General features: G+C 44.6%; 1 protein-coding gene, 1 non-coding gene and 1 pseudogene across 3 annotated transcripts; 1 reads left to right on the top strand and 2 right to left on the bottom strand.

Annotated features, from left to right (window-relative positions):
- Positions 1 to 14193: 14193 nt before the first annotated feature.
- LOC137233184 (U1 spliceosomal RNA) lies at positions 14194 to 14357 on the bottom strand. Its single transcript, XR_010947350.1, has one exon. It is a non-coding gene; the product is annotated as a U1 spliceosomal RNA (small nuclear RNA).
- Positions 14358 to 51579: 37222 nt separating this feature from the next.
- Positions 51580 to 121569, top strand: ELOVL5 (ELOVL fatty acid elongase 5). Of its 2 annotated transcripts, XM_067752679.1 has the most exons (9): positions 51580 to 51736; positions 96139 to 96204; positions 99340 to 99527; positions 113314 to 113391; positions 114192 to 114363; positions 116047 to 116171; positions 118325 to 118459; positions 119716 to 119887; positions 121086 to 121569. In XM_067752679.1, exons 2-8 carry the CDS (start codon positions 96147 to 96149, stop codon positions 119845 to 119847), a joined length of 888 nt encoding a protein of 295 aa, XP_067608780.1. In that variant the 5' UTR covers positions 51580 to 51736; positions 96139 to 96146; the 3' UTR covers positions 119848 to 119887; positions 121086 to 121569. The 2 variants fall into 2 exon arrangements, with proteins under 2 accessions (XP_067608780.1, XP_067608781.1); XM_067752680.1 differs by having other exon boundaries at positions 51581 to 51736; positions 119716 to 121569.
- Positions 60680 to 61900, bottom strand: LOC137232886 (large ribosomal subunit protein eL22 pseudogene; annotated as a pseudogene).
- Positions 121570 to 121896: the final 327 nt, after the last annotated feature.

The raw sequence follows: 121896 nt of genomic DNA on the forward strand, positions 1-121896 counted from the left end.
AACCCAAAATAAAATATGTACAGCTGAAAACAACGGCATGAAACTTAAAAAGATGAAAATTATTAGTGATGATTACTGATATTGAATACAGACAAGGGAAATCTAATATAAAAATAATTGATATTCCTAAAGAAAAGAAGCAAATGGTAAAACAAAAAGTTCTGAAAGATTTAATGACAAAAAGAGAAGACTTAATCCACCAGAAAATTTTTCCCAGGAAAATCAAAGTATAATTTTGTGTCCAATCAATTGTACTTGAAACATAAAGGTAAGAAACAGACTTTCTCAAATAAGCAACAGTTCATGAAATTTAGTGCTCACAAGCTCTTTGAGAGTCATCCAACATCAAAATACAGCAAGTCAAAAGAAACTAGAAATGGAGGTTCCATGGCCAATGAATGGTGGGTCATTAAACTCATTCAATGGTTTAAAGAAAAAGCAGTGCTGTGAGAATTATGTTTACCAGAGAGAGCAAATTTATTAATCTTGATAAAGTAAAAATAGGCTTACCAGAAATGTGGTCTTGAAGGGATGAGGTAAGGATAGTGTCAAGTTTCTCATCTTCAGAGCAGGAAGTCCATAGATACTGTTCAAGTGGAAGTCTTTTGGTATTTGGGGGGTTTTTTTGTTTGTTTTATATATTTATTTTATTATTTATTTATTTATTTTTGGCTGTGTTGGGTCTTTGTTGCTGTGTGCGGGCTTTTTCTAGTTGCAGTGGGCGGGGGCTTCTCTTCGTTGTGGTGCACGGGCTTCTCGTTGCAGTGGTTTCATTTGTTGCAGAGCACAGGCTCTAGGCGCATGGGCTTCAGTAGTTGTGGCACGTGGGCTCATTAGTTGTGTCTCGCGGGCTCTGGAGCACAGTAGTTGTGGTGCACGGGCTTAGCGCCTGTGGGATCTTCCTGGACCAGGGCTCGAACCCATGTCCCCTGCATTGGCAGGTGGATTCTTAACCACTGTGCCACCAGGGAAGTCCCTTGTTTTTTTTTTAAGTGAAAGAATCTTCTGAAATTTTAGACTTATCTTTTAGGAAATAAAATTGCTTGATATGAAGAAATTCTTATTAATCTGAGGTTGAGCAATTCTGTCAATTTCATTTGTTTTTCTCCTGTTAAATTCAAGTAAAGAAAAATTGAATGCTTTTTATTTTTGAAAAGCATTTATGATGAGATCCTATTTTTTTTAAATAATTTTATTTTTGGCTGCATTGGGTCTTTGTTGCTGCGCACGGGCTTCCTCTAGTTGCGGTGAGCAGGGGCTGCCCTTCATGGCAGTGTGCGGGCTTCTCATTACGGTGGCTTCTCTCGTTGTGGAGCACAGGCTCTAGGCACACAGGCTTCAGTAGCTGTGGCACACGGGCTCTAGAGCACAGGCTCAGTAGTTGTGGTGCATGGGCTTAGTTGTTCCGTGGCGTGTGGGATCTTCCTGGACCAGGGCTCGAACCTGTGTCCCTTGCATTGGCAGGTGGATTCTTAACCACTGTGCCACCAGGGAAGCCCTCTGAGATCCTATTTTTATAGAATTATATCTATACACGCATAAGGATACATATAAAGAGAGATGATGACAAAGATCTTGTCTGCCAAAAGTTAATGATTATTTCTGGGTAGTTGATAGTGGGTTTTGTTTTGCTTGGTTTTTTGTTTTTTACTTTCTTCTTTAACTTTTCTGTAGTACTTAATTTTTGGTGGTAAGCATGAATCAGTTTACAAAACCCATACGTTTTAATAGGGTGTCTGCCTTCTGAGCTATCACAGGGTATGGCTGGAAAGAGGGAAGTTGACCAGAAGGCCTACTGATCATGGGTCTCACACTTTACAAAGACAAGAAACTCAGATTTTTCAATGTTCTCTCCAAAATGAAGATGCACATATTGTAACTGAGATACACTGACAAAATTAAATGTTTAAAACATAGCACATTTTCTTCTTTTTAAAATTATACCTGGAGCTTCAAGATATCCATGCCTCTTTCACACCCTGAGAAGCCCTGCATACATTATTCAAAGTTAAGAAATGCCAGTTTAACACAATGGGAAGGGTAGGACCCAGAGGAGGAATCCTGGTTCTCCCTTCCACGTCCTAGATTATGCCCAGTTTTGAGCTTTCTACCAAGTGAATACTATGCAATCCTGATACTGTCATCTACAGAGCTGCAAGCATTGAACAAAACTAGTCCTGGTTAGGTAATGCACAGATTTTGTGTTATGATGGTCATAGCTGATTAATTGCTTAGATTTGGCTTGACTTTGGTCTGCCTTTGATCTGATCACTCGATTTCTAATTTTACTACTTGACTTCAGAAAAAACTCACTGCTTTTCTTACTAGATCTATGATTAAATTATCCGCATTTTTTTTAACTTACATCACATCTATGGGTATCAGTTCCTACTTATTCCTTGGCTCACTGTTTCTTGACCCCTGGCTGGCTGTAGTAGTGTGATATTGGACAAAATGGACCAAGAAAGCAGTGCAACTCACTAGCTTATTAAAGTTTCTATAGCAGTGAAAAGTGAAAAGGATTCATGAGAGTGTTGAGAAATTCTGGCCAGATCAACATCCAGGTTGATGAAACTGAGTACCTCGTGGGAAGCTGGTCCTGGGACTCATGGGTTCTCCCTGCCCGTAAGGTGTGATAGAAATAGTTTTAGAAATAGAAATAGAATCAAGTGATCAGATCAAAGGCAGACTTACCCTACAAGGAATCCTAAAGAGACTCCTTCAAATGAGGTAAAAAGACCTTAGACAGTAACTCTAATTCTCACAAAGAAACAAAGAGCACCAGTAAAGGTAGCTACATAGGTAAATATATATAAAAGACAGCATAAGTTTATCCTTGTTAGTAACTTTTTCCTTCTATATGATTTAAAAGACAGATGCAAAAAGCAATAATTATAAAACTGTTGATGGGCTTATAATTCATAAAGATGTATAGTTGTAGGACAATAGTAACATAAAGAAAAGAAGAGCAAAGGAGTGATACTGAAGTAGAAAAAAAATTGGAGAAAATAAATAAAATACAATAAATCCTAGCTCTGCTAGTTGTATAATCTTGAGCAATTTTTTTACCCCATCCTGAGTCTCAGTATTCTCCATACAGAGTGTAATATTTACCTTATCCTTAAGTAAAATAATATTTATTTTACAAGCTTGTTGAATGGATTAGTGAAAACAATTTTCTGGAAACATTTTGCACAATGATTGGCACAGGTGCTCAATAAATGTTACAACTGCTTCTTCTGAGTAATGGGTACTTGGCAGTTTATTATACTACTTTCTCGACTTTTCTGTATCTTGAAAATTTTTACAGTAAGAAAAAAATTTTAGTGCCAGCTTCATTCCTTTTATGGTCTTTTCTTTGCTTCTTTCCGATTTAACCTATAATTTGATGAATGAGCCTAGAGAAAGAGGACGTTAACTCTAAATGACTAACTAAGTTATCTCCACAAGGATTTTCTGAGGGGATGCAAGCAGATGAAACATGAATTAGGAAGTTCTCAACTCCACTTTGCACAGAGGTATGTCACATAAATTTAAAATGCAAAAATCCAGATTAACGAAGACAATTGTTTGTCTTTGTCCCCTGTCCTCTGGGACAGCCGCCAATGATACACACTTCGTGGTCTCCATGTCTTTGTATAATCCCCAACCCGGAAGTGTGGGCTGGATCTAACAAGTCACGTCTGATAAATAGAATGCAATAAAGGTGATGGGGTGTCACTTCTGAGATTTAGTTATAAACAGCTGTGACTCTGTCTTGATGGTTTTCTTTCTCTCTCTGGCTCTGCTCACTTGCTTGCTCTGGTGAAGCAAATGTACATATTGTGAGCTGCCCTATGGAGTGACCCACAAGTAAGGAACTGTAGGAAGCCTCTGGCCAAAATCCACATGTGTGAACTTGGAAATGAATCCATTTCCAATTGACCTGGAGATGATTAGCTCTGCTGACACCTTGATAGTAGAAAGCCTAAACCACAGGACCCAGATAAGCAGCACCAGATGCCTGACCCAGAGACTGAGAGATAATAAATGTTGTTGCTTTAAGCTGCTAAATGTTGGGGTAATTTTTTATACAACAACACACAACTAAGACACCTGTTTCTTGACAAAAGGAATCAGTGTAGAATGTCTATAAAGATCTTCTGTGGATTCAAAATATGATAAGCCTTTCCAGAAAGCAACTTACACAAATTTTTTTGGAACACTTCTTTTGCAGAAAGCATATTTATATATGCTTTATAGGAGTTATATAAGAGTAAATAGGAGTCACACTGACCACCCAGAACATTCTTATAAAAATTTAAAGTTAAAATTTAAGGTTACCTTAAGGTTCTCCTTGTCTATTTGTTTTTCCCAATCACTCTTATTGTCCCAGTTCCTCTACACAAAATTAATTTGTTAAAAAGAAGGAGGAGCAAGAAGAGGAGGAGGAGGAAGAGGAGGAGGAGAAAAAGAAGAAGAAGAAACAACCAGAGAGGTCATCAAGCTTTCATTGGCCAGATGAGATTTACAAACCAGACTTTTAAAAATACTTTGCATGCCAAGAAGATTCACTGAGAAGAGTAATTTCCTACACTGATGGCTATTCTCTACCTGAATCATGAAGACACCTCCTGAATTTTCTGGAACAGTCCCAATTTCAAATCTTCTGCTCCACTTTCCCCTAAGTCAACTTGTACTTGACAAAATCACATGTGCTGATTTGGGTTTGGAAATAATGGGTCCCTAAAATCCTGAATTGCTCTTGAACTAGGCTTGTGTCATTGGTGGGCACAGTATATCAACTCACCTACTAATTATTCACTGAGATCCTTTGATAGCTTCAGTGCTCTGCTATGACAGTCAAAAGAAGGAGCGGAGGGCTTCCCTGGTGGCGCAGTGGTTGAGAGTCCGCCTGCCGATGCAGGGGACACGGGTTCATGCCCCGGTCCAGGAAGATCCCACATGCCGCGGAGCAGCTGGGCCCGTGAGCCATGGCCTCTGAGCCTGCGCGTCCGGAGCCTGTGCTCCGCAACGGGAGAGGCCATGACAGTGAGAGGCCCGCGTACCGCAAAAAAAAAAAAAAAAAAAAGGAGCGGAATCTTACAGAAGCCTATAGCGTATTTGGGGAGACTGAACAGCATATATGAAGGTACAGAGCAATCAATTAACTGGCTTCTGGATATAAGAGGTAACTCAGTCGTTCAGAAAAGGAAGGGATCCTTGAGAACTAAAGAAATCTTAGGAGTCGTCATGGAGGAGGAGGAGGACTTGAGATGGAACAAAGGAAGAGTTGACTTCATTTTTGCTGTTCAGAAGTACAAGGTGGGACACAATGAAGTCACAGAACAATTAAGAAAAGAGAACACGTGTGGAGGCATACCTCAAAGGTAGGTTGAATATGAAGAATGTTCCTAGTCCAGTGCTATGTATCTGATCATTGTAATAATGTTAATCACTCCTTTAACGCCTATTACTTGCCAAGCACTATGTTAAACACTACACGCTTACTATCTCATTTATTCTTTTCTTTTTTTTTAGTTTTTATTGGAGTATAGTTGCTTTACAATATTGTGTCAGTTTCTACTGTACAGCAAAGTGAATCATCATTTACTCTTTATAAATAAGACTTACTATTCTTTACAGACAAGAACACTGAGGGGCCCAGAGAAGTTAAATAACTCACCTGAGGTCACAAGCTAATATGTGGCAGAGCCAAGATTTGTAATAGGGAAGAACAAATCTCACTCCATATTGGATCTGTTTTTTTACTTTAACCTTTGTTTTCTATTGCTTTTGCTACAAATTAAGAATGTTGCTTGTAGCCTGAAATATACAGGACAGCCCATTCTCAAAGCTCTGACCTTTAAAAGTGTAACACTTTTCCATTGATATAGAGATTAAAAAGTTGCACAACAGCACATTTGTCTTATTGGAGGTTTACAGGAACATCATGACCTGACCTACATGGACAGCTGCTAGAACAAAGGATTCTGACACCAAGAAGTTTGCAACCACTAACCATGCCCCTCCTGTTTAGTATAAAAGAAGCCTGAGGGCTTCCCTGGTGGCGCAGTGGTTGAGAGTCTGCCTGCTGATGCAGGGGACACGGGTTCCAGCCCTGGTCTAGGAGGATCCCACATGCCACGGAGCAACTGGGCCCATGAGCCACAACTACTGAGCCTGCGCGTCTGGAGCCATGCTCCACAACGAGAGGCCACAACAGTGAGAGGCCCGCGCACCGCCATGAAGAGTGGCCCCCGCTCGCTGCAACTGGAGAAAGCCCTCGCACAGAAACGAAGACCCAACACAGCCAAAAATAAATAAATTTATAAAAAATAAATAAAATTTAAAAATAAATAAGCCTGAATTCTAACTTGGGTAAGATAGTTCTTTAGGACACTAGTTCATCATCTTCTCTGACGCCTGGCTTTCCAGATAAAGTCACTATTCCTTGCCCCAACAACTTGTCTCTCAACTTATTGGCCTGTTATGTGGTGAGCAGTACAAGCTTGGACTCAGCAACCGATTCAAGTTCAGGTATGACTGACACCAAAGCTCAAGCTCCTAGCCATGATGCTATCCTAAAATCGAGTATAGAAAACTGCCCAAGAAACATTAGTGCTGAAACTCTTCTGCAAACTCTTCATAGGTAAGTGTCCCACCTGGCCAACCTGAGAGTTCCATCTAATGGGTAGTGAGGACAGACCAAGTGCAGGGGTACTGCACAGCGTAGGAAGCACATACCCTTCCAGTCTTGGCCATACTACTCTCCAGCTGTGGAACTCCTGCAAAGCCACTGACTCTTATTTTCCCTGTGTGGTCTTTAAGGTCACAGTCACCTCTAAACTCTATGTGCAGTATTTGTTTTGCATGCAGAAGGCTTACTTCTCATGACTACACCAAAGATATCCTAACACAATGGTGGGATGTACTGATTTCAAACATCCTTTTTTTGTAGCTCTGAGCTACTAACCTACCACCTAATAAACATGTCTTTGTTCTCCTTGGATGTAACAACAAATGCACATAAGTAATTGCATTAAAACTTATGTGTCATCAATTATTACTACTCACTTTGGGCTCAAGAAGTGCAAGGGCTCAAGGCAAAATGGAAGCTCTAACTTATTTTGCAAAGAAGGTAAAAGACAAAAGACATGTGAATTCTTAAGAAGCTAGAAGGAGGCTTGTTTCTGTCACTCCTAATTCAACTCTCAAACCTAACCTGGTGGTGTTCAAAACATTTCTATGAAGGGAAAATATCTCACCATCTACAGAGACTTCAGTATTCTTTTATCCCAAGGAAACTAAAATATTTCCTATTTTTGTTAATTGGACATATCTTCACATTAGGTTATTGCTTTTTTCTGTTTTGCTTTGTGTTTCCCTGATTGGCTTATTGAACTCAGTTTCACATAATCCTTTGAGCAATATCCCCAAAACGGCAGTGTTGTGTTTAACCTAGTTCTATGACAAAGTAAACTCCTTTCCTTCATACTTTAAATGGAAATGTTTTCTTATTCTAATCCCCCATATTCATTTCTGGGATGTTATTCCTCATAAAAGCTCTTTCTCATTACAGAAAATGAGAAGCATAAACAGCGTGGACCTCCTAATGTAGAGTGATGAGAATGTTCTAGAGTAAATGTGGCTAGATCGCAGCTGGTTCTTCTACGTGTCAACATGCATATTAGGAGAAACTGGAATGGGGCTTGAATTTTATTCTCTTCCAGAATTTGGGATCTCATTCACTGCATTCTTCTGTTTCAGAATTTGGAATACTGAAGGATACTATTAAGTCAGAAACTGAAGGGTTAGAGATTTTCCCCTACTTGCAAGCTAACAAGTAAGGCTGCTATATACAGTTGTATATACATGACAGTGACTGAAGAATACACACCGTTTGGATATAGACAAAACTGTTTATTAATCACAACAAAATCAGCACCCAAAGCAATATCTTGCATCAGTTCCCAAAACCCCCATCCCCACAGAGTGACACAGTGGGGACCAGATGTCACCTAGGCAGTCACTGGGGTGCATCGCAAGAGAGAAATCCCCAAATTAGGAAAAACTGATTTATATAGGGCTATCGCTGGCTTGCCCATTCTCCCCTCCAGAGAAATAAAGAGGTTTTATTTTTCCTCTGGAGTGTAAGCAAAGCTCTTCAGGGAGAGGAAGAAGATTTTTACTAACCTGGAATGTGTCTAGGGAGGGAGACATTTACAAGCTCTATTATCTCTAGCTTCCAAGGTCATTTGCTCTGCAAACATCCTTGAACCAATGGTCCAAAAAGTATAGGAAATGCCATGAAGAACTGCCTTCCAAAGCAGATAGGACTGGGGACGGAAAGTGAGTGCTGTCTCCAGAAAGCAATTTACCCCAGCAAAGCCCACGAGTCTTGGGCCTCCCTCCCAGACCAGCCCCAACCTGCGTGCTCTGGACTCCAGGCTGCCGGTTCACATCCCAACCCTAAATCAGGGAGAAGCTGAATCCCAAAACCTAGTGAACTCTCAGCTGAAAACCAGAAAAGACCTGGCAGAGAGGAGGGAAAAAATCCGTTAGACAGAAATCAGAATAATCAAATAATAGGTGGTACTTGGGAGAGAATGGTTTTTAGAGAATCTTCTAAGCTGAGCTGAATGCCTCATTGCTTTCTTATATGATATGCATAGGCTTGGACAAGGCAGGGAAGAAACAGATTAAAGTGCCTGTCAGTTTAGACAATATCCCTGGAGTATAGGGATTGCTCAGAGAGCCCTCAGGAGAGCCCAGAGGAGAAATGATATTACCCAAGATGGGTTCAGGGTGGAAGAGAATTTATCCTGTAATGTCCATGTCCACAGTCCATGCAGTCTGACTCTTTATTATGTAGACAGACCTGCCAGGAGGAGCTCGCATCAGCAGCCCCCATGATTATAACCAATTAAGACGCTTCATTAGTATATTTCCATTTCTCAGAGTGAAAAACTGGTCTGAAATGGGACAAGCTACCGTTGACAACCCAAGGTACCAATAAGTGTACTGCTTGGAAATATCGTAGTGGTTCTTTGGCGAGAATAGCTTTGAAACTGGGTTATGCTCTCAGCAACAAATCACCGAGTGTTCCTGAAAAATTGAAAGCATCTTGTCTGGGGAAGAGGCATTACTTCTATTTTCTAGCTAAGGTATTTTCTGGCGTTCTGGGGAGGCAAACAGCCAAGATACAGTCTCTTCAGGCTTTCATTTGCTGAGAAAAATGGCCCTTCAGAATCTGTGATATTTTGGGCGCATTAAGCTGAGTGAAATTTGGGGTCATCTAACAGGTTAATGATCCGAATCATTAAACGGGCTACACTAATCTTCCTTCCCACAAGAACAATGTCAGGCGTTTGACTTCTAAAAATGAGGGCACTGGGAAACAGAAGTTGAGATGGGAAAAATTGTGGGCAGCTTGTATGCTCTTTAAACAAGTTCAGGTTCTAATTCAAGAGGAAGAACGTTTACAGGGGTCTTCTCTCTGCACACAAATTATATCTTTAAATATATACACAAATTTTTTTTTCCTTTGCTTTTAGAATGCTAGTGCTATAAATTAAGTGTTAATTGCTTGGTTTATTGTCCACCTCTTGTAGTTAAAATATGCTTTATATACTATGATTAAATTAACCTCTCTTTGGAACTTCCCTGGCAGTCCAGTGGTTAAGAATCCATGCTTCCCAACTGGCAAAGGATTAATCTCCAAAATTTATAAGGAACTCATGCAGCTCAATAACAAAAAAACAAACAACCCAATCCAAAAATGGGCAGAAGACCTAAATAGGCATTTCTCCAAAGAAGATATACAGACTGCCAACAAACACATGAAAGGATGCTCAACATCACTAATCATTAGAGAAATGCAAATCAAAACTACAATGAGATATCACCTCACACCAGTCAGAATGGCCATCATCAAAAAAATCTAGAAACAATAAATGCTGGAGAGGGTGTGGAGAAAAGGGAACCCTCTTACACTGTTGGTGGGAATGTAAATTGATACAGCCACTGTGGAGAACAGTATGGAGGTTCCTTAAAAAAACTACAAATAGAACTACCATATGACCCAGCAATCCCACTACTGGGCATATACCCTGAGAAAACCATAATTCAAAAAGAATCATGTACCAAAATGTTCATTACAGCTCTATTTACAATAGCCCGGAGATGGAAACAACCTAAGTGTCCATCATCGGATGAATGGATAAAGAAGATGTGGCACATATATACAATGGAATATTACTCAGCCATAAAAAGAAACGAAATTGAGCTATTTGTAATGAGGTGGATAGACCTAGAGTCTGTCATACAGAGTGAAGTAAGTCAGAAAGAGAGAGACAAATACCGTATGCTAACACATATATATGGAATTTAAGGGGGAAAAATGTCATGAAGAACCTAGGGGTAAAACAGGAATAAAGACACAGACTTACTAGAGAATGGACTTGAGGATATGGGGAGGGGGAAGGGTAAACTGTGACAAAGCGAGAGAGAGGCATGGACATATGCACTACCAAACGTAAGGTAGATAGCTAGTGGGAAGCAGCCGCATAGCACAGGGAGATCAGCTCGGTGCTTTGTGACCGCCTGGAGGGGTGGGATAGGGAGGGTGGGAGGGAGGGAGACGCAAGCGGGAAGAGATATGGGAACACATGTATATATATAACTGATTCATTTTGTTGTGAAGCAGAAACTAACACACCATTGTAAAGCCATTATACTCCAATAAAGAAGTTAAAAAAAAAAAAAAAAAGAATCCATGCTTCCACTGCAGGGGCCATGGGTTCAATCCCTGGTTGGGGAGCTAGGATCCTGCATGCCAAGCAGTGCAGCCAAAAAAAAAAATTAAAAAATAAATTAAGCTCTCTTTGTAAACCAGCCATTATGCCTTCATTTGTGTATCTTTGCTTCATAAAATACTGTATTCACAATCTTTTAAGCTTCTAACCTTTAGGAGTATTTACTTAGCCATTATGTCATTCAAATTCAGATTTTTCCATTTTTAATCTCGAGGATTATTCAATCCTTGATATCTGGGACAACGTTAAATGTGCTAGAAACAATGCTTCCAAGTCCTTACCTCTCCCTATTTCCTATGTGTGTTCAAGCCATTAAGTCTTTCTTTTTTTTTTTTTTAATAAATTTATTATTTATTTATTTTTGGCTGCGTTGTGTCTTCGTGGCTGCACGCGGGCTTCCTCTAGTTGCGGCAAGCTGGGGCTACTCTTTGTTGCGGTGCGCAGGCGTCTCATTGCAGTGCTTCTCTTCTTGCGGAGCGTGGGCTCTAGGCGCGCGGGCTTCACTAGTTGTGGCACGCGGGCTAAATAATTGTGGCTTACAGCCTTTGTTGCTCTGCAACATGTGGGATCTTCCTGGACCAGGGCTTGAATCCATGTCCCCTGCATTGGCAGGCGGATTCTTAACCACTGCGCCGCCAGGGAAGCCCAAAACCATTAACTCTTAAGAAAATATTTCTTCACGAAAAATGTTTTCCCAGACAAGCTTTGATGGTCATCTGAGGTGGACAAACCCAGAGGTGCCACAAGCAGGTCAGTCTAACACAAAGGACACACCATAAATGAGTGGTGATTCTACTCTGGAAAATAAATTTCTACCAAGAGGAGTGGTACTCAGGCATCATCCAGTATTATAGAAGAAGGAAATCCTGTCTCTCTTAAACAAAATAGAATCCAGAACCTCCAAAGTTCATAGGTGGGAAGTGAAAATCCAGATAGGAAAGTCTCTGAAAAAGTGACTTGTTTTAGTCCCACTCTGTGGTAGGCAGAATTCTTAGATGACCCCCAAATAACATGTAATCCCCTCTCCTTGGCATATGGGTAGAATCTGTGAATATGATGAGCTATTACTCCTGTGATTAGATTACATTATATGGCACAGTTGACTTTTTTTAATTGTAAAAAACACTACATAAAATTTACCACCTTAACCATGTTAAAGTGTACAGTTCAGTAGTGTTAATTATAATCAAATTGTTGTGCAGCAGATCTCCAAAACTTTTTCATCTTGCAAAATTGCAACTCTGTACCCAGTGAAAAGTAGTTCCCTATTTCCCCCTCCCTCCAGCCTCTGACCACTTCCATTCTACTTTATGCTTCTATAAATTTGAGAACTTTAGATATTTCATATAAGTGAAATCATATAGTATTTATCTTTTTGTGTGTGACTGGCTTGTTTCTCTTAATGTGCCCAAGTTTTATGAACGTTGTAGCCTATGACAGGGTTTCGATCTGTAAGGCTGATTAATATTCCATTGTATGTATATACCACATTTTGTTTATCCATTCACCCATTGGTGGACATGTGGGTTGCTTCTGTCTCTTGACTATTATGAATAATGCTGCAGTGAACATGGATGTGCAAGTATCTCTTTAAGACTCTGCTTTCGAATCTTTTGGATACATACCCAGAAGTGGGATTACTGGATCATACAGTAGTTCTATTTTTAATTTTTTGAGGAGCTGCCATAATGTTTTCCATAACAGTTGCACCATTTTACAATCTCACCAACAGTACACAAAGGTTCCAATTTCTCCACATCCTTGTAAACACTTGTTATTTTCTGTTTTTTGATGGTAGCCATCCAAACAGGTATGACATGATATCTCACTGTGGTTTTGATTTGCATTTCTCTAGTGATGCTGAGCATCTTTTCATATGCCTTTTGGCCATTTATATCATCTTTGAAGAAATGTCTATTCAGGTCCTTTATTCATTGTTTAATTAGGTTATTTTGCTATGATTTAGTTGAAGGAGTTCTTTATATATTCTAGATATTAACTCCTTATCAGATATATGATTTGCAAATATTTTTCTCATTCCATAGATTACCTTTTTTTTTTTTGGCTGCGTTGGGTCTTCGTTGCTGCACATGGGCTTTCTCTAGTTGTGGCGAGCAGAGGCTACTCTTCATTGTGGTGCACGGGCTTCTCACTGCTGTGGCTTCTCTTGCTGTGGAGCACAGGCTCTAGATGTGCGGGCTTCGGTAGTTGCAGCACGCGGGCTCAGAAGTTGTGGCGCACAGGCTTAGTTGCTCCGTGGCATGTGGGATCTTCCCGGACCAGGGATTGAACCCGTGTCCCCGCATTGGCAGGTGAATTCTTAACCACTGCACCACCAGGGGAAGTCCCTCTATAGATTACCTTTTAATGTTGATTTTTTTCCTTTGATGCACAGAAATTTTTGAGCTTGGAGTAGTACCCTATGTATATTTTTGCTTTTGTTGCCTGTGCCTTTGGTGTCACATCCAAGAAATCACTGCCAAATCTTAAGGTCATGAAGTTTTCCCTGTTTTTTTTCTAGGAATTCTATAATTTTGAGTCTTACATTCAGATCTTTAATCCATTTTGAGCTAATTTTTGTATGTATTGAAAGATAAAGGTACAATTTTGTTATTCTGCATGTGAGTATCCAGTTTTGCCGGCAACATTTGTTAAGGAGACTGTCCTTTCCCTATTGAGTGGCTGCTTGGCAGCCTTGTTGAAAATCATTTGCTCATATATACAAGGATTTATATTGGGCTCTCTGTTGTATTTTATTGGTTTATGTGGACACAATTGACTTTCAGAAAGCAAGATTATTCGGGTGTGCCTAACCTAATCACATGAGCCAGGTAAGAGCAGAGAAATTTTTCTGGCTGGTCACTTGAGCAAACCAGCACGAGCAAGATTTGACAAAGGCATGTTACTGAGATGAAGGGGGACCTGTGGCTAAAACTTGAGAGCAGCCTCTAGGAGTCGAGAGTGTGCCCCAGTTGACAGCGGGCAACTGCAAGGAAATGAATTCGGCCAACAATCTAAATGAGCTTGAAAGTGGATCTTTTTCTAGTCGAACCTCATGATGATAACACAGCCGATTCAACATTTTTATTTCAGCCTCATGAGACCCTGAACAGAGGACTCAGTTAAAACGTGCCAGACTGCTAACATACAGAAATGGTGAGATAGTAAATTTCTGGTATTTTGAGATGCAAAATTTGTGGTATTTGTTACACAGCAAGAGAAAACTAACATACCCAGGTCACACCTTCCTCTTTTGATGAGGTCATTCTAATCACTGGGGCCATTAGTCCATTGGACTCCATGGCTCCTTTGTTCTGACCAAAGTTGAGACTGAATGAAACCTTTTTCTTTTTTCTCTTTTTATTTACTTATCTTTAAGGAGGAATTTTTTCTTTTCCAGGGGAAAGTGCGAACACAGTCCCCCACTACCACAAATTATGCAGTCGAGTTTCCCACATTTGGGGAAATCGCAGGGGTCAGCACATCCGGAGTGCAATGGATAAGCCTCGCCCTGGGAAAACCACCCTCGTGATCATGGTATCTCCCCTGCCAGGTAAGTATTAAGGAGGAATTTTTAAGTTAATGTATTAAGTTTGTAAATAGGTAATATGTTCAGAAATACATGGTTCAGAAATCAAAACAGGTAACATCTCTACATATTACAGTGAGAGTAATCCCTCGTCGGCCTGTTCTGTTATCCCTCATCTGCCTGTTATCACCTGCCAACCATCTGCCCAGGGAACCACTGCTTCTAGTTTCTTGATATCCTTCCTGAGTTATTTTAAATGCATATATGTGACCAAAAAAACTGTTAATTACTCCCAATATCAATTCTCTTCTTAAATAGCTTTAGAATTTTTATTGGAGCAAATGGCTTCCAGGAATCAAAATTATATTCCCCAGGGCCCCTTATAGCTGGGTGTGACCAGGTGTGGCAGCTTTCCGGAACCTTCCTTGGTGTATGCCCTTTGTCCCTTCTTCTTCTCCTTTTCCATCCCACTGCCTGGAAAGGAGCTGCTTCCTTGGACCGAGGACAAGGCCATGCCCTAAGAATGGAGGGCAGGTGAGCTAGAAGGAAACTAGCCCTGTGAGTGTGTCACGTAGCAGAGCCCTGACTCCATTCTGGACTGCCTTCCCCTAGATATTTACAGAGAGAAATGATCTTTTATCTTTTTTAAGCCACTGTTCTTTTTGAGTATTATCACTGGAAGCTAAACCTAATTCTTAACTAACACAATATTTTTAAAAATATGAAGATATAGTCTCCCTTACCCCTTCTTTTACCAAAATAATAGAATATTACATAATTCAATATTACATTGCTCTGTATTTTGCTTCTTTGACTTAACAATTTATCTTGTAGCTCTTTCCATTGCGTACTGTCAGGGAGGACAAGAAGTAGATGGCACACTACAAACAGGTGTTAAGGGAAAAATAACAGGACTAATTATAAAGATTTGGGCAGGGTTAGGAGAAACCAGTAAGGGAAGGGGAAGCCAGAGTGGGAAGCCACTAGTACCCTTAGGCCTGAAAAGGTAAGTAGATGGACTGGTTATCAGAACTCAGAGAGATCTGTTGCTGCAGGACAGGGCAACCCAACAGAGGTGTGGCTTTTGATTTAAAAAATAGCCTCCAACCGTCACCTTATTAGGGAAGGGAGCCTGAGGAATATCCTAATCACTTTCTTCCTCTTCTCCAATCTCCTGTTGGTGCCTCCTATTTCCTAAATCCAAGCAAAAGCCAGAGGGCAAGGAAGATTGTTGTGATTCACAAAGTTCACCCCCCTGGAGCCCAGAGCAGTATGGAGAAAGGCAAAGAGTGCATCGAGAGGGAAAAACAGGAAATATCCAGCACTATCCACCCATGTTACTTCTCAGCATCTACTTTGTCCTTTGTTTAGAAGAGACATTTGTGTCCCCAACAAAGGGAACATACGAAGTCCCATCAGCTCCATGCATTCATAGGGTAATGTCTTTCAGTCATATTCCAATATCATTAAACTTTAGCCGTGACATTGCTCTTCATTTAAATCTGCAGGAGGATCTACAAACTCAGTGCAATCCCTATCAAAATTCCAACTGCTTTTTTTGCAGAAATGGACATGCTGATCCTAAAACTCATATGGAAATGCAAAGGACCCTAAAGAGGCAAAAAAAAAAAAAAAAGAAGGAAACCACTGAGAAAGAAGAGTAAAGTTGGAGGACTCATATCTCTTGATTTTAAAACTTATTACCAAGCAACAGTTATCAAAATATTGTGCTACTTGCATAAAGACTGATATATAGACCATATATAGATCAATGGAATAGATTGAGAGTCCAGAAATTGATTTCAGACAACAGTACCAAGACCACTGAATAGGGAAAGAATAGTCTTTTCAAAATATGGTCCTGAGGCAAGTGAATATCCACATGAAATGAATGAATTTGGACTTCTACCTCACACCATATACAAAAATTAACTCAAAATGGAACAAAGACCTAAACAGAACAGGTGAAACTATAAAACTCTGAGACAGAAACCTTGGTGTAAATCTCTGTGATTTTGGAGTAGGCCACAGTTTCTTAGATATGACACCAAAAGCACAAGCAACCAGAGAAAAAATAGATAAATTGAACTTCACCAAAATGTAAAACTTCTGTGTGGCAAATTATACCATCAAGAAAGCGGAGGGCTTCCCTGGTGGCGCAGTGGTTGAGAGTCCACCTGCTGATGCAGGGGACGCGGGTTCGTGCCCCGGTCCGGGAAGATCCCACATGCCGCGGAGCGGCTGGGCCCGTGAGCCATGGCCGCTGAGCCTGCGCATCAGGAGCCTGTGCTCCACAAAGGGAGAGGCCACAACAGTGAGAGGCCTGCGTACCGCAAAAAAAAAAAAGTGACAAACTACTACACATACAACAACTTGAATGAATCTCAGAAACTTTATATTGAGTGAAAAAGTCAGACCCAAGAGTATATAGTGTGTAATTCCAGATATGTGATGCTCTGTAGCAGAAAAAAAAATTATGATGAAATCAGAATAGCGGTTACTTCTAGAAGTGGTGGGGATTGACTGGGAAAGGGTGTGAAGGAACATTCTGGTTGATGGAAATACAGTCTACCTATATCTCAAGTGTCTTGATAGAGTATGTGAATTATAAGGGTACATGCCTCTGTTAAAACTGACTCAACTGTACACTTAGATCTGTGTATTTCACTGCATGTGAATTACATCTAAATTAAAAAACAACTTATTTCCTGCAAACAACTGCATTGTGAATCTCTAGCCCTTTAATCCACTTTCGATAAAGAGCACATTAAGATTTGGAGTCTATTCCCACACATGTTTGCCTCATCTCTTAGACTTGTGAACTGTGATGGAGGGAGTTATCATAAATATCATACAGGAAAATAGGGGTCACTATGTCACTAGTCATCAACTGCAGCAGACCAGAATACCAAGTAAAATAAGTCACAGTACCAGTTTCAAATAGAAACAGGCATAAAGTAAAAAGGGAACATTTTACATTTACAAAAGGTACATAATAAAGGGTAATATTTAACCATTTTCAAGTGATAATGCTAGATATTCGAAAGAGTCACATTCCTTTATTTCCAAGAGAGCAGTGTGTTAAATAACAAGGCAATCTGCATTGCTATTTCTATGCCTCATTAGGAAGTAGTTAATAATGTCCAAGATATTTAAACTAAAATCCAACTCATAATATTAATTTTTGTTTACCCTAATAGACCAGATATAGATGAAGTAAATAGTTCTTTGTTTGGACTTTAGGAGCACATTTTATGGACAATATATCTAGTTTTTGGTGGTTGGAATTCAGCAGTCTTTTCAGTGGGCAGTGTATAAAATGATACCTTACCTCATTGCCCTGTAATATTCTTCTCCTTGTCTCAAAACCTTCCATTGAGATCAAAGTGGACATTTTCCCACCTGTTCTTGATTTTTCTTGACCTACAGGCATACCTTATAGATATTGCAGGTTTAGTTCCAGACCACAGCAATAAAGCAATTATCTCAATAACATGAGTTGCACGCATTTTTTTGGTTTCCCAGTGCCTTTAAAAGTTATGTTTACACAATACTGTATTCTAGTAAGTGTGAAATAGCATTGTGTCCAAAAAAAAATGTACATACCCTAATTTTAAAATATTGCTAAAAATGCTAACCATCATCTGAGCCTTCACAAGTCGTGGTAGTAACATCAAAGATCACTGATCACAGACCACCACAACAAATATAATAATAATGAAAAATTTTGAAATATTCTGAGAATTACCAAAATGCAACACAGAGACACTAAGTGAGCAAATGCCGTTGGAAAAATGGCTCCAATAGACTTGCTTGACACAGGGTTGCCATAAACCTTCAATTTGTAAAAAACACAAAGCCAGTACACCTGTACTGACAAAGGGTCTCTCCTTGACCACTCTCCAGCCCAGCTCCTCTGAGCCTCTTCTCCACTAGGCCCCAACCTTGCCCTGTAAAGACTGGAACAAATATCAACATAGTTCTAACAGCTCAAGGCCGAATCCCTAGGAAGACCCATTCCCCCTTAAAAGGCCTGCCTGAGAAAACTCAAGGCTGTCAAAAGAATTTGCTGTGTGTTTCAGCTCCTGTCTCCCAGTCGCTATTGGAGGGGGGTGATGCTGAAAACTCGACCTCTGTGCACCAGTGCAGGGTCGAATCTCGGAGACAGCGTGTAGAAAAGAATAGCTTTATTGCTTTGCCAGGCAAAGGGGGCCACAGCGGGCTTGTGCCCTTCACAAACTGTATCCCAACCTGGGGGAAATTTGATGAGGAGTTTTATAGCAATGGTTCAAGGGCAGGATTGCTGATAAGGATCAGGGTGTGTGCAGGGCCTGCATTCCTTTAATCTGGCCTCAGGTGATCTCCTGATGAGCTTCTGTGGTTCCTTTAATCTGGCCTCAGATGGTCTGATATTCTCTGAAGAATGCTTCATCAAGTAGTTAACATCTTCCGTTTGTTGGGAGTTTTAGTTCTGCAGAAGAGCTCAATGATACTGTTATGTGTATCCCTTGAGGCGGAACTAAGGTCCTGCCCCAAGGCTGCACTCTTGTTTCTCGGCTCCCTCCCTCCTTGTCTCTGCATCCCGCCCCCCTTCCCTGATTAGCCACTGTTTGAAGCTGCCCTTTGGAGCTCAGAGAAGGTCATGGGGGCTAAAGCCTATTCCCTACAAACAAGAAACGGGGGACACAGACAGGCTTCCGTGCCCGGGAGCCCCACAGGGTCCTGCTTGGTTTCACTAGGAGCCAGTTAGCAAACCCAGATGGGTTTCACATGGACCAACCCTTTTTCCCCTCGTATTTTTATAAGTTTTCACCTCCCTGATTCTACGGAGCCCCCAGTCACCCTCCCTTGTATCCTCTTATTCTCTCTTTAAAATGCCCAGTCACCTCTGTTTAAGTCAAAGTTGAGTTCAGTTGACACTAGACCCTTTTCCCTATTGTAATAGTAGATTCCTAACTAAAATCTGCCCTGACCACTTTAGCTAGTGTCCAGCTTTGTCTATTAGCTGTCACCAAAAACGGGTTGAACGGAGAAGAGCCTACAAGGGGCCGACAATCAAATAACAGACGGGGCCCACATACAACAAATACAAACACAGCTTCTAGAGTGACAAAAAAGGAGGTCAGAGATTTGCAGCAGAATGATAGTATTTGATTAAGGAAGTCTTTTGGAAAGGAGAAATTTTGAGAAAGCAATGAAAGGGTATATACAGTTCAGAAAAGAGCCAAAGGTCACATCCGCCTGATGTAGTCTTGTTAGGGTTGGAAATCAGCAGTGGATGTGGACATTGTTTGAGGGACAAGTGTAGTGAGAGTGGAGGGGTGAGGATCACAAAGGAACAAGGGAGCATCGGGAGTAATCTAGATGGTTAGAGAGTCTGTAACCCAGGGAAACACCTGCTTTGGGTTGTCACAGAGCATATCACAGTGGTCGCCATCTTTAGCTACAATGGCCTCTTCTCCGACTTGCCCGAAGAAAGGCTCTCTCCAGCACAACAGGGTGACTGTGTGCAAACCAGAAAAGGCTTTGCTGCCTCAGGCAGAGACTCTTACATGGAGTGAGAGGAAGGGAGGAGTTTAAAAATACTGAATTAGCATAACGGGGCTCATCCATGTGCAGCCTCTGTGCTGAGACCCTTGGAACACAAAGGACCTGAGTCACTTTGAGGATTGGGGTGGAGGTAGAGATTCACTTTGTCTTCTTTTAGCTTTCAGGGGGTTTTGTTATCTTTGTTTTGGATTGGGGTTTTGTTGTTGTTGTTGTTTGCTCCTCTCCTAATTTGTCTGGCTAAGGCCACAGCCTGAAAACCTTGAGTTTCTCCCAGACGTGATAGCACAGTCTGCACTTATCTATAAACACTCCTCCAAGCACTTTCGTAAGTCCCTGAGTCCTTCCAATCAATTTACTTCTAAAGTATCTCTAAACGCATTAAGAGGGTTACTTCATTTCTAGAGATTTCCTAATTCAAATCTCCAACAACTCTCACTGTAATCACCAACTGCAGAAGTTTCTTCATTGTTTCTAGCTCTCCTCTCCAGCTCTATCCAATATGTCATGGACCTTTTATCAGAATCACCTAAGACACATCTGATCTTATCACATCCCCACTGAAAAACCCTCAGGGTCTCCCCATTTCTTAACTGATAAAGTGCAAACCCTCAGCACAGAGGCACAGTATGTCCCAAGATCTTCTGCCTCCTTCCCTCTCTGGCCAGAATCCCTCTCCTGGCTTTGAGATACCAGAGAGTTGCCATTTTTCAATGGTGCCCAGCATTTTCGTTTCTCCATGGCTTTGTTTGTATGGTTCCCTCTGCTCTAATGCCTTCATCCTTATACCCCCATGTCTGACCAGCACTCTTTATATACCTTCAACTCCAGCTTATCTGTCCCTTCCTCTGGGAACCACAGCAACTTTTTCAGGCAAAATGAATCCTTCCCTCCAGACTGCTCCCCAAACCCAATCCCCCTACTGTAAATTCTCATTGCTTTCGTCTTTACTGAACACTGTAAAATTGTCATTTGCTTAAATAGTCTTTTATGAGATTATAAAATCCTCAAAGGTAGAAATGAAGTTACACACATAATTTGACGCATAATGACGTACTGTCTCAAACTGTTTCCCTTTTTCTCATGTCTTCTCCTTCCATCTTAGATTGTAAACTTCTTGAGGAGTTAAATCCTTCTCTTCCTCCTTCACTTTTCCAACCCTTACTCTTGTGATGAACCTAATTTATCCTTTTATCTGTAAAAGGATAGATTAGATCACCTACTGGGTTGTATCTTGATGTAACATTTGGTAATTCTGAGAGCAAACAGGAGGAACCCAAGAAATACATCATACTGATTATACAAGGGCTGCTTAAGTGGTATTTATACTTAGGAATTGAATAGTAATTACCTTTTTTAAGTAGGAAAGAGGCATAGAATCAATGAAGATCCTCCTCCTGCATGCTCCTGGTTATTGATGACTTACTACGTGCCCGACACTAATCTAGACATCGGGGATACAGCAGAAAACGAAACAAAACCACACAAAGGCCTTGCCGTCCGTGGAGCTTGCAATCCAGGTGGAGAGACAGAAAACAAAGACGTACATGGTACCGTCAAGTGGCAACGATTCTATGAACAAAAATACCACACTCCCACTGCTAACAATAGCAACGATGATATAAAGCTGGTGAGGAGCTACAGAGTGGTGAAAGGCAGCGATATTTAGGAATGACAATCAGAGAAGCCTCTCAAAGGGGCTGCTAACATGTGCAGGAAACACTGCTGTGGGTCCCCAAGACTATCCTCACAGCTGTCTTAGGAGGAAGGCACTACAGTATGGTTACAGCCCAGAGCTTTGCCAAGAATGGGGCAGACGGGATTGTTTACCTGATAAAGGGAAAACACTTAAGAAGGTCAGTGGAGAAACACATAAGTGAGTAAACAAATGGTATAGTCATCATCTGTTCCAAAATAGAACCTCTTATTTTATCAATCATCATAAATGGTGGTTTGGGGCTTCCCTGGTGGCACAGTGGTTGAGAGTCCGCCTGCAGATGCAGGGGACACGGGTTCGTGCCCCGGTCTGGGAAGATCCCATGTGCTGCGGAGCGGCTAGCCCCGTGAGTCATGGCCGCTAAGCCTGTGCTCCTGTGCTCCGCAACGGGAGAGGCCACAACAGTGAGAGGCCCGCGTACCGCATTAAAAAAAAAAAAAAAAAAAAAATGGTGGTTTGCAGATGTTTTTTAAACTTGGAGAATCTCTGACCCAATAAAATATGAGCAACAAACTATACATAGGTATGATCTCATCTGAATTAAAGTTATAATTACGTACGTGTGTGCACTTCTTTTACTATCACAAAATAGTAATAGTGTCTCTAGCTGGTAGAATTACAGATGGATTTTATTTTCCTCCTTATACTTTTTAATATTTTTAACAGTTTCTACCTCAAGCATGTCTCACTTATACTTTTTCATTTTACTTTTTTTTTAACTTGTGCTAAGATGCTTGAGATATAACATTTTAACAAATAAGGGTACAATGCAATATTGTTAACTATAGGCACAATGTTTCATTTTAATTTTCACTTTTAAAATGATATGTGTGCATTAAAAATACTTCAAATAAACCAAAAGAAATTAAAATAGCAGAGATGTGCAGAAGGTAAAAACTAAACATCTCCCCTGCCCTTACCCACTGGTTTCTCTCCTCAGAGCTTTCACGCTAACAGTATCTTTCAACAGCCTTTTCCATAGCCTTAGAAAATATTTTATGCAGGTCCAAACATATACATATATTCTTTTCCCCCCACAACTGGAATTATAATATATATACCATTATATAAGCTATTCTTTTGTTATTGATTTAAAAAGACTTAAATACATTCCTATGTCAGAACATAAAGAGGTGCCTCATTCTTTTTTCAACTACTGGGTAGAATTCTTTCTTCTGGTGTCCTATATTTTACCTAAATGGATTGTTGCCAATGCTTTGCTATTGCAAATTGAGCTGCAAACAGCAACTGCTTGCGGTTCAAGGGTGTCTCCAGCCAGCAGGGTTATCTGATGTTCGGGGCATCCGAAGACAGACCAACTCAGGAGTGGCCTGCTGACCTGGCTTCGCGGAGGCTGAAGTGTCTTCTGCACTCATTTCTAGGATAAGAGATTATTTCTCAGAGCCCTTCAGCTCTAGAGTCATTTCTGAGATGGGCTGGAGGGTCTGCTGCCATCAGGAGCAACACACACACACACACACACACACCCCTGGCAGTACTCTCTCCTGGTTTGCCCTGGGCACAGGCCCTGTCTTCTCTGAGTCCCCTGATTGCCTCCTTTCTTCCCATCTTTAGGCTGAAACCACCCACCAGGTTGGCCTTCACTTTCAGACTCGAAGACCCACACTCTGGGGTTTGGGGTCTGGCTTTTCGGGCAGCCATTGAGGAGTCAGATCACCCAACGCAGATGCATGGGGAGTCCCGATGGGGTGAACCTTAAGCGGTAAGAAAAGAGAGATGAGTAGATGGGGAAAAAAACTCCCCCAACTTTTGTCTCTTCTGCAGACAACTAGGAGGCCCAGTTCTTCCCTCAGCTCCTCCTGAGACGTCCTGCCTGAAGTGCCCACCCAGCCAGCCACCAGCTGAGTCCCTTTGTACTTTGTTGGGAAACAGCAGCCAGTGAGGAACCACTGTGTTGCTTCACAATTTTAAATTTTCCTGGCCTTGCTTTCTCTTTATTCCTCACCCACAAGCCCTGGGACCTGCCAAATAAAGTGTCAGTACTTTATTTTTGCCTCAGGCTGCTTTCTAGAGGACCTAGGCTAAGATATACATTAAAAGGAAAAACAAGCCTTTTTTTTTTTTTAAAATAAAACCACTGCCCTATAAGGTGGTTTTAGGAAGAATTCTCAGAAATAGATAAGGTCCCGTGTGTGTGTGTGTGTGTGTGTGTATGTGTGTGCATGCATGTGTGTGCCCATGCACACACATATGACTGTAAGACAAACTTTAATACCTCTTTTTCATTAAAAAGTAATAAATTCTGGTCATCACTGTTTAAGCAATAAAAGAATCAAGGCTGCAAAAAAAATCCTTGTACAAACATACATATCTTTTCTTATGCAGACATATGTGTTATTATATACATATTTAATTTGGTGCATGTTGTGAATTACCCAGAGGATAAATTTCTAAAAGTGAAAATATTGGGTCAAGAGATATATGCATTTTTTTATTGTGATAGGTGTTATTAAGTTGCTCTTTAAAATTTTTACATAATTAGGGCTTCCCTGGTGGCACAGTGGTTAAGAATCCACCTGCCAATGCAGGGGACACAGGTTCGAGCCTTGGTCCGGGAAGATCCCACATGCCTCAGAGCAACGAAGCCTGTGCACCACAACTACTGAGCCTGCACTCTAGAGCCCACAAGCCATAACTACTGAGCCCACGCGCTGCAACTTCTGAAGCCCACACGCCTAGAGCCCGTGCTCCGCAACAAGAGAAGCCACCACAATGAGAAGCCTGCACACCGCAAGAGTAGCCCCCACTCGCCACAACTAGAGAAAGCCTGCGTGCAGCAACAAAGACCCAACGCAGCCAAAAATAAATGATAATAAAATAAATATTTTAAAAAATCTTAAAAAAGAAAAGTTTTCACATAATTAGCTCTTCACCATAGTGGATTACTCTTTCTCCAAATCCCTTGCCTATATTGAGTCTTATCAAAATTTTAATCAGTTGGGTGGTTTTGACAATTCCTACTGGCATTTTTATTAGGTTTTTATTACTGTGTAGATTAATTTAGGATTGATGCTGTGATAATTGCTATCTAAGAGCGGAGTATGTACATTTTTAATATCTTCAGTAGAATTGTAAGGTTGTCTTCATATAGGTATGGTAGTTAGTTGTTAGTTAGTTGTTATGGTAGTTAGTTCTGTTAGACTACAAGGGATCATTCCTTCCATTACACTTTCTAAATATTTTCTATTTTTACATATTAATTTGGAAACCAGCTACTATTCTGAATGTTCCTATTGCTTCTAGAAATGTTTCAGTTGATTCTCTTGGAATAAAGCTATATTATCTACTAATAATGATAATTTTGCCTCCTCTATTCCAAAACAGAACCTTATTTTATCAGTCATTAATTAATTAATTCAACAAATAATGGAGTTTCTATTGTATGCCCAGTGCTGGGCTAGGCTATGAATCTAAAATGTTTGGATACTATTTTCAGAACTGTGTTCACTATAGCATGCAATAATAAGCTTTCTGGTCTTTTTCATTTAATTTTCATACAATAAGTAGTGTTTTTGTGCTTCACTATTAAATGTGAAATGTTATTTGCTTTGAAATATACATATTTTTATCAAGTGGAGGATATATTAATATATACCTATCTATTATGAGAATGTTTATTAAAAATACATGTTGAATTTTGTCAAATCCCTTTTTAGCATTTATTAGAATGATCACAATACGTTTCTTAACCAACTAGTATGGCTGATTATATAATATTAATCCCATTTTACAACTATTTTCGCATTTCTTCTCTGTTGAAATGTGCTGCTAGATTCTACTTGCCAATATTTCAAGTCCCGTTGTAATTTTAATGTAGTAATTTATTCTATGTGCTAATATTTTGTGCAGGATTTTCGCATAGGCGAGATCTGTCTGTAGTTTTTAAAATGATTTAAATGATAAGAAAAGCATGCACTCCCTGAGAGTGAAAAACACAACAGTTTCGTATTCTTGTGTCTGCAGAATCCCGATTGGAGAAGGAAACAAGAACAGCAGGAGAAGGCTCACACCCTCTACCTGAAGTCTTGGCTTGGTGTTGCTCTATGAGATTATCCATGAACCTGAAGGCAGCAAAATAGCCTCGCCTTTGATTTGCCAAGATGTAAGGGCTAATCACCAAGAAGTAATGCACACAGCGTAAAGCTTGACAGCTTATGTTTGTAGTCAACCAGACCTGGCTTCAAGTCCTGACTTTGTCATTTCAGGCTCTGTGACCTTGGAAAAGCCCTTAACGTTTCTTGTTCTCCAAAATGGGAACTATCCCTCCAGCCACTTTATAGGGCTGTGATGAAGATGAAATACGGTAAAGCACATACAGTGGTTAACACAGCACTCGGTGTGTTGATATGCTTGATTAATTTAGCTATTAATAACGATTAATAAATGGTTATTGCTATTCTCCTACATAATCATCTAAAGTAAGTTTAAAGAGTTCTGAAATCCACATGCTATAGGTACCCTCACACCGAAACACTTATGCCCTCATCCTCTGACCCACCTTGGTTAACCGTATCTCAAGGAGCAGGTCACAAATTCAGTACTAAGGCATTCTGACTCAGAAAGTTTCCAAATTTATAGAATTTTAGAATATTGTATTTAGAATATTTAGAATTTTTAAATATTTATAGAATATTTATTCTATAAATAAATTTATAGAAATTTATAGAATATTGTCCTTTGCTACAATAACATCTTTCTCTGTCAGAAATTGAAGCGCTTTTGACACAACACTACACAGAAAGACAAGGTGATTAAATCAAGAAATGTTTGAAACACACACACAGCTTTTCTGCCTAAATTAACTATGAGAGTACTTCATGCCTACAACTGGCAATTGAGTTGACATGGGGTATGGATTTGGCAATGGTCGTAGCTGACATCATAGTCAGTTTCAGCTAATCGGGCTGTTCTTCAAGGGACTAAAACAAAAATGGAGTCCTTTCTGAATTTTCAGATACTTGTCTTTAATCACTGACCCACCTTGCTTAGTGAATTCCACAGATGTCAGTAAAGCTTAGAAATGTTACTTCTCTCTTCCTAGCTGACCCTGAAAAGAACCTATCAGAGTGGCCACTTACATATGGTTTTCTAGAAACACAATCGAAGTTCTAGGTCTGGGCTCCACTGAAGTGGCCACAAGCAAGGTTTCAAAAAAGAAAGGAGGTGGAGGAGATGGGGGGGTGGTGATTCGCACTCTTAACTTCCTACTCCCTGAATGCACTAGTCTCTACCTGTAGCTGCAGCCAGTCTTGCACCCTAGAGACCATCAGGTTTATATAAATACAGCTGCAGCAACTGGGAATTCTGAGCATCTGACCAAATGATGACAAATTCTCTGAAAATAATTTTTTTTTTTTTTTTTTTTGCGGTACGCGGGCCTCTCACTGTTGTGGCCTCTCCCGTTGCGGAGCACAGGCTCCGGACGCGCAGGCTCAGCGGCCACGGCTCACGGGCCCAGCCGCTCCGCAGCATGTGGGATCTTCCCGGACCGGGGCACGAACCCGTGTCCCCTGCATCGGCAGGCGGACTCCCAACCACTGCGCCACCAGAGAAGCCCTGAAAATAATTTTTAAGGCCTGCATAGACCATTGCATTAGGTATGTTTAATGGGATGGCCCCAGGTCAATCCAAGTTTTTTATGAAACAGCTCCTGGCACAACTTAGGACTGCTCATTTCTATCCTGTCTTGCATTAGAATAATCAAATTATACACTAAGCTACTGAAATGAATGCATATGCACTAGGATACTCTAAACAGAATTGGTAAAGTGGCAAAATTCTCCCTCCTTATATTCATCTGCTGTGCTAAGAATGTGGCCAAAGGTCCCATGCTGACCAGACACAAGGGTTCTTGTATCAAGTAAATGTGTAACAGAGGGAAACAAAGACAGCTCCAAAGTACAAAGGATTTCTTGTTTAAACATAAAAAAACACAAAATTTTCTCAAAATTACAGTGAAAAATTAAGTATGCTATATATATGTATATATATATATACACTAAAGTATATTTGTATAAATGGTGTTTTTATAAACAAAAGACAAAAGACAGGAAGGCAATAAAAGAAAACATTAATAGTGAATTGTGATACGATGGGTAGTTTGGGTTATTTTCTTCAAACTTTAGCATTCTACAATTCAAGTTTTCTACAAGGAATCTGTATTACTTTTATAAACAGAAACATATACAAAAAGAAAGTAAGAATTTTTTTAAACTTAGATTTGTAATGCAAACAGCTGGAACCAGCATATATTTAAAAGGAAACTCTTATACACTGTTGGTGGGAATGTAAATTGGTGCAGCCACTATGGAAGACGGTCTGGAGCTTCCTCAAAAAATCAAAAATAGAACTACCATATGATCCAGCAATCCCACTTCTGGGTATTTATCCAAAGAACACAAAAACACTAATTTGAAAAGATATATGCACCCCTATATTCATAGCAGCTTTATTTACAATAGCTAAGGTAGGGAAACAACCTAAGTGTCATTGACAGATGAATGGATAAAGAAGCTGTGGTATATATGTGTAATGGAATATTACTCAGACATTAAAAAGATGAAATCTTGCCATTTGCACACAACATGGATGAAACTACAGGGCGTTATGCTAAGTGAAACAAGTCAGACAGAGAAAGACAAATACTGTATGATTTCACCGATATGTGGAATATAAACAAACAAACAAAAAACAAACGAACAAACCAAACAAAAACAAACACGTAGATACAGGAATAGAGTAGCGGTTACAAGATGGGAAGGGGTACAGTGGGGAGGAGGGCGAGGGCCAAGTGGGTAAAGTTGACCAGTGGTATGGTGACAGATGAAAACTAAATTTTTGGTGGTAAGCATGCCAGAGGGTATACAGAAGTGGAAAAACAATGTTGTACACTTGAAACTTATGTAATGTTATAAACCAATGTTACTGCAATAAAAAATTTTTTAAATAAATAAAATTTAAAAATAAAAGCAGACTTAAAATTAACACTCCCTGCTGAGCAGATCTGACCCTGATCATAGGCCATCTCTGCATCCTGTCTGGGATGGGGCAGAGGCTTTGGCTGAGAGATACTGGGAAGTCTGCTGTAGCTGGTGGTTCCAGTCACCCTCCTAGTCCTGGGACAAAAAACAGGAGAATACAGCTGTTCCTGTTTGGTGATCAGAGAACACTCAAGTTGAAAGCGATGATATGTCAGCTCTATTGAAAGAACACAGAGTCACACCTCCTGAGCTGTCTCATTCTGCAATTAATGATGATGTGCCATTAGAAGCCAGCCTCACAATTATTAAATAAAGCAAAGATGCTGAAAACAAAACAAAGTTTATCATCTGCAACAAAGAAAAAGAGCTGATAGAATCATGGACCATACTCCTAACTCTTCTGATACTAGAGATATGAAAAAATACTGCCCAGCTGGAAGACAGGAAGCAGCCTGTTACTATGCAAAGAAAAGGGGAAACTGCAAAGAAAGGATGAGAGAAGGCGGCACATGGATGAAAACTTATATTCGTGGTCAGAAAGAGCAGGAACTGGTGTAATACTTGACATTCAGGGAAGCGTTTGCCTCCTCTGAGGCAATGGTTAGATATTTTAAGGAAATACGAAAAACGCATTTTTTCATATTTGTAACTGTACCAACGAAGGAAGGAATATTTGCATGTGGAAGGAAGATGGACACTGGCCAGTCTGCAGCATAGCCTGGCTCTCACTTACTGCTTACCAGAGAACTTACCACTGACAGTTGGGAAGAAAAGGCATATTCGTTTTTATCAATAAACTCAGAAAAATAGTACTGAAAAATCTAAGAGTTGCAAAAGAGGTTTGTCCAAGCGCTCATAGTGTCCACTGTAGTACTTAAGGAAGCTGCCCTCAACAGCCAAGTTGCCTGGGAACTGACCACCCCAGAGAAAGCCTACTGACTTGGTATTTCAGCCAAATCATCCGGGAGCAGAAACAAGAGATCACCAAAGTGTGTACATCTCCAGTCTATAAGTATAGTCTACAGTATGTCAAAATATCCCAAATTGTCTTTGCCAATCTCTTTTTCTTAGCTGTTTTTAGGCATGAATTTTCACCCACAGAGCTCATGCCATTCCCTTGGAGGGAATTCACTAAGATTTTCGTTCTATATTCGTTATACTCAAGTGCACACTGAGTCAACATTTATTAGATGTCTCTGCGTTTGATGATTTCGATAGATATTTTTAGCATTTAAGAAATAAATGTCTTTTTTTTATATAATTTTTTTTTTTTTTTTTTTTTTTTTTGGCTGTGCTCGGTCTTCGTTGCTGCGCGTGGACTTTCTCTAGTTGCGGCGAGCGGGGGCTACTCTTCGTTGCGGTGCGCGGGCTTCTCATTGCAGTGGCTTCTCTTGTTGCAGGGCACAGGCTCTAGGTGCGCGGGCTCCAGTAGTTGCGGCACACAGGCTCAGTAGTTGTGGCGCATGGGCTTAGTTGCTCCACGGCATGTGGGATCTTCCCGGACCAGGGCTCAAACCCGTGTCCCCTGCAGATTCTTAACCACTGCGCCACCAGGGAAGTCCCAACAAATGTCTTTAAATTAAAAACGTATTTTCCTAGTCTATCCTATTCTAGCCATTAGAGCTTGCCCCTAAAGGATTATAGGCTTTTCCTTCTTCAGGTTTTGATGGCTTCTGTACCCCTCTTATGAAATATTGTATTTTACCTTTTATTATTGTTTGTAGTTATTTCCTTCATCTGGGTGAAAGCCATTTAAGGCAAGATTTGTCTTATTTGTCTTTGTATGATCTCTAACACTTTACAAGTGGTAGGAACTCTGGAATATGTGTTGAGCTGAATTAAATGTAATTACTTGGCATAAATGATAGGAGTTGTACTGTCCTAGATAATTGGTACAAAATATCCAAAATTGCATTCATTATATCACTCAAATCCATCACTCAAAAGCCTGCTTATTGCCCTGAATTTCAGATAATGAATGTCACCAACCATGTCCCAGATGCCCGTCCTCATGAATTCTCTCCTTTTGCAGTCTCTCCCCTCTCTTCTCTGTCTGACTATAGGTCCATTATTTCATAACAGTCTCTGTGTAAGCCGTTCCTGATTTCTCTTATTCCCATCTGGCAAATCCTTCTCACCACTGCCAAGGTAACCTTCCTAACCCAGGTAAAATCTTATTTTTCTCCCTCAAAAACCTCAAAACACTCTCAGGTACCCAAAACCTAAATGGCTTCTCCCGACGCCCTCTACTCTGATCTCAAGCCAGGCCTAAATTTCCAGCTTTCAGCTCCACAAGGCCCACAACTCTGGCCACATGGGTCAGTGACCTGCTCCCAAAATTTTACACACTTTCTTCACTCTCTGTTGCCTAATTATTTCCCTAAAATTTCAAAAATTCTTCTGAAGCTCAGATTTATGCAGACTCAAGTTTAACAGAAACAGGTAAAGGGAGGTACCTGAAATTTCTTTAGCTATTAGAGGTCACGCATTTCTTTTGCAATAAGAGGACAGAAGAACTGAAGCTATAAGCAGAGACACTCAACATCATCCCTGCACCATATACCATATGGGTGTCAAACTCCTGGAAAGCAAAAAGGTGATGATACATTTTGACTCTGGAAGGGAAGGGCTTTTTGTCTGTTTTGTTCCCTGATCTCCCAAGAGCCTCAAGCAGTGCCTACCACATAGTAGAAACTAAATAAATACCTGTTGAATGAGGAAATATATCAGGAGGCATATTCAGTATGGAAGAAATTGAGGACAAAGAGGCATTTCGTGTGTGCCCAGTCTGTACCTGGCAGTGCACGGACAATGGGGATGGAAATGGGCAAAGGAAGCCAGGCCCCGCCCACGAAGAGCTTATAGCCCAGAGAAGGCGACCAGCACAGGGGTACTATTTGGAATAACTCAGGTGGGGAGTTTTAATGTTTGACCGTGGTCTCCCCAACCATCAGAGAAAAAAGTTGACTAAACCCTCTGCAGTCCCTGGGCCCTTCTTGTCTGAAGTATGCCGTTGACATTTCCTACATGGAAGTTCCAAGAGGCACGGGGCTGTGCCCTCCCACCTTTGTATTCCTTGCAGAAGCCAGTACCATTCCTTGCAACTAATTGTAGCTTAATATCTTTTTTTTAATTGAACTGATTGCAATTGTCTAATTTTAAAAACGGAAATAAAATTAGAGATAAAGAAGAAAACCTCTCTGCACATTATAGTAAAAATATGTAAATTGGGAGATCGGTATTGACATATACACACTACTATATATAAAATAGATAACTAATAAGGACCTACTGTATAGCACAGGGAACTCTACTCAATACTCTGTAATGGCCTATATGGGAAAAGAATCTAAAAAAGAGTGGATATATGTATATGTATAACTGATTCACTTTGCTGAAAACCTGAAACTAACACAACATTGTAAATCAACTATACTCCAATAAAATTTTTTTAAAAAATCATCACACACTGGGCTTCCCTGATGGCGCAGTGGTTGAGAGTCCGCCTGCCGATGCAGGGGACACGGGTTCGTGCCCCAGTCCGGGAAGATCCCACATGCCGTGGAGCGGCTGGGCCCGTGAGCCATGGCCACCGAGCCTGCGCGTCTGGAGCCTGTGCTCCGCAACGGGAGAGGCCACGACAGTGAGAGGGCTGCATACCGCAAAAAAAAAAAAAAAATCATCACACACACAAAAGAATAGGATGTCACCAATAAACAGATCGCAGCGTATGATGTGAGGCAGCACAGAACAGAAAAGGCAGAAAACTTTGCACATTCAGAAAATGAATAGCTTCTTTGGGGAAATTGCTTAGCAACTTTGTCTTGACCTCCTCAAAAACAATGAGAATAATCAACCTACTTCACAGGGTTGAGAGAAACTAATCAGATAATGGATGTGAACTTGCTCTCTAAGTATGAGAATGTTCACAAACATTAGTTAATACTATTACCACTGATCAGTTCCCCGTGTGTGGCTGCCTTCTTCCCTAAACTAGTTAGTCAACCAGGTAGAATATGGAAGAATTTTGTCTTATATCCACTAACCTCCTTAGATTTAAACTATTGGCTGTCTCACATTTAGAATTCAACAGGTAGCTAAAATCGGGTTTACTGCTGTTGGAAATGTTTATTGATTAATTAATGTGGGGAAAGAATATAAGAAAGTCAGGAGAGATTAAAAAAAAGTATGCATACTTTTGGTTCAATATGATATACCAAAAATAAGAGAATTATTCAAAGAAGGAAAAAATATGTTCACAAAGATATTTATTGCAACATTAATTTACAACAGTGGAAAAGAATGACTTTTCTCTCCAGCTGTAGCAGAGCTCTAAAGGCCCTGCTGTCCTCTAACCTCAGGATGACTGCTTTTGGTAAAGCAAACTGTATAATGAGGTTCTTGAGCTCACCCCCCAGTGCAGTTGACCCTCAAACAACACAGGTTTGAACTGCATGGGTCCACTTATATGCAGATTTTTTTCAATAGTAAATACTAGAGTACTGCCCATCCGAGGTTGGTTGAATCCGAGGATGAAGAGGAAGCTCGGATACAGAGGGCCCACTGTAAAGTTACACTCGGATTTTGGACTACGGGGCATCAGTGCCCCTAACATGCCCATTGTTCAAGGGTCAACTGTATTTTGAATTCAGTAGGTTTGGTTCAATGCCTAGAAATTTGCATTGAGCACCAATGGTGTAGGCAATGGCTGTGGTACCGTCATTTAATGGACATTTTATAAAAGATAATGTAGCAATAGAAAAACATTATAATTAACTAGGAGGTTAAGGAAAAGCAAAATCAGGGACTTCTCTGGTGGTCCAGTGGGTAAGACTCCACGCTCCCAATGCAGAGGACCCGGGTTCGATTCTTGGTTGGGGAACTAGATCCCGCATGCATGCTGCAACTAAGAGTCCATGTGCTGCAACTAAGAGTCCGCATGCCGCAACTAAGCCCTGGTGCAGCCTAAATAAATAAATATTAAAAAAAGAAAAAGCAGAACCAAAATTGCACAACTGTGTAAAAGTTGTATGTTCAAGTTGACGAGGTACAAGATCAATTTTAAAGAACAATTTGATTTGTTAATCTAGAATAACTGAGAGTTAATTATTGTCTTCCTTTTATTTTGAGGGCTGTTGCTTAGCTGATTTTAAAATCTGTACTCGTTAAAACCAATATGTGGATTTGGGAATTTATGAACACTTTAGAAAACAGAAACAGCCAAAAACGATGGCTTCTGCCTTTCCCATTAACGTTCTAATTAATGTTAGTATGTAAATACTTACATGACTTTAGGAAGATAGCTTAGACTTGTCAACAAACAAAGGCACAAGAAACACACAGAACCATAACCATTAACCTCTCTCATAAAAACCAACAACTACAGTAACTTCTACCACAAATTTAGAACCCAGAAATGTCCACACCAGGATGACTTAGTGTGCAGACACTATAATCACATTACATATAATACCACTGGGGCTTTCTCAGAACCATCCAAAAGATTAAAGAACCGAGACATGTATATGACATAGTTATTGCTAGAATAAAAGGTTTAGATTATCTCTTAATCCCTTAGCATCTGTAGCTGAAATGCATTCTCTGGGATTACAGGTAAGAAGAAATGAGTCAAGAAACTTGCTAATTTATAAAATAGTGATTTTTCATAGTCTCCTGTTTGGAGCCATATCTGTATAGTTAATCTCAGACAATCGAAGCACTTAATAGATGAGTACTTCTTCCCCATGCCTTTTCATTTCCCTGGGAACCTGTGTTATGATCACATTTCCCATTGAAGTGGGAATTGTTGGATGCTACAATCATTACCAAGTTAAGTTAAACCAATTGTTACTTAAGAGATTAAGGCCAAAGCAGATCCTCCTCTATTTTCAGATAACTACCTCTAATTCTTACTTGGTCAAGAGCAAACATAGCCATGGAATGTCTTAAATATAGTGGAGGACAGAAATAGAGCTTTCTTTTCAGAACTGACAAAAAGGAATAATTCACACTAGAAACTCAATTACTTATGATATCTAAAAACATAATGCGAAGTCCTAGCCATGATCTGGCCATTACAATAGGAGTTAAGGGTAAAGTCCATCAAAGACACTATTTTCACTGGGGTTAGGATATGTAAATTTGGATGGTATTAAAAATATACTCCTTCACCCCATACCAGCAACAATGCTGGAGACAGTTGGTCCAGGGACTGACTTTTGATAACCATTGGAATGGTCAGACCAGGATATAATCTTAGGTCTCACAGAGATCTTTAAAAAGAACTAAACTACACTAATCGAAAACCAGCAATAAATATAAATAGATACATAGGTTAAACACTTAGCTGGTACAAACTTTTTAGCAGTTCTATTATGCTTCATTTCATTTGGGCAGAGACTGACCCTGCATTGTTTTATAAAGTACTGAATTCATATTCTAGGTGTATAGATTTTTTTCCCCAGTGAGCTTGGTTTTCCCCCCTTATATTCCCAGGGTCAGAGTCAGCTTCAGCCCAACCCAGGTGAAATTTTATTTCTGGAGATGCCTACCGAGCTGGACCTCGTGTCCAACCTCAGTGATGGCCATTCTTAATCTGCGGCAAGCCCAAAGAGCTGGGCTGTTTCCTAAACTGTGTGGAAGGCTGTAAGGATGTGTTGGGGCCAGGCTCAAATCCCTGAGAATCCACAAGATCAGCCCTGCATCAGTTCTGGAACTTGTATCTCCCACTGGCTTCTCTGAGCGTCAGAAAACGTGGAACAGCTGAATTAGTCTCCGACCGCTGTCTTGCCACCTTCTCCCATACCTTTTATCCTTGGGCACAGTGCACATTCTAAGTTTGGGTCAGTACTTGCCTGTCTTCTGGGTGGTTGAAAACCTCACAAGTAGGACAATGTTGGACACATGAAGACAACCATTCTCCAAGAACAACATTCTTCAACTGGTGACAGTGCAATTTTGGAAGAGTGGGTTTCTATACTTGAGGTATCAGGGAGTCATAACAAATGAAACTTCTCACAGTTTCTCATCTTCTCATCAAATATGCGGCACTCGTAGAAATAGCCCCAAAGCTCGAGCATCTCTGCAGAAGCCAGAGCAGATGGAAAGCATCACCCTGATCACAGTGGAAAAAATCTGATACCTGTGATTAACTTTACCTGCGCCTCACCTGTGCCTCTCACCCCACCTGCGCCTCTAGCCTCAGATCAGAAAGCTCTTCACACACAGTACTCATGTGATCCCACAACAATTAAGGAACATCATGCTGGGCTTACTGCCAACTTATCCCATTACAGTAGAGATAACACTATCTCTAGAAGGTTCTCACTTCAGCCACAAAGAAAGCCCTTCCCAGATTAAATCCTACTGTGTGTCCCTCCCCACCCCCCAGGCTTTTCCCCATATGCCTTTTTATACAGAGCATATTCCACCAAATCCTAAATTCTTGGGTTCATCATTATCTGCTACCCTCTTACCCTCCTTGTAAAGCAGACTTCCTGGTGCCAGGGACATTAGTGAAAGCTTCATCTCAGAAATTTGCTCATCCACCCCCAGGGTTCCCAATTGTTTAACCCAGTGCCATCCAATAGAACATAATGAGAAAGCCACTTATGCAATTTTAAATTTTCTAGTAGCCACATTTTTTAAAATTCTATTTATTTTTGGCTGTGTTGGGTCTTCGTTGCTGTGCACAGGCTTTCTCTAGTTGCTGCGAGCGGGGTCTACTCTTTGTTGCAGTGCGCGGGCTTCTTGTTGGGGTGGCTCCTCTTTGCCGCGGAGCACGGGCTCTAGGCATGCGGGCGTGCGGGCTCAGTAGTTGTGGCTCATGGGCTTAGTTGCTCCGCGGCATGTGGGATCTTCCGGGACCAGGGATCAAACCCATGTCCCCTGCATTGGCAGGCAGATTCTTAACCACTGTGCCACCAGGGAAGTCCTGGTAGCCACATTTTTTAAAAGTAAAAAGGAATAAGTGAAATCAATTTTTAAAAGTGTATTGTGGTAAAAATTCACCATTTTAACCATTTTTAACTGTACAATTCAGTGGCATTAAAGTTCTTGCACAATGCTGTGCAACCGTCAGCACTATCCATTTCCAGAACTTTTGCGTCAGCCCAAACAGAAATTCTGTATTCATTAAACACTAACTCTCCACCCCCACTTCCCCTAGCGCCCCGGTAATCTCTATTATACTTTCTGTCTCTATAAATTTGACTATTCATATAAGTGGAATCGTATAATACGTGTCCTTTTGTGGCTGGCTTGTTTCACTTAGCATAATGTTTTCAAGGTTCATCTCTGTAGTAGTGTGTGTCAGAATTTCATTCCTCTTTAAGGCTGAATAATATTTCATTATATATATCGTGTTTTGGTTATTGATTCCTCTGTTGATGGAAATTTGGGTGTGACCATCTTTGGGCTATTATGAATAATGCTGCTATGAACACTGGTATACAAGTATCTGTCTGAGTCCCCATTTTCAGTTCTTTGGGCATATCCCAGAATTAGTGAAACTAATTCTAAAAATATATTTTACTTAAACTAATATATCGAAAATATTACAATTTCAACATGTAATCAGTAGGAAAAAATGAGATACTTTACCTTATTTTTACATTATTTTTTTGTATGGGGTTTTCAAAATCCAGCGTATTTCTTCTCAATTCAGATGATAAATTTTCAACAAAAAATTGATCTCTGTTTGGATTTCATAAAATATATATTTGAAAAAGTAGATTCACATGCCCACATTGTTCCAAATATACTTTAGAATATGTAAATTAATTAAAATTAAATAGAATTTAAAATTCAGTTCCTTAGTCACATTTCAAGTGCTAAATACCCGCGTGTGGCCAGTGGCTCCCATACTGAAGAGGGCAGGTCTAACCAACTGAGTAGAAACGCCTCTTTTTGGTGCTGTACAATCCACTCCATCCTCCCTTACTCAGCCTGCCTCCCACTATTTCCCAACAACTGATCCTGGTCATTAACTCGAGAAATATTTATTGAGCCCTGACAATGTGCTAACCACTGGATATAACGGGAAACACATCTATGCATGGAGCCCCAAACCAGGTGGGGCCAGCAGACATTAAAAACAAGTGATTGCATAAATACATATACATATACATATATAGATACACACACACATATTTATAGTTATAAACCTTATGGAAAAAAAGGGTGTGATGACAGGACAAGCAGATGTCAAACAGAATCACATGAATAAACAATATCTTAAAATTTTTGATAAGTACCTGGAGAAAAAAAAGATCTGATGGGAGTTATAATAGTGGGCTTTATGTAGAAGAGAAGCTTCTCAGAGGAAGCAACTTGAAGCTGAGAAGGAAGGACAGATGAGCTGGGGAACGGGTATAGAAGAGGGACAGGGTAGTAAAGTGACAGGCAGAGGGTCAGCACGTGTGAAAGGCCTGGGGTGAGAAAAAGTTTCGTCTCTGAGAAACAGAGATGAGTAGAATGGTGCAAGTGTAGACAGCCGGGCCCCCAATGGGTACATAAGCAGGACTCAGTGTAGACAGTGGGGAGGCTGGGCAGGTAAGCAGGACCCAGTTTATGCAGGTTTTTATATCATAGTAAGGATTTGGGATTTTGTACCAAATGCAACAGGAAAGCTATTAAAGAACAGTTAAGAATGTTGGGCTGGCATTTCTTTTAAAGGCCACTCTGACTGGTGAAGAAAAGTCCTGACTCTGCAGCTTGGCTCTTAAAAGGGCCCTTCTTTCCTTCTTCAGCCTTTTGACCTACGCTGCTTGGTCAAAGCTGAACCATAATTCTTAGCTTGTATTTATCTACTGTCATTGTATGTACTGCCTTCCTTCACTGTTATTCATACACTCAGGTCACTAATGCACCTCACCCTAACTGTAATCTTTTCCAGCAGGTGGAAAAGCTTCTCACCCATCTTTGTGTGTCCACAGCCTGGAGTATGGAGCAGACAGACCCAGTCAATCTGTTAAATTGGATTGAGGTCAAAGTCTAATCATAGTTTGCTACTTTCTCCTTCCAAAAAGCATTCTGTGACCTAATTAACTCTTTGATCCAACTTTTCTGTACTCTGCTTGCCACAAAGAATGAAGTCCCTGAACAAGACCTGGGCAGCCCTCCAGCATCCCGGCAGGCAATACTTAATTACAAAAAGGGGTTTTGTTTCAGGTCAGGCTAGGGTTACAAAAGACATCAGCCCGTATGTGACCTAGCATTTCAGAGCTTCAAGGAACTCTCCTTCTACCCTTCAAAGTTCTGGCATGAAAACTATGTACTTGACAGAGTTCTCAAGAAATACAAACCCATCTCCAAGAAGTGCTTGCACACTGGGCTAGATGCACCGTCCTTAGCTAAGGGTGCCAAAAGCATTAGATTCCTTTCTACCTTCCATTTATTGTGGATTCCATGATCGGGTGTAAGAAGTGTGGAAAGGGCCCAAACTCTGCGATACACAAACTGTGATCTTGGCCAGATTAATCTCTGAACCTGTTTTGACATCTAAAACAGGTGATAATACCTATTACTACAGACTGGTTAGGGGGACTAGGTGAGAAGTGAAAATATCTAGCAGCAGTTTACAGTCAAACTGTTTTCTGTGCCTTACGGTTTTGGGAGGGGGCAGAAGGGAGGGGGAGGAAGAAGGGAGTGACCTCTGCCACCAACAGAAAAGCCACTAGGTTTCCTCTTAATCCTTCCTGATGAATAAGACATTATGGTAGATAGCTCAGAAGAAAAAACAAAAGCCCATTTATGAAACATAGTAGGACAGATATTTTCAATATCACACAATTTTTGAAGATACAAAGAGTAAATATAATTTTACCTCTACAGAAGCAGCCTTTTGTTTTATCCCCACCCTCGGCAGCCTGGACAAGCATTAACAAAGTCTACCACTGCGGGGTAATTCCCGGATTATAAAAGATGACTGCGAGAGATGAGTAAGGACTTCAGGCTTCTCTCCACAGCCCTTCCCTAGCATCGCACTTGGGCTGAGCTGTCCAGAGCCACATTTTCCTGCTGCTTCATCTTCCCCTTTTCTCCTGCCCCACCCAGTTCCACCCAGGGCGCGGCTCGGGACCGGGAGCTTCCTACGCGCCAATCTGGATGCTCTGGGCTCTAGGTCCGAGGGGAGTGGGATCACTGCAGTCAAGACCACTTTCCATTCTTCCCGACCACCCTCAGATCCCAGGACTCCTCCGTCCGGCCCGCACAGCTCTCCGACCCCTCGCCCGGCGTCTCCCCACCCTCACCCAAGTGCACGCCGGGTCAGCGCGAGGCCGAGGCAGGTCACTGCCCGGGACTGACCCAGGCCGGGCCCGAGCCCGGGGCCGGGAAGGGATGAGCGTGTGCCCGGCGCGGTCCCGCCCCATCGCCAGATGCGGAGCTGTGGGTGCGCGGTGATTGGCGGGCACGGCCGCTGGATGAATGGGGTGACCGCAGCGGGGGAGCGGGGCGGGGCCGCGGAGGGCGCAGGGTGGTGGAGCGCGGCCGGGCGCGGGGCCGGAGTGGCACCGCCCTGCGCCGCAGGCGGTTAACGGTCCCCACGCCCTGAGAGTGGAGGAGGGGTCCGGGGGGCGGGCTGTGGTCCCAGGGCCCGGCGTGGCTGTAGGGCCCGGAAGTGATGGGGGCCCCGGAGGTGTTGAGGTCCAGACTCGGGCGCGGGAGGTTGGAGTGGGGGAGGAAAAGCCGCGCCCGCCCCTCCGGCCGGCGCAAAGGGCGTCCCCACCCCATGAGGATCCCTCCTGGGCTCTCGGAGCCTGTTGGTGCAAAGATGGCCCGGAGCTCTTCGGAGGACGAGCTATGACAGGAATCCATGTCCGGACACGCAGCTTTTTTCCATCCCTCGACCAGCACCCTTTTTTGACTTCGCATTTTACATTGGGTCATCCAGCAAATATCTGTTGAGCGCATACTTTATGCCTGGCACACCCCAGTGAACAAGGCGGACTTGTTTCTGCCATCACGAAGTCTAAAGCCTAATTGGGAAGGTAGGGATAAAAATAGCAAGCGAAACAGTCGCAGATTGTGTCAAGTGCTGTGAATTGAGCGTAAACTAGTGGCTGAGGGAAAGGAGGTGAGGAACTGATTTTAGCCGGGGTAATAGGGGAGACCTATCTGAAAAGGTGACTTTTAAGTTGAGACCTGGAAAAGGGGAGGTGGGCAGTTTTAAGTGGAGGGTATAGCCTTTGCAAAGGCCCTGCTGCCTCAAAACCCTTTTCTCATCCTCTCCAATACCTGAATTCCTGGGGCACCTTTTTCTGCACTTCTTAAGGTACATCACTTTTTTACCAAGTATTGTAGTTTTATTATCTCAATTCCTGGCACACACCAGGTCCCCAAAGAACATTCAGGAAATATCAACGTAGCATTAACTGACTTGCAGATACCCGGCTAGGTGCCCAGGTAAATTTAAGAAGTGAATAGACTATTCATGAATGTTGCCTGAATATTCATTTTGTCTTTTTTGTGCTTCTCCTATACACTCACTGTAGCACCCTTTATCCCTAGTCTTTGGGAATTTTTCTTAATTTATTTAACCAGAACGCAACTTCCCAGGTTTTCACACTTTCAGAGCTTAGTGACTTCTTTTTTTTAATTATTTATTTTTGGCTACGTTGGGTCTTCGTTGCTGTGCGCGGGGTTTTTCTCTAGTTGCGGCTAGCGAGAGCTACTCTTCATTGCCGTGCACGGGCTTCTCATCGCGGTGGCTTCTCTTGTTGTGGAGCACAGGCTCTAGAGCACAGGCTCAGTAGTTGTGGCGCACGGGCTTAGTTGCTCCGCGGCATGTGGGATCTTCCTGGACCAGGGCTCAAACCCGTGTCTCCTGCATTGGCAGGCAGATTCTTAACCACTGTGCCACCAGGGAAGACCCTTCTTCTTATATAAATTTATTTTATTTTTTGGCTGCATTGGGCCTTCGCTGCTGTGCGCAGGCTTTTCTCTGGTTGCGGAGAGCAGGGGCCACTCTTCCTTGCAGTGCGTGGGCTTCTCATTGCGGTGGCTTCTCTTGTTGCGGAGCACGGGCTCCAGGTGCGTGGGCTTCAGTAGTTGTGGCACGCGGGCTCTAGAGCGCAGGCTTAGTAGTTGTGGCGCACGGGCTTAGTTGCTCCGCGGCATGTGAGATCTTCCTGGACCAGGGCTCGAACCCGTGTCCCCTGCATTGGCAGGCGGATTGTTAACCACTGCGCCACCAGGGAAGTCCGCCACAACATTTTTAACTCAAAGCTTCTGTAGGTGAGGAATCGGGGCATCACTTACTTAGGTGGGTTCTCTGTTCCAGGGTTTCTCATGGACTACAGTCAAGATGCCCACTGGGCCTGTAGTCATTTCAAGGCTGCACTGGGTAAGGATCCACTTTGTTGGCAGGATTCTGTTCCTTGTAGGCTGTCATATTGAGGACCTCAGGTCCTAGCAGTCTATTGGCTAGAAGCCACCCTTAGTTTCTTGTTATGTGAGCCCCTCCAACATGGCACCTTGCTTCATCAAAGCATGCAAGTCAAGAAGCTATATGGAGAGAGCCAATAAGATAGAAGTCACTTCTTTTCTACCTAATCTTGTAAATGTCATTCCCTCATTTTTTTCGCATGATTTCTGCCATGTTCTTTCTATCTATTAGGAGCAAGTTACCAGGTCTAATCCATGGACATGAATATCAGGCGCCAGAGATCACTGGTGGCACTTTCAGAAGCTGCCTACTGCATTATTAAAGAACATTAAACTGCTGAAGTAAACTTGGGGCTCCAAAAGCCTTTCATGCATATCCTGAAACAGCCTACTATGTTTTATTTGCCGTCCTTATCATGAAGAAAGTAAATGGTCTTTGAAAATCTGATTCAGTAAACATTCATTGAATGCCTACTACGTATCTGGTATAGCATAATGCTAGAGGAACAAAGATAAATGACACATCTTCCAGCCTTGAGTTGGGTTAGAGAAGTAAAAGCAAATAATTACAACATTAATATCACAAGAGATAAAACAAAGGCCTGTACAGAGTGCTCTGGTTACAGGGAGAATAGGAAAGAAACATTCTGTTCTAGGTTACATTCAGAAAGTAAAAAGGGTGGGAGGAGGTGGAGAGAAAAATGAAAAGACAACATATAAATTAAGACTATGTAGAGGGCTTCCCTGGTGGCACAGTGGTTGAGAATCTGCCTGCTAATGCAGGGGACACGGGTTCGAGCCCTGGTCTAGGAGGATCCGACACGCCGCAGAGCAAATAGGCCCGTGAGCCACAACTCCTGAGCCTGCGTGTCTGGAGCCTGTGCTCTGCAACAAGAGAGGCCGCGATAGAGGCCCGCGCACCATGATGAAGAGTGGCCCCCACTTGCCACAACTAAAGCCCTCGCCCAGAAACAAAGATGCAACACAGCAAAAATAAATAAATTAATAAACTCCTACCCCCAACATCTTCTAAAAAAACAAAAAAAGACTGGGGGCTTCCCTGGTGGCGCAGTGGTTGAGAGTCCACCTGCCGATGCAGGGGACGTGGGTTTGTGCCCCGGTCCGGGAAGATCCCACATGCCGCAGAGCGGCTGGGCCCGTGAGCCGTGGCCGCTGAGTCTGCGCATCCGGAGCCTGTGCTCCGCAACGTGAGAGGCCACAACAGTGAGAGGCCCGCGTACCGCAAAAACCAAACAAAAAACAACAACAACAACAACAAAAGACTATGTAGAAGTTAATCTTCCTGATTAGCAAAATGCACAAGTAATAACATATTATTGTACTTTTAACTTGCTAGACTTTAAACAATTTTATGTGTATAGGGTATCTGACAGTTTTTTTTTTAATTGATTTATTTATATTTGTTTTTGGCTGTGTTGGGTCTTCGTTTCTGTGCAAGGGCTTTCTCCAGTTGCGGTGAGCGGGGCCACTCTTCATCGCTATGCACGGGCCTCTCACTGTCGTGGCCTCTCTTGTTGTGGAGCACAGGCTCCAGACGCACAGGCTCAGTAGTTGTGGCTCACGGGCTTAGTTGCTCCGCGGCATGTGGGATCTTCCCAGACCAGGGCTCGAACCCGTGTCCCCTGCATTGGCTGGCAGATTCTTAACCACTGCGCCACCAGGGAAGCCCCAGTTTTTGTTTTTTGTTTCTTTTGTTTTTCTGGCCGCACATGCAGCATGTGGGATCCTAGTTCCTGGATCAGGGATCGAACCCCTGCCCCCTGCAGTGGAAGCGTGGGATATCTGACAGCTTTTTAAGTTGTATACCTGCGTCCATTCTGTTGAAATACATCTGATGGAGGGCAGTGCATTATTTAATCATTCAGATTGGAAGACAATACTATAAAGCTATTAAACCTGAAAGAGAATTGACTGAGTGAACCTGACATCAGGGAATATATGAATTTCAAAAAAAATAAATGTGCTTCACCAACACATGCCAAGCAATAGTTTGCAGAAATAATAGAACTGCAACATACACTTGTAGATTTCACTTGACACTTAAGATGCCATATTTACTCTCAGCAAAAAGGGAATTTGAGATTGTGAAAAGAAATGGCACCGCCAGTTTTTGACATGTAATATAGAATGTCTAATATTGCAGGTGTACAGGGCTTCCCTGGTGGTTCAGTGGTTAAGAATCCGCCTGCCAATGCAAGGGACACGGGTTCGAGCCCTAGTCTGGGAAGATCCCACATGCCGTGGAGCAACTAAGCCCGTGCACCACAACTACTGAGCCTCTGCTCTAGAGCCCATGAGCCACAAGTACTGAAGCCCGTGCACCTCAAGCCCGCGCTCCACAACAAGAGAAGCCACCACAATGAGAGGCCTGCGCACTGCAACAAGAGAAGCCACCGCTCACCTCGACTGGAGAAAGCCTGCACACAGCAATGAAGACCCAACACAGCCAAACATAAATAAAATAAAATAAATTGCAGGTGTACAAAAGCAAGGCGTTTTATGACACGTTATGCATATAACTAATACATCACATAACCTAGAATAATTAAACCAATTATGGCTAATATTTGGAAAACTTGTTTCATAAATAATAGCATTAGGGCAAAGCATATTCTATGCTATATCACCAACTCCAAAATCATCCAGAGCACTTATAGAACACACTGCTCGACCAGGACGTAGTCCACACAAGCATGTTCTTAACAACAGAACCATGTCACTACTCTTTGCCAGTTGCACATAGCTTTTAGCCAGAATTTTGGTTATCATCTGCTTTTGTCTACTTCCTAGAATTCTTTAGCTCCTTCGTATGTGATAGAATGAAATATATCAATTGAGAAATTTCTCTTTCTATAACCAGCAAAGTAAAAGACACATTGAGAAGCTCTCCTGATTTAAGATCTTATCTTTGACAAAGCTCAGCCTGTAAAGAGGTTGAGGACTGAGACCTGAATTCAATCTTAATTCTTCACTTACTGGCTTTGCAGCCTTGCGATGTCACTTAACCCTTCTGTGGCTCAATTTTCTCATCTCATTATGGTGCTGAAAGGATAAAAGGAGAGTGTATTGGGAAAGGCTTTAGAAATTTATAAGTAGTAAAAAGAAAAAGAACTGGTGCCAAATTTGACTTATCATCTAAATAAATGTAACAGTCTCTATTTCAAGAGAAAGTGCTTGATATTCAAGATAACTGATGCAGGACTTCCCAGGTGGCGCAGTGGTTAAGAATCCACCTGCCAGTGCAGGGGACATGGGTTCGAGCCCTGGTCCGGGAAGACCCCACATGCCGCGGAGCAACTAAGCCCGTGCGCCACAACTACTGAGCCTGTGCTCTAGAGCCCGCGAGCCACAACTACTGAGCCCGCCTGCCACAACTACTGAAGCCCGTGCACCTAGAACCCGTGCTCTGCAACAAGAGAAGCCACTGCAATGAGAAGCCCGAGAACCACAATGAAGAGTAGCACCCACTCAACTAGAGAAAGCCCGCGCGCAGCAACGAAGACCCAACACAGCCAAAAACAAATTAATTAATTTTTAAAAAAGGTAACTGATGCATTTATAGAAGAGTAAGACATCCCGAATTCATACCAATTTAAGACAATGGTATGTCTTTTTCATCGTAACCATAGTTATAGTCTTTCTTCTTTTATAGCACTTTAAAAAGGTTAAGTATTCTCTTGGAGTGTGTTAACTTTTCAGATTTTAACATTTCAGAAAGGTGGCAGGAAAAACTATCATTAATGGGGAACAGAAAAATATTACCCATCGATAGTAATTTTTTAAATTATTATAGTTGTTATTTTCTTTCTCTTAGACTTAATTTTTGGCCAAGGGGTTCCTAGTAAAAGCATATCTTACTGACCTGCATTTCAATTTTCCATTCATTTGTTCATTAATTTATCCATTTAATAAGTACTGACTGAGCTCCTACCAGGTGCCAGGCAATGTTCCAGGTGCTGGGGTTTCAAGTAGTGGTGAACAGAACAGTCTGTGCCCTCAGTGAGTTAACAGGGGGATGAGAATAAACAAAGATTAAAAGTGAGCCTATAGGGACTTCCCTGGTGGTACAGTGGTTAAGACTTCATGCTCCCAAAGCAGGGGGCCTGGGTTTGATCCCTGGTCGGGGAACTAGATCCCGCATGCATGCCGCAACTAAGAGCCCTCGTGCCCCAACTAAAGATCCCGCACGTGGCAACAAAGATCCCACGTGCCACAACTAAGACCCAGAACAGCCAAATAAATAAATAAATAATTTTAAAGTGAATCTCTAGTATGTCTGACAGTGATAAGTGCTAAGGAGAAAAATAAAGCAGAGCAAAAGGAAGGCAAGGAGGGAGATGTTACAAATGTAGATAGTGATCAAGGAGAACTCCCCAAAAGATGACATTTATAGAGATCAGAGTGAAACAAGGGTATAAGCCTTGGAGATTTCTGGGTTAGATTATTCTAGGCATGGGGGAGAGCAAGTGCAAAGGCCCTGAGGCAATTCTAGTGCTTAGTGTGCTCAAGGAATAAGAAGGAGGCCGTTGCAGGTGGAAGACAGAGTAGCTTTAGAAGGTCCAAGAAATCACAAAGGTCTTATATGTTGTTTTAAGGGTTTTGACTTTTACTGAGTTAAGAGTTTGATAGATTGTTTTAAGTGACTTAATCTGGCATTGGTTTTAAGAGGATTGCTCAGGCTGCTGGGTTGTGAATAGACCGTAGGAGGAAAACACAGAAGTAGAGGTCAAGTTGGAGACTATTGCAAAATTCTGGGAGACAGCTGATAGTGACTTAAACCAGTGGCTGTCATAAGGAGGGTGAAAAGTAAACAGATTCTAGATATGTTCTGAGGATGGACTAGGCAGGATTTTGCTGATGCATGAAGATAGGATGTGAAAGAAAGAGGAGTTGAACATAACTCTAAGGTGTTTGCCTTGAGAACACCACAGAGGGAGCAGGTCTGGGGAAAAAATCAAGAGTTCACTTTTTATCCTCAGTTTGAGATGCCTTTTAGACAGACACCCAAGAGGAGGAGTCATTAATAGGCAGTTAAGTATATAAGTCTGGAATTCAGGGGAAAGGTTTGGGCTGGAGAGATACATTTGGGAGTCAGCAGATTGTAGATGGAATCCAAAGCCATAAAAGGGGGATGATAATACACCTAGGAAGTAATATAGATAGAGGGAAGTGAGGACACAGATGCCTTTCATTGCCCAGTTGCTCCCAGATAGAGTACTAAAGACTATAAAAGGAAGTGGAGAAGAAAAGACCAGAGAATCCAGAAACAGGTCAAATTGTTCACTCATTCAGTAGATATTTATGAGCATCCGCTATTTACCAGAGGTTCTGCTAGCCATTGGGAAAACAACATGGTAGACAGGCATGGGCAGTGCCTTTCAGTAGCTCACATCCATTAGGATGAACACTCAAGGACAGGAATAGAGATAAACCTGGTTACATGTTGACCAGCAACAAGGAAGAGTAGCAGCAAAGTAACAAAGGAAGCATGGAACAAACCCCAAGGTCTGAGGAGGAAAGAAAACTGCCTTTTAATCTCTCTCTCTCTCCAGCAAGACAAGCCAGGCCAATGGGAGCCCCTGGCAACAAGATAACAGAAAACACAAATTAGAAAAGAAGAAAAAAGTAAGATCACGGGGAGGAAAAACAAAAGGCAGAGACTGAATAGTGTTACCCTTAGCATAAACTAGCTTATACTTGGTTTATATTTTAATCAACATTCAAATGTCCAGAGGCAAACATAGGCTTGTATTTTATCTCAAAAGAGAGGTTTCATTGGGTTGTGCAAATACCTCCTAAGCACATGTAGTATTTCATCTTTAAATCAAACAGCACTCATTAGAACAGCATTCTAATGAAACTTTCAATCGTATTTCTTAATTCAACTTCAGATGCTACAACAATAGAACAAATCTCCCAATATTTCTTAATACTGAAGCAACCTTCTGATACAGTTGGAAGTGTATGGTTGGAGGAGACCTGGGGTCACAGAAGGGAGAATGCTGCCAGAATTTTAAAATAAAGAAAGAAAAGCAGGAGGAGAGAGAGGAGAAGAAATAAAATAGTTAACTATTATGTGAAGATAATTCAACAATCACTTCTCAGGGGACTACCATGGATGCTATAGGGCAGGGGTCCCCAACCCCCGGGCCACAGACTGGTACCAGTCTGTGGCCTGTTAGGAACTGGGCCACACAGAAGGAGGTGAGCAGTGGGTGAGCGAGAGAAGCTTCATCTGCATTTACAGCCGCTCCCCATCGCTCGCATTACATTACCGCCTGAGCTCCACTTCCTGTCAGATCAGGAGCGGCATTAGGTTCTCATAGGAGTGCAAATCCTACTGTGAACTGCACACGTGAGGGATCTAGGCTGCGCGCTCCTTATGAGAATCTAACGCCTGATGATCTGAGGTGGAGCTGAGGTGGAGATGCCAGCACTGGGGAGCGGCTGCAAATACAGATTATCATTAGCAGAGAGGTTTGACTGCACAGAGACTACAATAAATCAATTGCTTGCAGACTCATAGCAAAACCCTATCAGTGAGTGGCAAGTGAAAACAAGCTCAGGGCTCCCACTGATTCTGCATCATGGTGAGTTGTATAATTATTTCATTATATATTACAATGTAATAATAATAGAAATAAAGTGCACAATAGATGTAACGTGCTTGAATCATCCCGAAACCATCATGCCCCCACCTCCTACCCTGGTCTGTGGAAAAATTGTCTTCCATGAAACTGGTCCCTGGTGCCAAAAACCTGGGGACCACTGCTATAGGGAAACAAGCAAGAGCTACAGGGCTGTGTACTGCACCTACTTGGGTTCTTTTTTTGCGGTACGCGGGCCTCTCACTGTTGTGGCCTCTCCCATTGCTGAGCACAGGCTCCAAAGGTGCAGGTTCAGCGGCCATGGCTCATGGGCCCAGCCGCTCCACAGCATGTGGGATCTTCCTGGACTGGGGCACGAACCTGTGTCCCCTGCAGGGGGACTCTCAACCACTGCGCCACCAGGGAAGCCCCTTGGGTTCATTTTTGACAGGCTGGTTGTAAGGATTGGGATGGCTCCAGCACAGGGTCTAGAACCCAACTGGCCAGGAATTTGATTCTGACACTCAGTAACACACTTTCCTTGAACCCCGGCATGGAATCCTAGGCATTCTCTTGATCTATTTTGAAAAAAAATACCCACAGTTAAGTTGAAGAGTCATTTCTTGCAACTTTATCCATGAATGCGATGGTGTTGCCATATGGAGTAACTCATACTGAAGTCATGGTAGTCAGTTTACACTGCAGGGTTAAGATGAGTTGTCTGGGGGACAGAAATTTCTCCCTAAATCATATATGTATTGGGAACCCTAAGTCTCTGGATGGGTAAAGAATGAGAACATGACCTTACTAACTTAGGTTTGAGAGGAGTCAATAGTCCTGGGACATAACTATCTGACAGAGGGTTGGAGTTCTAGAGCAGAAAATGGAAGCACCAGTGTGATGATGGTGAGGGGGAGTAAGAGCTCACACACTTATTCAAAACATATTTACTAAGCTCTTATTATATATCAGGGACTGTAGTAAGATCTGGGGATAAATAATGAGCAAAATTCAACATGGTTCTCCCTCCAATGGAGTTTACAATCTAACGCCAGGGCTCTTTAAAGTGAAGGTACAAGCACCCCATGGATTGAACAAGATGGGACAGTCAGGAAACTACAATGCAGAGTGAAAAATGCTCTAATGGAAACCAAGATACACAGACAATAACTAAGGCATATCTGTCAAGGGCATATGAAAAGGCGTCCTTTGTTTTTATTTTTGTTTTTTTTGCGGTACGCGGGCCCCTCACTGTTGTGGCCTCTCCGGTTGCAGAGCACAGGCTCCGGACGCGCAGGCTCAGCGGCCATGGCTCACAGGCCCAGCCGCTCCGCGGCCTGTGGGATCTTCCCGGACCAGGGCACGAACCCGTGTCCCCTGCATCGGCAGGTGGACTCTCAACCACTGCGCCACCAGGGAAGCCCAAAAGGCGTCCTTTGAAGGCTAGGAATAAAATAATAGAAATTTGTGTTTACTTTTCTCTTAAAATACGAAAAATTATTTAATATTTAATGTATGACTTGACAGTTATATAAGTCCATAATTAAAAATAAATACAGATATTTTGGTAGTATGGCCGAAACATTTTGATAGGTGAACACAGCAAAAACAATTGTGTCTGGGTAAAACTGGAGATTTTTGGAATATCAAGTTAAATTTGAAACTTTTAAAACCTGGAAGGATAGAACTTGTTAGGGTGATGAAGAGCTGAACCAGCTCTGGCCTTGAACTTCGGGCAGAAAAGTGAAGAATAAAGGAGATACATTTGCCCAACTCTTCTAGGCCTCTGGCATATGCTTTTCACCCGCCCCTTGACAGACAGTTCTTCATTAATCTCCTTATCTTGGTTTCCATCGTAGTGTTTACCATTCTGCATGGTAGTTGTTTCCTGACTATATCATTTCACAGGGGGAGGGGATCCTTGCAGTTTTTTATTTCTAACACCTAGCATAGTATCTGTCAAACTGAAGTCAGTGTTTGTGGAGTTGAATGGCAATCGACTGTTAAAAATCTTGTTATTTGTTTATGTTTACATTATCTCATTTGTATATAGTTTGTACACCTGTATTCTTAAGGCAATGGGCAATGGCCGAGGTCCTGGAACGGCTGGCACATGATAAACATTGTAAATACGTAAATGAATAAACTTGCCTACATTAAACAGTTGACCATGTTGGGTCCGTGGGCATGGGGTAATAGAAATACAGCCAGAGGGCACTGGGAGAAAGGCTTAATTTCTGGGGCTGGATATGGGGAAAGCATAGGATACTAGGATGATGAAGGCCTTAAGTTATCCAAATATCAATGAAAAACAGCAAGGATCTTCCACTTGTGCCCTGAGCACAAAGCACTTTGTCTTATGTGCTTAAACCTGTCTAGCTGAAAAGACGTCACTTACTCCACCACATTTTCTCCTTCTACAAAAAGTCTTGAGGAGAGATGGAGTTGGTAGTGATCACTAAGGGAAAATCAGAATCCCTAAGAAAAATCACGGTAAATCTACCCACCAGGAGTTAAGCTATAGCATCAGTTTTGAGCGCTTTTTTGTTGTTGCCTTATCTTGTTCGCGCCGGTGATCTCCGCAGGCATTTAACCCTATCATCCAAAACCAAGAAGAACTGGCTCCCTTCCAGAACCCGCGAGGAGACTGCAGAGTGGGCTTCTGCTGTCCAAACGCGGCCACACAACCTCGCCACGCCTGGCACTAAAAGAATCAGAGTTCAGGGCATCGGGAACTTCACTGGTGCTATTGCGCAGGCTCTGCGTTCCACGCAGGCTTATTAGGAAGAAAGGGGATAAAATTGCCCAGAGACACGTGAACCGGAGGGGACCAACCCAGACCACGGTTCCCCACTGCGTCGGATTCTGGAATTTACAATCACGAAAGTTCTATTGTCTCGCGATTGGCTCCGGAGCCGCATGACATCATAGCGCTTGATTCGGCCTCCCGGCGGCGATTGGCTGGCCGCGCCATTGTGACGTCACGGTCAGCTCACGTTCAGATTGTAGATACCCGGAGCCTTCCTCTTCCCATCCCGGCGGCTGCTGCTGGCCCGGCACTCCCTCCCGCCTCCTCCTGGCTCGGCTGGCCCCGGGCGCTGCCGCCGCCGCCTCGCCACTTCTTGGAGCCGCAGCCACCCTCGGCCTAAGAGGTAAGCGGGCGGCTCCAGGAAACTTCGCCTGGCCGCCGCTCGGCCATGACACCCGCGCCGGCGCGCGGCCGGGACCGAGGGTTGCGACCCACCATTGGGTCCTGAGCCCGGTGCGCACGAGCGACTGCCGGCTCGGCCCGCGCTGCGCCCGCGTGGCAGAGGAGTTCGGCAGCTCCGGGGGCGCTGGCCCGCTCCCGGGCGCGATGGCGGGCGGGGTGAGAGCTGTGCGGGCGTCTCAGGAGTTTACGCGCGATGCTGTCTCACCTGTTCGGCGGTGGAAGCAGTCGGCGGGCGGTGTGCACGCTGACGGGCGCGGCGGGAACGCACCCGGCGCGCCGACGGGAAGTGGGGTGGGTGGGCTCTTGCTCTCGGGTCTGCCCGCTCGGGCGGGATGAAGGCGCGGCCGGAGGTCCGGGGAAGAGCCCCGAGAGCGATCGCGCTTCCTCGGGGGAGAACAAAACCCGAGGGAGCTGGGAGAGCTGCCACGGGGTCGCAATGCGCGGGTCGGTGCGCGGCGCCTCTGGCCTTTCCTTTTCTCTCTTACCCTCCCGCCTCTGCCCCTCGGAGTGGGAGCCCGCTAGCCCGGGAACGCTTCGGTTTTTATTAAAACCAGATAACTGTAGCCCGCGGATCCTCGGGGAGGCCGGTGGGGAAGCGCGGGGGAGGGGACTGGAGAGCCACCTGGGAGACCCTAACTGGAGTCTGAGCGCGGGGCCGGCCGGGGAAGCCCTGGGGTCGCGTCTGCTGCGAGTGGCAAGGAAAAGGCTCTTTTACAGTGTACACGCAATAAGACTCGGCCCCCACCCCATCCCTGCTGTCTGCACGCCCGCCTCGGGGTGGAGGGAGTCGTGCCTGGAGCAAGGCTTGTTCTTTTAAACTGTGTCTTGCAACCGTTCCGTGCCCTTGCACTTTTAGGTTGATGGTTTCCCCTGCTCACGATTGTAGTTCAGCTCAGCTCCTGGCTTCTTGATTGCAGATTGGATAATGCATTTGGCCCACTTTGGGGTGAGGGGTGAGGAGTCCCGTATGGAAGAATCCAGTGCATGACTTGTGAGCTGGGCTGCGGAACCTAGGCATGCGGCGGGAGAATAGTGGGGAGCGAGCAGCCTTAATTCTTTAATAGCGGGCCCCGTGGCAGGAAGTGCTTTCTTTATAGGGTAGGACGGAAGAGCTAACGTTGCTTGTTAGGTTTTGTAACTTGTTCGCCTAACCATTCCGTAGATAACCTGTTGGTGTGCACTTGTTTTGCTCGCACCACCTCTCAGCCAACAGCGTTCGGTGCATAATCTCAGATAGGGACACAGCCTATCTGTGGACGAACACTTTAACTTTCCGTCTGCAGTTAGGGATAAGCGGATCACTTTTTTAGTTCGTTCGGAAGCTGCCTGGGATTCTCCAAGGAAAGCTCCGTACTTGAAAGAGAAATGTCACTCACGTCCCTTTTAGATTCTGACCCCAGATTATAACTTCTCATTGCCAGGAATTTTTTCTGTACAGTTCCTCTTTTTTGTATTTCTTTTCTGTTTCTAACTGAAGACAAAAGGGAGAGTGTTATTGATGGTTACAGACGGTTAATTTTACAGAATATAGAACAGAACTGGGCTGAAAAGTGAACGTAGAAAGTGTATTAAGATTTGATGGCCAGATTTTTTTTCAAGAAAAGTACATCATAACTTCAGACACTGTCCTCACCCTCTTGACTCAATTTCCTCGTCTGTCCACAGGTTTCACGTTGCAGAATTGTTAGGGATTCCAAGAGATGACACAGTTGAAAGTGCCCAGCATGGGGCTTGCCAAATAGTGGTTTGATAAATGTTTCTTCTTCACTTATTTTTCTTCTTGGGGAAGGGGAAGTGAGGTTTAGGGGATGTGGCCAAGGATACAGCTGGAGAATCTCAAGTAACTGGGAAAATATTCAAAACTAGGTTTTCACAGACACTAATGCCAGCATTCCTGCAAAGTCACTTTTGAAAATGAGGTGAGTTATCTCCTTCCCTGGGATCGACTGAGCTTCCTTTTTCTTTTTTGTGCGGGAGGGGTGTCAGAATTCTTAATTTTTGGATGTCTGCAAGGATCTTTTTTCCACTGCCCCCTCTTTTCCTCTTAGCATAACGGTTGATTGCCCTCCTGTTTGTAGGAGTGAGTATCGGTACTTGGGTGTCTTATTTCCAACTTGAATTATACAAATCAAGGCAAAACTGTTTACTTTCCTTTAGGGTGACTTTGATGCCTAAGTAGATAGTAGAGAGTGTGAATGATGGTTTTATTTCTTTCTTACTCGGGGCCACATCCTTCCCCTAAGAAAATTTGTAATTAAGTCTAATACCTCTTTTATGCCTACCAACTCTTTTACTGATGGGATAATCTTTCCATTAGTTAGTTCCCAAAATAGGTCTGTCTTTGCATGCATTCAGTTTCAGGTATTACTGATGTGAGCACCTTCCTATTAATAGTTGCTTTCCGTACATAATTCTTACAGCCTCCCTGTGAGAAGTGCTATCCCCTACCTCTTTTATAAAGAATGAGAACTAAGGCCTAGAGATGCCAAGTGACTTGTCCAAATCACATAGCTCTGTCTTCTGTAACATACATGCTCCTTCCTCTGTCCTTGCTGCTGGGAGGATTTGGTCAGTGGGCTCTGCCCTTTATGTAACTCTGTTACTCTGTAACTTAAAACTCTAACCTCATGATTAAAGGTCCATCTTCGAGCCATCCAAGATTAACAATTTGCCATTTTTAAATCTGTGTCAAGTCTGTTCCTTCCTTTTAGCCCACATTTGATTTACTCTCTTTATTAATTAATTGACTTGTCAGTTACTGAGTGTGTACTGTGTGTGTGTGTCTTGGGGGAAGAGGTTGTATACAAAGCTGAAGGACAGTTTCTGACTCCAAAGGGCTTCCTGAATGAGTTTACACTTTAATCCTTTTATACCCATACTTAATCTGCACCTTCTACTAGAAGGGTATCAGAAACAGATTTCCAGGGGGCTTGTCTCACTGTTTCTGGGAAAGCTTTATGGCAGAGCTCACCATGTTAGATGTATCAGTGCCTAGCACTGATGGGCCTGTTTTTCGTGCATGAGACAGAAAACCCAATGCAGATGGGCTTAAATGACCATCCGTCCTGAAAAGTCCCATAGGCAGAACTTTTGCTCTGTTTCTCTGAAGTCTCCTCAGATGTTGTTTATGTCCATAGGCTGATTTTGCAAGATGACTGCCAGCTAGTCTGGACCCCTTGTTACCATATTCTCATGTGGGAACTTCCCTTCCCACCACCTTCCAAAGAGGGTCCTTGGCCTTGAGGTGATTGATTTTGGCTTTGGTTACTTGAAGTAATAACTAAAGCAATGAAATCTGATAACCTGGGGCCCATCCCAAACTGAGGAAGTGGATTTAAATCTCATCTCACCTACCTGGCTGCTAACTACACTTTCAGGAAGGGCCTCTGTGGACATGGGGGTGTGTCGGCTATAAGGGCCTCCAAGGATGTCAGGCCCCATCAAAGAGATGATTGGATTAAATGAAACAGAACTGAATCAATATTTGAATTTCACTTTACCTGTCACAGAGGAATCTTATGGGCGCACAGAGGTCAGAGGGTGGGCATTCTAGGAGAGGGAGTTTGGAGAGCAAACAAGTGAATCATTGGGCATTAAAGCAAGTAGCCCAGTTGCCTGAAGCTAATAGGGCAGAAGTGGAAAGAAAGGTTAGAAAGGCAAGTTGGCGCAGTGGTTGAGAGTCCGCCTGCCGATGCAGGGGACACGGGTTCATGCCCCGGTCCGGGAAGATCCCACATGCCGCAGAGCGGCTGGGCCTGTGAGCCATGGCCGCTGAGCCTGCGCTCTGCAACGGGAGAGGCCACAACAGTGAGAGGCCCATGTACCGCAAAAAAAAAAAAAGGGGGGGGGCTCACTTTTATTAAACTTAATACATATCAAACTCTGCATTGAGCCCTTTTATGTGGGTTTATCTCAAGTACTGTTAATTGGTACTGTGAGCATTCCCACTTAACAGATGAGGAGATGGAGGCTCAGAAGTTTTAGACTTGCCCAAGGTCACAAAGCATTCCAGCCTGGGTGGACTTGACCCAGTAGCCTGCTGTCTTTCCTGAGATGTTGGGTAACAGGACCGCTGAAGCTTTTGAACCAGAAGGAGTGCGTTGTGAATCCTGTGTTCCAAGAATATGAGTGTGGTCGGAGTACGTGGCGGGCATTGGCGAGGACGGACACCGGGGCTGTGTGGGGGTGGACTGGGAGGCTGTTGGAGGCCAGGGCAGTGGTGAGGCCTCACCTGGAGCCACAGCCATGAGCACAGACTGCAGCGAGCTAATCACATGAGGTTGTTTCTAGGACAAGATCTACGCAACTTGGAGACCAGCTGGATTGAGGGCCAGCAAGAGGAAGGGCGCTCTCAGGCCTGGGAGTTAGGAGAAATGCGGTGTCGTGGGGTAAGAGGGAGGAGGCTTTGTCCTCAGGTGGAAACATCTTAAGGGCCCACGTTCCATCCAGACAGGCCCTTTCTCCCCGTCGGGCCCGCGGTCCTCTTTGCAGCTGGTGTTTGTCCTCCACTTTACAGGTGTGTGTTTCCACCACATTTCATCCGTTTTCAGGCAGTTTTTCACATTTTCACATATCTGGGTAGAGATGCAGCTTACAGTCAGTGGCATGGTGAAATCACACAAGCCGTCTTTCTCATTTTAATATTACTGAAATCAGGATGCTTCCCAGCTTTTAATGACGTATTGTTGGTGAGAAAAGTAAAGTCTCAGTATTGCTGAAGCTCATGGAGCCAGTTGCTGGCAGAGCCAGCAGTGAGAACCAAGGCCTCTGGGTTCCTCTCACCCACTGAGTTACCTCAGCTCACGTAAGAGATACTAAAATAAACATTGCCTCCTAATACAGGATTATGGTAAAGCACACGCATATTTCTTTGTTATTAAAACGGAAGTAATCTGAGAGGTTTGGAAGGCACAGTGGTTCAGGTAGAGTGCCTCATCCTTGTATAGAGCCCGGCTGCCCTGGTTCCCTATCCTAAACTTGCCATCAGCCTTAAGAAAATCAACTCTGGGCATTGGTCCCTTTCTTTAAAAATAAACAGTTACACCAAGGTGATTTTCAAGTCCGTCTCAGAACGAAAATTTTTTATTTTCACTTTTGCTGAGAGCAAATCCTTTGTTTCTGTTTGACCAGGGATAGAGAATGAAAGTTGAAGTCATTTAGGTCTCAGTAAGGTAGATGTCAGAATCAGTGATGGAAATTACAGTTTTCTCCTTAAGAGGTTAATCGTAACTGCTGGAGATGTTCCAGCCTAGCAGAGTGAGTTGTTCAGGAAGGTAGACTGACCTCATTTTGAGTTTCTGTCATAGAATCCCTCCTCCCACCTGATCCCGATTTCAACCCATAAATGTTATCATTACCAAGCTCTTTGATTCCCACTGGCACGTTTCCTCTACGGGGACACTTTTATTTGACTTATGCATTTGCTTTTGGAATTGTGTGGCCCCTGGATTGAAAATATTCATACTTGGTGAGTTTTTAGGAAGACTGAATCCTCATGCTTCCTATTTAAAGCACAGTTGTGTGCGATGTCTCAGTATTCCTTGTATCTTAAGTTAGACTTTGGTACCTTTTGTTTGCTGAATGTTTTCTTGCTGACTGGGATTTAGGAAATAGTTTTTCACTTAAGATTTTTAGTGCTGGGACTCTCATGCTTTCTGCAGTTAGAATAACCATTTTCTTTTTTCTTTTTTTTTTTTTTGCGGTACGCGGGCCTCTCACTGTTGTGGCCTCTCCCGTTGCGGAGCACAGGCTCCGGCCGCGCAGGCTCAGTGGCCATGGCTCACGGGCCTAGCCGCTCTGCGGCATGTGGGATCTTCCCGGACCGGGGCACGAACCCGTCCACTGCGCCACCAGGGAAGCCCCTAGAAGACCCATCTTCTTGAAACACCTGCAGTTTCAAAGGACAGTCCTGACACTAGGTTCACGCCCTCCTGCTAGCACATGCCCTCTGCCCTTTTCTTTCCCCATTGTCAACAGTTTTACTGTGTCAGAGCTAATCTCTGATAAGTGTATACTAAACAGACCTAATTAAAGCCACACTGGAGAATTGGCCACTCTGGTCCTTATTTTATCTGAGTTGTTCTGAACCCCAGAGTACCTGTTCCTTCTGTCTTGGGATAGCACGCACTCCTACAGAGTAAATGTGAATTTCTCCTTCCCCAAAGAAGAGTTCTTATGACTCCGAATTCAATGATTATTCATTTGCTTCCCTGGGAAGTTTGGCCGTGCGCTGTACGTCCCTTGAGGGTAGCGTACGGGGTACCTCTGCTTCAGGTTTTGGCAGAAGAAATACATTACCTTAATATCTACAGGAGTTGTTGGCACCTCTGTCTGCCCTGTTTGTGAGCTGATATGTACCTCTGTGAAAATTTGAGCTTACTTCTTACAAAACTTCCGAATGTTTAGCTTTACTGTGGATCTGAGGTGCATTTATTAAGAGCATCTACTGTGCTTTTTTTTTAAAGTTAGCAAAGCTATAGGAAGGGGATTGGCGAAGAGGCCTTTCAGGTTAGCAGCTGCACAGGATAGGGACCCAGCTCTGCCCCACAAGGCTGGGCAGGCTCCGGCAGGCCAGTCACTGCACCTCTGAGACTTCTGTGTAGAACTTGCAGGTGGTAATACCTGTGCCTCCTTTGGAGGGTGTCCAGACTATCGGTATTATACATAAAAGTTAAGTAGGGGACTGACTTAATTTGATGAGCGTAGTTAAAAAATAATCCCTCTCTTGGATAGGATGTTCACTGAAGCATTGTTTACTCAGCTGACTCAATCTTCTGTTATAATGTTCTTCAGAAGAATAAATGACACTGCAGTTGGGCAATGTTTGCAACTTATGACGAGAATGAGGCTGTTCTGTGGGTGCTGAATACACTACATGCCAGGCGCTTTTCTAAGGTGCTCTACATCTGTCAATTCATTTTGGCCTCACCAAATCCCCCCATGAGGTAGGTACCTCAGTTTTACAGATGAGAAACTAAGGCACAGAAAGGTTAAGTGACTTGTTCAAGGCCTCCCAGCTAGCAGGTGACAGAGGCCGGGTTCAAACCCAGACTGGTTGAGGGCATCCAGCGTCGGTTTCCTTGTCTGACCCCAGCACCGCCTGGGTTTGATCTACAAGGTGTATAAGACCTGAGGGGTGTGGGTTGGGAGGGAAGGGCACCCACATCCTCCAGGCAGCCTCCGTCTGCGGATTGTCTGGTCTCCCTTGAGTAGAGGTGTACATCCTGTGTGTTTTGAGAACATCTGGGTCATTCTGACACAGGGCTGGTTAAAGGCTGCTTGTTCGGGCTGTTCAGAATAACATCTCCCCCAGCCCTTCAGTCCTCTTGGGATTCTTACTGTTTTAGGACTTCCTCGTTTTCTTTCTGGGTGTGGGTCACTAGGTCTGACAACATTATGATGGCTGTTAAGTACCATAATTCCTAAAATATGAGGATCACAAAATTCACAGAATTGTTTATATATTAACATGGAATGTTACCAGGTGATAAAATAACTGTTGGCTTTAGACACTCTGTAGAGGACATGATAGATTGATTGCTGGGTTGTGTTTGCTTTTAAAAATGCCAGATCGTACCAGGCTTTTTTCTTTTGGAAACACATTTTAACTCTGCCTGTTCCTCCCATTCCCACCCCCCCCCCACACACACACCTGAACAACAGTTATAAAATATGGAGGTTTAGATTGAGTTTTTAAAAAGAAATGTGTTTTCGTGACACACCCTTATTTATGTTACACAGGTTTGAATTAAAATCTAAGACATTTTCTCTCCAGGGGGGGTACATAACTTATCTTTGTTAATTATGTTTCTCCACCCTCTTTTAATTTCAACCAAGGCTGTAACGCTGCCTTTGTGTATTTTGTATGAATTAGCTTGGAGACCATGACAATTTATTTTGAATATTCAAGTAATCACGTCAGTTAATCAAGTAATCATATCAGGCTGCAGTCAGATTTAGAATTATAAGTAGCTGCTTAATGTTGCTTAAAAGCCGCTTAAATGTTTGTCTCCCAGCTATCTGCAACTGCAGTCTGATTTGTATGTTAGAAACGGGGTGGAAGTAGAGCTCGGCCTCTTTAAGCTGGGTCTTTAAGGGACCAGTTAGAGGCTTGCAGAGGATCTCATATCCAGATCTGTGCGGCCTTGCATTGTCTGCAAGTTTGTTTCAGCCAGGAAGGCGGTTGTCCTGTGAAACAGGTCGGAGCTTCTCCAAATACCCCCTTCAAGACAGTGTTTCAGGACTTCGTGAACCCAGGAGAATGCTGTATGTACTGGGCTTGTTATGGCAGATCCTTTTTGTTTTCTTTGCAAGGCGCGGTAGATTTGGAAGAGGCTCAGCGACCCAGAGGAAGGTGGCTGCGAGTGCAGAGTGAGGTGGGCGCTCTACATGGAGCCCTGGTACAGAGCTCCATGCTTGAGTTTACCATCTTTTAGGAAATGGGACTGGCATATTTTAAAGCGCTTCCCGAAATTCAAGGTGTAGGTGAATAGTTGCAAAGTACTGTTGGAAAACCAATCTCAGCGGGTGATTTACTTAACCCATGGATCCAAGTATTCACCCACCCACCCAACCCACTGTCCATCTCAGACATTTCTTTTTTTTTTTTTTTTTTTTTTTTTTTTGCGGTATGTGGGCCTCTCACTGTTGTGGCCTCTCCCGTTGCGGAGCACAGGCTCCGGACGTGCAGGTTCAGCGGCCATGGCTCACGGGCCTAGGCACTCCACGGCATGTGGGATCTTCCCGGACCGGGGCACGAACCCGTGTCCCCTGCATCGGCAGGCGGACTCCCAACCACTGCGCCACCAGGGAAGCCCGACATTTCTTTTTTTTTTTCCTAAATTTTATTTAAGAATTCATATAAAATACTCCAGATAACTGAGTTTCAGTCCTCATCTTCCTCCTCTTATTCATCTTGATTAATCTAGAAGTAACGTTAACTCATAACTTTCTTTCCTGTTAGCAGCTATGCATAACCGATCACGTAGATGATTATTCTTCAAATATTTTTTGGTGAGATATTTCAAATACTTTTTGGAAAAAGGCACCTCGGAAGTTACAGTGATTTTGCTTTTGCTTCTTTCAATTGTTATAACACCTCCTCTGAGATTCCCAGCTTTTCCATGCACTTTCATTCTTTCCTGAAGGAACTGCTCAAAATTGGCAGCATCCATGATTCCATCTTCTACAGGACAGGTACAGTCAAGAGTAAACTTCTGGACCTGCTTTTTCTTGCCCCCCTTCGCCACAAGCTTTTTCCACGCTTGCACTTTATTTATTTATTGGTTTTTAAATTTATTTATTTAGGGCTTCCCTGGTGGCGCAGTGGTTGAGAGTCCGCCTCCCGATACAGGGGACACGGGTTCGTGCCCCGGTTGGTGAAGATCCCACATGCCGCGGAGCGGCTGGGCCCGTGAGCCATGGCCGCTGAGCCTGCGCGTCCGGGGCCTGTGCTCCGCAATGGGAGAGGCCACGACAGTGAGAGGCCCGAGTACTGCCAAAAAAAAAAGTAAATTTATTTATTTATCTTTGGCTGCGTTGGGTCTTCATTGCTGCATGCGGGCTTTCTCTAGTTGTGGTGAGCAGGGGCTACTCTTTGTTGCAGTGGCTTCCCTTGTTGCGGAGCGCAGGCTCTAGGTGCATGGGCTTCAGTAGTTGTGGCATGTGGGCTCAGTAGTTGTGGCTCACGGGCTCTAGGGTGCAGGCTCAGTAGTTGTGGCACACGGGCTTAGTTGCTCTGCGGCATGTGGGAATCTCCCGGACCAGGGCTCGAACCCGTGTCCCCTGCACTGGCAGGCGGATTCTTAACCACTGTGCCACCAGGGATACCCCAACGCTTGCACTTTGAAAAGCCTTTCAGAATCTGAAAAGACCTTTCCAAGAACACATCCTACCTCCCTTTGTGTCTCAAAGAACTTCACCTAAAACTTGTATTAATTGGGTCAGTTTTTCAAGCATTTAGCTTTTGACAAAAGTCACTTTTTTTTTCTTTCCCTAACATGTCTTCCTAGTAACAACCAAAAGGCCTGCTTTAAAATCTAGCCCCAGAAATACACAATCAGCAAGTAAAAGACCTGCCAGCAATGGGCTCCATACCTCCCCCCATGGTTTTAAACCAAAAGCGTACAAACGCCTAGAAGCCTTAAAAGCCCACCCGGGCAGAAAGATGCAGGTGAGCCGACAATGTTAACAAGGGCGTCCCAACAACGGAGGAGGGTAGGAAGACTTTCTTACAGTGACCTGGGAGGAGAACGATCTGCAGCCAGAGTGACATGAGGGCGCCGCACGGCTCCAGGTGCAGAACTTCTCATCCGCTGATTCACCTGGTTGCCCTCCAAACCTGTCTCCTGTTGTCCAGCTTGGCCAGGAGCACCGCCATCGCCTGTGTGCCCAGGCCGTCAGGCTGGCAGCACTGCCTGGGTCCTTCTCCTGTCAGCTGCATCCTTCCCCCGCTCCCTCCAACCGTCAAGTCACCAGATGTCCATTCGGGCTCTGCCCTGTCCGCAGCCCACCAGTCCTTCCTAGGTGCCTGGTTTCCCCCTCCTCCTTCCTGCCTCCCTGTGTTCTGCTCCCAACTGTGCTGTCACAGAGGTCTTGTGACAGGTTAATGGGATCATGCGCTCCACCCTAACACCTTCGTTTACTCCCTGTTAGGGCCATCCTTGATCCAGCGTCCAGTTTTCTGCCGGCACTTTTCACTCTGCACACACCACAGACTCACATCTCCCCAGATGTGCCTTGTAGGCTGTATTTGGATGCTTCCTCAATTGCTCCGCACCGACAGAAACACAAAAGCAAAGCAAACTAAATAACAGAAAAGGCCCTGTTCTTTGTAAGTCAAACTCATACAGCCTAGAACCTTTGATGCATTTGACTCAATTAGATGTTCCCACCCCTTCCGGCTTGTGTAACCTTGGTTATACATGACTGACTAACCTCTGTGTGTCTCAGTCTCCTCATTCGTCAAGTGAGGATGACGAGTGCTTTCCTTCTGTCCCTGCTCAGCGCCTGGCACGCTCCCCACGTATCCTTGGAACCTGTGTACTGTCTGGCATGGAGTAGGTATCTGCCAATTACTTGCACGCATGTCTCTACATATGTACCTTTCACGTACGATCAGTTCTGTAACCTGTGCTTATGGCTGTGTGAAGGTGAATATGCCTCAGTAGCCTGAGAGGCCTGAGACTTCGTAACACTGCACAGATGAGGGGCCCACCTGGGGAAGCGGGCTCTGGGGCACTGGTTTCCCTGCTTAGGGTTGCTGTTCCCCCAGCCAGGCTGAGGGAGTAGAGCAAATTGCTAGACATCCCACCTGCCCAGGAGCAGAGGATGTTTTTTTAATGTCTGTGTTAAAGGACCTTGCTTATTTGCATATTACCCTGTAGAGCTTTTAGGTGGAGTAAGCCAGTGATAGAGTACACTGGTGACCCTGTGCCCGAGGAAGGAAGAGAATGAACTCTGGTGTCTAGGCTCTGAACTATTCCTTGATCAAATAATGGTAGAAACTGACACTTTTTTTTTTCTTTTTAATCGGAGTATAGTTGCTTTACACTGCTGTGTCAGTTTCTGCTGTACAGCAAAGTGAATCAGCCATACGTATACGTATAGCCCCTCTTTTTTGGATTTCCTTTCCATTTAGGTCACCACAGAGCTCGGAGTAGAGTTCCCTGTGCTATACAAGAGGTCCTCATTAGTTATCTATTTTATACATAGTGGTGTAGACACTCTTTTTTTAACTTTATTTTGGTTGACCACAGCAGTGAGCCAAGGTTAAGGTAGCCCCGTGTAGCTTGGACTGAGTCTGTCTGCATCAGAAACCACGTGGTCATCAATTCATTGACCATCCACACTTATTCACCGTAGAGGAGTTCTGTGTGCTGCCCTCTGCTCGGGTGCATGAATCCCGCAGAGACACATGACAATACACCTACTGACAAATAGATTACAATCCAGTAGAAGAGGTGAGGTATGTACTTGATGCAACAGATAATTATTGGTGCTGTGGATATGGCTGTGTGTGTTGCAATTAAATTTGAGTGCAGGCGACAGGGATTCCAAAATAGTAATGGTTCCAATAATGGCATCTCAAAACAAGGTATTGTATTTCCCATAAAGGGCTGGAGAAAGGTACAGGTATGACCCAACTGTAGGCTCCTAGCTCACTGTGTGTAAGGCTTAGAGGCAGCAAGATGGAGGAAGAGACAGAGGCAGAAAGGACAGAGGATTCATTTGTGCTTTCTCTTAGGGAAGTTCCCAGAAACTGCCCCTAGACAATTTTGCTTATGTCTGCTTGGCCAGAATTTTAAACGTGCAGCCACATGACGCTGCAAGGCAGACCGGGAAATCTCATCTTGATTCTGGGTGGCTGTGAGTAGGTCCTTCTGCTCTATCCAGAATTTGGGTGACCACCCCTAGTCTGTACCTAGGGTGGTGGATGAGGTTGACTGACGGTGCTGCCCGTGTGGAAGTTGCAGTGTGGAGGATCCTGACGGGGAACAGACACGACTACCACGGTGATGAGAACGGAGAGCGTAGTGTGGGGTGCTATGGGCGCAGACGGGAAGGACGCGTAAATCAGACCGGGAGGGCCGGGGAAGGGTGCCTGGAGAACAAGCAGACATCTGCCTGGTGGAAAGAGGAAGTAGGCATTCAGGCAAAGGCACCGAGGCGAGGAAGCAGGTAGCACGTGAGGAACTGATAGGAAAATCGAAGGAGGAAGCAGGGGTCTGGGGCCACCCTGAGGAGTTTGGACATTTTCCTAAGAGCCTTTAACTGGTTTTGAGGTGAGTAACCTAGAAAGATGCTTTTTGGGGAGTGGGGAGCAATGCAAGGCTGGAGGCAGGGACCCTCTATCGGGAGGGAGTGCACTAATCCAGTTGACGTGATGGTGACCTTGATTGGACAGTGACTTTGGGGGTTGAGAGAAAAATGGATACAAACCCCCCCAGTTCGTAGAACTGGGAACGGATTTAGAATAATTTGGGCTGCTTTTCACTTGACAGATGATGAAAGCAAGGCTGTCAAGTGGCATGCCCGGGCCACACAGCTGGCTCAGGGTCATCCCTCTGCCTGAACCCTTTGTGTCACTGCTGAATGGCCAACTGGCGCAACAGGGCTTTGTGGGCATTCAGAGAAGGCAGAGAGAGGGCAGGTGGCGTGTGACTGGAGTGCGGTGTGCGTGTGGCTGTGGAGCAGAAGCCGGTGTGTTGGGTGCTCCCGGTTCTGCAGGCTGAGGACAGCGCTAGGGTACTTCAGGGAAGTAGTGTGAGATAATCCTGCAGGAGTGTTTCGAAATCATGGAAGGCTTTAATAGCAGATTAAGTGGTTTAGGCTCAATTCTTTTTTTTTTTTTTTTTTGCGGCATGCAGGCGTTTTGTGGCCTCTTCCGTTGCGGAGCACAGGCTCTGGATGCGCAGGCTCAGCAGCCATGGCTCACGGGCCCAGCCGCTCCGCAGCGTGTTGGATCCTCCCGGATCGGGGCTCGAACCCGTGTCCCCTGCATCGGCAGGTGGACTCTCAACCACTGCGCCACCAGGGAAGCCCTAGGCTCAATTCTTTAAGCAGCGGGAGCCAGTTAACAGTTGGTATCAAAGAACTAACACAAGCTTGACAGCCAAGTCTGTGTTTAACCTTTGCCCCTCCCGGTGCCTTGTATCAGGCGCTTATGGTCAGCAGAATAAGGGCCCCCAGAGATGTCCATGTCCTAATCCCCAGCACCCATGAATATGTGGGGTTATAGGCAGAGCAGCATTAAGGTTGCAGACAGAATTAAGGTTGCTAATCAGCTGACTGGAGCAGGGAGGGTCCTAGGTTATCCAGGTGGGCTCAGGGTAACCCCCAGGGTCCTTAAGTATGGAACAGGGAGGCGGGAGAGAAGTAGAAGGGTGGGGTGTGAGGAGACTTGGCCCAGTGTTGCTGGCCTTGAGATGGAGGAGGGAACTGTGAATGGAGTGATACAGGCAGTCCCTAGAAGCCGGAAAAGGCGAAGAAAAGGATTCTCCCATAGAGCCTCCAAAACGGAACGCGGCCCTGCCCACACCTTGGTTTTAGTCCATTGAGACCCGTTTTGGACTTCTGACCCCTAAGATGCATTTGTGGTGTTTCAAGCCACTAAGTTTGTGGTCCTTGGTTATCTGATACAGCGGTCAGTACTTGTTTGCTGAGTGAATGAGTTGCGCTTTAAGAGATCAATGTGACAGATTCATGCATTAGGTGGACTGGATGAGGGGAGGTTCTGGAGGCCAGGGAGTTCATAGAAGATGGTTCTGGCAAAGAGGTGACGAGGCTGAGGCAGGCCGCGGTGGGGGAGTGGGTGACTGGACTCGCAGGGCCTGTGAACAAGCCTGAAGCCCTGGCTGGCCTGGGATCCACTCTTGGTGGTGGGGTGGAGTGTGCTTTCAGGCTGGGTTCCTGGGAAGGTGATTGGGCAGGAAATCACCTGGAGGGAGTCAGGAGGAAGGGAGGCTTGGCTTGTTGGGTTTAAGGTTCAGAAGCACCTCATGTATGTAGGTGGAGAGAGCAGATGGAAACTGGCCCTTGAGTGTGGAGTTGGGGATACAGGATTGGGTGTCATTGGTCATGATTCATCTGTACCCTGTCTTTAAATTTTTCTGGTGAAGAGACTCAGCAGCCCTTTTGAAGAATCCAGTATGTCACATTCCTTAAAATTAAGAAGTTTTTCTTAGTGTTTTTTGCCTAAATTTTTTTTGCGGCCATTTGAATTCTGTGACTGTTTTCTCCCCCCCCCCATTTATTTATTTATTTATGACTGCGTTGGGTCTTTGTTGCTGTGTGCGGGCTTTCCCTAGTTGCTGCGAGTGGCGGCTACTCTTCATTGTGGGCTTCTCGTTGAGGTGGCTTCTCTTGTTGCGGAGCACGGGCTCTAGAGCGCAGGCTCAGTAGTTGCGGCTCACGGGCTTAGTTGCTCTGCAGCATGTGGGATCTTCCCAGACCAGGGCTCGAACCCGTGTCCCCTGCATTGGCAGGAGGATTCTTAACCACTGCACCACCAGGGAAGTCCAATTCTGTGAATCTTTAAAAAATTTTTTACTAAATAAAAATAAGTTAATACTAAATACTTGTTTTAAAAAAATAAAAATAACATCATCCATGACCCTTCCTTGCATATTTCACCCTGTGCTGCAGGTCATCTTCCCAGAAGCCTCTCTGGCTCCGGTTGGTCTATCACCCAGCTGGTCATCAGGGTCACACGCTTACCTACCCACCCCCAACCTGCCCCCAGGTCCTGGCCCTATCAGATCTCACCCACTGAACTGGGGAGGATAGAGCCCTAAACAAAACTTGGCTTGTGTTGGAAAAAGGGAAATGGATGGTACTTGCTAGAACATTTCCACATCTGTTTTTTAAAAATATCAATTTGCCACTGAACTATATATATACTTATTTTAGACTTGGTTACTGAAAGTCCTGAAAGTTCTTGGTTTTTGAATTCCTTTGTTCTTCATAATGAACTTGGTTGTAATGATTGAAGTTACAACCTGTTTCCTGAGAAATGGGAGAGGGACCATTTCCGAGGAGCTGTGTAGAGTGTATTGACATTAGAGGTGTTTTACTGTGGCACCGCATTGCCTTCCTACCTGTCTGTTGCTGCCGTCTTAGCACTCTGATCACTGTCCTTCTACTTGGTGGCAGTGTATCGAGTAATATAAGTTTAAAAGTTTTCAGTGAAGATTGTACTGAATATAAGTAAAAAAAAAAGCCTTTGAAGATGAGTTATGACTAATAATGATGTCCATAAACCACACATGAAAATCAGTTTAATTTCAATGAGTTACTTACATTTCATTCTCCAGAAAAAATAAGATTAACACGAGATGGCATTCGTTCTAAGTTAACCAACTAAACTTTCTGCTCTCCCTTCCCTTTGCTCTTTGATTTGATTAAATAAGATTTGTGGGTGCTACCTGGTGAGTTGTCTTTCGCATCAATTGGTATCCCTGTAAGACAGAGGCCCCACAGTATCCGGCAACCCAGTGCAGCAGGGTTAAGCCGTGTTGAGCAGGAGGTGGGGGAGGAGGTGTTGGTCTGGACCCCAGTGCCCATTATTGACATTTCAACTGTGCTGTCCCCAGGAAACAGTCATGATTTTTTTCTTTCTTGAAATCAAGTTGTTTCCCCTAATGAGACAGTCCGCTTGGCGTACAGGCATTTCTCTGTAATGTTTTCCAAACTAAGAAAGCAAATAGAGAAAACATTTTGTAGAGAGAAGCCTGCAGATAACTGCACTGTGGCCGTGACCTAAGGTGAACACCCTGAGCTCTTGTTTGAAAGCACTGGGTTTCTTCACAACGGATGGGAGGACATAATAATACACCTTTATAGCAAGTGAGTGTTAAGCTTCACACAGGATTTGTTCTCCCGTTGACACTGCTCTCTGTCAAAGGAATAAATGATGGGGGGGGTCATGCTTGGAGCTCTGAAATGTCACCTTCAGGTTCTTATTTTGGAGAAGGGAGTGTCCTGTAATTTTCTCCCTCTTATTCATATTCATTCTGTCTGTCTCTGCTGACCTGCTTTTCTTCCTCCAGTGGGGACTCTGCTTTCCTGTTGGTAATTATATTTCTGTGTGATGTCAGGGACATACCTGCCACTGACACCCCATTTAGAGGGAGAAGGAGGTGAGCCCCTGACCGGGCAGATGTGCTCCCCTGAGCAGGCTGCACTTTTAAGTTTGGGGAAACCTCCTGCCTGACGCTCTGTTGGACTCATTAGCAACATGAATCAGAGAACGGAGGACCCAGTGACAATTGGACAACTGAGGCGATAGTTAAATGGAAAGTGTGTTGTTTTAAAAGATGTTTTGTAGTGGCCGGAAAATGAATTTTTGACTGATTCTGAGCTCTCTCTCTCTTTCTCTCATATGTATGTGTGTGTATGTATATGTACGTAAACACTTCAGCATCTGTGTACTGGCTGGTGAGTTAATAACATTTTAGCTGCAGTACTACCTAATGTGACTTAGCCACAGGATACTTAGGTCTTATTACTTATGACTTAAAGTTTTAGGTTTTGGTGAATAAGAGTTTCCACGAGGAGTATCTTCATTTGAAAGGGAAGTATCATGCTAAAGAAATGTTCAGAGGTTTTAGCCCACATACTAATGTGAAAATCAGCTCATCCTGCTGTATATAATTTGAGTTACTGGGAAACCGGTAAGAATGTAATTATTTCACAGAGTGCTTTAAATTAAAATATATTCATTGTACGTTTTATTCATTACTGCTAGCTGGCTCTTTTTGAGGTATATTGGAATTTTTGCCTTTAAGTTGAGAAGCTAAATTAATGTCTTTTTAGAGATAAAACCTACAGAGGGGAAAAAATTCTGTATGCAGTTTTTAATACAGCAACTCTCAGACTTTTTGGTCTTAGGACCTGACCTTCTAAAAATTACTGAGAACCTCAGAGCTTTTGTTTATGTGGGTTATATCTATTGGTATTTATTCTATTAGAAATTGATTTTAAATTATTTTAAATAGTAATACATCTAAAAGTAATAATTAGCGCATTACATGATAACATTGTCTATATTTTTATGAAAAATATTCTTTTCCAAACAAAAAGAAATGAGTGAAACCAGACATTTGACTGTTTTTGCCCATCACTTTGGTATCTGGCTTAATGAAAGACAGCTGGATCCTCTTCTCTGCTTCTGCATTCAATCTTTTGAGATATCACACATTATGTAGCCTCTGGGTCACTTAACAGTGAAGAGAGAGTTGAGATTGAAAAAGTAATCTCTTAGCAACATTACAAAAATAGTTTTGATCTTATAGAACCCCTGAAAAGGACCCAAGGACCTTCAGGTGTCTGGCCTACACTTTGAGAACCCCTGTTCTAACTAGAGCCTATTGTATTTTTAAATAAGGACCAACCTTCTACTTGGCTATGAAAACATCCTTCATGGGGGTGGGTGGTGGTGTCTTATTTCATCAGCTATTGCCTCCTGAGTCCTTCTGCCTGAATAAATTTCTTGATTTATGTCACAGGAGGATCTCTGAATGTCACCTTTGTACGTGAACTTCATCAGGTGGACTGGTTTTGGTCATTTTATCAAATAAATGTATCTGTAGGTCTGTAAGTACCATACTTCGGTAGGATAATATTTAAAAGTAAATTTATGTCATCTGAATATGCTGGTTGCTTGCATAGGTGCTCTACTGGAGGACTGTAGTGTTCAGGGTTTTTTGTTGGTTTTTTTAAAAATTATTTTATTTTATTTTATTTATTTGGGCTGTGTTGGGTCTTTGTTGCTGCACGCGGGCTTTCTCTAGTTAGGGCGAGCGGGGGCTACTCTTCCTTGTGGTGCGCGAGCTTCTTACTGCAGTGGCTTCTCCTGTTGCGGAGCACGGGCTCTCGGCACGCGGGCTTCAGTAGTTGTGGCTCGCGGGCTCTAGAGCGCAGGCTCAGTAGTTGTGGTTCGCGGGCTTAGTTGCTCCGCGGCATGTGGGATCTTCCCAGACCAGTGCTCGAACCCCCATCCCCTGCATTGGCAGGTGGATTCTTAACCACTGCGCCACCAGGGAAGCCCTAGTGGTCAGTTTGTAAAATAAAAATCCAGAGCAGAAAGGAGTTAATCAAGAGTAAGGTCTCAGTGTGGTGTAAACACCTTTTTCAAAATTTTTATTTATTTATGTATGCATGCATGCATGCATGTATGTATGAATGCACGCATGCCACGGCATACAGGAATCTTAGTTCCCCGACCAGGGATCGAACCTGCGCCCCCTGCAGTAGACCATGGAGTCTTAACCACTGGACCGCCAGGGAAATCCCGTAAATACCTTTTTAGATGTTCGAGATGATCATTTCTTTCCCCCCCCATTCTCTTTGCCATCTATACATTATTGTATTGGGGCCTTCAGATTGGCTGTCTTTTGGAACAGTTTAAAAATAGCTAACTTCCTTTTTGTTCATGCCTGTTTGATAGATACTACTTAACTTTCTTTTTAGTTACTGCTGATTTTGGACAGCGCTTTTGCTTTAATCAAAATTTCCTGCATCGCGTCCCCACATCACCTTGTTCTCTTTAACCATTTAACCTTTATATTCTTGTGTTACACAAAGGTTCTTCTGGCGTTTTTTGTATGTCTGATCATGTAGAGTTCTGCTCTGGGGACTCGTCAACCCGGCATCTGCCTCCCCTTTCCTTTACTCTAGGGACTTTTTTCAGGATGTTTATAACCTCAGGTTCTGTGATGTCTGAATGAGGTGCCAGTGCACACTGAGCTGCTCGCTTCCAGATGCTGAGGTGTTTCTCTGGGATATATTTTGCACTGTCCAGTATAGTAGTCACCAGTCACAGAGCACTTGCAGTGTGGCTAATGCAAGTGAGGAACTGAGGTTTTTCATTTACTTTTACTTAATTTACATTTAAATAGCCATGTGTGGCTCAGGTCTCTCTAGACCATGCAGCTCCCAGGGTGTCTGACAGCTTCCTTTTACTGACTCATGCCCGGCTCAGTCTTGACCTCAGAGTCTCTTGCAGGTTCGTCTATTCATTTTTATAAGTTTTGTGTATATTTTATCTGTCAATTTTAGAAGTAGCACATAGGTTTCAGCATCTGTAGACTGCCTTACTGCCGGAAACAGTACTAGAGGGAATATTGGAGCTAAAAAAGTGAAGGCTGATGTTGGCTGCTTTTTATGAGATCTTGAGGTGGTTCTAGGTGAGATTCAAGGGTAAATAGGGTTAAGAGGAAAGATTTTAGGTTGGGGAGACTTGAACAGATTTGTCAGCTGATAAAAGGATCCTACAGAGAGAGGAAATTGAAGGTAAAGGGGGAAGTGGAGTTGAACAGTCAATTCTTGAAGGAGGCAGGAAAGTAGGAGATGCTAAGCCTCCCTTTATGAATTGGGAGGGGAAAGAGTAGGTTGTTTTTCAGGGTTTTTTTTAAGTATTTGATTTTTTTTTTTTTCCCAAGCAAAAGTCTACGAAATCAACCTTTTTTTTTTTTTTTTTTGTGGCCGTGCAGCACGCGGCATCTTAGTTCCCCAGCCAGGGATCAAACCCATGCCTGCTGCAGTAGAAGCGTGGACCATCAGGGAAGTCCCTGAAATTAACCATTTTGAAGTGGACAGTTCAGTGCATGTAGTTCACCCACAGTGTGGTGCTCCAGCCACCTGTGTCTAATCTTGAAACATTTTCATCCCCCACAGGAGACCCTGTGCCCATCAGCCGTTCTCTGCCCGCCCTTTCCCTGCAGCCTCTGGGCAACACTAATCTTTCTATCTTTATGGATTTGTTTATTCTGCATATTTCATATAAACAGAATCATACAGTATGTCGCCCTTTGTGTCTGGCTTCTTGGCATAATGTTTGGAGTTTCATCCACTTGTAGCATGTAACAAGCGCCTTGACATTTGAAGGCGAGGGAGTTTCCGGGAATTCATATTGACAGCCTGAATCTCAGCAGAACGAGTCAGTTCAGCCAGTTGGATTTACCGAGGATTAAGGCTCCACAGGGGCAGATGTGGCGTCAAGAGTATTTGTGGGATGACCGACTGAGGTCCATGCTGAGGGGAAACACACCCCAGGAGCCAGCGCTGGGGGGGATGGACATCGAAGTTCTAGATCAGGTGATGGTAATCGCCACAGCGAATTGGCTGCCAGTGGGGGCAGGCGGGGGAGGACCCTCCTTTAAGAGGGGGAGGAATGTCCTATTTCCGAGTGGAGTAAATTTGGGGCCCTGAGTTAGAGCCTATCTGCAGCGGAGGGAGCCTCTTCTGCCTGCAGATCAGGGGGCACCGTGCCGCCTGCTGCATGAACCGACCAACCGCACGTCCGAGGCAGGTGAGGTGGAAGCTGTGTCCTCCTGCCCCGCTGGGTGGCAAGGCAGCCCTGCTGCGCTGGGGACTTCCTCAGAAGCGGGGGCGGTGTGGGGTGGGGTGTGGGAAGCAGCCCCAGCCTTTCTTGCTGCTTCCTTTGATGAAAGTCATAAAGGGAGTCAGCCCCACTGGTTGGTGCCGGGAGCAGTGATGGAGGCAGCAGCGTTGCTGGCAAGGCTGCCCGGGGCCCCGGCTGTTTTCACCCACTGCTTGTGGAATAAAGGTCAGAGGACTTTCAAGGTCTTCCCCATCTTGTCCCCAGTCTGCTCTCCAGCCTCTTGACCCTGCAGCACTCATCCCCCAGATATGCAGTGGGCACCCCCGTGTGCCCAGCACCGAGCTGATGGTCCATGTGAAGCAGACACACACAGCCCTTGTCCTCGAGGACTTAGGTCCTCAGTGTTCGTTCATATCTGGGCTGTGATTAGAGTGTAAACAGAGGGACCTCACCAAACCTGGGGCTTTGGGGAAGAGGAGTCAGGGAGGGTTTGTCTGAGCGAAGGACCTTTATGCAGAGGTGAGGTCAGAGGGACCTTTATGCAGGAGGCTGAGGGAGCTTTCCCTGCACAGGACGTGCCTGCAGAAAGGAGAAGGTGGAGGGAGGTGGGTGTGGTCGGGGCAGTGGGCACGAGGGGAGGGCAGTCTTGGGCTGGAAGCAGGTGTGAGCCGGTGATGGAGGGGCTCTAAGCAAATGAGGGATTGTAGGTCGTATCCAGAGAACAAGGGACACCACTTTTGAAAGGCTTCAGGCAGGAGTGGGCCTGCAAATTTTGGTGGCTCTGGTGCAGTGTGTGGGGATGGATGGGAGGGGACAGGGCTGGGTGCTCGGGACTCGCCAGCTGGGAGTCCACATGGAAGAACACGGCCTGGGCTAGTGGTGCGGACGGGAGAGGTGGGTGTATATAAGGTACTAGGGGAGAGCACCGGCATGCCCAGAGATGGTGTTGTTGCCCAGGTGCGCTGCCCCCTGCCTGCCGTAGCCTTCCACGCTTCCACGCCTCCTTTCAGGCTGTGCTTCAGCTTGAAACACCCATCAGCATTCTGCCTCCTAGGCCTTCCACCTGGTAAAAACCCTTACTAACCTGGCCCCATGCCACTTGTGCGAAGTCTGCCCTGATCCGCTGCTCGGAATAAATTCATTTAACATTTATGGAGCATTCACATGTTTTAATGTGTTTTAAATCATTGCCGACACTTTTCTGGTGAAGGCGGCATCATATCACATGCCAGTCAGTCATGTGACCGCTTCATTCTTCCCAAAGTGTGGCGGCCCCCTTCCCCCTCTGCTCCTTGGATGCTGTCCTTCATTTGGAATACACTTCCCAAATCCCTTGGCCTACCCATACCTACTGCTCTTTTAAGGGTTGGTCCAAGCCCCACTCCTCTGGGGAGTCTCTCTGGGCATCCCAGCCCCAGATCTCTCCCTCCTCCCCACAGTGCTCAGTGCTTTGGTGCTTCTTGTCTTTCACTGGGTGTTCTTGTGGTATTAACTTTCTATGTGTGTGTGATTCCAGATAAGTTAGACAGTTGTGGACTGTTTCCTGTCCCCTCCATCAAGAAGAGCGCTTGTGCGTAGTTGGCACACGTACTTATAACCACCCTAAATTCCTGTAAGTGATAGATAAGATATGGGTACTGAAATGGATAGATGTGACACTTGGATGTCAGTATCATATGCTGGTTTATGACACAGTAATGGGTATCTTAACCTAGAATTTGTTTTGGATTGAAGAGTAAATACCCACATGATTCTCCTCTGCTGTAGTTTTCCATACATTGTTTTGTTCTTGGACAGGACATCCAACCCCGAGGAGGTTGGTGGGTGGTAAATAGAGTGCGAAGCAAATGGCATTTTGGAGGATGAGCTGAGCACTGACCTTCCTGATGGAACTTAACCCCAGGATGGGATCCTCACCTTGGAACTGGGCCTAGGGGCGGGGCAGAGTCAGGAGACCCAGCGACCTTTGGCACAGTGCCTTTCTACCTTTTTCAGGCTGTATGGGAACGGGGTTATCAGCGTCCAAAAAAAGTCCTTGGCCTCAGGTTAATCTGTACTCCCAGCTGTTGGGTGAGGGGAGGTGCTTATTTATGCAATATCCCCACAGGCCCTCTCTGGTATTTGTACTCTCTGAAAGTTCTATGTCAAACCTCAAGCTAATGCTTCTCCTTATTTTATGATAGCCCATTCCTCAACTTTCTGTCTTGGTTTAAGATTAGATCGTTCTCCCAAACTCATTGCCATGGGTCTCTTTATTTTTTTAATCTTTTAACTATATATCCATGTTCTAAAAAAAAATTGTGTATTTTAAATCACATCAGTTGATGTAATATCTAGAGATAGAGATAGATCCATACTGATTTAATTATATGCTGCATATCCATATTTTAAAGGGATTTGGGAGCTCATTTCATTACTCATCCTGGCTCTAGAAACTGACCAGTGCTCTACGTGGTGGACACATTTCTCGTTCCGTATCATGTTGTCCTCCAGGGCACTTAAACCAGAAGTTTCCACTTGAGATTCTTTTCAGCTTATAGCCTCACTGAAATTACATTATCACCATTATTTGCTTTTCTGTCATTTCTAAGCAGGCTTGCCACCTGAGATTTAATATGACTTCATTGATGCTGTGAGCAGGACACCAACCTTCTTTCGGACTCATTTGAATGGGGAAGAAAAACCAAATCAAGTGTATGTCCCATAAACATTGTAGCCAGTAGTAACCATGGGTCCAGTGACATTCTGTTTTGTACACCATTGTCTTGGTGTTAGGATGCCTTGGGCATAAATCCCTTACAAAACCTTAGATTGTTACTTAGAACCCAGTAGTGTGTTATAGGTATTTGTAGGTGGCCAGTTGGATGTACTTTCATTTTTCCTAGCAGAGTTAAACTTAGTCAGATTTTACCATGAGAGGCAGCTAAGAGCTTAGTTTGTTTGAACCCCCGAACCAAGTACAGGCTCTGTCATCGTGTGCAGTACCTTCTAGTATGCGAGCCTCCATTTCCTTCTCTGTAAAGTAGGGAAAAGACCCTTTACAAGGTTACTGAGAAGATTGAATTAAGTGGTGCACGTGAGGGTGCCCGGAGTGATACTTAACACACACTGAGCGTTCAGTGTTAGTTACTATTCAGATAATCATCATTGTGCTTTCGGTTTTTAATGATCTTACCACCCTGAAGCCAGGGATTCTCTAAAGGAAGAATATTATGATTTCATAACGAAGTCTTCTTAACTCATTAATGAGGCATTACAGTCTGTAATGATCTGAGATTTGTTTGATGCTGGGATAAATTGGGCCAGAGTTAATGCCATTTCATCCTGTTAGACTCTGTATAGCTTATCTCATTGCCTGCCTGACATTTTGCTGATCAAAATTTCCTTTCCCCCGATGGTGGACCACTTGTCGTTATGAGGATTTTTATGATCCAAGTAGCAGTTGGTTGATTCTAAATAGAAGCTTTGGGTTCAACCTTTTTTGTTCTGGATGCAGGTGACTGAGCTGAAAAGTGCAGGCGAGAGGACACCTTGGGGTTTCTCATTTGTATCCTGTGAAATGCATATGAACTTTCTCTGTGAACAAGTCAAAATATTTTTCTAACTGCTCACTCAGTGCCTCCACATGGGATTGGAAAAACCAAGCTGTTTTTTGCTGCTTTATCGATAGTAATACTAATGACATAAACTGGATTTGGCTGCTGCAGAGCAAACAATGCCCTGTCTTCTGCAAAATGTTACGTACACAGTTAAAAACCACCTGGAAGCATCATCTTAATTCAAGTTCTTAAATACAGAAAACATTTGGCTTTTTAAAAGCTAGTTTTATGAGCCTCTGTTACTAGAACCGGATTTACTGTTGCTTTGCGGGGCTCCTTCCTTTGTGGTTGGGTTTGTAGAGTCCACTTTTTAAAAAACAGTCCATGGGCTTCCCTGGTGGCGCAGTGGTTGAGAGTCCGCCTGCCGATGCAGGGGACACGGGTTCGTGCCCCGGTCCGGGAAGATCCCACATGCCGCGGAGCGGCTGGGCCCGTGAGCCATGGCCGCTGAGCCTGCGCGTCCGGAGCCTGTGCTCCGCAACGGGAGAGGCCACAACGGTGAGAGGCCCGCGTACTGCAAAAAAAGAAAAAAAAATGCTTGGACTGTGCTTTTTAAATGCATGCTGTCCTCAAGGATCACTACTGTGTATGTAAGACGAATACTTCTCTTAGAGGTTTAAAAATTGGTAACTAGACTGAGTTCCTGGGTTTGAGGGGATCTTTGTGGAATGCAGACAATTCCATTTACTAATAACCTGAGAGAAGGAAAAACTCTTAACATAAGTGACCAGTTAAATTGCAGCTTATATTCACAAATCAATTCTTAAGCAGAGGATACACAGAATTTATTATTCATTTTTCTTTTATGACCATTAGCCAGAAATGACTCTTTATACATTTATTCAATGTTTATTCAGCTGTTGGGCTTTCTGTATGATTTATATTTCTAATATATACATAGAGCATTTTGTATTAGACTAAAAAATAAAATCTCTTTTTCCTTCATGACATTACCCAGTCCTGGCCAGGGTGCAGTTTATATAGGCCGTTCACATAGTCCCTGCTGGTAGGAATGTTAATAGGTGAAAATGTTTTGGAAAGAAATTTTGCCATATATATTATATGAAGACCCTTAGACATGATTGGCCAATTTCTGGGAATCTCATTCAAGGAAGTAATTTAATATACAGCTAAAGTTTTACGTGCAGAGATGGCCATCACAATATTATTTAAGAGTAGTAAAAACTTGGACGTCCCTGGTGGCGCAGTGGTTAACAATCCGCCTGTCAGTGCAGGTGACACAGGTTCAAGCCCTGGTCTGGGAAGATCCCACATGCCGAGGAGCAACTAACCCCGAGTGCCACAACTACTAAACCTGCGCTCTAGAACCCGCAAGCCACAACTACTGAGCCTGCGTGCTGCAACTACTGAAGCCCGCGCACCGCAACAAAGAGTAGCCCCCGCTCGCCGCAACTAGAGAAAGCCAGTGTGTAACAATGAAGCCCCAGCGTGGCCAAAAATAAATAAATAAATAAATTTATTAAAAAGAATAGTAAAAACTTGGAAACAGACTAAATGACTAATAATGGGGGAATAATTAAAGCATTTATATAAATATTGCTCCAAAACTCAGATTAGGTTCATGAGGATAGTAATTGCTGCAGTGCTGAAATGCAAGATTATACAAGTATATGCTTTTTAAAAGCATATAGAATAGTGGAATATATTTTATTTATATATTTATTATATAATACTAGCATAGCTCTGTGCTAAATGCTGTACACGAACCACTTCATCTGAGTACATAGGTATTATTTTTACTCCCATTTGAAGGGAATGTTTCAGGTGAGGCAACTGAGGCTTTCAGAGGTTAACTTGCCCAAGATCACTCTGCTTGTAAATGGCAGGAGGAGGGACATGGATTCTACCACACTCTCAGAGGCTTTTTGTTTTTACCTTAAAATGAAACCAAAAAAAAAAAACCTCTTCTATTTCTTCAAGTTCCTGCAATAAACATCCCTTTTTTATTTTCAGTGTAACATAGGAACTAGAGTGCAGTGGTTAAAAGAGCAGGCTGTGGAGTCACTCTGCCTGCTACGGGCATGACCTTGGATAAAGGACTTAGCTGCTCTCTGCCTCAGTGTGCTCACCTGTGAAAAGGGGACGTGTGAAAGGGCTGGTGTGAGGGTCAAGTGAGATCATCCTTGTAAATTCATAGCAGAAAGACTGGCACGTAGTGAGGACTGAGTGTTAGTTGCTCTTGCTATCATCATGATGCTCTTCAAAGAAAAGGACTTGAAAATAAGAAAAATCATTTGAAATGGTGGCCTGCGCTGTCCTAAGTGGTTTTCAGATTCTCGCAGAGATGTTTGATGGGAGGGTGACTTCGGAAAGCTTTTTTGTGGCAGTCATTAGCAGACCATTTTGTGAAGGGAAATAGCAATTTGCTAAATAATTCAACCCCCTGAAGTGTGTAATTCATGTTGGAGTGTAGCTGGCTTAGTGTTTTCTTAGGACAAGAAGAGCATAAATCCCTAAACAAATGCGTGGCTTAGGTCCTAGCTTAAGCTTGAACTTCTTCTACTTAACATTACTCACTCAGTGCACAGTTCATCTTGCAGATTTTTCCCTATAAGGGAACACATCACTACAGTGAATGTTCACTAATTTGCACTCCAGTAATTCACAACACATGGCCTGCCTGTTGACTCAGCAGGCACGATGTGTCTATGCTGAACAGAATTGGTGGCCAGGCGGTACATTTCTAGATGGTCAGAACCTTCCCTATTCCCTTCTTCCCTCCTACTTGTCCCTGTGCTCCGTGACTCATAGGATAGCACTGCGTGCAGGGTGCAGAGTCAGAACCAGAATTGGGGCTTCCTCCTCTCGCTCCCCTCGCCTTCCTGCCACCCCTCCTGTGGCCCCTGGTTCCCTCCCCTGCCGTGGCCTCACGGTGTCCTCCATCTCCTGTGTGGACTATTGTGGCAGTCTTCTGACTTGACCTTGATATCACTCTCTTTCCAGCCTCCCGCCCACCCTCACTCTCACCCCCCACCCCCAATCTAAAATCAACCAGTAGAGCCCTTAGCTGCTTCTCCAACATGGGTTTTCACTTTTCTCTCCCCTCCCCTTTGTCCCATCCCCCACTGGCAAGCCTTACACGTGACTGTGACCCACCGGTCCCTACGTAGAATCGGTACGTCCTTTGTCGAGGCATCTCCCTCAGCTTGCTAGTTATCCTTTCTCCCTAGTGAGACTGACTTCTCCGGAGGCAGGTGTGTGTCCTGTGGCTCTGTGTCCCAGTGCCTCCCACGGTGCGGTGACTGTGCTCCAGGATCATAAAAGCAGCTGCCGCGAATTGAAGTGCCCCTGCATTGCCCCAAGCGTGTCATATCATCTCACAACAACCCCGTGGGGTGTAGGCATCATTACACACGTGATTAAAGTCCAGGGAACCGGGGTCTGTACAGCTTACCAAAGATCATATTACAGTGTTAAGTGTCAGAGCCCAGAGGGTAGTAGCTCACATTATACATATTACATGAAATTATTTTCGTGTAGAAATAGTGAGAATCTATACTCACAGGCAGCACTTCATTATGAGTTAAGTAGTTTAGGGCCCATCTGGAGATCTGTCAACTACTTATAGCTAGGGTTCTTAATTTGGGGATTGAGGGTCCTTAGGATTTGGGGGAGTTTGTCAATTTTATCCAAATTCTCTGTCATCTGGGGATAGAAAGAGGGTCATCTTCACTTTTTTTTTTTTTAACCTTTGCTTTAATCGTATTTTTACAATTGGAGTGGGATCCCCAAAAGGTCCAGAACTGCTAATTTCACATTATTTCTATGCAAAATAGAATACAGAAAATAGAATTTTCCAAAGGCCAGATGACTAGTTTACAAAGTAACATCTGGAACACAACCCTTTTGTAAAGTAGAGATTATATGTTTTGATAACTTGAAGGAGTAAATGAATGAAAATGATTCACCTTAGAGACTAGGTTTTCTAAAAGTAGCAATTACGGTCATTCCCTTTCCCTCTCAAAACCACCCTTCCGTTATACACTGAACGTTTGTGTGCCCTCACCCCCCATTTCATATGCTGAAGCCGTAACTCTCTGTGTGATGATGTTTGGAGGTGAGGCCTTTGGGAAGGGTTAGATGAACCTTGACCTTGGTCTTGCCAGCCCCCAGAACTGTGAGAAATAAATGTCTGTTGTTTAAACCACCTGTCTATAGTATTTTGTTACTGCAGCCCAAGCTGACCAAGACACTGTTCCTTTCCTTCTCCAACCTGAGGACATATATTAAATTGTTCATGTATATGAAGAAAATTATTGGGGAAAACCGTAATACATTTTAAACATGTCCCTGCTTCTGTAGTCCCGTTAGTTTTCTTCAAGTTAAGTGTGTTTATTTGGTTCTGCCTAGGAATATGTGATAGCTTTTCCAAATCAAAGTAGGGTATTATGTATCTTTTTATATCTGTCACCCGCCAATTAAATGTTCTTGTCTTGGAACATTTGTGGGGTTTCTTTGGGGGGGTTATTTATTTTTATCGGAGTATAATTGCTTTACAGTGTTGTTAGTTTCTGTTGTATAGCAAAGTGAATCAGCTATCTGTATACATATCTCCCCTCTTTTTAGGATTTCCTTCCCATTTAGGTCACCACAGAGCATTAAGTAGAGTTCCCTGTGCTATACAGTAGGTTCTCATTGGTTATCCATTTTATACGTAGTTTCGAAACATTTGTGTTTTTAAGTGAGCTAAGAACGTGGGTTCCAGCTGGGTGATAGATTTCTGAGTTTAGGGGGAAGGACCACATTCCCTATCTCTGCCACCTACCGTGATGCCTTAAAACACATTCGCTGCTCACGAAAGGCATGTTGTTAAACAGTATATGCCCGTTTATATGCCTCAATTCTTTTCCTAAAATTTTCACCTGATTGACTTCTTCAGGAAAGATACCTTACAAGTTCTGTTTCTTTTTTTTCACACACACACACACTGTATTTTATTTTTACAAGAGATAAATAGACTGACACCAAGCATTGTAAATGGATGTCCACAACAAAAGCAACGATTGCAATTACCAAACACGAAACACACTCATACTGCGTCATAATATTGACATTCAGTCCAGGAATCTTCCACGGTAAGAGCTCCTTTACTTTGCAGTGCCTTACAAGTTCTATACGTAAATATTTTTGCTCCTCCTAACTGTGTCCTTAATTTTCATTTTCAGATCTGTTAGTGTCTCTCCCTTGGTGTTCCAGCTGTAGGTGGGCACCTAATTTTCATGCTAATTTGATCACTGGCTTGCCTTTCTTCGTTTTGTTATGGCAAAATGGCTTTTATGACAGCTTGGAGTTGGATATTGGTACTTGGGGAGAATTGAAATGAAGGGAAACTCTTGTTATCAGCCAGTCAGAATATTCATTTACATTAATGTGACTTGCTAAACTACTTGGAGTTCCACTAAAATGTAATCACTTTAGGGCCTAATTCTCAGTTATTTCACCTTTAATGGTTGTCAAGGGGGTTTTAAACACAGTGGCACAGTTGTTGAAAGTAGCACTAGGTGAAAAGGAGAAAAGCTTTGCTAGGAAGAGATCTAATCTTACTGGAGAATTTTGAGAGAGGGTTACAGAAGTCCCCGCAGCCCTTGCTAGACAGTGTCTGTGCTCTGGGCAGCTGTGGGCGTGGAAGGCTCCTTCCCGTCCTGAGGGCAGCAAGGCCCCCTGCAGGGCACAACTTGTGCCCACACTGCACACACCCAGGAAACCGGAATCACGGAACGGTAGGACTCCTCCACTTCATAAAAGTGCTTCTTCGCCACTTTCTGTTTTTCATTGGATTGACAAGAAAGTGACCCAAAGGGTAGAAGAAAACAGTTTTTATTTTTCATAATGAAGTAAGCTTTTCTTCATATTTTTCATTTATCAAAAAAACATCTAGAATCTGACAACTCAAAACTATTGATGATGCCTAAAGTTTTCTATGTTCTGTGTAGAATAGAAAGCGGCACGGAGATAACGGATGGCAGGAACTTCTTATTTAAACCAGAGAGGCGGAATAGATTTACAGATTTATCCCAATTATCTATGCCTGCTCCATCCATGGTTCTGTAAAATGGGATTGGTTCAGACTCTGGAACACTTCAAGATCACAGAATGCCCCTGAATCATCAAAGCTTTGATTTTATTCGGGAAGATTTTATTTGATACGGTTTTGTTTTTTTTTTTTTTTTTGATACGTTTAATGATTTTCTTACTCTCTGAAAACTGGCCTATGTGAAAGGTATGGTCCCTTGAAGTCAATCAGAACATTAGGCTGGTCAAACAGTATTCCTGTCGCCTGAGTCGTCTGGGTAAATAAGCGTTTACTGGGAGGCTAAATCAGACAGCTCTGAAAATTAAAGTAGTGAAAACTCTAGCATTTAGGTGAAGGGTTAAGCTTTCATGAATGAGGTTATAGTTCACACTATTCCTTTCCAGCAGAACTCATTAACAGATGCCAAAAAGTCACAACTGTGTGTTAGTGGGAGGTGCAAGGGGGGCGTGAGGAGATAGAATTTTTTAAAAAGTCAAATGCTTAGTCTTGTTTATTGGTTTGTTTTCCACTTTTGTGGATTTTTTTTTAATGTAACTTGTTATTTTGAGGTAATTTCAGGTTCATAACTAAGAAATAACACAGAGATCCCAGATCCCAAGTACCCTTTACCCAGTTCCCCCTCCCTGGTAACATGGTGCAGAGCTGTAGTTTGGTACCACAATGAGGTTGCTGACATTGTTACAGAAAAGATACAGGACGTTTCCATCAGCACATGTTGCCCTTTTATAGCCACATCTGCTTCCCTCCTGCCTTCACTACATCTCTAACCCCTGGTAACTGCTCATCTCTTCTCCATCTCTATAATTTTGTCATTTCAAAAGTGTTATATAAAGGGATTGGCTTTTTTCTACTAAGTCTCTAGAGATTCATCCAGGTTGTTACATGTATCAGAAGTGTGTTCCTTTTGTTGCGGAGAAGTGTTCCATGGTGTGGATGTACCACTATTTGTTTAATAATTCACCTGTTGAAGGGTATCTTGGTTGTTTCCAGTTTGGGGCTATAATAGATAAAGGTGCTGTGAATATTCACGTATAGGTTTTTGAGTGCATGTCAGTCTTTTCTCTGGAATAAATGCCCAGTAACTTTATTTTAATGATGGCATACTGTTTGTATGCCTGTACCATAATTTGTTTAGCAAGTTACTTTCAGATGGGTATTTTTCTGCTGCTTATGTCACTGATGACAATCTTATCATTAAATCTTAATGCACATCTGCTTTTATTTCCTTAGTATAAGGATTTCTACAAGTGAGCTTGAGTGTGCAGAATTTAAAAGCTTTTTTTTTAAGTATCTCTCATTTTTTAATGTTTATTTTTAATTTAAGTGCATCTGATTCCAGAACATTTTCATTACCTCAAAATCCCCATACACCTCAGCAGTTACTTCCCGTCCTGCCCTCCCCCACCCCCTGGAAACCACTAATGTACTTTGTGTCTGTATGCATTTGCCTATTCTGGATGTTTCCTATAAAATAGAATCGTGTAATGTGTGACCTTTTGTGTCTGACTTCTCTAACGTAGCATGATGTTTCCAAGGTTCATCTATGTTGTAACGTGTATCAGTTCTTCATACCTTTTCATGGCTGAAAAACATTCCATCGTGTGAATGTACTACCTTTTATTTATTCATCAGTTGGTGGACATTTGGGTTTTTACCCCTCCCCTCCTTTTTTGGGCTAATATAAATGATGCTGCTGTGAATACTTGGGTACAGGCTTTTATTTCTTCTGAGCATATACCTAGGAGTAGAATTGCTGGGTCATATGATAGCTCTGCGTTTCACTTTTTTAGGACCTACCAAACGATTTTCCACAGCAGATGTACCATTTGACAATCCCAAATGATGTATGAGTGTTCCAATTTCTCCATAGCCTCACCAACAACTGTGTCTTTCTTTATGATGATAGCATTCCTAGTGGGTGTCATATGGATCTTTCTAAAAGAGAAAGGGACAGAGCTGTTGGGGTAACACTACCCTGCTGATAGGTGGCCACCTGACCTACCAGCTACGGAAAGCCCTCGGGCACTGCTAATATGGAGTTTCCCAGTGGTGTCAGTGGGCTGTCTCTGGGCTTCTGTAGAGGAAGAGGAGATTGTAGCCCTGCCTGTGCCTCATGCCAGAGCCCCTGACTTGGATGCAGTTCAGCGAGGGCCCAGGAAGCTGGGTGGGATGGGGGTTTACCTACTCATCCTTTGGGGACCCAATTGCAGAAACTGAGGCTGAAAAATTTCCTTGCTAGCTTTTATCATAACAGCAATTGTTTTACTCATTCTCGGGGGGAAAAAAAACACCCTTTCTTGGATACTGTGAGTAAAGGCTAGAAAGGCTTGTGGTTTCCATTTTCATAGGTGACATTTCAAAAGTCATTGCAGGGCTTCCCTGGTGGCGCAGTGGTTGAGAGTCCACCTGCCGATGCAGGGGATGCGGGTTCGTGCCCCGGTCCGGGAGGATCCCACATGCCACGGAGCGGCTGGGCCCGTGAGCCATGGCCGCTGAGCCTGCGCGTCTGGGGCCTGTGCTCCGCAACGGGAGAGGCCACGACAGTGAGAGGCCCGCGTACAGCAAAAAAAAAAAGTCATTGAAGATCACAAGCTGCCAAAATGATAGCTTTAAAATGTACTTAAAAAAAAATTCTGTGTAGTAGTTAGCAGAGAGCACAAGATTTGTACATAGTAGGGTAACTAACTCTTCCCAGTGTGCCTGGGACTTGCCTGACTTTTTTTTTTTTTCCCTGATATTGAATCCCAGGAAACCAAGTTCCAATAAATCAGGACACTTGGCCACCCTAAGTCATATAAACCTGCAGATAACGAAATGGACCTGCTTGTTGTTTGGCCAGGTTACTTAAAGTCTCTGAACTTTAGTTTCCTCATCCGGAAAATCGGGATAATTCCTTACTGAGTCTTTGAAAATCTGGTATGTAATAGACGCTCAATAAATGTTAGCTCCCTTGTCTTAAGCTTCAGACTATAGATGAAAGTTATATTCTTTTTATAACCAAATTCTATATTTTCGATTACAAGCCTTTTCATTTCCTTCCCCGTTCCAATTAAATCAAGGGTGTGTGTGTGTTTATTTTTTATTTTTTAGGGCCGTGCTTCTAATTGGTGCCTTGGTTGAGTGTAGTAAGCAGCAGGAAGCAAGGGAAAGGGGAGTTGGCTTTGAAGAGCCCCCTCTAACCGCCCGCAACCTGTTAATTTAGTCTATTGCTAAGTAACAGATTACTGCAAAATTCACCAGCTTTAAACAGCAAACATGTATTATCCCACACAGTCCCTGAGGGTCAGGAGACTCAGAGAGGCTTAGCTGGGTGGTCCTGCCTCAGGGTCTGTGCTGAGGTGCCGGTGGGCCTGCAGGCCGCTTCCTCACTCACTCGGGTGTTGGCAGAGGCCTTGGTTTCTTTCTGCCTTGGCCCCCCCATAGGATGGCTCACGACAGGGCAGCTGGCGTCCCCCGAAGCTAGTCATGTGAGAAGCATACTGACCATGATGGAAGAAGTCACGGTGGCTTTTATAACCTCATCCCAGAAGCGACACACCATCCCTTCTGCTGTGTTCTACTGGCCCTACACACAGCCCTGGTCCAGTGCAGGAGAGGATCCCTGGGGACCACCTTAGAGGCTGCCTTCCACAGATGCCAAGTTCACATGAAGACACCTCTGTCCTCTGATCCAGGGACTGAAGCCGATAGGAAGTGGCTCAGTGTAGGACTGATAATAACGGGGCCTGAGCCAGAGCCCACCTCTTGGCCAGTGCCCGGATGCTTCCTGTCGTCCACCTTGCCTCCTTCCAAGCAGCACGTCCAGTTGGCTGTGGGCAGGTATGTGCTGTGAGTTCTGGCGTTGGCAGCCACTTGGTGGTACCTCACACATCCCCAGCTTGGTGTGACCAAGCCTGCGGTTACTAAATCCCTCCTGTGTCCCGAGAACAGCTGCTGGGGGTGACACAGAGCAGGATAGACCCTCCCTCGCTGCGCTTTACAGGCCTGGCCTCCATTGACACCTGTCAGCCTGGGAAGCGCTGACAGAGGGTAAGGGGTCCCTCCTTATATTATGTTGTATTCCTTACAACAACATTCCAGAGTGGAGGAAGGGCTTACACTACTTAATGCCTGCTGGCTATATGTTATATGTGCTATGTAACACTGTGTTTAAAAGGTAGAACTGATCTCTGACTTAATGAGGTTTATTTCAGCTTAAGAGACGATTCCCCCCCCCCCCCCCCGCCGTACCCCACCCCGGCTGGTGGAGTTAGAGCAAACAGGGAATTGTAACCTAATTTGTAGGAATGAAAAACATTTTGTCCTTGACCCCTGTCCTAGTCTAGACTCTTGTCATTGTAATACAATACATAGATACTGTCTGCAACAGATTTCATTAGTCCCAAAGCCCAGCTTATGTACACAGCAGTAGTTCCCAAAGAAGCCTGGCTGCCCATCAAAATTACCTGAGGAACTTTTCAAAAAAAAACACAAATTTCTCAGCCTCTTGACTACTGAATCAGTTTCTAGGAGTGGGTCCCAGAAATCTGTTTTTTAAAGCTTTTAGGTGATTGTGAGATGCGGACAGATTGGAAGACCCACTGATGTGAAACTGAAAGACGTGAAGGCATTCATTCATTCATTCATAGTTTCAGCCAGTAATCGGCAGTCTGTCAGGCACAGATCCAGGCTCTGAAGGCACAGATGGGAACATCAGAGGTGCTGCCCTTGAAGGCTTGGAGCTTAATGGGGCTTATGAACAAATGAGCAGATAATTACAGTATAACTGACAATCACAGCACTTTAAACAGAAGCCTATAATTTTATCACTGATGGAGATGGTGGAAGTGATGATGGGCGTATGAAAATGAGGCCAAGGAGGATTGCCACCCTTTTCCCACTGACTTCCCAAATAGGTCTTAATATGGAGATTCCTAAGGTCTCTCTTACCAAGCATCATGAGTGAACACAACTGGTTGTTTTTGGTTTTTGTGTTTTTTCATTTTGTTTGTTTTTGGCTGCATTGGGTCTTCGTTGCTGCGCAGGGCTTTCTCTAGTTGCAGCAAGTGGGGGCTACTCTTCATTGTGGTGCGCGGGCTTCTCATCGCGGTGGCTTCCCTTGTTGCAGAGCGCGGGCTCTAGGCACGTGGGCTTCACTAGTTGCAGCACATGGGCTCAGTAGTTGTGGCACTCAGGCCCTCAAGTAAGCATGCTTCAGTAGTTGCAGCGCGTGGGCTATAGGGCACGCGGGCTCAGTTGCTCTGCGGCATGTGGGATCTTCCCAGGCCAGGGATCGAACCCATGTCCCCTGCATTGGCAGGCGGATTCTTAACCACTGTGCCACCAGGGAAGTCCCTACAACTGATCTTTTAAAATTTTAATTGAAGTATAGTTGATTTACAATATTGTATTAGTTTCAGGTGTACAGCCAAGTGATTCAGTTATATATTTTCAGATTATTTGCCATTACAGGTTATTATAAGATACCGAGTATTGTTTCCTGTGCTGTATAGTGAATCCTTGTTGCATATCTATTTTACATATAGTAATTTGTATCCGTTAATCCGTTAACCCCGTAGTACTAATTTATCCCTCCTCCGCCCCGCTTTCCCCTCTGGTGACCGTAAGTTTGTTTTCTGCGTGAGTCTGTTTCTGTTTTGTATATAAATTAATTGCTGTTATGTTTTAGATTCCACATATAAGTGATATCTGATATTTGTCTTTCTCTGTCGGACTTACTTCACTTAGTATGGTAATCTCTGGATCCGTCCATGTTGCTGCAAATGGCAATATTTCATTCTTTTTTTATGGCTGAGTAATATCCCACTGTGAATACAACTGGTTTTGTTTTTGTTTTTTAACTTGATAGTGTTATTTAAAATTAATTCTGCATTTATTCTCATGGATAAAGCTGTGTGAACTCAAAACCACTCATACATATTGTCACCATCCTCTTCACAGTGATCTTATGAACATGCCCCTTGAAAGGCCATACCGGGTATTTTAGGAGAGGTAGGTTGTGGGGTGGGAGACTTGGCTTCAAACTTCGGCTCCCAAAGTCTGTGACCTTTGGCATCTCAGCCCCCTCTGCAGCTGTAGTAAATGAATGAACTCATTGGGCATCTACCATGTGCTAGTTGCTAGGAGTACAAAAGGCATGTCAGGTGCAGACTGACTTCTGCTCTGTGCTGATGGTATGAACACTGATCTTCTCTTCCACTCAGAAGTCAGTGACCAGTGTCCCCTTAACATTCCAGAGAATTTATCTAGAGACTTAAAAGTCTCCTGGATTTTCACATATTATGTCATCCCATCCAAAGTAGAGAATGCCAGAGCTGTGAGGTGTGGATGTGGGCAGGTTTCCTTGCCCATGGACTTTGCAGGGGACCCCAGTCTATGGCTTAGCAAAAACTCTCATGAACATTGAATGTGAAATTGGTCAGTGCCAGAGGTCTTTGTAATGATGATGATAACACAGATATGTTTGCATCTATTGTGTGCACGCATGATTGTAAATATTTTACATATATTATTGACTCATTTAATCCCATAGAGAAGGCACTGTCAATGGCCCTTCTTTTACAGGTGGGGAAATTAAGTAGCTGGCCCAAGGTCACACAGCTAGTAAGTGGTGGAGCAGGGGCTGGAACCCTGGCTGTCAGGCTCCTGCCCAGTGCTCGCCACAGGGTCTTCGCACACTGCCAACCACTGTGTTTCAGGAGGGCAGAGTGATGTCTGTCTCTGTCAGTCGTTTTCCTAACGAGCAGTACTGTATACTGCTTGGCACATAGCAGGCGCTTGTTAAATATTCAGCTGCCTTTCCGACGACTGGTAGCATGAAGGGCAGCCACTCTCAGCATCACCAGGAGCACAGAAATAAAGCCAGTCGTGGGAAGACCTGACCCCGGCACTCGGATCTTTCACCTTGTCTCACCGCCTCGTGTGGATTGATGAGTTACTGTCAGCAAAGCTCTTTGTGGGAGCAGAGCTCTCCATCCGTCCACAGCAGTCTGGCCTTCATCCACCGGCAAGGGGCTTTCTGTGTCTATATTCGCTTCGTCTTCTTCCAAATGGCAGTGTGCTTCAACTGAAGCCAAATGTCACTGGTTTTATTCTTCTGATTTCAAATGAGAATTGAGTCGTCCGAGAGTAATTTTCTACAGTGAACCCCTCTCCAGATGCTTGTGGGGTAAGTGGGTTGGTGTGTGGGGTCTTTACTGGGGAAGAACTTTGATGATATGTTCTGTTCCTTAGCTCTGAATAAGAATTCCCCTAGAAGCTACTAGAGGCCAAGGGGGAGTCACTTGACACCTAACCTGGGACTTGGAGAAAAGGTTGAAGACAGAATGAACAGGGAGGAAGGACCACAGATGATTCATTTAAGAACAGAGTGGGTATGACCCTCCACCGCTTTAGAAGAATAGAATGTCCTGCTTCGGCAATGGTTAGAATAGTGCTTTTCAGTTAACTGGTGGCAACCAAGGAGGTGGAGGTGACGTGGGCTTCCCTTTCAACCTGTCTCATCTAACTTTTGGATAAGGGAAAACTTGAGTGTGGCAGCATTTACAGTCCCCGCCCCCCCCCCACGCCCCAGTTGTCCATTACACCAGAACGAGGGGCTCAGCCTTTAACCGCAGCGCTGACCTATAGCAGGACTTGGTGGTGCCTGGCGGTGCCCCAGCTTTGCAGTGACTGGCCTGAAGCCCAGCCAGAGCTGTGTCCTTTCTCACGTGCTTGCTGTACAGTAGGAGAGAATGACTCCATCAGAGTATTAACGCGAGTTGGATGTGCCCTTAGAATGAGGGTAAGAAAGTATGAGAAGCTTATGGGGGAATGAGAGTAAGCACAGATTCCTGGATTGTCGGAATGAGGGGACCACATCAATTATCTGTTGATGTGGCAGATAATTTCTCCTGAGCCAAGATTTAATCCGGAGTTATCTTTTTTTTTTTGCGGTACGTGGGCCCCTCACTGCTGTGGCCTCTCCCGTTGCAGAGGACAGGCTCCGGACGCGCAGGCTCAGCGGCCATGGCTCACGGGCCCAGCCGCTCCGCGGCACCTGGGATCTTCCCGGACCGGGGCACGAACCCGCGTCCCCTGCATCGGCAGGTGGACTCTCAACCACTGCGCCACCAGGGAAGCCCCGGAGTTATCTTCTTTTTAAGTGCCAGCACTCTAAAGGGATTCTCTTGTCAACTTGCTTTCGTATCTGGAAGCTTGTTAGTGCTTCGATGTTTTTCTCCTTAGGATCTCTATGACAGTTGTATATTTTAACATTTCTGAGCAGATGTGGTCATTTTCCTCCTCTTATTCCCAAGCTGATTTTCTCCAACCAAGAAAAACCTTTTTAAATTCAAGAAACAGTGTTGTGACTACCAAATTCAAGCACCATTTAATGTTTTGTGTTATTGGCAGCAACTTGGAATGTTCCCATGCCTGCTTAACAGGAGTTGACTGTTAAGGGGATGAATGGGTTGGAGAATAGAAAGTGGAGGGAGATTTCCTCCTGACCCCTTGGAGCTGGAAGCTCAGTTTAGCTGACTCATTTTTAGATGAACTGTGACAATTCTAAGTGAATAAATAAATAAAACGGGACACGATGAGGAAGCTAACAGTAGGTAAATGTCTGCAGTAAACACATCTTTAAACCAAAAGCAATGTGACTTGACTGATTTCACAGGAAAGGGGCTTTCAAAGCAAGCTGACTTCTCCCTGCCACCATTGCCTTGGCAGCAAGAAAAACCAGGGCTTGACCCTGGCAATCAATCGCCACTGCTAAGCTTGGGAGTCAGCAAACAGCCTGGTTGTGGGTTTAGGTAATTAACTTCCTTTAGGTAATTAACTTCCTTTATAATTTTTTTAAATCTTACTGTCCTTTAAAACAAATTTGCCTTAAGATCTCAGTACTTTTCACGTGCTCAGTAGCTTTCTCACTTTCTTCTGCTCCAGGTATAAATGGCCAAGAGGCTCAGCATTTGCGTTCTTACCAAGACCAATAACTTCATCTTGAGAATTGCGGTGGGAGCAGCTCTCCTTAACCCCAGCGACCTTCCCTGTGGTCACCCCACCACCCCGTTTGCTCACAGTTTGTTGTCTCTCTTGGGGGCCACGTGGAGAGGGGGGGCACTGGTTTGCCACAGAGCTTGTTGTGTCTTGTTTCGAGCCTCCGGCAAATTCTGTGTGATACTAGATCACAGTGAAAACGAATGCTCGTTGGGCCTCACGCAGGTGACTCACCTGGGCCTGCTCCTGGGGAGAGCCAGCTCATGGACAGATGGGTCTTCCACAGGAGCCCGGCTCTCTGGGGGATTCGGGTTTTGCCCTTTTGTGCCCTGTTTTCATCAGTATTTCCAGGTTTGTGTATTCTGAGCTGTGGTAGTTTCAACGTTTCTCTTGAATTTAGGCCTGAGGCTCACCTCAACCCTAAAATACATAGTACACGTGCCAGGAACTTGCCGCGTCACAGAACTAATCCTTGATTTAGATGAAGGTGTACTGAATGCTCCCTCATCCTCTTTTAATACAGGGTAATTACTGGCCCTAGTTAATCATTTCTTTTAGTGAGATACTTACAATGAGGTGCAATTGTAATACAGCTGCATGGTTACCAGAAACACTCCAGAATTTGATAGTGGGAAGTGGCTTTCAACTGAGAGTGTCTTTTGGGAAATGTGCATACAGAGGAGTTCTTTAAAATCTATTCTGATTTACCTGCCCGTGTTCTCTACCCTTATCCTGTTTTCATTGTTGTCATTTTCTGTGTGTGGCCCTTGAACTCGTGAAGAGCTTTTGGATGCTGTTGTGGTTGGAATTTTCCTTAATGTATCTGATTACTCCCTGTCGTGACCTGTCATTCTGGGAGGCCCCGTAGGTTGAGCGAGTGCCAGAGACTCCTGGTTAAAGAGGGTGGGGAGGCAGTGCTTGGCTAGGTGTCAGCGTGATCTGGCCCCTGGGAGGTGCTGACTCTCCCTTTTCCCTGTCTGAGTGTGGGGAACCAGTCACATCAAAGAATGGCTTATTCTTTGGCTGCACTCAGGACCAGAGCTCCTCTTGCATGGGCCCAGCACATGGGCTTGGTCCCTGCTAGTACAATTGTCCAGAGCAGCTGTGTGCCTGAGTGGCCCAGCTCGCCCAAGCTGCCAGTAGGTTGCCTGGTTGTTAAGAAGTGACGTTCCCAGCCCACGTGCAGCTTGGAAGATGGGATCTGCCACAGTCAGGCAGGCCACAGACCTGGCCGTGCAGTTGGACACCTTGTGCAAAGTGGGTCATGCCATTCCCGTGATCCCAGATCGCCAGGCAGAGTGTCGAGGGCTTTGCAGGGCCCCGTGCCTCTCCCGTTCCTTTAGAAAAGTACAAAAGAGTACAGCTCAGCCCACAGGCTGCTCAGCAAGTGCGCAGTTCGCCCAGCAGGGCGGGCCGGCCTGGCGGGAGTTCACTTGCTGGGACCTTTTGTCCTGTTCCTGCCAGGCGGGCCAGCCAGGGAGCTGCGAAGGGGACGTGGGGACTGGTGTGAGTGCAGCTAAGGAGCCGCCTCCCCTGCCAGCCGGTGGCCACGAGCTCCTCGCGCCGTGGGGTTGATTTCTGTGAACCCCAGTGGGCGGGGAGGGGAGGACAGAGGGGAGATGGCCCCAGGCCACTGCCCCCAGCTGGCCCTCAAACTGGAGTGCCCTTTCTCTCCGCTCTGTGGTCACCTTCTCCGAGTGGCGACTGCATTTTCCAAAGTAAATTTTCGCTCCGTGATCCCATCCCCTTTACCCTGCTTTATTTTTTCTTGCTGACAGTCACTTAACGTACCATATTTTACGTGTGTGTTCCTGCCCAGCCTGGAATTTTGTTCCCTGCTGCACCCGTCAGGGCCGTCCTGCCTCTGCTTCTGGCACGGGGCAGGTGCTTGGTAAGCGTGTGGTATGAATGAGAAATGAATCCATGGTATTAAGGGATCTGGACGTGTGGCCGGCTGGACAGGAATTCAGAACTGTGCTGAGATGATGAAAGCAAACCTTTGCTGGAGAAGCCTCCTGGTGACCAGTGTAAAAACAGCCCCTTCTGAGCAGGTCACGGGACGTGTCCAGTCGTGGGCGTGGCCCGGAGAGAGGATGGGGAAAGCCACAAACGTGGCCGCGTCCAGCCCACAACCAGGCCTCCGATTCCCCGGCCAGGGACTCTGCTGGTTAGGGCCTCATGTTCCCCCTTGTCAACATAGACGTTTCAGGAATTATGAGCAACTCTCTCTGAAAATTACTACTGTTGTGATTGTTCGCCTAGCTTTTTCACGTGTTCCTAAGTTGGATGGTGAAAAGTTCTGCAAGCCTGAGAGAATTCTCAAGCTGAGAAGAAATGTGGTCTAAGAACAGCTGGGCCCTTCCTGACAGAAGCGTGTGGAGATGTTCCGTCTTAGAATGAGCCCCTGTGCTGCCACCTCCTGCAGGGCTCAGGACAGGTTCAGATTCGGATCGTTCAGGACAGATGGCCTGTAACAGAAGTCTTCAGTATCACCACATACTAGATCCCATAGTCTCGTCTGGGGGCCTGCTGCTGGGTTCAGTGCAATTGGACTGAAATTTTACCTTGTGTTTAGCCAGGCTGCTTTTCTGTTGCCATGATGTCAGCGTTGTCATCTTTGTAACGATGGGTCATTTATACCCATTCCTGGGCCTCATTTTTTCCCTAAGTCCACGAATGTTCTCCCCCCACCTCCACCCCACAGGTCTGTTTCCTGTCATTTTTGAGCATTCCTTTACTTCTGTTTCCAGCTTTTCTACATCCTCCCTACATAGAAACCAAAACTGGTTGCAGGCTCCCGTGAAAGGGCTCTTAGATAAAAATGAGAAGGGTGTTCTTACTGTTTCCGTCAGGTGTGTTCCCGACGTTGGATCCCAGAATGCTGTTACTTGCTAGGACTTTTACAGCTTGTTGTTAATGCGTATGTGCATCATTTCCAACATCTGCTTGTTGGCAGACTCGGTTGGTTTTGGTGTTCAGCACGTGCCTTCTCCCCCATCGTGAAAATCTAGTCTGTTCTAGGCCTCCAGGCGAACTCTTTGTGTTTTTCCCTATTCAGCAATCCTTTGTACACAGTAGGTTTAGTACGTTCATTTCAGCCTCATCTTTCATGCTCAGATAATGCTTCACGCTGACAGGTGCCTCTCTCCTGAGATGTTGTCAACTGTCCCACCTTCCATTGCTGCCCCCTGCGGGTGTGAGGACTTGCATTGGACATTGTGGGCTCACTGGTGGGAGTTTAGTGGGCAGGGCACACGGACGCTGGCGGTATCCACTGTGGAGTGGACCCCGCGGCAGACACACAGCAGGAAACCTTTATGGGAGGGCTTTCTGCGCGCCAGGCAGTGCTCTAAGGACCTTAGGCGTATTGGTGTATTAGATCATTTGCTCTTCTTAACAGCCTGAGGGGCAATTATTATTTCCCACATGTTACAGGTAGGAGGCTAAATAAGTTGTCCAAGGCCATATTACTATTAGGTGGAAAAAATGGGTTTCAAACCCAAATTGTCTGATAAGGAGCCCAACGTGGAGCCTCTTAATCACCTGCCAGCCTGTCACGCTTTTCTACCTAGTTGTGTAACTGTTGAATGACAAAGGTGGTGTATCTAATTGCTGGCACTTGGTGTGTGGGAGCTGGTGGCTTCTTGGCTGAGGGAGTCCGCGCCCTGCAAGTCTCCCCCCAGGGCAGGACAGATGCTGGAACGGAACCCTGGTCGCTGCTGCTTTCAAGGTGTCATCGATGGCAAATGATTAACTGCCTAGTTGATGAAACCAATTTTGCCTTTGCCCTTGGAAGCAAAAATATTTGTGGTTATTTCTATGAGAGTAATGACCAAGACAGTTAAACATATGCCTCCGAACTTTAGTATAGAAAATCTAGTCAATACACAGATGAAAAGATGCTTCGCTACCCTGTAAATGTAAATCTTAAATGGGGGGAAAATAGGGAGTTTTAAAGTCTTAAAGATGGAGGTAGGTCTGTAACCAGTGATAGGAGATCATCTCCAAGATGTCAGTGAAAACAATCAGCAATATTTTTCCAAGCCTTTTTTTTTTTGCAGTTACCACGGTAAGAATATATTTCACATCGCAGCTGAGTACATCGCACTCATAAGTATGGTACAGTAACACTGAAGATTCGTGACAGTTTTCGTTCTCACTAAGGGCAAAGCACTGTGATTATTATGATCAGTTTATTATTTCTAATGCGAAGTTGACTTGATCATCTATTAATGGGTTGTGACCAACAATTGTAAAAACTCCCATTTGGCATGACTTCTTTTGTGCTCAAAAGAGAGAAATCTCTGGAAGTATACCCAAGAAATGGTACCGGTAGGCTTCTTCTAACAGTGGGGTGGAGGGATTGTGTTGGAGCAAAGTGATGAGATTTTTCTTACCTCCTCTTTTCATTTTAAATGTTTGAATTTTTTTTACTATGGACGTGAGTACGTTAAGACAGTAATTAATAAAAGTACCCAGCAGAGGAACTGTCTTCTCCCTGTGGCGGTCCTATTTGCCCCGAAGGGCTCTTCCCTGTCTGCCTCCTTTCTATCCAGTTCCATCCTTCTCCCCACTGAGATTTCAGCTTCACAGAGAGAGTTTTTACAGAGCTGAGAAAAGAAGCACAGAAAACTGGTGCTTCATTTATAAAGTGAATTCACGGGATTGTGTCTTTTCTTTTGATTTTCAAATGAGAACTTAGCCCATAAGTTACTTTCGTGAGTTTAAAAAGAAATTGTTTGAACATGAGGAACTTAACCTTGTCCAGAGCATGTTCCCTGAAAAGAATTTGTTCTTGTTGTTTTATGAAAAAATACAAAAAGCATTTTGAGTAGAGATTTAATCAATGTCTCTTTTCTTAATAGGTTTTAAAATGGAACACTTTGATGCATCACTTAGTACCTATTTCCAGGCATTGCTCGGCCCCCGAGGTAAGGTGGTTTTGGGTTTTGCTCCCCCCTCCTTCCCCCCTGCTCCTTGTTACAGGCACATGTAAATATTGCACGAAGACATTCTAGAAAACATGAGCATTTTCCAGTGATTAGACTAACGCTTTGTCCTGGATACCAGGGGCTTGGAGTCCTCTGAGGTCCCCTGGCTGCTGGGGCAGAGACACAGGTGCTGTGACCCTCTGCTGCCTTTGGCTGGAGCTCAGCTTTGCCGTCGAGCTTGCAGCCTGAGAATGCCACAGATTTCTCCACTACTGGTGACATGGTTTCCTCAGTTCTTGTGAGTCTTCAGCTGAAACTGACTTCCAAAATGCCCTGCTGCAATAGGAGTTTAAAACTCTTCCCCTTCTACAATTCTAAGGGGTTTTTTTTCTTTTTTTTTTTTGCGGTACGCGGGCCTCTCACTGTCGTGGCCTCTCCCGTTTTGGAGCACAGGCTCCGGACGCACAGGCTCAGCGGCTATGGCTCACGGGCCCAGCCACTCCGCGGCATGTGGGATCTTCCAGGAGCGGGGCACGAACCCATGTCCCCTGCATCGGCAGGCGGACTCTCAACCACTGCGCCACCAGGGAAGCCCCTAAGGGCTTTTTAATGTCCTTTGGTGTTGTGTCACGTCAATGGCTAGATATATACACCTGAGCTCTTTTGCTCTTCATCTTTCATTACCTTTTAGGAAGTAGGTCAGCTCCATATTACACCTTCTTCTAATGTCATCTATAATGTCTTAGTTGTAAAGAAGGAACTTTGGGAGTTCCCAGGAAGATTCTTAGGAAAACTACAAGAGGCTTTTAAACAGATGAAAAGATTCTGTTTCACTTGTGGTTTTTAAAATACAAAAGAAAACAATAAAAGGAACTTCATCTGTTAGTAAGGCAGAGATGAATTAAGGCTGATACCATCTGTGATAATAGTGAGGGTGTGGAGAAAGAGTCTAACTTGGGGTGACCTCTCTGGAAGGTACTTGTGGTTTCTGTTGAAATTAAAATGCTCGTGTCCTTTGACTCAGCAAAGGTATGTATAAGGAAGGTCCTTAACAGCATCGCTTGTCAAAACTGGAAATAATCTAGAAACCCATCCATAGGGGACAAGTCAAATTAGTGTGCAGCCCCTGGAAAAGAACAAGCCAGATGTATCTCTCTGTGCTGGTGTTGGGACGATGCCTTCCTTGAGTGTTGCTGGATCAAAAATCCAATTTTAAATGGCTGGAACAATAATAAAAATTATTAGCTTACATGATGTGATCTGAGTCACTTCAGGGGCTCCGTGATGACACCCAAGGACCCCGTTCTTGTCATTTCCTACCTTGCATCCTCGGTATGTCAGCAGCTCTGTCCTCAGGATAGGTTTTCCCACCTTTCGTGGTTGCAAGGTGGCTGCTGCAGCTCTAGGCTGCACCTCCAGAGGAGGAGGGAGAAGTCTGATCATTTGCACAGTTTTAAGAACAAGTAAATTCTTCCCCAGAGCTCTTCACAAACTGTCATCTCCTCATCAGTGGCCACAGTTGCTCCACATGCTTATGTCTGAGCCAGCCCCCAGGGAGTGGGTTAGGTCTCCACAGTTGACCAGATCCCTAAGGATTTACCACCTGGGGTTGGGGCCAGCCACCCAGGAAGTACTTGGATACTTGGTCATATAGCAGAATGAAGATCTGTGATAAAATTTAAAAAGCATGGTGCAAAACAGCGTTAAGTAAAAGGAAATGGGAGGTTTTTGTGGACGCATTTATTATGTTTGTGATTATGTACACATCAACATTTGTAACAGTCTGATGTTAGTTGCTGCGGAGGAACTTGTTTTCTCAGAATTGACCGCTTCCAGCCCAGAGCTGAGAACAAAAGGGGTTAAGAATCATCTTGTTAAGTTCACTGGGGGGGCCGCTTCCCTGAAGGGCTTCTGAGAAGCACAGTTCGGCAGAAACTGGCAGCCACCACCCTAGCATCACTAGTGGGGAGAGGATGGAGGGCGTCTCCCTCTGAAGCCAAGAGAAGAAACACTGCGGGAATTTAGGGTGTCTGCAAGAAAGGAGACTGACAGTGGTTCCCCAAGTGCATGTATGCTCCACTTAACCTGTGCTTGTCCTACAAGGTCAAGGGAGAGAGCATTGGAGAGAGTAGCAAGATGGTCCAGCCAGGAGCTCAAAGAAGGGGCTGAGACACTGTCCCCACTTAGCTGCTGCTGCTTAGAGGATACGGAAGTGAAACCAGCATGTGCCTCTGAGCTTCACAGTGGGGGGGCCTTGGAGGGTATGTAGAGCGAAGGGCAGGCTACAGGTTTGGGGACTCACTGCAGCAGGATGCAGAGGGGGACGTGCTGCAGAGGTGGCTTCCTAGGAGTCAGCCAGAGGATGGAGTTGAGTCTTGCAGGGGACATATAACACCCAAGGGATCCGGCTGCCAGGGAGTTTGTTCCCAGCCACGGGAGGGCTGTCAGGTTGCCGCGGGCAGCCACTTGGAGTGCATTTTCCTTTTCCTCCTCCTTCCTGCCTAGGAGAGGGGAGGGGAGCCAGGGAGGTCCTTCCTGTGCCAGTAATTTCCTTGAATCAGTATAGGTCTTCCCTCTCAAGCTTCTGTTCTTCACTTACCTGGTCATTGCTGCTTCACCCTCACTTTTTAAAATATCATCCCCGCTGCTGTTGCCCATGGCACTCGTGGCAGACGCTGCCTGTTGAATCAGACGATCTCTGAGCTGGCTGAGTGGCACGTCTTCTGAGTCTGCGCATGCTGGGCAGACTGGCTGACACTGGGCTGGGATGGAGGACTTTGGAACTCAAAGACTGCCATGTCTAGGGTTTCCTTGTCCCATGCATAATTCAGCAAGCCTGGTTAATCAATCCAGTTAATGGAAAATTGAGCTTTCTCCTTGGTTTCTTTAAGATTCTTTGGAAAGGATTTTTAAAAATTATTTAGCAAAACCTGTGACTAATAACGCGTGTCGTTACTCAGAACATGAATGTGAGCCTCACCTTGAGGCTGTATATTGAAGACTCACAGTTCCTCTTCCAGTTGCTTTGTTGGCTTGGGAAATTTTAATTAACATTTTAATGTTTGAAAAACATTGTTACTATTTTTGTATCTACTTTGTTAATCACTAAATGTTGTTTCTTTTAATATTTTCCAGATCCCAGAGTAAAAGGATGGTTTCTTCTGGACAGTTATATCCCTACTTTGCTCTGCTCCATCCTATACTTGCTAATTGTGTGGCTGGGACCAAAATACATGAAGAATAGGCCGCCGTTCTCTTGTCGGGGGATTTTAGTGCTGTATAACCTTGGACTCACGCTGCTGTCTCTCTATATGTTCTGTGAGGTAGGTTAGAGGTTAACACAGCTTCCTCTCACTTAAATGTACTCGTGTCACCGTCCTGAATTGTGCTCCTAAGTGGAGAAAGGCAGCTGCGTGGGGGCAGAGAACAGGGAGGGCAGGTACAGTAATGCGTTTCGAGGATGTTATAAAATCGATGTTTCAAAACGCCAGAGTTATTTGTACAAATGTGCCTTCTGGGCACATCTATCTAAAGTAGAAGACTTTGCTGTGGATTCTTTTGTTATTTATGTTCTGTATTATACTCAGAATTAAAATTAATATTTTCAGAAATACTCTTACGCAAGCAGAACACAGAGTAGAAAATGAACAGAACGCAAAGAACAGATCTGTGAGCATTTTATTATGAAGCATTTAATAAACGCCTGGTTCTTGTTTGGAGGCAGCTGGGGAAGGAAGTGGGCGGAGTCTGCGTTTGGTATGTTTGTGGTCGGTCAGCCCTCTCCATCCTGATCTGATCGCTGTAGACAGCTTGGAGCTTTGCGAGGTTATTTTTTTCAAAGCTAAGAAGAGTAGATAGTGAGGTCTGCGTTTAGGGTTGGAATGGTCTAAGTTCAGGCCAGATTATTTTTTCTATAAAACAGGGATGTTGAAAACCAAATTTGATGATCTTGAAGGCTTAAGGAAGAGTGAAAGACACATTGGAATCAAAACTTAAGCCTCCTATTTTGACAGTATAGTCACCTAGCCTTTAAAGCTAGAAGGGGAGTAAAGCTCCCACCGTGATAAGTACGATTTGTATGCATTTTTAGGGACAGAACTACACTGTTCAGGTTTATAGCACAAAACTACTGCTAAATCTCTGGGGCTGAGACTCAAGCCATACATAAAACAAACACTTGCAAGTACTCCTGTTTGGATTTTTAACCTTTCATTTTGGCTTCTTCTCCAAGGAGTAGTAAAAGAGAAGAAAAGGGGAGAAATCAATACGAATCTTGCAGTGAATTCCCCAGCAGCCTCAGGCTGTGACGGGGGTCTCCCCGTGTGTGTGCGGGGGTGTGCGTGTGATGCAGGAGCTGGTGGGAAGCATGTGTCTGATCGTCAGAGGCACTGCCGCTGGGAGAGGTTTGGGTCTGGCCGCCCCCCACATGTGCTTCATAAGCCAAGGTAAAGGTTTTATGACTAGGCTGGTAGATGCTACTATCATTGCTTTTATGCCTGACAGTCTGTGAAATGCTCACAACTCCTGTTCTGCTTCCTTTCTGGCCTGTTCTAGAGCGAAAGCAGTTTAATTAGCCTCCGAGGTGGAGATTGCGGGCCTGGAGGCAAGGGCAGTGCACAGGAGTGGGCCCAGCACTGTGCTCATCTCTGTGTTCCAGGGACAAAGCCGCAGCAAGCTGTCAGGTGTCTTAGAGCGAACCGTTTACTTTCCCCTACTTGATAGATGGTAGAGCCATTTCCTTAAGAAGGCTCTTATAGAGTTTATTATTACGCCTAGCAATATTCTAGAGAAAAAGTATTTAAGACTATTAAATCTTACAGAACTTAAGTATCTATCTGTCTTATATGTTTCTCAAGCCCTAGAGATATAATTACAACTTCATAATTAACCTCTGAAACAGGTAATTCCCTGGTAAAGAGGGGAAGAAGAGTGCTGGGTAGATCGCTTCCAAGTGCATGTGGCTGAATGTGGGGGGTTCTGAAAGCATTGTAATAGGAAGTACAGATTTCCCTCCAAGACAGCTTGGCGAAAACATTGGAAGATGTTGAGCAGTATCTAAGCCCTGAATAGAGAGATTCAGGAAATAGAAGAGGAAAATAACGTGCTTAACCCACAATTTAGAGTACATAGGGAAGTAATGGATAAGGGGGCAATAATCTTTAAATTAAATCAAGTTTATAAAAATAGGCCCAGATCAGATATTCCCGAGTTGAAAATAAACCCTAGTACCCACATTAGATGGTATTTCTTTTTGATTTTGTCTGACTTTTTTTTTTCCTGTACTTACATAAACCCCTTAGGAATACCCTTATAACATATCTTTCGTCAAGTTTTAAATTTCATTTTAGCTACTGGTTTTTCCTCTTTTTTTCCTTAGCATTTATAGTCCAATGAGTACTGAAACACGGGGCAGTCATGGCATTTTACAGCAGAACAAACTGAGGGGACCATGGAGCCCAGCTGGGCCCCTCATTTCAGGGAAACATCCCAAGAGTTGGAGCCATTGCCTGTGGTCACACCATTGGCATGGTCACAACGATTAGTCTTTATTTACCCACCTGCTTATCTACGTATTTGGGTCTGTAAAGAATCTTAAAAATAAATATGTAGCCATTGGTATTTCTGTTTGTTTAATCCTGTGGTATGAATTCTCAGCTGCCTTGGCAAAGTTCTAGGTTAATATAAAGAAAATTAACTGTTGCAAGGAGATAAGAGAAATCTTGAAAGAGGGAGATAAAAAGGAAATGAGAGAGGCGTCAGGAAGCTTTAGAATGACTGGAAGAAGGAAAGTAACCAAATGACTGTCTTGTAACTGTGAAACTGAGTTTAAGGTATAGAAAGGGCTTGGTCAGAGCTTCTGCACTTGGTAGAAAGAAAACTAAAAAGAGAGGCGTGGCTTTACTGCTGATTGCCTCATGAACTTGGTGTTTATTTCTGGGAAAGAGGTCATAACCCCTGAATAGAAGTATGTTTGAAAGTGGTATGTTTTAGCTTAGGAGTAGAGGACTTCACGGCAAGCATTTTTTCATTTATTAAATTAGGTGTTGTCTAAGATCACAGTCAGTGGTAAAGCCTCGAAAATAAAATGTCAAGTTATAGAAGAGAAACAACTTAGTTTGCATTACTCACTCAGCTTTGTAAAACGGTGTCCTCATAGCAAACATAAACACCTTGTGTGCCGTTCTACCCACACCCCTACTCCTCCAGCCCCCTCCCTCCCCCCCACCTCCCAGCTCCAGGGCATGTTTCATCTGAATGGAAGCCCCACTGTGTTTTCAGACTATCCACACATCTTTCCCTTTGTCCCCAAGATTGAGAATCCCCACCCACCAGATGCCAGATTGTGACTTTTCCCTCATTGTGCAGGGTGTACCTGGGCTGGACTCAGGTTTCCCCTGGCTCACCCAGTAGTACAACTCCTTAGTTAACATGTCAGACACTCAGGGGGCTGCTCTGTCCTGACCTGGAACTTTTTTGGTATATCGGCCCTGCTCCTGGCCTCTGGCCTCTCGTCAGCAAAGCAGGGAGGATCCAGTTGCTTGGTTTGTCACGGTCCGGAGGGGAGCATCCCTGTGCAGGGATCGCGGGGCTCAGCAGTAGCAGCAGGAAGCAGGGTCAGCACGCACAGCACGTCAACCTTGAACTTGAATGGAGAGAACTGCTGGCTGCCCTCCTTAGCAGCCTGCCCCAGTGCCCCATCCACTCAGACCCCCAAGACCAGGTTCTTCCTTTCTTTGGGTCTCTGCCCCACCTAGAAACTCCACTTCCTTCAGACCTAAGCCTGCCTCGGTTTGACAGTCCCCGTCTCGTTTCTGAGGACCCTTCTCAAGGTCAGTTGCTCTGTGACACCTTGAGAGGGCTTGGCTCTAGAGCAGTGATCCCAGCCTCTCCTGCCTCCCCGTGGTCCCGAGGAGCCTGACGCCTTCTGTCCCATCACGGTGCCCCCAGGGGTGCCCACGGTGCCTCCAGCCTTGCGTCTCTCACACGCACCTCACTGGCTGTAGTTACAATGTTCCTTCCACATCTTTTCCGTCCCCTTGTTAGCATGGCTTCAGCATTAAGACATAAAAAAGCAAATGCCAGAACGACGTTTTACTTTATTTAACAAAGATAAATCACAGATTACAAACAAGATTATTTTGATTGTTTATTCCATTGCATTTAGAACTGTGTGTTGTGAAGTAGTGTGAGAAAATTCAGTGAAATGATTCAAACATTCAGAACATTTAAAATGTAATTTTAGAGAATGATTGATAGCTAACTCGATAGGTGACCTGAATTGGCATAGATTCAAAACTTATTTTTTCTTTCCCTTTGCAATTTTTACTTAAAATTGTAAGTCCAAAACTACTTCAGAATATGGAAAATAAAATCATAGAAATATATTTATCTATGTACCTAACAAATATTGACATTACTGGTTTGAATTTTTTGTTTAAAGAAGAAATGACAAAAATGCATCTAAAGCACAGCCCCTTCACAGATTTGACTCTTCTGAAGTTCGTTTCTTTTCTGGATATGTTTGGGGTGTTTTTTGTTTTTTTTTTGTGGTACGCGGGCCTCTCACTGTTGTGTCCTCTCCCGATGTGGAGAAGCACAGGCTCCGGATGCGCAGGCCCAGCGGCCGTGGCTCACGGGCCCAGCCGCTCCGCGGCATGTGGGATCTTCCCGGACCAGGGCACGAACCCGTGTCCCGTGCATCAGCAGGCGGACTCTCAACCACTGCGCCACCAGGGAAGCCCCTGGATATGTTTTTATACTTTTACTAAACATGTATGTATATGTGACAACTTACAGAATATTCTGAGACAATTTTTTTAACTTACATAAATGGTGTACAGTTTATACTCTTTATCAAATAACTTTTTTCAGTCAGCATTATATTTTGAGAATATATGTTGAATCGTATGGATTTCATTTCATTAGTTTTAACTTCTCTGTATTATTTCAGTGTTAGAGTTTATTACGCCATTTTATCCATTTTTCTTTGGATGGACATGTACGTTATTTCCAATGTAACAATTTTGCATTGAGATCCTTGGAGAATTATCTCCCAACACTATCTTTCTCCTTTGCAGAAACTTCACTCTTGTTTTGCATTTTGCATTTTTTAATGTATTACAGAAACAAAATTGTATTATTTTCATAATTATTCTCCAAAGCAGCAATTCTCATGTGCTTTACTAGCTAGAAATAAATCTATATGCTGGCATTTGAGGTAAAAAGCTTTTGCAGTTAAGAAGGAATTAAAAAGTATGTTTTTTTCTTGATCAGAAACCTTCCTCCCCAAACAGAAACAATGTTGCATTGAATGTTATTGGACATGTCCCTGTGTGCAAATTTTATTTATTTATTTATTTAGGCCAGGTATACACTTAGGAGTTAATGACTGAATCTTGACACTCTTGTCTTTTAGTGGGGAAATTTTAATCCATTTTCATTTAGTATAATCGTTATATTGGAATAATTTCTGTCACCTTTGTGTGTTTGTATGTTTTCTTTGCTCTTTTTTTATTCCTTTCCTGCTTTCTGTTGCATTTTTTTTCATTTTACTGATTTAAAAGTTATTCTAATTCTATTATTTAGTAATTACCTATAAGTTTTTAACATGCACCCTTGACTTAATGAAGTCTAAAATGAATTACTGTTTCTACTCCTGAACAGTACAAGGACCGTAGAAGATCTGGGCTCTGATCCCCCATCTTCCATGTTATTGTTAGCAGGTGTTTCATTCCACCTCTTTCTGAGGTCCTAAACAGTCATCATTACAGTCTGTGCTTACTGATTTTCTTTGCACGCTGTTCATTTGTGAAATCCATTCTTTCCTTTGAGATTCAGTTTTCTTCTGAAGTAGTTCCTTTTCTGGGAAGGGTAAACTCAGTCTCTGTTTGAGCATCATTTATGTGACTTTATGCTTGAATAGTATTTTAGCAGGGCGTAGAATTCTAAATTAGCAGTTATTTTCCCCCAGCACTTTGCAGATTTATCAGAGAAGTCTGCCGCACTCCCATTTTTGTTCATTTTGTAGGTAGTCTTTTTCTTTCCAGATATTTCTAAAATTGTTTAAGAATGAAACAGAGTGTGCCTAGATAGTAGTCCACTTTTATTTATCTCACTCAGGTTTGTGTGCATCCAAGCTGAGAATTTCTGTGTTTCTGAATTTGGGAAAGTCATCAGGCATCATATCCTCGATGCTTCCTCCTCCTTCACCAGCTCTGGCTGGAGCTCCTATTAGACGTGTGTTGGACATTCTCACCCCTACGTATTCTCTCTCATGTTTTTTGAATCTTTATGTCTCTCCTGCATTCCTCTAATTCACTCGTATTTTCAGTTGTGTCTAATCTGCTCTTTCAGCCATTTTTAGTTTCAGTTACTATGCATTTTTTATTTCTTCATAAAAATTCACTGCTTGTTCTTTTTTTCACTTCATAACATGGAAACATTGGTTTTTTTCCTAGTTAGATACAACTGTGATCTCAAACTTAACCATTTGCTGTATTGCTATTTGAAAATATCCTTTAAAAAATTTTCTTCCAGCTATATCTGTGAGGTCATGCCTCTGGGAATAATTATTATATCAATGTTAATTTTTTTTTTTTGGCCACACTGCACAGCATGTGGGATCTTAGTTTCCCGCCCAGAGATCAAACCCATGCCCCCTGCATTGGAAGCGCAGAGTCTTAACCACTGGACCGCCAGGGAAGACCCTATGTTAAATTTCTTTACCTTTTTTAAAAACAAAAACAGGACAGTTTGTAGGGTGTCCCGTGTAAGCATCCCAAGCTAGTATTGCTGGGGTCATCTCAGGTAAACGTGTCTGCCCCAAATAAAAGAGATTTTTAAAAGAACTTGAATATAAGCTCACTTCCTCTTTTCTAACTTATTTTTTTAGGGGAAGCCTCACCTTACAGTTAGGCATCAGTGGTGTTGGAGTTTTTTTGGAGTTTCATATAGCGTTTCTGCCTTGTGTTAACGGTGGGGAGGTGGTTCAGCTTTCGCGCGGTTTGCTGCGTTGCCAGGACCAGACGTCAGTGGTTTTCTTCTTTGAATCTTCTCTTGAAGATTTCTGATGCTGCTTTATGCGGAGGGTGAGAGAAGTTGAGCATTTGACGGGAAGGGTGTTTTGCTTGTGCTTTCCGCCCCCTCTGTAATTGTGGCGTCGGTGCTGTCAGCACGTCTCCCCAGGCCCCCGACAGCACTGCCTCCCTGGCTCTGGCTTTGAATGTCCTCGATAGAGCTGCAGAGCAGTTGTTCTGGAGACATTATATTCTAAACGGTCTTGTTTTTCTTTCCCTTCAGGCTTTCTTAAAATAGATATGTTATTGTGGAAAAAAATAGGATTTGGAAAAACACTTAAAGGACCTGGCAAGTAATTACTGAATTTTATTTAGAAATGATTTTGTTTCCCAAAATACTCTGAAAAAGACATTTAGTACCATTCTGCCTTTCCGCATTGAACAGAAGTTGAAACTCTGGTGAGATTAATACTTATAGGAAAGGCCCAACTATTGCCTAAAACACTTCTCACTCACAGTTCCCTTACCACTGAAACTCCTTGCTCAGAAAGAAGCTTCTCTCAGGGAGAACCAGCACCTCAGTTACCTGCCTGTCCATTTACCTGGCACTGCCCTGAGGGAATGCCTGCAGTGGGAAGATGGAGAGAAGGATTCAGCCTTCTGACAGACAGCCTTCCCCTCAGCCACACTCCCAGGGGACAGGGAAGGGATGCCTTCCAGTAGAGAGGAAGCTTTGGCTTTGGTCCAGAGCCAGGCCTGACTCCTCTAAACTGACCCTACAGACCTTGGTAACTGAGCCTTACAGCTGGTGTAAAAAGGAACCAGTCTACAAATCCTCAACTAAAGCAGACTCAGTTTGTAAAGCAGGAGTCAGAAGGTAAGCTGGAGGTCTCTCTTTGTTTTTGTTTTTGTTTTTGCGGTACACGGGCCTCTCACTGTTGTGGCCTCTCCCGTTGCGGAGCACAGGCTCCGGACGTGCAGGCTCAGCGGCCATGGCTCACAGGCCCAGCCGCTCCGCGGCATGTGGGATCTTCCCGGACCAGGGCACGAACCCGCGTCCCCTGCATTGGCAGGCGGATTCTCAACCACTGTGCCACCAGGGAAGCCCTGGAGGTCTCTCTTTAAATTCCGCAGAGGATGCTCTGGTGGGGCTTCTGTATACAGTAGGAGCAGCAGCAGTGCAGACCTAGTCACGAGCCTTCAAGCGCTGGGGCAGAAAGAGCAGACATTTGTGTAGAGTCATAGCAAAGACTTACATATACAGTGCCTGCCTTATGCCAGGTACTGGGTTCACTCACTGTTCATCACACTGTCACTGTCCCCTTTCTGCAGAGGCAAAGCCCCGGGTGGACCTGGGATTCGAGTCTGTGCTTCAGGCCATTGTGCATCACTGCCTCAGAACACTGAGCCTCAGCTTGGGTCTTCTCTCCCAGCCAGTCCCATAAAATATAAAATGAGTGTTTCTTGTGGGGTATGTGGAAGCAATTTACCAGAAACCACCTCTCAGGAGGCTGAATAGTGAGACAAAAGGACTGCCAGCGTAAGTGGACAGGGCCCAGGGTTGAGGGAAGAATGCCAGACATACCTGTGTCAGGCTGGGCTGAGGACAAGCTGTTTCTTTGTGCTTTGTTCTGAAGCCTTCTCTAGTGTACAGAGCCTGGCCTTATGACGTAACCAAGAGTATTGCAGTCAGCTGTAACCCAAGGGGTTCCTGGGCCTCAGTGGAAAAAAACACTTTGGGAGGCCACAGGTATGAAATTATCTTAATGGGCATCCTTCTGCTCTGGACAGGAAAGATTTGAAATTCAAAACCACATGCTTTGACTTGACCCTGTTCCATAATGGCACTGCCAATATTGGCCAGCTAAACCTTGGAGAAAGAGGTGCTTTTAATTTGGGAGTAGCTGATGGTTCATTTGAAACCAAACATCTGCTGAAGATAAAGATGCAGCGAAAGGTCTGCTTTTCCATAGAATTCTTCATGAATAGAGTATCTCCATTGTGTTCTTACTAAAGACACAAAACCAGACAAAGAAGGTCAGAGGAGCTTGGAAGTGCTGTTAGAGACATTGCATTTGGACCAAGAGTCAGGATTCCTAGGTGCTGGTCCCAGCAGTGCCACTGAGAAGCTGTGTGACTTTGGACCAGCCATATCAGTACTCGTCTCTGTTTCCTTAATAAAAAACATGACCTTGTACCGGTTCAAAAAAGTACACACTTGTAGATGCCACAGGAACAGTCAAGTCTAGGGAGATGTCAACCTCACACGCTTTGGGTGGTGGTGCTTATTTTAGCAAAGTCCCTTGGGTCCTGGGATGGTTGAATTTCAGCGTGGATAGTGTCTGTTCCCGTTACCTTTCATTCCATTTCTGCTTAGGGGGAGATAACCACACAGCTCATCAAACCCTCATCACTAAATCCATTAGCCCCTTTTGGAAAGGGGTCACCTTACTGCTCTGACATCTTGGGTTGAGTGAACTGATGAGGGCCACACAGGATGACATTTTTCTGCTTGAAGTGTTTCAAATGATCTTGTTTCTTGAGATGCTTTGGTGGCATTACAGAAAGTGCCTTGGAAGTGGTTATCATGCTATAGGGTATACATTTGTGGTTAAATTGTGGTGTTAGATGAGAAAAGTCAACTCTCACCTAGACAATCAACTAGAGATGAATCACTCCGTGAACTGCATCATCCAGACCCAGCTGTGATATTCACTTCAGTTTTCTTCTTTAAGTGAAAAGATGCACGAAACCACTTTTGGTTATTGAATTTGTCTCATAAGGAGAGAAGAAAGCTTCTAGCTAGGCTTTAATTATAGCTCTGCACACGCCCATGGCCTAATTGAAGTTTGCTTTACTCCAGAGAAGGAGTGGTGGTTCACAGCGGTGCTGTGTGTGTCTTGGTTACTGGGGAGAAGCCAGGTGTAGGGTACTTAGTGCTCCCTCGGTGGTTCTTGGAGTGGCCGGTGGGATCCGGAGCTGGGGTGGTGGTGGCCAGCTGCTTGCTGTGGCCTGCTTTTCCACTGGAGCACGGACCTGCCCTGTCGGGGTGACTTCCAGAAGTCAGGGTAGAGCCCTGCCCTCACTTCCAGTGCCTCCCCTTTGGTCCCACCTCCTGGGCCCTCCCTGGGGCTGCAGTGTGATGAGCTGCCCAGAGCAGCTCTTGGAGGGAAGGCCGGGCGTTGGCTGAGAGCCTCCAGGGTCTGGTACTCAGACATGCCGTTTTCTTCTGATGGGAATGGAGAGAGCAGGACCCTGATACTGGCCACTTGTACGGAGGGCGGCTGAGAAGCTTAGGTGAATAAACTTGAACTCGGGTGCTTGATCCTCATGTGTTAAATATCCTATCCCTTTTGAAGCCAAGGATATTTAAGAATTAAACTCCATGTCACCAGTATGACATTTAATGAGGACTGGTTTTCATCTTGTGAACGGAAACTTTTATTTTCCCCTGCAAATAAAACATTGGGCCTAGATTTAAGGGGCAAGAAGCAGCACCTTGAACACTTTGTTGTTATCGAGCAAATATTTGTTCAACATCCCTTATGTACGAGTCCCCGTTCCATCTCCCTCCACCCCCGTGATGGATTCTGTGGATGCAGATGTGCAGACACAACCTCTGAGAGCTTACAGAGGAGCTTCAGACAGAGCCAGTGACGGGTCTTAAAGGAGCATGTAAGCACATAGGTGTAAGTCACGGCACCTAGGCTCAGAGGCAGGAGACGGGCTTCAGCTGGAGTGCTCAAGAGAGCAATCATGAAAAACAATAAAATTTTAGCTGACCTTTGAAGGATGAATACGATTTTGAGAGCTGGAGATGGGGGTCCATGGGTGCGGAGAGCACTGCAGTTGAAAAGGATAAAGTAATGGTCATTTCTAACAGTTGCTGTGCTTATCCTCTCTACCAGGTTGGGTGAGATAAGCATTACATACATCTTGTTAACGTCTCACGGCAGCCTGAACAGGCCAGAGTATTATTTTTATCCTGTTTGAAGAGTGAGTAAAATGAGGCCTGAAGAGCTGCCATCTGTTTTTGTAAATAAAGGAACAGGCATGGTTTGCTGTTTCATAGTATTTTTTGTGCTCCCTCCCTCCCATTGGTGATGTAACAGAACTGCAAGTTTCTGTTTCTAAGGAAAGGCTTCTGTGAACAAAGATTTTACATTCTCTTCTGGTGTTTTTGAAAGTTGTTTCCCCTTTTTTACTGCCAAGGGGCAAAAGCAGATGTGCTTAGAGGGGATGCCCAGAAGTGGTGACGCGTTTGCTTTGAAGTCTTCACACTGTCTCTCCTAGTTGCTCCTGTGACCAGAAACACGGAATCATGCAACAGCCAGCTGGGCTCAAGGGGTGGGACTTCCTACAAGGGAAACAGATTTTGCCCTTGGAGAAGGTATCTCACCTGGGAGAGGCTCACACCTGTGCTCTAGGCTTCTTTATCTCCATCCTTTAACCCAGTGGAGTTCCAAAAAGTTCTTTCTCTGTACCCTCCAGCCACAGAAGAAAATTTATCAGCGCCCTCATGGGGTAGAAGGAAGGGCAGCAAAGAACATTGTGCCAAGATGACACCTCTCTTCCCTCAGGTTTCCACCCCAGCGCGGGCACACACGCACACACACGTGCGTGCACACACACGCACACACACACGCGCGCGCACACACACGCACACGCACACACGCAGCCCACTTTAGACTCAGGCTTTGTATCTTGATGCAACGTTGGGACTTCTGGTAGGTCTGCATGCGGTGTGCTTAACTGGCATGACTTTAGGAAGGGGAAGACCAGAAAGATAATATACCTTCCAGTAAATTACCTGTGGGTCTGGTTTTTCAAAGATAGTATAGTGTAGTTTATGTGTGGTCTGTTTTCAAAAAAATCGTAGTAACTGTAGAAAATTAAAACAGAACCTTTGGAAATAATTTAATACAGCCTCATCTGCTTACAGTAAAGAATGACCAAGGTCCAAGGGAATTAGCTGGCGTGTCCCAGGTTGCTCACTAGCCCTGGTACTTCTGCTCCCTAATCCTGGGTTCTTTTCATCATAAAATGATCGGCTGGTCTTTGGCCGCAAAAACCGTGTTAGCTCTTAAAGGAGTTAGTAGAAGGAAAACCAGATTGAAGCAGGGTGTTGAGTGTGCTGGCTTTTGTCTCTGAGGGTGGAAGTTTAACCGTTTGTCTTCAGACCTTTGTGATCAGCTGATGTTCCCTGAGGGTATCTGTGTGCCGCTGCCCTCCCCCCCAGTCAAACTCTGTTGGAGGACAGTGTAGGGGAAGGTGGTCAGTGCGAGGGTTTAAAGTCCTGTGTCTCGGTTACATCTTTCGTGCAGTGCTGGTAGGTGAACCATTTCTTACGTGAATCAGGTAGCATGAAACCAGTGGTTCCCACTCCTAGTTTCACACTGGAATTGCCTTGCAAGCTTCTGGTTTAATGGTCTGGGGGAAGCCAGGCATTAGGAATTTTTTTTTTTTTTTTTTGCGGTACGCGGGCCTCTCACTGTTGTGGCCTCTCCTGTTGCGGAGCACAGGCTCCGGACGCTCAGGCTCAGTGGCCATGGCTCACGGGCCCATCTGCTCCACGGCATGTGGGATCCTCCTGGACTGGGGCACGAACCCGTGTCCCCTGCATCGGCAGGCAGACCCTCAACCACTGCGCCACCAGGGAAGCCCCCATTAGCAATTTTTAAAAGCTCCCCCGGTGAGCCTGTCCTACAGCTGGAATGGGAACCACAGCTTAACAGTTCTCAAACATCAGTGGCATCAAAAATCACCTGTGAAACAACCAGTTTTCACACCGCGGAGCTTCACACCCAGAAGTTTCTGATTCAGTGGGTCTGGGGTTAGGCCTCAGATTTTATATTTCTAGCTAACTCCTGGGTGATGGTGCTGCTGCATCGGGACCACACTTTATAAACCACAGGATTGGATTCTCTAGGGTTTTGGCTCTGAAGCTCCAGGCAGGGCTCAGGTATTTGCATGTCTTTTGAGTTCCCACATGATGCTGGTGCAGCTGGACTAGGGAACACGTTGAGAACCACACTTGGGGGCCCAGTGGCCGGTTCCTCGTCTTGGCTCCCCAGATGAGCTCAAGCACGACAAGACAGACCACCTGAGGTTTCTCCTCCCATGGCCCCACTTGACCACCAGAGGGAGAGCCACCAGGAACAGTTGAGGATGCCAAGGCTTCAGGAGATGGTGGTGAGCTGCGGTCTCCATGGAGAAAGGCGCATCTCGTGGGTGTCTGGCTGGCTGGAACATAGTGGACACGCACAGGGTGGTCAGATCACACCTTCCTTCTGGACCGTTGGAGCAGGTCCTTAGGTCTCCCCTTAGCCGGGCATCACCCTCATGTGCGGGTGAGGCAGCTGAGGCCCTCATGGAGAACTGGCGACCCTGCAGCTCTGCACCCCAAGTCCGGGGTCCTCACTGTGCCACCACAGTGCCTACTCTGCCGCAGGTGAGTTCTGAGGCATGGGCACAGTTCCTCGGTTCGCAGAGGTCTCATTCATGGATCCGGAGATGACACAGCAGCGGAAAACAGTGAAGAGGCTCAGGCTGGACTCGGTTGCCCCAGGCTTGCAGCAGGGGGGCTCCAGACCGGCATCAGGATCACCTGGGAACCTGCTAGAAGTAGGAATTCTTGGGCCCCACCCCAGACCTGCCAGACCAGAAACACTCCCCAGCAATCTGCCTTTCACTGTGCCCTTGAGGTGGTTCTGGTCCTACACACTCAGGTTTGAGAAAGCCTGTGGTTTCCCCTGAGGCCGTGGCAGGGCAGGACCCAAGCCCATGATTGGAAAACTTGGGCCTCGGAATTGGCGAGATGCCTGTGACGGGCCCAGGGGAACTGAGGGTTCTGGAGAGAGGCAGCCTGGCAAAGCAGGGCCTGCCCCTTGTGAAATTGAGTCCCTAGTCATTTAAACCCCCCTTGGTTCACACTCCCTTGTCATTATGGTTTTTTGCCCGGACCAAACTTGCCTCAGCACAGCCCAAGGTCAGTTTGCACAGATTCTCAAATTAATGAACTTTAATTGAATAGGACTTCTCCTGGTTCTTATTTTGTTGGTGATTAGCTTTTTCCCTTTTTTTTTTTTTCCAGTTAGTGACGGGAGTATGGGAAGGCCAGTACAACTTCTTCTGTCAGGGCACACGCAGTGGAGGAGAAGCAGACATGAAGGTATTGTCTTTTTTTTTTTTTTTTTTAATAACTAAATTGTTCAAAAGACAAGATGGCCGTCCAGGTAATCCCTGTGGACATTTTTTAAAGAACTTTAAAAGCAGTATGTGCACATGGTATGAGAACTTAAGCAGCATGAAAAGTATAGAATGGAAACTAAAATCTCCCTCTCTGCAAAAAGTAAGTCCTGTTGACAGCTTCCAGGGAAAAAAATGTGCATGCATTTATCAGTATTTGTGCTCTGTTTATATAAACGGGATCGGAAGGATGTCTTAAGTGTTTTAATCATTCCTCTAAGTGGCCTCTGAGTGTGGTCTGCCGGTTCCAGCTTCCACTCTGGCGTGTTTTTTGGGTTTTGTTTTTAACAAAACGCTGCAGTCTACCCTCAACGTGGCAGTCATTTCGTTAGAGACCCCGTGTGGCACGTTTAATTGGGCAGAACCTGGCACTGGATACCCTGATTCCTTTCTTCCTCTGCCTCGTGTCTGTCACCTGCCCCACGCCAGCCCTTGAAAGCAGAAGTGCCTTTCATGTGGTTTTCTTCCTCCGATGGCTCTGTAGGCTCCTTCCAGAGGGAACAGGAGGCCGGCGGGGATCTGTTAGAGACTTGAAAAGGGTTGGTGGACCTTTGAGAGCTTTCCCTGCCTCCACTCCCCCCAGCCCCCCACCCAGCCCCTGGTGTTCTGGCTAAAGGCACTGCAGAGTGACGCTTTGGCAGGGCCAGTCGGGGGGAGCGGGGGTGGTGGGATCCTGGGGTTGAGCGCAGAACCCGGAAGATGCTTACGGCCCCTTCCTCCTAGATCATCCGCGTGCTCTGGTGGTACTACTTCTCCAAGCTCATTGAGTTCATGGACACCTTCTTCTTCATCCTGCGCAAGAACTACCACCAGGTCACGGTCCTGCATGTGTACCACCACGCCTCCATGCTCAACATCTGGTGGTTCGTGATGAACTGGGTCCCCTGTGGCCACTGTGAGTCGGGCATCTTTGGGGACAGGTGTGAGCGGAAAGGCTGAGTTGAAACTAAGGCTTTGAGAAAAGGTGTTGTTTCTGTAGATATCTAGGTCAAGCCTTTGAACGTGGTGTCCAGGTTGCCTTTAACGATAGTCTGCGTGGCCTGTGCACTCAGCAAGCTGACAGAACCTTTTTCTAGTTTGGTGCACATCCTGTGCTGATTTGGCAAGATGAGGGAAAGACCAGATTCCCAGCCTGGGGCACATGAAGAAATCAGGACAGAGTTCTCTATTCCAGATTGTCCCTGATCCTTGTTCCCCTATAATTTGGAAGACGTTTGACTGACAGGGACAGACCAGGAAGTTGGAATCCCACCATGGAGTGGGCACCGGAGAACAAGCATTAGCTGTAGTACCTCAGGGAGTCTGCATCTACTCTGATATAGTGACCCTCACCTTCCTGAAGCGTGTTTAGCTGAGCAGCTTCTGTGACAAGCACCAACGTTTGAAGTAAATTCTCTAAGAAGGATGTGGACCGCTTGTAGTCTGAAGTGTCCTGTAATTTCCAGAGATTTAAGTTGTCCCCGTCAGTGTCAGCCCAGGAGTTCTAACATGTCCCAGTCAAAATTTCTGTCATCCATCACCAACAGATTTTGACCAGGACCCCTTGAGTCTATTCACAATATGTTTTTCCCCAGGATAGCACCACCCTTGATTAACTTGGCCCGCCAGGATTCACATAGAGGATTTTAGAACCAGAAAGGACTTTCCAAGTATAGCTCCTTCCAGTTTGGGAGAACTCTGAGATAAAAGAAGGGTTGGTAGAGCTCACACCTCATGGCCGTGGGTTACCTGACTTAACTTTCTAATAGAAATGGCACCTCCCCACATTAGAAGAGGACTTTAAATGTCAAAGATCCCACAGGATGACAGATGATCACCAGCCCCACCTGGCCGATGAGAAACAACCAGAGAATGGGCGTGACTTGTCCAAGGTCACGTGGCCAGTTGCTGTCATAGCCCAGCCTGGTGTGTCTGACCGCACGAGGGGAAAAACTGGTAGCTTTGCTTGATTGCTCACTGTGGGGGCAGAGGGCGGAGAGTCTGAAAAAAGACCTGCTGGTTCTACTGGAAATTACAAATTAAGACATAAATAATGGGTCTCTCATCTCTAAGGAACGAGGCTCTGGACTCTATTATTGATAAGAATATATGGCCTCCGCACTGCGGTCCTGGGGAATAATTAGGAGGTGCTTTCAAAGACCTCTCCAGACCTCAGCAAATGTGTAGAGACGGCCAGCTTTGAACGTACCGCCCATCGGCTGTGCTCCCCACATCTTCAACGCAGCAGTCAGAGGCACTTGGGCAGCTGCCTCTGGGAGCCACTGGGGGCCTGGCAGCAAAACCTTTAGGTGCCAGAGTGGGGCGGGTGGTCTCCTGACTCCTGTGCTGGATGCCCACCTGGTAGCTGCGCAACAGACCCTGGGCTTAAAGCATCATGACGACTGCCTTCCCTGGGTGGAAATTGAATTCTGATTGCATGCCCGTGCAGTGCCAGATTGCTGCCGCCGTGTCTGCTAGCCCCTGTTCAAAAACACTTTGTGGTTTTTTTTGATTTAAAAGGAATCTTGGATTTTATTTGTGACCTGTTACATATAAAGCATTGAGGCATCCTCCTCCCCAATTCCCTCTGTTCCTGCAGCTTATTTTGGTGCCACACTTAACAGCTTCATCCACGTCCTCATGTACTCGTACTACGGTCTGTCGTCCGTCCCTTCCATGAGGCCGTACCTCTGGTGGAAGAAGTACATCACGCAGGGGCAGCTGGTAAGTGACGTGGCCTCTTTCCCCCAGGACTTGCCACCTGGGGAACGCCAAGCTCTTCCCGGGGCGCTCTTGCTGCCCTCCTGGCTTCCTTGTTGTTTACGAGCACCTAAGATGTGGCTTTCCCATCCTCTCTCTCTCGGTCCAGTTAAACTCCTTGAAGTGGGCAGAGCAGGGCATCGTGTTCATTTCAGTCGCTGGAGAGACCATGCCTGTGAGGGTGCAGCTAGTTGGATTGCAGAGCAAGGATTAAATCGAACTCTCTGACTTCAAGTTCAGCCATTTGTTCTGAGTTTGTGCACAGAGCATGTGTGTGTGCACATGTTTTCTAATCAGAACCCAAATCCAAGGTGAAACCTGTGTATGTGTTTCCAGGATTTGCTGGGAGGAGCGTGAGCCCAGGGCGCTAGCTTATTAGGCAGCAAGGATGCAGATGCCGCGCGACCTCTCAGCCTGTGTGGTGGTGAGGGTGGCACTGCTGTGCCTCAGGTGGCGGCCCCCTTCCTGGGCCCACGTGCCAGGGCCACCCAGCAGCTGTTCGCACTTGGTGGTTATTTCCCACCGTCCTTCTTAAAGCTTTCCTCAGCTGTCAGTATGTTATACACCCTATTCCTCTCCCTTCCTGATTTCTTTCATAAACTAATTATTAACACTATTACTACTCACGTTAAAATCCTGACATTTGTTGAGTTTACTACGTGCCAGGCTCTCACGTCAAGTAAGCAGTTTTACATGGATTGTCCCAGTAGCCTGATTTCGTGTTATTACCCCTGTTTTATAGATGAGGACATGGGAGCAATAGGCCAGAGCTAGCTAACCTGTCGATATTAGGTATTAAACTCTTGGCCCTGGCCTTGCCTTATTGGTACATTTTTTTCTAAGGAAACCAAGCTGATTCAGATCCCTCCAAGCCAACTGCAGTTTTTCAATATTGAAAGATAACCTTCTGGGAAAAAAAATCCGAGGAGACCGTCTGAGCTGCTTATGTGTTTGGCCTTTCGTTATCATCTTTGCCAGCGGCTGGACAGGCCTTGTTAATTTTCTCCTTACCCACCTGTGAGGAAGGATAATTGTTCTTCAGCCTCCCTGTTACACTTGAGAAGCGACGCAGAGATCGATTTGCTCCACGCGGCGTGGCTCTGCAGAAGCAGAATTTAGAGCAGCCTGGAGAGTCGGTTTCCCATTAGGCTCTGCCCTTTGAGGTGGAAGATTGCACCCAGTTCGCCTAGATTTATTCTGCACACCACTTACAGTTTCTTCTCAGTCTAGAATACTTAACCTTAAAAAAGGAAACAAGCAACAACAAAAAACAGTTCCCTACATGGAAGCACTGAAAGGTGGGCCCGAAATCCAGTGGGCAGAGCCCTGCCCTCCGCTGTTAACTCCTTAAAGGAAGCAGCAGCCACGCCTTATCTTAGCCCCTTCTCCCCATTTCCCTCGGCCCTTCCCCTGCTTCTCAAGATTGACTTGTCAGAAATAATCTAGGGAATTAGCATTATATGCCAGTCAGAGTATCAGTCTGTCTGCCAGCCTCAGCCTTCACCAAACCAGAAGGTCCATGGATAAGGATGGGGAAAGTGTCCCGTGGGATTGCACGTCCTGCGGTGAGGTCCCTGGTCCCTCTAAACATACACCCCACGCCCATCCTTCCTTTACAAAGAAAACAAAAAACAAAACTCTTGCATCTCCTATACTGTATTCCTGAACTGTGTGTGGTGTGTGTGTGTGTGTGTGTGAGGTTTTTTAAACGCGTTTTCCATTTTTCCCTCCAGCTTCATTGAGATGTAATTCACATATAGTATTGTGTAAGTTCAGGGTGTACAACGTAATGACTTGATGTATGTATCTGTTGTGAAATCTACCCTCAGCAACTGCCGAATGTACAACGCAGTGTTGCCGGCTGTTCCCCAAGGTTTAGAGAAGATGGTTTCAGTAGTTGGAAGGGGAGGAGTGTATACGTAGGACCCATTCAGATGTATAACGAGTTTGGGTACGTTTAGCATAGGCCCCGTGTTTTTGGAATGACCTCTGTACCTACAGAAAGGTTAATAAGCGTTCCTTCCCAATCTTGGGGGTGCGGGGTAGAGCGCCCATCTGGCGGATGCCTTGGCCCTGGGCCGTGGCCGCGTGCTCAGCTGTGCCTCCTCCCCCACCAGGTACAGTTTGTGCTGACCATCCTCCAGACCAGCTGCGGGGTCATCTGGCCGTGCGCCTTCCCTCTTGGTTGGTTGTATTTCCAGATTGGATACATGATTTCTCTGATTGCCCTCTTCACAAACTTCTATATTCAGGTAAATCTCACTCTTCTGTGGCGGTTGAGATTTGGGGTCCTTGCAGCCAAGGCCCTCATTCGTTCCCTATGGGGAGCCCCTGCCTTGGTGGGGCTGGGGTGGGGGTCGCTGCCAATGTAGGAGGAGGTACTGAAGTCTGTCCAGGCCTCTGGAGTTCCAGGTCTTCGATGAGGGAGGCTCGGGGTCCCTGTGGGAAAGCAGAGCTGTCCAGCAGGCCCCGTACCGCCTCCCTCGTGGCCACTGCAGACCCGCCATAGGTGAGTCTCAACGCCATGTCCCTCAGCCCCACTGCCCTAGACTTTGGGGCTTAACTAAATGTCTGAAGAAATTTCCATCACAGACCCCAGTTATAGACAGAAATCAGCCTTTCGTCCTGGTTTTCTTACACTTTCTCTCCCCGCTGCTCAGGTTTGGGGTGTGGGTCGTTCCCAAGTGCATGATGTGATGTAGGTTTTTGCTCGTGGAAGGGTCTGTTTAGGGCAGGTTACCTGCAGGGGAGCCTGACCTTTTGCAGCCACAGTTGACTCCCCTGTGTCCCGTCACCCCTGGGGCTCCTGTGTTCGTGCTCCACGGGCAGGGCCTGGTTCTGGGCAGGCATATAGGGGGTGGTCAGGAGCAAGGACAGAGGGAGTAAAGCCGGCTCACGTTGAGCATCCCTCCCCCCGGGGCGGGGAGGGGCAGAGCAGCATGTTTGCCCCTCCCTGCGCCCCATGCAGGCAGACACCTTTCCCCAGACACACCTGGGGTGGCGGCTTTGAGTTGCATTCACATCTTGCTGGGCTGGTGGTTCATGCTACACTTTGGGGCAGCCACCAGGTATGAGGGAGGTTAAAGGATAGGGCCCGACGAAGCTGAAGCCACACCTGTTTTGACTGCCCTCGCGGCAGAGCACTCTGTACGTAAAGGGCCGAAATAGTTGCTGAAGTCATGAGGCAGCTTTGAAGGCAGAGGATGTGAGTGACAGAAGGTACCGCAGTGGGAGCGTGGAAGGGCAGAGCTGAGTGAAGTGTAAATTGTGTTTTCTGTCTAACTCTCAGATAACATTGATACAGTGAGCCTGTGACTCACTGAACTTACCCAGGCTGAGCCTCAAAGAAATGGAAGAGTGATTGAAACCAGTGGCAAAAAAACATTTTCCTGGTCGCTTGACCACAGACGTTGCTTCTTGATATGATAGCACTGGTCCCCAAAGGCTCTAACGTTAGGGATGCAGCTGGGCCCCCGCCGTGGTTGCCATCTGCCCTTATGCCTTGCAGACCTACAACAAGAAGGGGGCCTCCCGGAGGAGAGAACACCAGAACGGCTCCGTGACGGCCGTGAACGGCCACACCAGCAGCTTTTCTTCTCTGGAAAACAGTGTGAAGCCGAGGAAGCAGCGTAAGGACTGAGGCCCAAGGGTTGACAGCCTCTGAACCCCGTCGTCTGATTGTAAGCACAAATGAATTGTGCCCAATGCTCGTTAACAGCTGCTGTAACTAGTCGGCCTACCATAGTGTGACTCACGTAGGACCTCTTCCATCAGTTCCAAACCCCTAGGAAATGTAGACAGATTACCCAAGTAGGCATAAGATTTTTAACATTTCTGGGCTCTCACCGACCCCTGCGCTAGACTGTGGAGGGCGTGTTGTTGTAGTACACGACACTGCTGTTGCCTTATTAGTTATAACATGATAGGTGCTGAATTGTGATTCACAATTTAATAACACTGTAATCCACACTTTTTTTTTTTAACTGTAGACCATGCATGTGATTGTAAATTTGTATAATAATGGTGTTACAGTAGAGAAACACACATGCCTTAAAAGTTAAAAAACAGGGCCCAAAGCGTATTCGTTTAAATTAGGGTATGTTTCAAGTTTTTATTCATTTCTAATAGCTCTGTTCAGAAAAGTCAAAGACCATGACTTATGAAACTATCGTGTGACACGTAGTTTCAAGTGACTTGTACATGTGAACTCGGCACCTTCAGTTTTGTAATATCGGCTTTAAATCAGGCAGGTTCAAATCTAGTGGAACAGTCAGTTTAACTTTTTAACAGATCTTATTTTTTTATTTTGAGTGCCACTATTAATAATGTAAAAAGGGAGGGGGGGTTCTAAAGCAGTCTTGATGAAACTTAAAATATATATTCTTTGTCTTCAGGATTTTAGGAAGTGTGTAGGATGAGTAGGCCGTTTTAAATTTCAGAATTGCTTCAGTGTTTTTATACAGGAAACAAAGCCCATTTTGCTTTCCACTTGTGAGAGAAGATTTATACTTTTCAAGAGAGATGATTAAATGTTTACCATTTGACAGAGTCCCATAGATGAGCAGTGGGGAACTGGTTGCCAGGGTCCAAATTTGGGTTGATTTCTGTACTATTTGTTTTGACACAAACTTCCTTTGAAAATGTGCCTAGCTTACCAAAATGAATTAAAGGTGGGGAAAGGACCTTAGAAAAATTTAAGGTAAAATTAAACAGATAGCTGCCACATGAGAGAACTGGGGGATTGGATAGAGATGGTTTGTTTAATGTAAATCTAATAGCACCTGTAATTTTTTTATCCTGCTTCAAATCTAAAGATTTGTTTAGAAATATTGTTTAAAAATAAGACTGCTTATCATAAAATCATGTCTCATACCCTAGAGGCAGTGGTCAAACAGATAAGGACTGTTGTGTGTGTCATCTTAAAGTGTTGGAATTTAGCCTCGGAATAACCTTCTCCGTCTGGAGGAGAAAAACATTCACTGAACCACTCGTGACACATCTGAGAAGGTCATTGACAATGTATGAACGAATTGTTGGTTTGATATTTATGTAAATATCAGTTTATCATGCTTTAATTTTGCACATTCATATTATAGGGAGCCAGTTGGTTCTCTTAATTAGTCTTGTGGGATTTCTGTTTGGAAGGAGTCACAGCATCTGTTTACATTTACCTTATCAGATCTAGAATGTGTATATTTGTAAATGTATGTCTTCCTAGGTCCTAGTTTGCAAATGTCTACATATTTCAATACAGAACGTATAACATTCAATAGTGTGCTGTCAAAGTGTGCTTTAGCTCATCTGGATATACCCACAATGTTAAATAATGTCTAAACATTAATCATTAAAATGTTTTTGATTACCTGTGCTTAGTTTTACATTGTTTATGCGCTGCTAATTCTGAATGACTGGAGAAAAATCCGCTTTCTTCACCATCTAGGAACTCACCCCAATAGATATAAATAATTCAGTTTGGAAGGTTATGTTGTGGCTCAGCTCACAGGAGGAGGGATCGATCCCCACATCGTAAGACATGGTGGTGGCTGAACCCCAATTTCCTTCCTCTAAGCCTTTCCGAGTTTCCCCACTAAAGGCCCCAGCTCGAAGTCCACTCCTTTTTCCTTCCTCCCTCCCTGCCCCAGGCTATTAGAGTTACTTTCCTAGATCTAGACCAGAGGTCTGCACATTC

The sequence above is a fragment of the Pseudorca crassidens genome, chromosome 10, assembly GCF_039906515.1.
Source record: "Pseudorca crassidens isolate mPseCra1 chromosome 10, mPseCra1.hap1, whole genome shotgun sequence".
Lineage (NCBI taxonomy): Eukaryota > Metazoa > Chordata > Mammalia > Artiodactyla > Delphinidae > Pseudorca > Pseudorca crassidens.

Coding starts and splice junctions, on each gene's coding strand:
- ELOVL5 (XM_067752679.1), top strand. CDS start 96,147: ATGGAACACTTTGATGCATCACTTAGTACCTATTTCCAGGCATTGCTC. Junction 113,392..114,191: donor GAGGAGAAGCAGACATGAAG/GTATTGTCTTTT, acceptor CCTTCCTCCTAG/ATCATCCGCGTGCTCTGGTG. Junction 116,172..118,324: donor ACATCACGCAGGGGCAGCTG/GTAAGTGACGTG, acceptor CTCCCCCACCAG/GTACAGTTTGTGCTGACCAT.